The sequence below is a fragment of the Pseudoliparis swirei genome, chromosome 11, assembly GCF_029220125.1.
Source record: "Pseudoliparis swirei isolate HS2019 ecotype Mariana Trench chromosome 11, NWPU_hadal_v1, whole genome shotgun sequence".
Classification (NCBI taxonomy): Eukaryota; Metazoa; Chordata; class Actinopteri; order Perciformes; family Liparidae; genus Pseudoliparis; species Pseudoliparis swirei.
In genome coordinates, this window is record NC_079398.1 from 3,194,035 (window position 1) to 3,331,147 (window position 137,113).

Here is a 137,113-nt window from a genome sequence, read left to right on the forward strand (position 1 = left end):
AGCACGGAAGTGTATCAACTCTTTCCCGCCAGCATTTAAGGTCATATGGTTTCTGAAAATTGCTCCTCAAATTAAACAGAATAAACTGAGCCACATTTTCTTGTGACATCAACACATGAATCCTTTAGCCTGCGGTTCCCACGCACAACTGACATTGTGATATCCAGACACAGGTGCATGAAGTGACATACTTGTATAGATTAGATTCCTGCGATGACGATGACGATGATGTCTCCGGACTAAAATAACTTCCAATTGTCTGTTTACATGTTGACTGACTTCCTACAGAATGAAACAATGCTCACACATGTCCAGACATGGGCATGAAAACAGGATGACACCTGACCACCTGACAATGTGTCTGAGCCAGAAATACATCAATGTAGTTTGGAAGTGTAAACAGGATTTGACACGTTTACGAATGAAATATCTTATTGTGATATAACGCTAATCACCGTAGGAAACAATAATCAACGTTTTACTCATGGCTGGGGCACTTCCTATTTACCAGTTATGCAAAATACAGTTTTCGTCACAATGGCGCAGAAGGAAAAGGAGTAAGGTTTGTCACTCATTAGTTTCAGGAAGAAAGGGTCTGCATCTTACATACAGTATTGCCATATCCTGTTTGGCGGTCCAATCCTGGTAGTGTGAGTAAAATCATATTACATCATATCCCAGAATCCTGGTTGTCCTTTGCTTTTTTATACATTTGCTTTTGGTTTAGTGTTTTAGATACATATTCAGCAACATTGCTGGTTTTAGGGCACATTATTTAAGTAAAAAATGATAATCAGAAATGTTGGCCTCCCTGTAGGGCGCTAACTTTTGTTAATGAGATCCTTCAAAGAGAGGGGCTCTCTGGCTCCCACCTTCCCCTTGAAGGCCCCACTGTGGAGGAAACTCCAGCTGCCCCAACAATGATGAATGGACATCATTAATGTTGTTCATCTGTTTACCTTTTACTCTGTAATCTGGGAAAATGAGGGCTCAACAGCAAAAGGGAAATGTGCTTACTTTGGCACTGCAGTTTCTGAGAGCCACCCGTTTGGTCTTCACAACATCAAGAGACCTTATTTATTGGACCAGCTGACCTTGCTTCAATCATAAAGCCTTATCACAAAACCCAATTAGCGTAGAGGTTAAGTTGACATTTTGATCTTTATATTGCATTTCTGGATCAGTGAAAAGCTTTCAAACATTCTTCCTATTCAGGAAAAAAAGAATTTTCTTTTCATCCCTGATCATAACAAGAACAGCTATCTGCCGGGAAGGAATCAGAAGCCTATTTCTCCTTTAGAACGTAATTGCATTGAAGAGGCATCATTCAAATATCTTGATTGAATAAATATTTGAAAAAAATATTGAATCAATGCTTTTTTCTCAAAAAAACAACAGCATGAAGACTCATTTTGTGCTTTCAGCAAAAGCAGTGAGGACCTCAAGGTTGTTTTCCCATCTGACAGGACCAGAGATCCATCTCCTCCTCGAATACGCTATCACTCATGCCTGGTTTGTTTATCTTGTCAGCGTGTATTTATTGTGCAAACAATTTCAGTGATCTTATTAGGCCATATCAGCTTGTGCACTCTTAAAAACACAGATAGATCACTGGACAGACTGCAGTACGAGTCTGGCTATGTCCTCTGAGCAAACAGGCGGTGCTCCTGCATGCAGAGAGGAGACGTAATGGTCTTAAGTTCTTCTATTCAAAACATTTTAAAATCATGTGCACTACATCAGTAAAGCCTTACTTTTGCTTGAAGTTGATATATTGATTTCATTTCTTAGATGGAAGAAAAAACCCTTTTGGCCAAAGGTGGATAGTTCCCTGAAGAGTAACTGTTCGCTTTCTTCCATTCTGCCCTCTCCTTGAGTTTTGAAGTGCATCCATCAATGCCATGTCGAGACACACATTAGAAAAAAGACTACTGTGACACTGCCGGAGGAAATGTCTTTCACAATGCCCGATTGTTTGCACTTACTGATGCTCGGTCCTGGGACGATGGTAATGGGGGGATGGTTTACTCTGCCCAAAGTGTCTGAGATGTTTAGAAACACCACACTCCTGAGTGTGGTCTGTACAATAGCAGGAGGCAGCGGAGCTATTCAGCACTGGTGAAGGAATGTGTGGAAGCCCACAAGGAATCCTTTCGTTCCAGGGTTTCTCCAAACACAGAAGTCTCACACTGAAGATTAACTCTGTGTGTCAACAGTAATGGAATCTCCCTTTCTGTCTCTGCAAATACTAAAGCCTCAGAGGAAAATCTCTGTGCATCCTGGAGCCGGAGAAAGCAATGCGTATACCATCCTCCATGTCACAACTGCAAAGGCTCTCCTCGTGTTTACCTTGCCTGAATAGCTCTCACAGAAAGTCATCATGGAGAAGCTTCTCAGCAAGTCTATGTATACTCTGTAAACCACCTGTGCTCCTCCATTCAGAAATAAGGCATCAGCAGCAGTGCCAGAGTCTCTGCATAACCATTTCCAGCGTCACATAAATGATGACTATTACATAGTGTAGTGTGAAGGGGCAGTTAGCTGTGTGAGGACAGAGGAGGCAGAGCAAAGAGGAGGACAGCGAAGGGGAGGAGATTTAAATGGCCAGCTTGTAAAAAAGGTAGGCCTACTGTGGTGGCAATTAGAAGCTCAGCTCAGCTCCGAGCAGGACTTAAAACTGAAACCGCTCCCAACTTTACGCGTGGAGCGGATCGTCACGTTTTGGGACTGAATAAACGACTTTTTTTTTGTTGGTGTGTGAACTGAACATGATTTGTCGGAACTGGCTGCCACTATTCCATCCTGCAGAGACGTTATAGGATGTGTGCTTTGATTAAGCTTATTCAGTAAATTTAAAAAAAGCCTCCACTCCGCCTCCGGGGCCTCGGCACAATCACTTCATCAGGTTACACGCCGCGAGCGCGCAGCTCCGTGACTGCACTCATTCCCTTAAGCCTGCTGAGCCGGGAGGGCGGATGAGTTCGAAATTCGCGGTCAGCATCTTTTCTCTTTCCTGAGTAGTTCGGCACTTTGGTTGGATTGTTTTATTGAGCACACCGGGAGCCATCACCGTCACCGATCTCCACTCGAAAGTCTTCGCGAAATGAAACTTGTCATCCAGGCTGCGGTGGCGCTTTATCTGCTGCTCTCACCTGCACAGGTACGTTACCTTCAGGTATGAATGAGACGTGATGCTCAGCAAGACATGGGATTATATGTCGGTTTAATTGACAGATGTATCACGTCTAGGGATGTAAACACTCGTTCGATTATTTGGATTATATGTGTGTCCATTAACATTACAAAGTCATATAATGTTGATTGAGTATTTAAAATCGTTTGTTCTATAGCCTATATGTTTATAGCTCAGTCTCAACACGTAGGTAGGCCTATAGGCTACAGAGAAAAGGGTCGAGTCAGCAGAAGTCACGTAGATGAAGTGATACTAATTGTGCTTTGACACCTTTGCACGAGCGCCATTCTTCTCTTTCATTCATAAACTGAAACGTGACAAACTGCAAGCACTCGTGATGCTAAGTGACTCACTGTTGTGGCTGGCAGAGACCTCTATATTTATAGATTATAATTACAGATGCAGACATGTCCACTCCTGTGTGAGTCTTTTTCTTTTCTTATTTTCTTTTGCAGTGTAGATTTCCATCAGAAAACACTTTGATTCCCATGTTGGTGACACATTCCTTGCATAAGTAATCCTCAATAAATATTTGAATGGTAATATAGTTTCACCAGATCCTGGTGAGTTGATAAGCCCATATCCACGTGTGTGCAGTGTATCAGGTAAAACCTGTCAGCACGTGTGCAGTCTTTAGTTTCTCCTCTTTTCATCTGCAGCTGCAGCTCCTCCACGTCTTGTTTAATCTCAGAATATAATGTGCATGTTTAATAGGTATGTGCAGTGTGAATAATCAAGCTGATAAAGATGAACCGGTGTGTGTGTGTGTGTGTGTGTGTGTGTGTGTGTGTGTGTGTGTGTCTATGTGCAAAAAAGGCTGGCAGGGGATTACTGCGGTACAAAGATGTTCTGTTCTCTGCATTGCCTTTAAGTCCTAAAATGAAGATGTGCCAGAACAGGACAGAGCTGAAACTGGAGTCAATCTCATTCAAAGGATAAACACACTTGTAAGAGTGTGTGCCTCTGGACAGGGGGACTCGTGCCAACTTGCGCTCTTGGACCCATTCAGTTTCTGATTTGGTCCCAAGGTGGCTGACGTCTGGCAGCTATCTTGTGATGCCTCTAAAACCAGGCCATTGGTGTGTCCATTCAGTGCTTCTGTCACGCTGCATCCACTGATGCAGCGTGTTGAACTCAGTCACATTGTTTTAGTTTCCCTTTTGACAGGCTGCTTTTCACATTTAGACATGTTACACTCACAAAGTCGGGCTCTCAAGGTTGGAAAAAGCTCCATGTCCCACTAGATTCTCTAGCCGGAGATTGTGCAGCTGTTGCTGAATTGAGCGTGAGTGGGAGAGCCATGGGATCCCCACATCTCCACTCATCCTCATAATCAGCTCACGGCCTGCTCAGTCAAAGTAGGAGTGACAAAATCCAGGCACATCAAAGTGAAGCAGGTTAAATGCCCCCCCACCCCCCCAGACTGACAGCTAATGTGAACCATTACATTCTGAGATGCAACAACAGTCCGCTGATACAGCCTGACGGTGAGGATGTGAGCATGTTGTATCTGAGGTATTTCTCTCACCATTCATTTGCCATTATGATGTGCTTATGGAGAAAGATTAGCTTTAAAAGGAACGGTTGCCTTGCTTCACTGCTTAAGTGCAAAAATGCACCAAATATTTCACATTTTTTAGCAGACAAGCGACACTCGGTCTTGCAGCTCTTTTAAAGTCACAGTGGCAAAATGAGACAGTTCTGCCCCCCCCCCCGCAACAAACTGTCTGGCCCACCAAAGTGGAGGAAGCGTTGGCCAGATGCTTGGGAATGTGATTCACGTACGTCTCTCCTTGGGATTCTCTACCCATAGGCCTACATATGTGTCACTAATTGAAAATGAGTTGTTCATTATAGTCGCAGCTGGAGCTGCAGTCTCATGACTCTTCTGACTCATGCAGTCATTCATGTTCCCCAAGAGTGGCCAAGAAAGAGGGTGGGGTTAACTTCATGTGCTCAGTATCTCTGCTTTACTACCAGGGATTTACAGCATAGCCCAGTGTGTGTGTGTGTGTGTGTGTGTGGTAGAAACATGTAATCACTTTTAAACAAAACTCTGTCATTTGAATATGTTTGACGAAACAAGTGACATGTTTATTGTGGCCCCTGCATGTTATTTTCTTCTTCATGTCTTCATATTGACTTGAGGTTGTATGATTGGTGTCATCGCTGCTGCAGTAGTACCACCCATTTCTTAGCTTGTGACCTCTTCAAAATAATAAAAAATCTGCTTATTTACCATTATCGTTGTAGATTGTGGCCGGATAAACTTAAAAGCGGTCCTGGTCCCGTTCATATACGGCTCCTGATGCAGAGTGGAAGCACCTGGGTTCCCCTCTGAACAATGGTGGCCTCTCGGTCATTAGTTACCAATGCTTTCCACCGGTTTTTTTTTTACGAGACACTCTACATTCTCCTGTTCAGTTTAGTATTGATACTTCCTGTGCATACCACATACTGTACATGCACTGTGTGTGTGTGGGTGGGTGGGTCTATGTTTAACAATGTAAATATCCTTAATTAGTTCCTTATATTATATTTCATTTATTTGACGCTTTTATCCAACGCGACTTACAATCACACAGCGTAGACCCAGCAGCTACTGGGAGAATTCAGAGTTAAGTGTCTCGCTCATCATCGACGAGGGCGGGCCGTGTTTGGGAATCGAACTGCTGATCCTCTGATGGAATGACGGACCCGCTGACCACCCAGAGTCTGCTTCGGATTAAAGATTCCCCTTTGGCATGAGATTATTGAATTATTTGTTTGTGTCTCAAAAAATCCGTAATTGTTCTTGGATAAAACAACTGAAATCTGATATTGGAATCCCTCGTTGCCTCACTCATTTGATGTTGCTCAACAGTTCCACTCATCACCATCGAAGCATGTTGCTGTTGTCTCCGCTCGCTGTGTTTGAGGACGTGACGTTTCACAGGTGTTTCCTCTACGTCATCAGCGGCAGCAAAACAATGCTCCGGTCTGACCATCTGCATCGCACACATGTGCCGTGTGTGTGTGTGTGCATGGTGACCACTGGCGTGACATCACACTTCCAGTCGTTACAAAAGAGTTTGATCAGCACAGGGTTTCCTAACACATGAAACATCGGCTCCGGTGGAGCTTTCAGTTTCTCAGAATCAAAGAGCAACAGCGTTGTCCAGTTATCGACAATCAAACATGAAAACCAAATCAAGCGCCCCCTTCTCTGTGTTTTGGGTTTTCTCACTCGTGAAACATTTGAGTTTCAGATGTCTGCATGCTGGCTCTGCAGTAGCAGGGACTTGCTGACTGATAGCGCTCTTATTTGCACTATTGTGGTATTTCTCTTTGGTTGTAATGTCCCGGCCCAGGGGAGGGCCGCAATCGCAATCAGGAAATATGGATTTCTCCTTCCCCCTGCAGAGGAGGAGGAGCGGTGGCGCTCGGGGCAGCCATCTACTCGGCTTTAATCTCCCATCTGGATGTAATTTGCTGTGGTTTACACAGGGAGAACAGCGTTTACTGTAATAGAGACCACAATTACCACCGGTCAGCCTTATCTCAAGACCTGTGTTGTATGTTTGCAGATGGGGTTTATACAGTGGTTGTGTGTGGTTGTGTGTCTTTAGGGGAACATTTGTGCGTGAATTAATGGACTTCTACTGAGGAAATGGTGTTTATCTCAATCAACATTTACAGTGTATGAACCTTTACTTCTACCCTGTCACGTGACCCTATTTTACTGATGTTGTTTTGTTTTTCACTACGACTCCAACGAAACATGATTGCTTGTAATGTTTGCAAACTTGAAGAAGGTCTCAACATCATTACATTTACAGTATGATTATCTTTGTTTAAGAAGGAGTCTTAGATACGTTGTTTGACATTTTGGGGAATATTTGTTTTCTAGCTTTCAGCTAGAAGACAAATATTGATACCACTCTCAGATTTGTGCATTAAATAAGCAAAGTCAGCATAAAGAGCTTGTGAGCTGTACAGAAACCGTCGTGCACCGACAAGTTTTCCAGTTTCTTCCTGGATTCATGTCATCACAGGGAGGAAACCAGCTGAGACTTACAGAAGTAGCTGCTCCCAGCCAAGAAATGGGACAGGAAAACCACATCGAGACCGATCTCAAAATCAAATAGCAGCAGATTTCTTTATTTATGCTACGGTGTCGCTTTGAATCTGTGTGACACCCCAACTAAAAGTGTCTATATCTGTGGAATAATTGAAAGGCTTCATTCACCCGGATTACTGAAGAGTTCAGGGTTGTGGCTCGTTCCCCGTGCTCCTGTTGAAGCCTGTTGGTGTTTGGTCAGCGCTCTAGTAGTAGCTTTATTGTCAATTTCTTCACATGTTAAGACATACAAAGGAATCGATAGGACGTTTCCCACTCTCCCACGGTGAAACATATAAAAGTGCACAGGCACAACAGATAAGACAAGACATTTCTGAATACTAAGTAAACATAAAGATTCACGTACAGTTGTTATAAATACTATATATATATAAATACTATAAATACTATATATATATAAATACTATAAATACGTAATACAATTTTAAACAAGTGAATACAAGTGATTAAAGTGCAGAGTTTTGAGTGATTTTTTAGGGGGGCGGGGGGATTTTCAGCTTCCTGTCAGACTGGAGGATATGGCTGGGGGGAGTGAGGGGAGAGAATTTAGCTTCCTGACAGCTTGGTGTATGAAGCCATTACTGAGTCTGGTGGTGCGGCAACGGAGGTTCCCATACCTTCTTCCAGAGGGTAGGAGGCTGAACAGACTGTGTGCAGGGTGGCTGGTGTCATTCACGATCGAGAATCGAGAACTCTACGATCACAAGCCCTGACCCGACCCCCGTCGTGATCCCGCTGAATACTCTCAGACCAGTAGCGGCTGGCATTGTGGGTTCACCCACCTTGCGTATACGTAACAGAACCTGCTTACTTTGTTCGTGGCTGAGCATCGATACACGCGACCTGCAGGCCGCGTCAGAGACCTGAGAATAAATGTCACGGTCACGGTGTCGATGATGTGGAATCTGGGTCTGGGTAAAGGATGGATGAGGACGCTCGGCGAGGCAGGGAGGCACCTCTGTGTTCCTCGCTCGTCTCGCCGCTCTGTGTTTGTATTCACTCGTTCTGCTTTGGCGCTCGCGGCGGCCCTGTGTGGTCTCGTGTTCACAGTCGAGCTCGAGTCGGGCCAAAACCAGGACGCGGTTCCTCGTGACCTATATTTCTTTCAGTGAGCAGGAGGTGCAGGTGCTTTACAGGTCTGGAGTATGTTGGCCAGCTTCCCCTCTGCATGCACCCCCCAAATTCCAAACTCTGCTCAAGAGCAAATGGAGTTGACAGAAGCCTGCATCTCATCCGTGGTCTGTTTATCCACACTGTCACCCACACCGAATAAGGTTAAGTTTGAAAGTAGACCCTTTTGGAAAGCAATGTAAATAATGGCATGTTGCCCAATCTGGCTGGGATCTTTATTTGTTCGACGTAAGAAGGATTGAAGAGGGGTTTTCCAAAAACTCAGCTCCAATCACACCAAGTACAGCCCTCCAGATTATTGTCATCTTAAACCAGAACATTTCTCCGAATCACATGTAGTTTCCTCGTGATTCTGTTGGAGATCTTCCTCACCCCTCAGGCGGACTCACCCTGAACGTGATCACTGTGCAATATGTTAGTCGGAGGAGATTTGTTGACCACAAATACATCAATACTCACTGCTGCGACGTCGCGCTTCAGTTTAGTAATTGTGGGCTAACAGGGGAAATAAAAACATGTTGATGGTTTCATTTTGTTCCTCTTATTAATTCGGATTTTAAACTGAAATCCCCTTACACTTCAAACTACACCAAATATGGATACGGTTTTGGAAAATTGTTCCAATTTTCTGAAAGTTCAGTTTCAGTTTCACTCAGTTTAGAAAATAAATCTCCAAACATGTCGAAGGAGTTGTGACCAAACAAACCAGTAATCATCACGTAAAACCGAAACAAGCATCTTTTATGATACTCAACTTTGACTACGGATATATATGAACAATATATATATATGCAGAGAACTAATTTCCCCTTGGGGATTAATAAAAGTGTATATTCTATATGAATGAAAAACACATTGTACTAGTACAAGTACGTCACACGATCTTTTGTATTTCTCCTGGATTCAAAGTATTACTGGGCCTCATCGAATACCTTCTGTTTCAAACTGTCAATGATTTGCAATGAAAGAGGGAAGAGAAACTTAAAAAAGTTCTGCATACTTTACGGTCCAGTCCCCCAGGCAAAGATGTCTAATATATTAAGACTGAACGAAGCATGTTCTTGTATTGCTTCCCTTCATCTGTAAGTCGTCTCTCTCTCTCTCTTTAGGAAACACTCTGTTCTGTATGCGCTCTGGCATCCAGATCGTCCTGGCTCCTGGCCAGAGTACCTGCTGTGGAATAGCCCCCCACCGCCCTCCCCAGCTTGACCCTCAATGTTGAAAAATCTCTTATGACCATTCCGCCGAGTCCCCATCATGTTTTGTTTTTGCTGCCTACGCACGCTGCCCTTCCTCTGACAGATGGAGTTAAGCAAAGAGGTTAAAGATGACACAGTTCAGCTGTGTGGGAGTGAGAGTAACGAGGCCCGGAGCCTCTGTGGCCTGACAGCGGGTGCCCAGGGAGACAACAGGTCCTCTGATCTGACCCAGAGGACGGAGCAAACTCTCAGCCAGCAGCTCACAAGCTTTCACCAGAGACTCCAGAAACATATGTTACCCGTCAATGCCACGTTTTCAATATGAACTGTTTTCGATCAAAACTCGCCGCCCCTCCCTCTGCAACGCAATCAGGTCAACGGCTCGAGATAAACCGCGAGAAGCAGATGTCAAGAACTCGTCTAACTGGTGGACGGTGACCACACTGGGCTCCGTGTTAATTAGTAGCTTTTAAACCTCAGCCATCTCTTCCTCTCTCTTCTCTCTTGTTCACTGTAAATGTAACACAGATGTTTTTATAGCAACAATTTACGTTGCTCAATAATTTGTCATAAAATCAACCGCAAACTAAAATTGTTTTAACAACTGCTTTTTGGGCTGTTTGTTTTTCTCTTGATGTACCTCTTTGATGATCTACCATCCCCAGCCATTAGCAGTAGATTGTGCAGCAAATCAAATGTGCGCATTAAATTCTTTCCTTCGGCGTATAGTAAATAAATATTTTCCTTTTATTGTGGTTTTTGTTTTCCCCAAACCAAGATGTTGTACATGGCTTTTAGCTGACGTATTCCATCATTAAAATAATGTTTCGGCGAATTCAATTGCATTTCGCCTTTAATAACATTTAATTCTCAAAGATCATAACACTCATCATAACAATAAATGAAAAGGACGTGCAGCAATGTAAAAGCAAAAACTCTCTGAACAAGGTCATCAGGGAATGAAGTGAAAGAATGAAAGGAACCGAAAGACGAGTTTACACACATGTCTGAAGTGGTTCTCCCTTCCCACCAGAGATGAATTACCTTCCAGCCACCATTAATCACACCGTATTGCTACAAGTACACAAGGAGGGAGGAATGTCTCCGTGTGGATCTCCATGCAGCCTTTCATAATCTGGCGTCTTCTTGTGGGCAGCTCGCTCCTCGCTTCTCAACCGCAGGAGGTGCCACAGATGATTGCTCACAGTGTCACGGCGTAACCCATGACCGAGGTCAGAAAACCCTCTCCACCTCAACACATTCTGAACGGCAACTGAGGGGCCCGAGCCAAAGGGCCCTTGTGATGTGAGCAGCAACAGTAAAGAAGTACAGATCATACGCCAATTAATACCGGGAAAAAAGCATGTATTGCTATAGACATGCTGGAAAAGAAGAAGCTATAGAGCGAATTCACGTGACGTCAGCGTCTCAATCGCGCCATCTTGGGGTCCACTTATTAAATGTCGGAAGAAGTTGACCTATCGTGTCCGCTGTTTGATTATGCGAGAGCCCAGCGACCGCATGTCCTTCAGGATATGACGGTCATTTCGAAAAGAAGAGCGGCATTAAAAAAAAGCAAAACAATGCCGTGCATGGACCCCAACGTGGCCGCCAAAGGTTGTTGTGGTCACGTGAGTGAATACGCTCTATACCCTCAGAGTGGAAGTTTGTGAAACGACTTTAAACACAAACTGAGACGCCGTTCCCGCGCTGTGCATGGAGCTGCGAGCGGAGCTTGCGTCCCGTGGAGCTGTTGTAAAGACAACACGGTTCAACGAACACCACTGTATAGAGCAGCTGTTCTGACAGAGGAACAGCTGCTCACTGACCAGATCACCACTCACTTTATATTTAAAAAAGGGGAGATGCCTGAACAGATCCCCGAACACGAGGAGGACCGAACCGCATAAGTGGTTGACTGGAAGCTCATCTCTTGATATGAAGTCTGTTTATTCTGTTGCAGAGACGGATCTGTCCTAAATGCATTGCGTTCCCTGCCTCTTATCTCCGTGACAGTTTTAGAGCCTCGGACATGTTCGTGTGAATGCATCATCATTAAAGCAGGATATTCCTCTTTAATCACCAGAATAGCGTCGCACTGTGCTTCTGACAGATGCTATCTCCACCCTCAAACTAATGTCGGTACTTAACAGGAAGGAGATGCATTTTTAGCAACGGACAGATGGTGTAAAAAGCAACATTCCTTCCTGGCATCATTTGGGAATGTCCTTCTGTGTGCTATTATACAACAAGTCCAGCATTTTCCATCTCACCATCTGTCTCACTTTTACAGACAGTGTAATAGTATACATGTCATCAGGTGTGTGTGTGTGTGTGTGTGTGTGTGTGTGTGTGTGTGTGTGTGTGTGTGTGTGTGTGTGTGTGTGTGTGTGTGTGTGTGTGTGTGTGTGTGTGTGTGTGTGTGTTACACAAAAACTGAAGTGTAACACCGGTGATGAGGAGGGATTGCAGTGGCAGGTTGTCTGTCGCCGTTTCAGCTCTTCTGCTGGAGGGTATTTTATCAAACGGAGATTTATCTTCCTGAGATGGAGTCAACGAGAGGTTTTGTGTTTTCCCAGGCGAATGGGAAATGCACTTTGTTTATCGTGGGATGATGGGAAAAAATCAAGACGGAGCTGGAAAATAAATAAAGAGCTGAATCTTATGCCACAGGAAAGAGGTTTTGAACCTAAACAGTTGGGCACACAGAGACTGGATCTGCTGCTTGTCAGAAAAACTTTTCCACTGCAGGGTGGAGAGAAAAAAGGTGTGTGATCTTCAGCTTAGTCTCACTGCAGTTCCAGCTATCACCACCGGAGTAGAATGATTCTTGATATTGGTGACTGCAGACTAGTGCTGTCTTTATGTCCAGGATATTTAGTATATTTTGCATTTTCAAGTTTGAAAGGTGTGTATTGAGTTAGTCGGAGGTGCAATGTGTGAATGTTTACCTTCATCTGTGTTTGAGTCCTTTAATTGGAATGCTTAGCTAAAACTATCTAGGGTTTTACACTATAACATGCAGTCAAAAGAACCCTGAAGGAATAACCAACTCTGTTTTCTGCTTCACAGAGTCTTCCCTTGTCGAGCATAAGCAATACAACTGAAGGTAAGAATTTCAGCTGGTTTTATTTATAAAAAATACTTTCTGGGGTGTTAAAACACTATTTGTACAACAAGACTGACTAAGAAAAAGTAGTTCTAACTATTTTGTCATACCATATTATCCCAGTGTTTGAGTTAAAGCTATAGTCTGATGTTGGGGTCCCACAATGCGACCCACAGTATAAAATTACGAAAGTATTCTGATGTAAACCAAATAAATCAAAACATTTAATCAGAATTTAGCGAGGAGCAGGACATGTCAACTCTGGACTGCTTAACTTCTCCTTTCATATCCTCTTCCTCCCTCACATCCCTATAAATGAATGCTGTTAAAAGAGAAATCGATTGACTGTAGAACTTGCAGCCAGAGGATTAAAGTACGAGAAAAGGCCAAACAAGCAGCGGACATACAGAAACGGGCCCTTTGCGCCGCATAACGATGTAGTCTGTGGCCTCGTCTCTCTCTCCTAGACGCTTCCCCACCCGTTTCCTTCAAGCCTGTCTGCTTTTATAAACAGCTGTTGTGATGTGAGGCTCCATTGGGTGACCTCGGGGGTCACTGTCGTCCCAGAGGTGCCCGTGGGGCGGCACCGCTCCAGCTCCAGCAGGGTTCTGTTCACGGCCATGTTTCCAATGTTTGTTTTCTCTTCCTTCTCTGCTTCGTTCGGACGAAGTCTTCCCTGCTCCTCCCCCACAGACTGTGCAACTGGGACACTTTCACACATATGCTCCCACAGGAAAGCGTACTGTACATTAGACACACATTTTGACTGCAAAATGACAACAGGATACACACTGGCGTACTGCAACTGGTTTTATGTTTCTGTATACATGGTATGGGGTGGCCATCTTTCATTGTTCAAATCACAAATCAAAACCCACCTGTTCAAAACTGCTTTCAATGTGTGATTGTGTGCTCTCTACGTTCTTATTTGCTTTTATCGTTTGTTTTTATTGTAATTTTTGTTATTTTTATTGCATAGCTTTTAGAATATTTAAACTATGTGTTGTAAAGAGTCTTTGAGTATTTTGAGCGCTATAGAAATGCAATGGATTATTATTATTATTATTGTTGGATTATTGAGGTAATTCCTGAGACTGTGTATGATCATTAACAGTGCAGTTCAATAGTTTTTTTCTGGCAGTACTAAATCACACACACAAGCTTAAATAAGTTGGACGTTGAACGTAAGCTAGAGAGACAGAAAATGATGCATCTCTTAAACCAAAATACAACTGACCTGCATGCAGGTATTCCCATAAGAAACAGGCTGACTTCTTTCGTACCTCCTCTCATCCTAGTGTTGATGTTCCAAGAAGTTTGGGGCCGCAGCTTCTGCCGGACCATTGAGAAGCTGGTGGAGGTGGTGCAGGAGTACCCGTCAGAGGTGGAGCACATCTACAGCCCCGCCTGTGTGCCCCTGGTGAGGTGTGCAGGTTGCTGTGGGGATGAAAACCTGGAGTGCCATCCCACTCACACCTCAAATGTCACCATGCAGGTAAGACAAGAGCTTTGTGTGATGTAATACTTCTTGTTGAATCTACTTCATTTATTTCTGGTAACGTTCACTGGTTTTTATCCCTCAGCTGTTGAAAATCAGGCCATCAGAGCCGGGTCAAGAATATGTTGAGATGACGTTTGTGGAGCATCAGACATGTGAATGTAGGTAAGAAAACAAATCATAATTTGTGACGTGAAATATTTACAAGTATTCCAAAATCAACCGTGTCTTTAAAGACATTACATTTATGCTGTACACATTTACATCAGCAAAGTAATGCCATCTGAGTTACACGTTTTTAATAAAACATAATGAGGAAACATAACACACTGGAATGATTGGAGCCATGGGCTGTATGCCATATAAACATTATACAGTAGTTATGTTTACCACAAAACATATTTGAATGAATACATAAATGTAATTTCTTGGAGACACGGTTGACATATACTTACAATTTACTAATTTATTTCTTTGTTTCTCAGAGTCAGGAAAGCTATTGCGAATGTTGTAAGGTAAGAAGATGATTATATTGCTATTACATCAGTATATTAATCTTCCATCTGAAAGAGAAAAGAGGTGTATTGGTAACGTTGTTCCCCTTGTAGGAAAAGGCAAAGAGGAAGAGGAAGGAAGAAAAAGGAGAGACAGAAAACGAAAGAATGTGACAGGTGATGGCACAATCTCAAGTGTAACATATTCACGGACCCTCCGACTCGCAGTTAAGAGCATTGAAACACCATTATTCTTTTTCAGCTGCCAGATTCCACGCAGATAACTGCCGTGTGGCTCACTATTTATTTCCAACCCGCTGTCAGCATCCAGAGTCTCCTCGCTGTCTGCAGCCAGAGGCTCAAACAGCTGGCTTGTTCTGCTGACCCGTCGTCCTGCCGAAGGGCAGAGCGTTGATAACGACGAGCTTCAACCGGAAGTGTGTTTTGATTGGTGGAGGAGACGCTGCTGTCACACCTGACACAACGGACATCCCTGGGAGCCAGTGCAATGTCGACCCGAGCAGACCGACGCCTTCTCTTTTATACTCGTTATTACTGTATCAGTTAATGTCATTTGGTCATTTCGTTGGTATTTAAAGATGGTTACACTTTAATTTTCTTTTTTTTACATCTATATTTATTGATACAGCTGAATATATTTGGACTAGCAACCTTTCAAAAGTTTGTCATTTTTTTGTTATCTCCATTATCTAAGACACCTTGACTTGTCATAGCAACACGTTGGACTGAGTGTGCAGCTGCTTTGCACACGCAACAATGAAATGTCTCCCTCTAGTGTTCAAAGAAACCACGTTCAAGACTGCTCTGGAAGGAAGTGTTCTTCTTCTTTTTTAGATCAGTTATACAAATAAGGTTAGATTTAGGACATCATTGTCAGCACAATCACTTCATCAGCTTATTGGACTCTTGTACGATCACTATTATGGAGGTAACTGAATGAATCCCTCCGTAGAGAAGTGTGACCAGGCATATATATTAAGTGTTTTTCATCAAATCAAATAAGAACAATACGGATTAGAGAAATTTGGCAACTGAAGACGAGTCCACAGAAGATTGAGAATGAATAAATAAGAAGAAGAAGAAGAATAACTACTTGCATTGTCATATTACATCTAGTTATATACATATATGGAATGTATTCTCAATGATGTATCAGATTGTCTATGTATCAACACATCTAAATGGTTGTTTGAAATCTATCTCTTTTTCTCTATTGTTCTGGGGAGTTGGATCACATCAGATTTCATCAGTTTATTTCAACTCACACCAGGAAGTGTGTTGTAGACTGCAGATTTGGACGTGGCAAGCCGGAATGGGCAGATCAATACTCCAATAACCAATTCACTAATTTGGTGATGAATGTGTGTTGCCTTATTTTACTGGGATTAAAAGTTTCTCACAGACATGAACGCATTTTGGTGTTTTGTGCCATTAAAAAGCAAACGCCCCCCCCCCCCCCCCCCCTTTGTCTTTCTCGGTCTGCTATTGGACAGGATCAGTTGAAGTATGGAACATACTGTCCTTTTTTATTTGTTATCCTGTACTACACAAAGAAAATCTCTATCAAAATGTACAAAGTAACATTTCTACTGTGTTAGTATTTTCTTTTTTCATCTAGATATTTATTTTGTTATTAAATTGTTATGTTGTCAGTTTGTCTAGTGTGATTTATTTCATTACATACAGGACTAACCCGTACTACTGACTAATAGTATTCACCATATTCACATGGCGGCCATTTGGCTGTTACATATGTCACTGTCAGAGGGATATATGTCAGGTCTAGCAGTGTAGTCCAAACATATGACTCTCACACACACACACACACACACACACACACACACACACACACACACACACACACACACACACACACAAAGTAAGGAGGACCCCCAAAGAAAGTCTTGCCAGGACCCCTGTAGTCTGGAGCCCAGCCCTTCATGTCCTCTCGTCCTCCATCAGGCCTCTCCAGTCAGTCTGGTGTGAACAGAGCCGGCGCTGCGTGACTTTGAGAGTCTGGCTCTGCTCCCATCTTAGTTTCATTTCTTGCTTTGGGTCGTCTAGGGGTTTTAGGTTTTTGAGCAAGACTTGTTTTTTTCCTGTATTAATTGGCCTCCTTTTGTAAGTGGATGTGCTCCAACTTCTTCCTTCATCATAATTAAGTGTGTTTGTCTACTCAATCATGTCTTATTGCATTTCTCATCACGGCAGTATAACATCACTGTTGAGCTATTCTGCCCTTCAACATGATGTATAATGATGATTCATTATACATACATATACCTTAACACAGTTATTTGTCATGATCTGGAGTTTGTGTTAGTTTTGTGTCTTGTTTGGAAGTCCTTGTGTCGTCTGTCTCCCTGTGATTGTCTGCCCTGGCCCTGATTGTTTCCTTCTGTGATTGCTGGCCCCGCCCTCATTGTGTTCACCTGTGTCTCGTTCCCCGTTGTCCAATCCTCTCACCTTGCCTGTGTATGTAAACCCTGTTCGTCTCATTCCCAGTGTGGCTTCGTACTGTTTGGTCCGTGTGTTTTGTCGTTCTGGTTTCTTGGAGTAAAGATTGTTTTTGTGCAATAATGTCGGCGTTTGGGTCCTCTCTCGTTGCGACAACCTGGACTGCGCATGACAGTTATTACTGGTATGTCACACTGTTGTGTAGCTAAATGAGAATGTGGTGTATACAAAAGCACCATATTGTATTAATATAAGTATAGAAATATAAAACTACACACACCAAGAGCACTAATGTTTTTATTGTACATATAAGCAACGTGCGTTCAAAGCCATCCCACTGCTTTTGTAACATTCATTGTGTTCACTGCTTTCAGATATGCAACTCTCATGCTTATTATGTTAATGTGAGCCCTAATAATTATATGCATTTCATAAGCAAATAGGCTACTACTGGCAAATCAACATTTTAAAATGATAGATCACTCCAAACTATGTTTTTCTTTCGTTCCTCCATCTCTCTCTCTTTCTTTTCCCTGCATGAATATGATGTACACTCGTCCTAATAGATTATATTCCACCCCGTGAAGCCACTGCATGAGGCGTCGGCACCGCTTCCTCGTGAGAATCGAACATTCAGGACACTGCGCAACTCAACAGAAGATGGCAGTAAAGCAGCAGTGGAGCCTCTCAATGGAATAGAGAAGAAGGTCCGTGTACGTTTTGTTAGTTTGTTTTTTCGTTTCATTCCAAATACGGAATACGGAAATCACGTGGTTTTTTCGTTTTCCGTTTGAAAACCAAAAACGGATAAACGGAATACCACCTCCGTATTTCGTTTCTGCTGTCTGAAACCAAAAACGACAGAACGGAAGTGCTTAAAATGAAGTCAAAATAAAAGCCAGTGATACATATTCGGATTAACCTTAGAAGAATATTAATTAATCAATATAAAGAATAAATAATTAAACGTGGATATTTTAACGATGCAAACACATAGCAGGGTAACGTTAGAAGAATATTAATTAGTCAATATAAAGAATAAAGAATTAAACCTGGATATGTTAGCGACAGTGGTGACGACGGGAAGTTTAATATTCATGTAGCACAGCAAGAATCACCTTCTCACTTAATGTGTGTGTGTGTGTGTGTGTGTGTGTGTGTGTGTGTGTGTGTGTGTGTGTGTGTGTGTGTGTGTGTGTGTGTGTGTGTGTGTGTGTGTGTGTGTGTGTGTGTGTGTGTGTGTGTGTGTGTGTGTGTGTTTTGAAACATGGTTGGAGGGAGCAAGAAAGACTGTCCCACATTTACAAAGAAACAAATGGTCAATTTGACCCGCAACATAACAGGAGGGTTAAATGTAGTTGACACTACAAAGGGTTGCATTTTGGGTAACTGAGTTTATTCTGTGTTTATCTCCGCAGTTTTAGGTTTGCCACTGCTATATACACCCTTTTGCACTGAAGCACGCAAGATGGACTCCAGCCTGTTACCTTACTTAGATATTGTACAACAAATGATGCATAGTGGCTGTAGTGATGTGGACATAAAACCACTTGATATTTGAATGTGGCTTGCGTAGAGGAACGTCCGTGGCCAATATTCGGAAGTTTTGTAAAGACCACGGGTTAAAAAGACAGCGAGTGACGGACCAACAACTTGAAGCTGCAGTCTCCAATGCAATAACACAGGTAGGGTGCAGTTAATTTATTTGCGCGAAATAATGCATACAACGAAACTATAAGTGTGTGTAAGGTTAGTATGTTATACTTTAACCCTCCTGTTATGTTCGTTTCTTACATACAGCCGTCATGCTCCCGGGTCAGTTTGACCCAAAAGTGGTCAGAAACAAAAAAATCCTAATAACTATAGTTTGTACCTCATCACCAACACCATTACTAACAATCCAATCAGTTTTTAGTGGAATTGAGTTATTCACCCCTCCATAGATTTAATGAAAAATACATGTTCAAACAATTTTTTAGGTACATTGAAAAAATCTAAATCTAAATTAAATTGCATTAGTTTACTATAACATGTATATTCTCCTACATTTTATTACCATTTAGTAGAAAAATTTCATGGGGTGATGTAGATAAATAGAGATGAGACACCTGTGTTCAGGGTCATAATGACCCGCCCACTAAAAATCAAGCCAAATGAGTCATAAAGGATTTGTATTGAAAGTAAACTTTAGTTATGTTCATTTATAGTGTTGATATGCATAAATTATGTTATAAAAGATGACCAAAGGCCAGCACATAGTCATCCTCTTGGTGCAGTCGTATGGATCTGCAGAAATGTCACTCTTGTCTGTCTTCAAAACTTGAGAGCCCTGAACAGGGTGTGTGTCACTCTCAGTCACCCAGTCTATTAGAAGTACTAGAGCACCATATTTATTAGGAGAGACATGAAAGAAAGCCTTACCTTAGTGTCCCATGTCCAATAAAGGTGTATTTAGGGGGGAAATGAGAAACATTTGTAAAGTGTGGTTCTCGTGGGTGATGGCCGGGCACACAGGCAGGATATAGATGGTTCATACAAACAGATGGTAAGAAAGACTGTCCCACATTTACAAAGAGGGGGGGGGGGGGACTCCATAATAGCTATTGTATTTAGTAGTTATATAGTTATTGTAACACGGTCCGAAAACTGTGCAGCTCCACGCAGCTCCAGCCACAAATACCTGCCGTAAAGTGTGATCCATGTGACGTCATTCTGTAACTTGCTTGTATTTATTACAATAACAAATGATAACGACATCTTTTAACATTAAAGTTAGACACAGATCTGATTAAAGGTCAACATCTGAATCCAACTAAATAATGTAGCCTACCGCTAATTAAATTAGTCTCTTACAACTATGAAAATGTATCGAGTAAAATATGTTTAAACTGCAACTAGTTTTCATAATCATCTATCATTCAAAACACTTAACAATTCATTGTAATTTAATTGGAGTTGAAGTTGACATTTCATGGCTTAACATTACAATGCAACATGTATTCCTTTCTTTATCTTCAGGGTGGTCCTACCTATGGCAGGAAAATGATGACTGGGAGTCTTGCAGCTGCAGGTGTCTTCGCATCAGAGGGTCGTGTTGGAGCTGTTTTGCGCAACATTCACCCATGCACCTTACCATAAGGCACGATGCCAGGTTTTTGTTTTTTTTCTCAAATTAGAATATGTTGTGCTATTCAATAAGGTCATGATGTTCTTTTTTGTCTGTGTTTAAGGGAGCAAGGAACCTCAACCCTCTTCCTTACCATGCAGCCTATGTGGGTCACAAAATCCACATGGACCAAAATGAGAAGATTGTCATGTTTGGCGTGACTCATGTGCTGGCAATAGATGGCTTCTCCAGCAAAATTGTTGGACAAGCTACTATGCCTGTAAAGAACAACCTCACCATCTACAATGACGTTTACAGGTAATTGAAAAGACTGTTGTCCTTGTACCCTAAACATTACAAATCATCCCCATTTTATGAGGTGTTTTAACAGGGTGTCTGTGGGTCCTTGAAAACAAAAAATGCATTTAAAATTAAATATCTTACAATTTCTTGAATACCATTTTGTCAGCTCTGAAAATGTACTTGATTAGGAAGAGACGACATTTTCGAAAGTGGATTTAAATTCAATATGGCTTGTTAATGTATTAATGGTCATTTTGACCGAATCAATATTACACCTCCCCGCCTTCGGATTAATTTGACACCATTCAATGTTTAATGACGGTGTTCTTTCGGTAGTCAACAAACAAACATAAAGCGCCTCACACTTAAACTTGGAAAACAATATTAATTCTAATAATTTTCTGGAGGTTTTAATTGCTGGCGTCAAATTGAACCCAAAGGGTAAAATATGTTAGTAAATATAAAGGTAACAGGAGGGTGAAACATTGAATCGGGTCAAAATGACCCATAGGCGTGGGGAGGGTGTAATATTGATTCGGGTCAAAATGACCCGAAGGAAACACAAGGGTTAAAAAAAAAAGCTCAATTTAAGTGGGATTAGTCGCATGTGAAAACCTTCATAATATATATTTTTTTAGTTTGGATTTGAATCAACGTATTAAATTGCATTCATATTGGTCTAAAAGAGGACTTAAATTAAACTTATTGAAAACTACAGAAACCCTTTTTAAGCAGCAAGTTAAAACTCATCTCACCTCATCAGTACCTGATAACACAAGGCCTACTACACATTTTGTAAATGTATCTGACACCATTAGCCTTACCCTCCATACTGCTGTCTGCCAATGTTATGTTTTCTTGCAGGAGTGCAGTAATGGAATATGGGATGTGGGACCAGGTCAGAGTGGATCATGGAAAGGACTTCTACCTCACTCTTTTCATGCAGGAGAAGTTGGCCAGCCACCGCCACAACACTGAAAGGCCACCATATCTCCAAACACCATCAACAAAGGTGATCAACATACAATGGTTTTGCTGATTATAAAGTTAATCAACATGTAATTAATAACTATTTCACACTTTCATTAATTATTCAGAATGGTTAACTGAAGATATTGAAATGTGTGAAAGTAAGTTAGTCTGGGGGGGCGGGAAAATATTTGTTTATCAAGAATCTGAAAATGTCTATTTTGCAATGACAGAATCACAGAATCGAGAGAATCTGGCCAGAAATCAACAACCGGGTTAACTACCCGTTGAAAGCTACATTGGTCCAACTGGTGGATCAGGAGGAGCTGGACATGGAGGACCAGATGACTCGGTTCTGTGTGTCATCTTTGACATGCCAGTTGGCCCAGATCGGTGTTAACCGAACTGTGCAAGCATGGAATGCACACAGGATTCCTGGTATGTCTTCGGTTGGTCTTTCAAGCCTTTTTAATGTGAATAATTATTTTCAAAATGTTTTACTATTGAATGTTTCTTAAACATGTTTAATCAAATACTAGAAGGAGCATGTTGCAATACATGGAATGGTTGTGACAGCCACATTGAATTATTATTACAGGGAGGGGGATACCAAATTACTTGGCCAGAGATGGATGCCCAAAGAAGCTGTCGACAGACCTTTGCCAAATGCATCTGTGGCTGCAGACTGGTACGACCAGGAAGTGGGCTCACTGACACGAGTGTCAGACTTTGGCACCAACCCATTTCCAAGTTTACAGGACCAGGAAGCTGCAGTGAGGGGATTTGCTCTGCAGTGCCCTGATACAAGTGGACTGCTGGACAATGCAGTGAATAATCTGCCACAACCATTCAAAGATGGACTCAAAGGCCTCATCGACATCTCAAGGAGAAGTTGTCAACGCTGATGTTTTTTTGTGTGTCTAAGTTGTTATTGTCTGTGCTTTTTAATTAATTGGTTCAACTGACGGGATGTTTTTTCTTTTCTTCAAATGTTGGGGGTTTACTGGAGAAATATGTTCTTTTTGAATAAACACTTCTGTCTTTAAAGTCTGGCACGAATTTCATTTTTAATCTGTAATGGGAAAGTCTGGACCTGTAACACCAACTATTGATAGTGACACGGTGTGTTGACCCCCTGCCAGTGTGAGTAAGGCACTGGAAGATAGCTTGTTCAGTGACCTCTGACCTAGGTAACAAACGTACACCCCAAAATATACACACACAAGACGGTTGCAGCCGGTTTAGGGCGGTGAAGCCATGATAACTTCATACATTAGCCACCATTGTATCACTTGTTTCAGGCTCATAAGTCGGTCTCCCTGACAGCCGGATATCACAGATTTGGACCCAGTGTGAAGATTTCCCACTGGAGGAGGACCCGATGTGGTTGGGAACCTCGCTTGTTTATGAAGGGCAGCTTAAGGACCCTGACACCCTCAGTTTGGATGTCAATCTGACACCTATTGCTTCACTAAGAACACAGATGATGTCTGAGCACTACAATCAAACAGCAGGAACAAACATCAATGATAAACAATCTGAGCCAACCTATAAATCACATAATACTAAACACCATTTTGACCTGAGCTTGTAGCAGGTATAAAGCTTCAGTGGAAGCTCAGTCAGGACGGTTCAAACATCTGACATTCACTTTTCATTTGGAACAGCTCTTGGAAGGCAACACTTTGATGATGTAAATCATGCGAGCAGATTAACTGCAGATGGAAGAATCAGAGGAATTGAGATCCAGCAATACAATTCAAATACAGGAATGTAATCCTAATGCAATGCTACCACTAATTCTGAAGGCTTCCTCTTTTAGGGGAGTAGTTAACTTGTGCTTGACATAAAGAACTAGAAAATACCAAAGATTGTCTTTCTTTACTAATCTAGAAGTGTGCAGATGTCATTGGATCAGATATAAGTAGCCTACATGTGAGCTACTGCTCTGAGCTAAAGAAGGCCACGACCTGTTAGGCCTACTCTGAGCTAAACCTGTTGCTATTAGCTAAACAAGGCCATGACCTGTTGCTCTGAGCTAAACCTGTTGCTATTAGCTAAACAAGGCCATGACCTGTTGCTCTGAGCTAAACCTGTTGCTATTAGCTAAACAAGATCATGACTTGTTGCTCTAAGCTAAAGAAAGCTCTGAGCTGAATATGGCTTATCTAAATGTACATGCAGAGATATAGCCATACGGCTAAACACAGGCAACAACACCGAACAATCACTACTATAAACTATGTGAGACATGTTAGAGATGTGAGAGGAGCTGTGCTCTCCATGTTTCACTCTGATACAATAACTCATGGAGTCAACTCCTCAAAACATGTTCACACACAACACAGAGCTCCATCCTTCTGGAGACCAAAGGACTACATGATGATGATGTGATGTAGTCAGAGGAGTAGAGACACTGACAGCAGAGTAACAACAGAACAGGTTACATGTTTATGATGATTTAGTTTATTTCGATCAGCAAAATATACAACAATCATAATTCAACAAAAGAAGAAAGTGGCTGACCGAAAGGGTCGAGGCTGAAAGCTAACGAGCTTATAAGTGCCCTAACCTATGATTTCTCGAAAAAACTTATTTCAAAGAATCATATATATATATACACACATACATACGTATACATATACATACATATACACACACATATATACATATAAACACACACTATACATACACACAAATGCATATAAACATAAAATGAAAAACAAAACAAAAAACTTGTCCCCATTAACCGTTGATGTAATGATGATGTAGTAATGAAGGTTACAGGTGAAGCACAGGTGGTGCTGTGACTGGGTGCTAACTGAACGCTGCTTAATAAGAAAAACTCAACTGTCTCTTTATTTTTCAATTGTCAATATGTATTGCCTCGTGGTCATCATATCCTCACTCTTCCATGTAGGAATGTTTAGTTCCAAAATGACCCAAATAAAACAAGGAAATACATGATGTATACAACTATGCTGGAAATTAACCATGAACATAAATATCAGAGGAAATAAACGGCATTAAATACATATGTATCAATAACAGGTATACTGCCATCTAGCGGTATAAAAGTGAACCGTTTACTCTGCGGTGGAAATATAGTCTCTGCACAGAAACATTACTTTGATTAATCTATATTAGGAACTGTGTTGCATCAAACAATGCAACGATTAAGTGAGAAGGTGATTCTTGCTGTGTAGGCTACATGAATATTAAACTTCCCGTCGTCAGAACTGTCGCTAACATATCCAGGTTTAATTCTTTATTCTTTATATTGACTAATTAATAGTCTTCTAACGTTACCCTGCTATGTGTTTGCATCGTTAAAATATCCCCGTTTAATTATTTATTCTTTATATTGATTCATAATACGAATATGTATCACTGGCTTTTATTTTGACTTCATTTTAAGCACTTCCGTTCTGTCGTTTTTGGTTTCAGACGGCAGAAACGAAATACGGAGGTGGTATTCCGTTTTTCCGTTTTTGGTTTTCAAACGGAAAACGAAAAAACCACGTGATTTCCGTATTCCGTATTTGGAATGAAACGAAAAAATGAAATAACATTACGTACACGCTGAACCGGAGTCGAGTCCAAAGTGTCGGTCGACCCACTGCCGCTGGAGCTCGTGTCGGACGCCGGTGTGACGGATCCGTGTTCCGCTGCACGCGCGCCTCTGGCTGCTGACAGCGAGCTAACCGAGCTACGTCACAGGAGAAGGTGAGAACAGAGAACCATGTTGCATTTCACTGACCGCATGTATTCTGCAGCAGACTTGACTGGGGTCAAGTGTTGACAGATGTGCGTTTGTAAACAACAACAACAACAGTAGTAAGGGAGCTCTAAGGTTGGCTGCGGTCTCAGAGTCTCATGTGTATTCCTCCTCTCTACCTCCATCTGCCTGATGGACCGTGGAGGTCTGGATCTGGAATATGCCGACTACCAACTATTCATTCACTCTGTCGTATTCATTGATTGTGTTGTTACTGTGTTTTAATTTGTGTGTAATGATTCCTTCTGGTCACATGACATCTATTGTTCTGTCCATCCTGGAGAGGGATCCTCCTCTGTTGCTCTCCTGAAGGTTTCTTCCCTTTTTTCCCCTGAAGGGTTGTTTGGGAGTTGTTCCTGATCCGATGTGAGGTCAAAGGTCAGGGATGTCTATATGTACAGATTGTAAAGCACTCTGAGACACATTTCTAATTTGTAAAAATGGGCTATATAAATAAACTGAATTGAGTTGAATTGTATTGTTGGCATTGACATCTTTTATTATTTATATATGTAGGCTGTACGTGTTGAAAAGAGGCGCAGGCCTCCAAAACGTCAAGCTCGATTACATAAACGGACACAACGTGAAAAGACAACATCCTATTTGTTTTTCTCTTGGATTGTCTAATTCAGCAAACTGAATTGAACAATGATCTGCCATCAAGACAATAAATCACCACAATACAAAGTAATGGAGTGTAAAACATGCACACCACTGTTGTTTACAAGTTGACTGTCTCTTCACTGAGTTCAGTCTGAACTGGAGTCCATACCAACCTCATGTCTCTACTTTGTCATTACATAACCACAACTCAACGCACAAGCGCATTGAACTCTGTCCTCGCCGTGATGTGTTCAGGGTGCCAGACACCTTTCAACTCTTCACTCTCCATTTCTCCAGGCAGACACGATCAGTTGTCGTCGACCCGACAGACACAGGACGCCGTCCCTCACCAGGGCAACGACACGCCTTGGAGCATCCGAGTCTGACCTGGAGAGAGATTCAGGCTTCTCAGGTCTGATTCCATCGTGTTACTCTGTAGTTATACACCTTTAACCTTTGGGTTTGTCCAGCTGTATGTTTTAATTTGACATGGTAGTGTTGCCAGTATGGCACGTGTCGTAAACTGAGTGTACCTGTATATAATTAGTATTTCCATAATTAGAGAAAGAAAATTACTATCAACAAGGTCAGCCATAATCAAATGTAGATCTAGGTCACATGTTCTATGTAGGGTAACCCGTATTGGGTCAATTTTTCTTCTTTTTACTTTTATTCTATTCACTGTTGAGGCTGACCTGGATTTGGTTAATCCCTCGTTATCACGACGATGGTATCCATTTCCAGACCCTCTGGAGAGGCTTATCTACATCTGCCACTGTTTTCATAGTTCTAATGTTCTGCTCCAATCGGAAGGTAAATACTTTGCTTTCAAACCTGACGAGACCCATACGCCTGTCTCCCCGTCCTCAGGTGGCAGCTCTGAGCACCTTAGTGCAGTCGACCTGACTCTGAAGATGCGGGATGGAATTACCCGATCGGTCCGCAAGCAGCTGTGATGGGAGGCCCGTATGCTGGACTTTCTCCAATGATCATCATGAATAACTTTGGATTGAAGCAGGTAAAATATAGCAATGTGTCTCTACTGCTGCATGGCAGTAATCCAGGGCTTTATTGTCAATTCAGGGTGAAATGACCTTTCGCTAAGAGTGCAAACATAACGTCTTTGTGAACATTGTGATTTGACCATTGTGTGTTTGTTAATTTTATGAATGCTCCTTATATTCAACTCCTATAATGTATGTTGTGTACTTTAGGTTGTTACATGATATTTAAAGTTGTTGTTCCCCCTCGAGTGATCCCCGATGGCTCCAGCAGAACAACAGTGGGGCTTTCCTTCGCCCGTGGAAGCTATGCCTCAGTCACCGATGGTTCTCCTTCAAACCGTGGCAGGCCTATCAAATGGTAGCAGCAGCTTCTCAAACACGGATTCTGAGAACACCCGAGAATCAAAAAGCCACGCGCCCATCCTTAAGTCGTATCCCAAAATCACCCCACACCCATCAGACGTGCCCACTAAGAGGCTGGGATCCTCCAAGGTGAGGTTGAGTTCAACGTCGGGATATGACCAGCGACCCAAGAGGCACCACCACGACCACGGGCTCCTCGGGCTCCACGGCTCCCCCGGCCTGCAGCCGGCAGCGCAGACTACCATCAAATCCATCTCAAACTGTGAAGCAGCGAACCAGCAGTCGCAGGCAGCTGAGAGTCAAGACAGTGACACGTCTCTCTCCGAGCTGGCGGGGAGCAACTCGCCGCTCCCCGACGCAGACGAATTCAGCACGGACATTTACAACCACGGGATGGACGCTGACCAGGACGACGCACTCTCGACAGACGTCAACAAACTGAAACGTTTCAGTAACACCGACAACGTTCTCAACAAATCCGGCTTGCTGAATATCACCATGCGCACAAAGCAGTTGATCAAGGAGAACAAGCGCACCCAAGGGCAGCTGCAGCAGCTTCAGGAGCAAACGGGGCTGCTGCACTTTTCAAACCCTTGCCTATAATTAATTATCTTGCCGTTGTTTCAGAAAAGAAAGTGTCGCTTGCAAAGGCTACGTCCTCGACATGTTCCATTCTTAATTGCATTAGACACAAGTATACATTACATATAAAGACACGTGGGGTTAAGTCCGCATACATGCCCTGAATGTGAAAATATAACCATCATTTTTAAACCCGATGTGGATACATTTGGCCTGTGTTTTAATATCCTCTTTGCCCTGGCGAAGCAAAGTTAATGTAGATAGAATAACATGAAGACAAGTCAAGTCATTAATGTTTCAGTTTTATTTGTTAAATTGAGGTTAACGGTTGAATTATTTATTATACCAACAATATGCTGCTGTTGCAATATTTTCTCATCACGATTAATTTGAAAACTAAGAAATAATTAAACTATATTCTTAGTTCTCAAAGGGCAAAAGGAGAGCTCCTGAAATATTTTAAGATTACTGTTCAGAGATTGCATTTTTTCTTTGTGAAAAGTACTTTCTGTGTTAATCTTTAGCAAATGTCACTTTGAATAAATCTCTGTAGACCATTTCCTCTCAGTCGTTTATTTCACTTTCCTATCTCAGAATGTGTAGTTTTAAAAAACACAAAACAGCTGCTTGATGGGATTTTAATACTTTTATTGGTATAACAGGAATAGACAAAATAGCTCTAAAAAGTATATTTGTTGAAATCCAAAACAGCTTTGACAGGATGTTGAATACGCCAGTAGCTGTAGCAGCAGCATTGCAGTGACACATCCTTATTACTAATGCTATTATTATCTTTATTAAACAGAGGACCCTCTTCTCATCATCTTTGGGGTCATCTGGAAGCATTCAAGACATTGTGAATAATACCCTGGATAAAATAATATTGTAATCTTTACATTTCCCCCACCCATTCTTATACAGGAGCACATGACTGTACTGTCTGAGTCACATTCATTTGAGTAAAAATCCGTCTCACCGTGTGACAGTTTATTGTCTAAACAGTGGTGTCAAGCCCGGCAGTTTATGCTGTAGACACATCCTGTAGTTTCTTTGTCTCCTAGCCCTTAACATCAAAGTACGTTATTGTTGTGAAAACTACCCCAAGTTTCCTGAATGTCACATTGTAGCAGCCTACAAGGAACAACACACTTGATTGATAATCTCAAAGCACCGTGCGGTGCAGGCCTTCAAATCAATAGCATGATATACAAATGTGAAGCGAAACCCAAGCAAGTATGCAAAGCCGTCTTTATACTGTATTTTGATGCAAGTATGTCGCGGTGCATGAAAAAACTGCTGCATGTCCCAAACCACCAACTTATTAGTCTCAATATTGCCGTGTTACAAAGCTACTTACTTATTAAAGGAGATACTTACACCATGCGCCTATTCAGAAGTTTCACATTGAGATATGGCTCCTATCCTTAAATGAATGCGCGCTAACGGCTATTTAATTCACAAACTACTGCAAAGGTCAGAAAGCATTCATTTAGTATCTCAAATCAATCGCCACATGGATCCCAAGAAACCCTTTTCTACAACTTGTGCCACTTGTGTGGCCTATTGGGACATGTGGTTATCACTCAGTCTTGCTTATGTGCGTCCGTGTCTTCGGAGCATGTCTCCGCCGTCTGCACGGGCAGGATGAGGCCGAGGATCCAGCGGGTACCAAACACATCCTTAAGGTTGCTTCTCCAAGGGCTGCGGTTCTCCACGAGCTGCCCCCTCTGCATCTGACACCAGGTCTGACCCCGGGCCACCAGCAGCACCTGCTGGCAGCAGAAGCCTGCGCAGACCAGGCCGATGCCCAGCCACACATAGAGCATCAGCACCAGGAACAACTGCAAGCCTGAGATTGTTCCTGTGGGGGCAAGAATAAAGAAGGACCATTGTGATGCTCAGTATAAGTCAACGCGTATCTTAAACGATTAGCTTCGGTCGGAAACAATTGAAAAAGTCACCTGTGAAGAAGTAACTGGTGGAGAGGGGGAGCAGAGTCAGGAAGGTCAGCGGGTTCTCAAAGGAGATGGAGTACTCCACTGTGATAAAGGCCACGCCGAGAACCAACGAGTACAAACAAGTGCATGAGGTGTAGATGCAGAACATGATGAAGTAGCGCATGTTTTTGTTGCCGATGCAGTTTCCAGTGAAAAAGCAGTGGTGGTCCCTCTTCAGGATGACTTTCTTACACAGTTTGCAGAAGTGCCGACCGTTCAGGAGGTAGTGCGCGTCCACTTTGTCCGAGCAGTGCGCCGAACACACCGGGACCGCGGTCTCGTTGGCGCTTTCAGCCGGATATGTAATAGTCATGATGTAGTTACCCAGTGCATTGAACATCAAGAAGAGGAAAACCACTGTGTGAAGAGCTGTGGGCAGACTGAGCGATGTATCCGGATTGGGGAAGATTGTTGGGATGAAGAAGCAGAAGTGGAAAATGAAAGTGACTGCTGTGGCCATGAAGAAGTAGGCAGGCGCGACAGCGTTGAGGAGCCTCAGTTTCAACATCCTGGTGAACATGTCTGCGTGAGAGGGAGGACACAGCGAGCAGAACGGTATCACGCACTGCTCCAGCCGCAGAGGAGCAATCATGGAGCAGAGTTTTGACACATAATAAATCTCCATCTCAAAGGTTTACTTTGAAAAACGAAAAGTTACAGGCGAACACAATATATTCTGTCTTGTCGAGGTTTTAAGAAAAAGCCTGCTCCACGGACTAGTTAACCCCTCCTGAGAGCGATTCACCATGACCTCATCGGAAGAAGTACACATTAAAAAAAATATTATTTAAAACATAACATTTAATTGAACATATAATAACATCCTGAATAGCTAATACGTATGTTTTATGTACATTATAATATACTTTATGACAACGTATATTGTTCATACAGAAATAAGCAATTTACAGAGAACTATGTACATGAAGCAACATCCTGAATAGCTAATAAGTGTATGTTTTATGTACATTATAATAACCTTCATGACCACGTATATTGTTCATACAGAAATAAGCAATTTACAGAGAACTATGTGCATGAAGCATCTTGGTAAAAGTGGCAGAAAATGCCACAAAGATGATCAAAATGTGTCATGCGGCTGCTCATCTGGTAAAGAGAATGTAAGCTGCTGCTGAGAAAAACTAATTTATCTGAAAAATAGGGTCTATGGACTCTAGGGGGCCACTGAGAAAACTAAAAATATCTCACCTTTTTTTTCCCTCTCTGATCTTCTAACAAAAACACGATAACAGATACGCAGATCCCAAATAATCAAAGCGCGCAAAGAAGGAAGGAAGGCCCCCAAAGACCCCACGACAAGATGTGCATGTTCATTTATGAACATAGGATGCTTCACTGGAGGTCGAGCATCATGCCCTAGATAACAGAGAGCACACACAGCACTCTGTCGGTGCCTCTCCTCCGTGTTTTCTCAGACGGTGACAATGATGGCGTCAATCATTGAATCCCCATGACGACACAGGTACAACAGTCATCCTCCTACCTGCTGATGTTCGAGGAGCGAGGAGCTGTCCGTTCAGCACCGCGGAGCCTCGGCTCGGTTCATCCACACGCGCAGAAGGTCATGTTGATGCACACCGACGTCCCTTTCTCATTGTCAGGGTGCCGGCTCCTTCTTCTACCGCCGCCTGCTGGTCTGGATGCGTCTGTGCTTCCTTCCTTTTAATTGGCTGAGTGGTTTACTCCTTATAGTCACAGCCTTATTAGTCCATGGAAGCTCCTTCTAGCAGCAAAAGAAAATAATGAGATAGAAAAAAAAGTTCTGTCTCATCACTGTCCTATTCTAAAAAAATACAACTTGCTTAGTTGGGATAACTTGATTAAATATGTGCACGTCTGTCTGATGTACAAAATCATACATGGATTGACCTCTCCTCCTCTCAAACAATTTGTCACCACACGAACTGGATATCGGCTCACAAGAGGTGCAGCAAGAGGGGATTGTATCGTCCCTCTCAGGAAAAGTGCTTTTAGTCATGCTGCTTTCTCAGTACAAGCAGCAGTTCACTGGAACTACATTCCAGGATCTATCAGAGAGCTACAATCATTCAACTCTTTTAAAGCAGAAACAAAGAAATGGTACATTACTACCCAGCTCTGTCAGCACTAGACTGTAACTACCTCCTCCATCTGTCCAGGTTGGACTTTCATTTTGTCTGTCTGTCAGTTGTTGTCTGTCTGTTGTCCGGTCTCTGTATGTCTTGACTTGCTGGTCGGCCGTTTACTCCACCTGCGTGTCTTCTCTTGTCGTTCACCTGTTTGCAGTTGTATGTCACATTTAGTCTGTAAGCTTTTATGTTGTATCTCTGACATTATGTTTTTATTCTGTCCATTTTAACATTGTTTATTTGCTTTATCTGTAGATTGTATTTGCAATCTTATGTTTTTAGGTTTGTTCTTAACATCAGCAACATTGGGACTACAGATGAAAAATAGCCTCTTGGCTAACTCTGGCACATTTACTGCAATGTTTTTATCAATGTGCACTGTCCCTTATTAAATAAACCATTTAAATAAAAGAAAGTCGACATTATGAGACCCTTAACCACAACAGCCAGACGTAGCTTTTTGGCCGTTAACCCACATTTTACATAAAGTGTGGGTATACATTGAAGACTGTACTTTAAATGTGGCTTTACAACAGATGAACTGCTTCAAGTGCTTTGTAATTCTGGGATTGTACGAAGCAAACGCAGCCTAGCAAGGATTTTAAGCAAGAAGCAGCATCGATTTCCACGAAAAGCTTCATTCATTTGGAATTGCAATCAGTGGATGCATTGATGGGTTTTCCAGAAAGATGATATCTGTGTCACCGCCGCTTCCTCGTCCCTCCCGCTTTCTGCTCACCTGTCGCCTCCAGCAGATCGACCCATCTTCTCTAACTCTGTGCCAGATGGCTACCTCGACTGTGGTATAGTAATCACCTGCTTCTGACTTCTCTAATTTTGTTTTTTAGAAAAAAATGATGAATGGCCCTGCCCTTTTCCCTTTCCATTATTTCTTGTTTTCGATATGATCGGGCAGCTTGTGCCTTTTGGAAATCTGGAGGCCCAAACCTAAATGGATGTGGAAGAAAGCACAAAAGAGTCGAAAGCCCGAGCGACCCAGAGGCCCTCTGAGCACTTTGTCAACCGACTTTCTCAACTTTGGTGTTTCAATAAAACACTCAAGCGTCTAAAGTGGCGCTTTTGTTTTGTGAGATTTCTTCACAGAAAAAGCCGACAGTCGCTACAATGCCCGTTAACCTCTTCCACCAACGCTGAGTCCTATGGATGACTTTAGAGCAAAGAACAGGTCTTTTTAAATAAATCATCCTGCAGGTTTAATGTGTTTAATATTCATGAGTTCTGAGAAGATGACCTCGTTGGACAGGTGGTAAAACGCTTCAGAGGAGAGCGGGAGCTGAGGCCTTCAACATGTCCACACGCCACATAGCAACACAGATTCATTCAATTAATTTCAGAGGCATATTCTGCTACCGTGCTGCAACCAGTGAATCAATATTTCATCCAGCATTGCTTTGAGTTTGAAAGACACACATTAAATGTAATGATACTACAGCCATGCTAGTGGTGAAGGTTTCATATTTATTGAAACTTATTGGAAGAATATGGAATACGGAGCACTTGATGAAAAATAGAGAAGATGATATTGCTATTATTGGCCCAACACAAGGCAACAAAAATAAAATAAAGTATCGAAGTTGAGCCTGAAGGTGGCACCAGAGGTACACAAATGTTACACAAGCCAAAGGTTAACTTTTAAAAGGTGCCAACATATAAAATGTGATTGATTACACTGTGTGCAAAGAGAATTGAGTTATATTTTAGAATAAATGAGGATGCTCAACGCTTCCTCCTGCAGTACGGAGCATGTAAAAGGCCCTCAGCCGTCTTCAGGTGATAGGATGAGTGTGTACGATGCCACAGTGCATATAAAGTGACCATTGCTGCAGGAATGTACGACTCTTACAAAGTCAAGAAACAAATAAATGAATACAGATAATATAAATATCACTGAATCTGTGTCCAGTTCTGTGAGACACGTTATTTGGGTAATTTTACTGTTAAAAATAAAGGGTAGAGCACCACTGATATTAATAAAGGGATGTTTAAACTGAAAACAATGTCCGACAAAACAAAAGTGGCAAAAAGCATGCTGAGAAAAGTAGAAATCATGTTGAAGATACACACTTAGTCGGGTAAACAAGGAGCTGGAGTTCATAAGGAAAACCTCAAATATTAAACTTTCTATCTCATAGTTATGACTTTCTATCTCTTAATTATGACTAAACATGGGGATGTTTTTATTATCACAGCTAAATTGTCATCTTATTTTTTCTTTTCTTTGGCAGAAACCGGTTTCCAAAAATAACAGGAAGGAGATAAAAATAATACAAAACAGAAGAGCAGAAAAAAAAGAAGCATAGAATAAATATTGTTTTGGTTTTATTATCAAAGCTAAATTTAAATGTTATGTTGTTCTTTTACTGACGAAAATGTGCCTCCATACGCATCTGATAGAGGATAAGTTGTCTAAAAATATGACATTTACATTATCAAATGTAGGCGACATTTGAAGTATTTAAGGAATATTTTGCTCATAACATTTATCTAGCATATGGCACTTTAAACAAAAAAAGGGTATTGCTAACTGGGCTAAATTATCTAAATACCTCCTTTACTGCCAAAAATCAAATTTCGCTAATACTTTGACCTATGAGGGCTTTACTTTTAGTTGTTGGTTTATATTCATATCCATTAATGTACTGTTGTAGTTGGCTCATGAACTCTAATATTTAGGAAAGGTTTGATAGAAAAAGCTTTGTTCAGTCTGTCTGGGCTAATAAGATTAAAAGGTTGAAACAATGCATGAAAGATCATGTTGGAGTAGGTGGCAATGCCTCCTCAATTATAATATATATATATAATATATATATATATATATAATATAATTATATTATTATATTAGAGATATGTATTTATTATATTTTACTTACCTTGTGTTGTCTCAGTCATTCTGCTTTTAGCTTTATAAATATAACAACCACTCCATCAGCAAAATAATTGTATAATCTGATCACAGATATTGCATATCCTAAAAATAGAGAGGAATGCATCAGCACTAGTTGACGCTCCCTTAGTCTTCAAGGCAGGTGTTTAATTGTCAGACGGCCCCTGAGTCGGGGGGAGTTTCTCTTGTTTCTTGTTGTTGGAGGAAAAAAACAAAGCAGCGCCCATCAACACCAGACACCGGCCACCGGGAAGCTTTCTGAGGTGAGCGGTGGGGATTTGTATTTGATTTATTTTGAAAGCATGTATCCGTGTGGTGATGTAAACGTGGACCGGAGGGGTCTGATGCGCTATTTATTATGGCGCCATCGTTTTCACCAAGTTCCACAGCTGGAGGAGGAGGAAGGCGAGCACAGCCTCCGACATATGTCTGATTGGAGAGAGAGAAAGAGAGAAAGAGAGGGGGGGGGGGGGGCTTTTCTTTTCTTTCATTTGTGACAATAGGATTTTAGACTTGAGTCTAACCTGCTCTGTGCCGTGTTGTTATTGGTCAGTCAGGGTGAAGATGTTTCTGGCAACGTGCCACGTGCCAGCCAATAACACCCAACACAGATCTCCTCTCCACGACATCTATTGTTCCTGATTATAGGGGAGACCTTTTATGAGCAACCTTGTCTCCCAACTGTAATAATATAAATTATGATATGATATGATATGATATTCCTTTATTCGTCCCACAGTGGGGGCATTTAAAAAATCACAGCAGTAGTGCACATCAGAGCATCAATGAAAATAAATATAAAACACAAAACAACAACAAATACTAAAGACTAAATACTAATACTAATACTAAATATACAGGGGGGGACATAAAGTAAAGTGCTGAGTAAAGTAAAGTGCAGAGTTTGCCAGGATCTCCAGCGATCTACTGATCTAATAATAACCATACTAATAATAATAATAATGATAATAATAATAATGATAATGATAATAGTGCATAAGTGCTGTATTCTCTCTGCTGTAGCCTGTTGTTGTTGCTGTTTTTCTGTTGGATTTATAAAGACACAATGCCAGTATTGGTCAAGTGAGCAGTTTGACCTGTTAAATCCATATTTATATCTGTATATCCAGTGTTACTGGCTGTGTTGCATGATATTAATGTATATGAGGTTATTTAGTTGATTGTATACGTTTGTACATTTCTTCTGACAATAACTCATAATGATGTTTTTAAATGTACGTCTGTTTTGGTTGAATGTTTTATATGCAGTCTTGTCATTGTTAAAGCAAAGGCAGAATCCATATATTTACAAGTGTTTTTATATTTTAGCGGGTCATCCAGCATAGCATTTGAAAGCATTTGAAAGCATTTGAAAGTATAATGTCATGCATGTGGAAGCATGTGATTTAAGGTATACCTCAATGTATTTCAATGGGGTCCGTAAATAAACAGCTGATCACATCTGAGGATAAATTAAATCGATGATGGTATTTAGCGTTGTTTATTAATCCAAGAGATCAGTCGGGTTCCCAGGCTCCCATTTATGAATATTCACGAGTAGAGGCATTTTCAGACAAGACATTTCAAGTTCACTTATATTGAGTGTTTAATAATCCAAATATTTTCAGTGCGCTATCACTTTAAAATTAGATCCAACACTTCAAAAGGAAGAGTACACAGTAAATTGCCCAAGAATAGAGAGCAAATGAATGGTGGTCATCTTCGAGGATCCTAGAGATATTAATATTTCAGTAGAGACTAAACTGAGATTGAAAAAAGGGCTCACAGTAGAGATGGATATGGATTGGCTGACGATAGAAAGTTGCACGTATAAGAGTCCTACGTAAGCCTCTCGCCTCGATGCTCTTTGTCTGGTTTTGTTCTGGTATATTTCAGCTCCAGCTGCACAGAATGAACAAACAGTAAAAACTGTGGAGACGGTGCACAAAGATCCTTTGTGGACTTTAGGTTCAAGCGTGACTTGATTATTGACTTAGTTTTGTTCTTAAATTGTAAAGTAGGTTTATTATTACGTTGAGCTCATGACTGAGGCAGTCCAGATTGCACTCCAGTGTACTTTCCTCTCCTGCCCTCTCTGTTAGTGCTGATGATGATGATGATGATGGTGATGATGATGATGATGATGATGATGATGATGATGATGATGATGATGATGGTATAATGGTGGTGACGTGTATGAAAAAAAGGATCAGGAAACACTTTAGTGATAAGACACATTGTGATATGAGCACTCTGGTTTGCTGGGATCCAGATCCAGATGTAATCTGTACAAAACCACACTAGTGGTTTTTAAATATTTCCCATTATAGCTGAAACAATCTGTCAATAATTGATTAGTCCAATGACTGGAACAACTCCTTTGAAATATGCTAACATGGGCTTTGGGAAAGACTTTTCTGTGCCAGTTTATGGATGAAATTATTAATGTATTATTACAAATAATGGCAGATTAATTGTTAATTTAATCAATTTATGTCACATTATTGCAGACCATGTTGACTGTGCGGGTTTAAATTGATGTCCTACTTTACACACATTCATTGTCTGCTATCATAATGTTCTTTGGAATATGATTGGAATAGTAGTTAAAAGTATTTAACACGCTTCAAATGTGCAAACTTATTGGAAAGCCACATTGATAAAAAAACATTTACAATTGCTTCCATTAGTTAATTAAATGCACGGTTGACATGTCAGTATGCAGAGAGACTTGATTTTGTAGTCATTCCATTTAAATATAGTAACGCTGCTTCCAAAAAGCAGAAATGTATCTGAAGGCTTCTGTTGACATGAGCAGGTGCAGCCAGACAGGAAGTAGGTTTTTGGTTTGTTGATTCCGGCTCGTGTGTGCAGTCATCACTCCAGTGATGGTGTGGCTCATTCATCCTCCAGAAAGAGGCTGACTGGGGGATGCTGCAATAGCTGTGTGTCCTATGCAGACACACCTTGTTGATATGTGTGTGTGTGTGTGTGTGTGTGTGTGTGAGTGAGAGAGAGAGAGAGAGAGAGAGAGAGAGAGAGAGACTCCTCCCTCTTCCGCTGAGCTGAGCAGGTGGTGGACAGATTGTGGATTACCTCCGCCCCTCTCCCTCTCAGGCTGAGTCTGATGATGGTTGCCCATGCACAACCCCAAACACCACCCTCCAACTCACACCATCACAGCAGGGGCCTGTAGCTCCCATAGAGTTGAAAATAAGATGCACTCACTCATGGCATCCCTATTTAAACCACAGAGAAAGTACACGTTTAAGAAGTATGTTTACCCACAAACAGGTGCTCATTTTCATCAATTCCAATTCAAGGAAAGTAAGTCATTTTGTTTTACCTTTCCCTCGCTGGTGTGTGTGTGAGGGGAGGAGCAAAAAGCTGCATCAGGTTCCAAAATCTTGTTCGAAAGACTTCCCAGAGGAGCGGAGGCAGCTTATTAATGCTCACGGCTTTATAATGAGATCACATGTGTAATGTGCAGGTGTCTCCGCCTGCCATGTCATTCATGTAGTGAATGGGAGCATTGATAGCTGCAGGGGTCTCATCACAGCCCTCGTGTGATTTTGCAAATACATCGTTCACTCCGGTGTGATAAGACTTTAAAGAACACGTTCTTCAAGATGTGTTTACTCTATTTAGTCTCCCCACTGTTGCCTTTTTAGCATGCTGCCATGCTGCTTCCACAATGTGTCCTCTCATGTCATGATGTTTTATTGGCTTGTTAACAGTTCATTAGAGAAGGATTGTTTTAACACAATACCTGTTTAACCCTCCTGTTGCCTTTGGGTCAATTTGACCCCATTCAATGTTTAACCCTCCTGTTACCTTTACATTTACTAACATATTTTACCCTCGGGGTCAATTTGACCCCAGCAATTAAAACCTCCAGAAAATTATTAGAATTAATATTGTTTCCCAAGTTTAAGTGTGAGGTACTTTATGTTTGTTTGTTGACTACCTAAATAGCCCTTTAAATATATAAAAAAGTTGATATTTCTTATATGTTTGACACAGTGAAAAACAGCCTGGGGTCAAATTGACCCCAAAGAACACCGACATTAAACATTGAATGCGGTCAAATTGACCATAAGGTAACAGGAGGGTTAAACACTGGGATTTACATAATCAGCGGCTCAGTTTTAGATGAACATGCAAAGCATCGCTCATGAATATTCTGCCGGTTCTGGGCCTTTGAGAAGAAGTTATTGACGGGGAAAGCGTCAGACCTCTCCCTGCCATGCGGGAATCCTGCAAGGGGAAGCTGCATGTTTCACAAAGCTGCAGTCAAGAGGAGAACAACAGCTCTGACGCCATTACTCTTTTTATTGATGGTGATTGCACGTTCTCCTTGGGGTTAGTCTTAGAGGTTTGGAAGTCAACACAAGTTCACGTTTTATTTATGTTTCATCTATCTGGCAAAACAAGACCGTCGCTGTTATTGCCTCAGACAGGCAATGAATCCTGGCCCAGCTGAATGCTGGGGGGGGGGGGTCCTCCAAATGGTTTATGTTGATCTTTAGGTTCTGGTGCAGCTGGGAATAGGACCCAACCCCTGGAGGACATGTTTAGATGTAACAATGTTTCATTGCTTTATGGTAGCAAAGATTCAGCTTCTGATTCGGGATGACGCAGCACGTGTTGAGAGGTCTGGGAAAGTGATTTAAAGGACAGTAAATGTGAGAAGTGGAGGCCAACACGCTTGGTTTGTATCCTGACAGGGAATTGTGTTTCCGGTACCATCCTCCCGTTTCGTTTAATCCATGGAGGGCAACGTCGGTCCGTTCGGCGCTTTTGGTCCTCAACAACTATTACACGCAATCTTCTGATTATTTTGTGTACATAAATACCCCAGAGGAGACATTTTTCTTGGGCACCAGCTGCTAATTTTAAATAGTTCAAAGTCTTGGGGCCGAAGATATCCACGGTGCCAAGATGATGAATCCTGATAACTTTGGCGAGGCCTTTGGTGAGCACCCCATGAGGTGCACTTTTCTGTTTTTTAGTTAAATGTCTCAAAAACCATTTGGATGGATGGTCAGAATTTAAAACAGACATTTATGTCATTTGAATAACTTTGGTGATCCTTTGAATTATACCATCATCAAGTCAAAATGTAATATGACTAAATACCTAAAAAGCTAATGACATTCCCATCAGCCCCAGATATATTTTATGTATATTAATAATAATAATAATAATAATAATACATTACATTTCTATTGCGCTTTTCAAAATACTCAAAGACGCTTAAGCTTATATTTCTAATTTGTATTTGTTTGAATGCTAAACTGAGATGGTGACCTTGTTACATATTGGAGGTCAGCGACATGTCATTGTCATCGTAAGCATGTTGTCAAAGGCTCAACATCACACAACTGGTAGCTGAGACTATTTATGTTTTAAACTGGTTTCAGTTGGTGACTTATGCTTTTAAACAACTTATGGTAAGGCCGCAGCAGAAGCTGATTTCATCAAAATGGTATGAGGGAGTGATGAAATATATCCGAATTTAATCCTGATTTATTGCAAGTTATTGACCTTCTGATTTACAGTTTATTTGTTTTGTCTGCATGGCACGGATGACTTCCTCTCTCTCTCTCTCTCTCTCTCTCTCTCTCTCTCTCTATCACACACACAGATACCTCAGCTGTGTTTTCTGGTGCAATGAGCTGATTAGCTGACCTGAGCTAGCCTTTTCTTCTCTTGTTCTGCTTCTCTGACTCAAACTCAGTTATTTCATCACCGACTCGCGGCTCCCGAACTGACTTCAGCATCTGGGATCATAATAGTCTCGCTGAGCAGACGACAGATTTCACACCGCCGCCGACCAAACCAAACATCAGTTTGTAATCTGCTGCATTGGCTCGGAAGCTCGAGTCAGGGATGAGGAGGAGAGAAGTGAGCAGAGGGAAAGGATTAGAAAGACTTCAGATGTGCTGAGTTCCATACGCTGGAGAGGAAACGGAGACCGTGGGTTGACTGTGAGCACGTTTTGAGTGTTTCTACACGATGGGTGAGACGGAAATAATATCTTGTTGTTAAACTGCCAAGTCATGCTGTGACGTTTGTCCAAATGTTGTGTGAAACCACCCCGTATAGCCAGCCTGCATCCGTCAGCATCCTGCTCTGCTCCGGAGGTGGAGAGTGTGTCTGTGAGCATCAGCAGGGAGCAGCGTTCAAAGTGGCTGATGCAGGAAGAAGAACGGCAGTGACTCGATAAAGGTCTGTTTGCTCTCAAATTGTCGAATTGTGTCGGAGCTCCAGATTACAGCGAGCTCGTTGTATTTTCTTCCATTTAAGGCGTCGATTCCGTTTGATTCACCTCCTGTTGCTGCGAGTCACAGTTCACACAGCTCCTCTTGGATTGGTCTGCTGCCTCTCGCTCATCACAGGAGCATAAAAATAGGCACTGAACAGTTTACTTTTTTCCTGCGGCTTTCCATGTTGGGCTTTTCAACACGATGATTGAATTCATTAAAGAAAAGGAAAATGCTGCAAACAGTATTGTCACAGTGTGATCACCAGCAAAGCCTTTGATCATGATACAAACTACTGGGATACTTCAGTTGATCTTTTGTTGTATTAATCCCACAACTTCAAAATCTCCCGTAAATCATTGTGTTAGTTTGTCCATCAGTTTGTTTGAAAATGGGACACACAAGTTATCATTAAAGAACTGTAATATATAAACGATCCAGGAAATTAAATGTCTCCTCAGAGCACCGAATGCTCTGGAAGCCTTTACGGTTATTAATCCACTTTTAGCTGTAAAATTATCTTTTTGTGCATATCGATGGCTTATTTATTGGCAGAGAGAGAGAAAGCTGTGGAAACACAGCACTGCAGGCTGCGTGTGTGTGTGTGTGTGTGTGTGTGTGTGTGTGTGTGTGTGTGTGTGTGTGTACTTTATGGATTTGCCCATTGTGGACTAGAAAAGCGCTATAGAAGTCAAAATTATTATTATTAATATTATGATTTGCTTTGTGGTCCATCCTCAGGAGATCTCCTCCCCAGTTGTCTCCACAGGGAGCAATATTCAGATGCTGTCAGCATCTAAATATTGACTGCAAGCTCGACAGTTTTTCACAGAAAGAAAGTCGGCCCACAAGAGACTTCAACTGTGCCGAAAGAGCCGCAAAAAGTTGACTGTGTTTTATTTGTAAACCATCTCCAGACCTCTCTCCGTTGATCAGCTCGCCCTCCTACACCAGACGTCCTGCTGTGGCTCCAATGCGCGTGGTTTGGAAAATGCTTCACAAAACTTCTCAGGAAGTGACATCATCGGCGCGGTGATACATCACACCGCGGTCGCGTGCCAGATCGGAGGCCTTTAGCTTCCTCTTCTTCTTTTTCACTTCGATCTTGTGTTACCTCACGTAGCAGAGGGTTGTGATGCAGCCATTTACCGCTGCGTAGCACACGCTTTGTTACCTTCGCATTGAAAATGCGGAAGGTTATGTTTTGATCGCCGTGTATTTATTTATTTATTTATGTATTTATTTATTCATTTACTTATTTGTATGCGTGTTATTTGCGTAACAAAAAAAGTTGTAAACCGAATCGCATGAAATTTGGTGGGATGATTGGTTATTATCCATTTGATTAGATTTTGGGATCGATCGGGTCAAAGGTCAAGGTCAAGGTCATGAAAAAGGTCAACATCTTCTTGATTCGCATGAAATTTGGTGGGATGATTGGTTATTATCCGGGGACCATTTGATTAGACTTTGGGATCGATCGGGTCAAAGGTCAAGGTCATGAAAAGGTCAAAATCTTCTTTTTACCATAGCGCCGTCAATTTTTATCCAATTGGCATGCAACTAATGCCAAAATGTTCATAATTCAATGCCCAATCTTGTGATATGCGAAGGTATGCGCTCTACCGAGTGCCCATTCTAGTTTACTACTGTCACGGCAGTCTCTCAAAATGTCGCGGGGATCGCGAAATCTGATGATTGATGTCTTTCACTCGCTGTATTGACGCAAAGCTTTGTCAGCGGCTCCATTTCCTCCCACTGTTTATTCGCTGAGGAGTGTACACAAGCTGAGCAGCTGGGGTCCTGCAGTGTATTGATCCGACGTGTGGAGAGTGTGTGCTGCCGGAGGACAGGTGGTCCGGGCCTCCACTCTGTGGTCATGGCAGGGAATGACCACATCCTGCACACGCTGCTGTCGACAAGGAGACACACAGGACCGGCAGTGGAGTAAACAGTTCAAGCTTTTGCTCTCGCTCCGGTGAATTCAGTTCACAACAGAAGTATGCTTTTCTCTACATGGTTACATAGTTAAATGGGCATCTTCCTGACACATATTGAGTGTTTTCACAGATCCTGCAGTGTCGTCCCATCAGCGATGTCGCTTTTGATATGACGTGTCCACTTCCATTTGTGGGATAAAGAAACAGACGCGCGGTCAATAGCTGCTAATGGACTGTGATTGTCGTCAGGCTGATCCTGGCAAATGCTTTCTACACTTATCAATACTGCCCTCGCAGTGAATGACCGGTACTTGTCTGAGATAAATGAGACACAACAAGTGTTAAAGATGCAATCCACATATACAGAGCATGAATATATGTAAAGATCCAGTGGAGTGATGTCTCCCTCTGTGTGTTGGAACAAGCTTCTCTTTGCTTTGTTGACACTTTGTTGAAACTTTGCACAATATTGTCAAATTAAATCTATTAGGGATTCAGTTTGCTGACTTCCCTCCTCTTAGCAGCAATAGCTTAGACATCACAATGTCACAAGCACAAGAAATCATTGTATTATTACAGAACTACAGTTGACTCAATGTGGTGACATGAGGAATACCTGTGTGAAGCCCGAGCATCCCCGAGCTTCAAGGCAACAGAAGTCCAACAGCTTGGCTAAAGATCACTTTCTTTGTCGCTTTGTCTTTTCTTCAGGTATGGTCCAGGGCTGATGGCGCACTCTGAGCTGTTCGAGACAAGAGCGCCCCCTGTGGAGGGGGCAGGTGTGGAGCGGGGTGGTCTCGGCTTCCTGGATACTTTTGGAGAAGACAACGGCACCGCGGAGAGATGCTACCGCTCGCACTCCGGCAGCAACGTCCTCCAAGGCCTGCCGTTTGGAGGAGTGCCCACGGTCCTCGCCATCAATGTCGTGCTCTGGATGGTACTGACTCACACCCACCCATCCTTTATATCCTTTATATGGAAAATGCGGAAGTATAATATTTGTCGCTATGTGTTTATTTATTTATTTATTTGTATGTTATAAAGCAAAACAAAAAAAAAAAAAAAATCGAATGAAATTTGGTTGGTGGTTATTATTTGATATTTGTTGATTGATCATTATCGATCGGGTCAAAGGTCAAGGTCAAGAAGAGGTCAAAATCTTCTTCTTCTTTTACCATTTTTTATTTTATCCAATTGGCATGCCATGCATGCAACTAATGCAACATGTTCATAATTCAATGCCAATCCTGTGATATGACCCACTTATTCTATTCTGAGACGCCCAATGTCAGCCAGGCAAGCTCCACATTGGACGGGTCACCAGAATATCTCAGGACACAGAGACACAGTCATTCACGCTCGCATCACATCTAGAGGCAATTTAGAAAAAGCAACCGACGCTGCATGTCTTTGGATTGTGGGAGGAAGACAACTCACACCGACACTGAGAGAGAACATGCAAACTCCACACAGACGAGTGTAGCCCGGGGTCGAACCCCAGGCCCCTCTCGCCGTGAGGGGCAGTGCTACCTACTATCACTAGAAAACCACTTTTAGTCTACCTGGAAGTGTGATCAGCAAACATGCTTCACAACGTAATGGCTTCAAATGGAAACTGGGACAGATGTCACATCCAGTCCTGAGTGGTGAAGTGATTCGCACTGACAGCTCACAACAACAATGTCCTGGGCTCACACAGCTGGGGCTCCTCTGTCTGGAGGGCGCATGCCGTTTCTCCCCTGCATGGGTTTCCTCCATATACAATTGGATATGACTTTATAAGTGTGAGGTTCTGGGACAGGGACGTCTATATGTACAGGTTGTAAAGCACTCTGAGGCAAATTTGTAATTTGTGAGAATGGGCTCTACAAATAAACTGAATTTTGAATTATTCCCTTGACAGCATGAAGAGATGTGGTTCGGTAAACGTTGAGACTTTAAGCTGCTCCCAGGATGGAGCGTTTGTCTGTCGAAATGATGGGCTGGATAACATAATATAATACAGTGTTTACACTTTTTACAAACATAATTACATATTTCCCTCTTCCAGGCCTTGTCAAGCTTGATCTCTGCACTGATATCACTCTCAATATGCCACCACGGCGTTTTAATTGGCTCATTTGATCACTGCCTAGTTGTCAAGACAACACAGAGGGTCGACTGCTGTCTCTTACTGACGAGCATGAGTCAAAGCGTGCTCCCCCCAGGTGACGGAAGCATCAATTCAATCATCTGTGGGACTTAAGGAGAGCACGCCCACGCACCAAGACCCACTAAAACAACAGGGTGGAGGCACCGGGAAAAGAGTAAGATAACGGAGGGATTATCAATCAAAGATGGAGTTTGGACCCTGACTGTTAATTTGAACACGCACTTATTATTTAGCGACTCGCCTTCGTTAAGGCTGCCTCGATTACCCATGCTTGGCTCTAGATCACTAAGGAAATGAGCATTAATAGGGTTTGTTTCTTATTAACATGTCTGTCATCCTTGTCCACTAAACCAAATGTCTTCTAAACTCAATTCATAGTTTAATGCTGTGATTTTAATGCATTTGTCAAGTGAAGTCATGCTCTTTATATTCAAACAGAGCATGACTTCACTATTGAGTCCTATAATATATCATTGAATAGGCTTTGTATGATGTCATTGTGATGCTACACGCTAGCTCTCCCTTTGGGGCAGAATGGAGGCTATTCATATTTATTCTATTGACCACACTCATTTGGATGCTGTGCACAGCATGTGTTTGAGTGTGCATGCTGACCTGTTTCTGCTAGTTTCCAAGACAACCGCGTACCACTCTCAAGAAAGACGAGGGCTCTTTGTTGCTACTGCATTTTGAACCCGTCTCATATGTGCAGGCTCCTTATGAGCACGCAGAGAAAGGCCACATCTTTCACATCAAGCGGTTCGGACGGGTTTTGGAAAATGCCCAGAAAGACGAGTGTGTGACGCGAGTGTGTGAATTAAATTAAATTCCCGTTCTGGTTCTGTGTTACAGATCCTGTTGCTCATCTTCTCCTGTCTGAGGAAGGCTGCATGGGACTATGGCCGCCTGGCTCTGCTGATGGGGAATGACAGGTGAATCCGGATACTCTTCTGGTTTGTGAGCCATGGCAACACGTTAGGATTGTCAGTGGAGCCTCTTTTGAGTCCTGACCATGAAGCCTCCAGCTCCCTCTGCTGGGTGTTCATGGTACTGCGTAGGAGGCGAAGTACTGCAAAGAGCTCGTGCTCATTTGTTGTTCGTGGAATGATAAATGCAACTGTGGCAATGCATTCGAGTATTTGGAAGTAACAGTGAAAATATCAAAGTGTTAACACTGATAAGACGTACACATCAGATTAATAATTAAACTAATAATTATTTCCATATTTGTCCAAACTAATTTTGGAAATAATTCTCATGATCGACATTCTTAAAACCATAATATGTTAAATTTACAGCAGTATAGAATAAAGAGGCCTGAACCTGCCAATGTTTGTCAATTTCACCTTGATAAAAACTTCAAGGACGAGGCTCTACGGCTGGTGTTAGTCTGTATTTATCTCACTGTCCACAAACCCCACAAAAAGATCACAACTAACAATCTGATAATCCAGCTCTCAATTCTTTCTAATTTGTTTACCCTGTCTGTGGCACTCAACGTCTTCATCCTAATCCTAATCTTTAGACAGGTTTTTATAAAAGGCACTGCAGTTTTTTAGCAAATGTTACTCAAACACCAGAAAATAATGCTTGTGTGTGGAACTATTTTGGGTGGGCGGCTGTAGCTCAGTGGGGGGAGGTCGTCGTCCAAACCCCCCAAGGTTGTCGATCCCCTCCCTCCCATTTTTTGTTGCTTTGTGTCCATGATGTCAAGGCACAACCCCCCCAGTTGCTTCCCCGGGCGCATCACTGCCTGCCACTGCTCCTAATTAAGGATGGGTTAAATGCAGAAACACATTTCATTATTGTGTACTGTGTACTCTGTGCAATAATGACAAATCAATCAAATAATTTTCAACTGCAGATCAACATGCATTTGTTGTGAACATGAAGGGCAGCGGGGCGTAAGAACAGGCAATACCTGTTCGGCTATAATATGGTTCACTGTTGTTTTTGGCATTTTCATTAGGATTTCTCATAGTAAAAAAACAAAAGTATATCACAAGGCTTATCCTTTCAAACAATAATTCATCAATAAATCAACGGTCATATTCCTTTAATAATAATAATAGTAATAATAATAATAATAATAATAATACATTACATTTCTATAGCGCTTTTCAAAATACTCAAAGACGCTTTACAACACATAATTAAAATATCCTAAAAGCTATGCAATAAAAATAACTAAAATTACAATAAAAACAAACGATAAAAGCAAATAAGAACGTAGAGAGCACACAATCACACATTAAAAGCAGTTTTGAACAGGTGGGTTTTGATTTTTGATTTGAACAATGAATGTTCGGTGCAGTCTCGGATGATTTTGGGGAGAGAGTTCCAGAGGGAGGGGGCAGAGATGGAGAAGGCTCTGTCGCCCCATGTCCGGTGCTTGGTCCTGGGAGGGATGGAGAGGAGGCATCAGAGGAGCGGAGCCGACGGGATGGAGTGTGATGGTGAAGCAGATCGGTCAGGTAGCAGGGGGCCTGGTTATGGAGGGCTTTGTAAGTGAGCTTTGAAGGATAGAAAAAGAGTCACGGTCCATCCGGCCGTTGGAGTGAGTCTGCGGCAGCTTTCCTCTGCCTGACAGGAGTCAGCTCTTCAGACCGGCAGCGGCCTTAAAGCTCCCAAGGGCGAGCAGCATCTGTGTGTTTTGCCAACGGTCCCGTCTGGCGCTGATTACATTATGCTTCTTAATTTGACACAATGTTGAATTGTCATTGGTAAGGCCCAGAGAACAATATCAACACATGCAATCATCACACTGGCTTTATTAGATCCGACCATGCTGAATGTGGTTTATGTGTTCTTTATGTCGAGAGTTTGAGTCGAGCAGTTACATTATGTCTTTACTGTTACAGCACTGACATATTGAATATCAGCTGCATTGATAAAGTCGAGCCAGGCCACGATCTGCATTGATAACCTTGCTATTTCTTTGCTCATCTTTCAGTCTCACATCGCTGTTTTATGGAGAACCAAGTGAGAAAGAGAAGTCTCCGTCAGAGTCCAGCCCCTCCGACTCTGAGACCAAGGACATGGTGAGTTTTGTTTTGACCCTTTACACATCATTTAAAGGTACCATTCATCCTCAAAAAACACCCAGGCACCTGCTCCCTCGACAAGTCTCCTTAAGCTCTCACAAAAATAATGAATGCATTACGAACCTGATAGAATATTCTTCTATTCTCTGTGATGAAACCTGCACTTGTCCCAAGTTGACCTCTGAGTGTGGTTCTGCCTTACTTTAAAGCTGCACTCAGTCATATTTCTTCATTAACGATGCATTAAATAACTCATGTGATGGGAAAGAGGCCACAGATAGAGATGAGGCAACAGAGAATGAGTTCCCAACTCTGCAGTTTCTTTTCATAACAAGATGTCAGAAGTTAATTTACCAACGATATATTGATGTCTAAAAATGCGGCCGACTCATGACTCAGCTGGACTGTGTGACTCGAGGACACCTGTGTGATAAATGAGGTCACTCCCTGCATGTGTGTAACGGTGTAAGACAAAGAGTCAGACTGAAGTCATCGCCTTGTGCCTACTAAAGAAGTTACTGCTCCAGGCTAGACCTATTAAATATCCCCCTCTGTGTCACTCTGCAGACCTTATTACGATGCACACAGTGGATGCTTGCAAGCAGCCAGATGTGGTGTGCACAGAATTGTATACATATGTCATCCATTATCTTTAATAACTAATCCATGGGATGTTTTACGATCCTTCTCTCTTTCCAGGGCTTCTGCTCATGGCTGTCATCACTCTACCATATGAAGTAAGCACACAAAGCATTTTCCCATGTAATTATGTTTACCCTTCTCTCATCGTAGCTTCTATCCTTTTATTGGCCCTCTGTCTTCAAAGCTGATGTCAGCGGCGAATCTAAAGTCTCTTGTTATATGTCATTTAGAAGCAAAAACAAACGAGTCTGGGCTCAGGCGACCGCCGGTGCCGTGGTTTCTCCCGTTGCATATTTGCTCTCGCTCCAGTCTGACGACACACAACAGATTTAGGCCTGGAGAAAAGAGGATTTCCACGTGGTTTCCATCGTATTATGGTGGAGTGTGTGTGCTTCTGTTTTTAGCTCCCGTGCCAGTGGCTCAGCCTAAGAAAGTGCAAACCCACCCTGAGAGTTCGCAATGTGTGGGCCGCCATGTGACCAGCGTGCCCCTCTTTTCTTCATTTTTTTCATTCTTTTTCTTTTTGTTCTTTTTTTGTGACTGGGTTTCTTGAACCTCCCTCCCGGCAACCGCAGCTTCTGGCACCAAAGTGGTGGTTCCACAGTTTTACTCGCGATGAGATAGAAGCTGGAGGCCCCTTTGCCCCGGCAGCACACCGAGCTGCATGCATACAGATGAGATGGCACGGCTCTGTTTCCCATCACACGTGTGGAAAATCCGTTATTGACACATCAAGAACAATCTCTCTTTTTGACATGAGGCGTAGAGGGTTTGGGATCTTTCGGATATGTGATTCAGGGATTCTGAACGTTTCCTATCTCTGTTTCTGCAGGGATGAGGAGATCCGTAGCAAATGTGGCATCGATGCCGTCACGTACCTGTCCTTCCAGCGCCACATCATCCTGCTCATGACAGTGGTCTGCCTGCTGTCTTTGGCCATAATCCTGCCGGTCAACTATTCTGGGAACCTCCTGGGTATGTTGGTCTTTAGATTATGGTCTTGCGGGCCGACTATTTGAAAAGCCAAGAGATATCCTTCACCTCAGTAGAGTCCTGTGAGGCATCTCGCAGGGAGAGAAGCCCGACCACACAGAGACAATCACATGCGTCTACACACCAAAGGATGTATTAGTCAAATGCACTGAAACTTTAGTTCAAAACAATCTGTGGTAGAGCTGAGTTTATACAAAACTATATTGCATACATGAAATTAGATGAAAGCTGAAATCAACTCAAAAGGTCATTTTAACTTAAAGTGACCCATAAAACAAAAATATGAAGTGAAACTACAATTTACTAGCAGCAGAAAGGCCTTTTGGCAGTTGTGTGCTTATTTCGTAGGAAGTGTTGAGTAAGCCATTCCATAATAGGATGGAGGCTGGAGCCATGAAGGGGTCGACGAGGAGCTGGGCTGTCCTCAGACTCTTTTTTATTACTGCTGGCTATCATCTGATGAAGCAGTGTGCCACCGTAGTCATTAAATAAACCAACACCCAATGTCAGGCTGCCACGGTAACAGCAAACAAAGGGTGCCTGAACTAAAACACCAGAGTTAGGCATGACTGCGATGTTTGAAGTGTGTGTGAAATTTCACTGAGATGAGAAAGATGTCATAAAATTGCATGGAAAGTCTTTTTTTCTTCTTCTAAATAGTAACGTTGCTTCATCGTCGCCTCAGCCGACAGACAAAAGAGGCGGGGCTTCTTTTTCGTCATTAAAAAAAATGGAAATGGCTCGCTCTTCTGTCACGTTTCATTATCTCTACAGGAGACAGTCCTGAAAACTTTGGAAGAACAACACTGGCTAATGTTAGTGCAAAGTAAGTCTAGCATTTTATGAATGACATCAAATCTCATGAAGTAGCGCAGAAACCACATCTATATTTGTTGAAACCCTTTTGTGCCTCAGGGACAGCTTCCTGTGGCTGCACAGCATCGTGGCGCTGGTCTACTTCGTCATCACGGTGCTGTGTATGGCTCACCACTTGATACGGCTGGAGTACCGAGAAGACGAGCAGGTCTGGCACCACCACGTCACCCTGTGTATACACTGAGGCCTGGACATTTCTATACTGCAAAAACATCCATCTCATTAAATCAACTTCTCTCGTCTAGCGTGGTTGCATGCTAATTAGGGCGAAGTACAAAATACAGCTGAGGCTGGATGGAAGGTCGTTAGCTCATGAATCCGATGATGATGGTTGCAATAGATGAAAAGTGAATGAGTCACACAATAAGATTAGAATTCACGCCGAGGAGAACATGAATGTGTGTTTAAAATTTCCTGGAAATCCATCCAGGAGTTGTTGAGGCGTTTCACGCTGGAGCACAACAGTCAGCCGGCTGGTGGCATTAAAAACAAAAGTCAGAGGATCATTGTAGTCAATGGGACTCATTCCCCAGTGCATGTGTGCACTTACTTTGTTCATGGGTGACTGTGGGTCAGTGGGGAGCAGGTCCGTCTTTAAATCAGGGGGTTAAAGGTTCAAACCTCGCCCTAGTCGATGTGTCCTTGAGCAAGACTCCTAACCCCGAGTCGCTCCCTGTAGCTGCGTCTACGGTGAATGAATGTAACAGGATTGTAAGTTTGGATAAAAGCGTCAGCTAAATGTGATGGAGTTGATATTTATGTCTTAACCCTCCTGTTATGTTCGTTTCTTACATACAGCCGTGATGTTCCCGGGTCAATTTGACCCGGTTAATGTTGAATCATCCAAAAGTGGTCAGAAACCAAAAAATTCTAAAAACTATAGTTTGTACATCATCACCAACAACATTACTAACAATTAAATCAGTTTTTAGTGGAATTGAGTTATTTACCCCTCCATATATCAGAGTTCAATCAGGAGCACTCACTCGTTTTAATGAAAAATACATGTTCAAACTATTATTTAGGTACATTGAGAAAATCTAAATCTAAATTGCATTAGTCTACCATAACATGTATTTTCTCCTAAAAAAAAATTCTTCATGGGGTGATGTAGATGAATAGAGATGAGACACCTGTGCTGTTCAGGGTCATAATGACCCGCCCACTAAAAATCAAGCCAAATGAGTCATAAAGGATTTGTATTGAAAGTAAACGTTAGTTATGTTTATTTTTAGTTTTAACCAACAGACCGGCGTTTCCCTCCATAGAGCCACGACGCTAGCACGGCTGATACCTCTTTATAAGATGGAGACCTTTCCTTCAGTTCTTTGTATCTCATAGTGATGACATTATGTGTTTCAGGTAGCCAGGACACTGATGATCACCTCCATCCCAAGAGAGATCTCGGACTCCGGACTGCTCACCAAACACTTCCAGTACACATGTTTTCTTTTCTTTTTCATCGTTAAGTTAAATCCTCTCTTTTTGTTTCATATCACGAGACCATCGTCCGTGCACAATCTCATCGCCGTCATTGTGATCAACTCCTTTTGCTCCATTCACTAGTGAGGCCTACCCCAGCTGTACTGTCACCGATATCCAATTCTGCTTTGATGTCCACAAGCTGATGAGGCTGGACTTGGAGAGGTACAGCAGCTGCTCCCGGTTGGACCGACACAGTGTGGGATGAGTGTGAGGCTCTTGTCTGAGGATGATGTGTGTTTTGCAGACGCAAGGCAATGAAAGGCAGGCTGTACTTTGCCACAAAGGCCCAAAAGGAAGGGAGGATCATGATCAAGACCCATCCATGTGCTCAGATATTCTGCTGCGACATCTGTGGCTTTGAAAAGGTACGTTTTACCACCATACTTGGGATCAGTAGGTGACTGCCTGTATCGACCTACGGCTCAGTTGCGGCTGCACAGACGGTACGGTACCACTGGATGGCACTGCGATCCAGAAATAGGAACATGCAGCGACACGCTACACCACCGCTGTAAATCTAAGGAGCTTTCTGAGAATGAAAGATGCAGTGAGTAATGTGTGCTCTAACTTTTATCTGCAGGTGGATGCAGAGCAGTACTACAGCGAGTTAGAAGAAAAGCGGACGGACGAGTTTAACGCCGAGAAGAACCGCATCTCCATGAAGAGGCTCGGCATCGCCTTTGTGACTTTCCGTGATGAGAGGATGACTTCTGTGTGAGTAAACAGCAGCATGACACGAAGGCTCATGTCGGTCAGGTCCTGTCGTCACATAAGCCCTGTCGCATCAGGGAGCAAGGTGACATTCATGAAGTGGCATGAAAGCAGACATTACTGAACACAGATGCAGATCCCTTTTTACCTTCGCATTGAAAATGCGGAAGGTTATGTTTTGATCGCCGTGTATTTATTTGTATGCGTGCGTGCGTGTTATTCGCATAACTCAAAAAGTATTAAACCGAATCGCATGAAATTTGGTGGGATGATTGGTTATTATCCGGGGACCATTTGATTAGATTTTGGGATCGATCGGGTCAAATGTCAAGGTCAAGGTCATGAAAAGGTCAAAATCTTCTTTTTATCCAATCGGCATGCAACTAATGCCAAAATGTTCATAATTCAATGCCCAATCTTGTGATATGAGAAGGTATGCGCTCTACCGAGTGCCCGTTCTAGTTTAATATCTGGTTCGGTCTTCCAGCATTGTGAAGGACTACTGTTGCGTACGCTGCCGCCGCAGACCCCAGCAGTCCAGCATCACCACTGTGGTGCAGTCGCAAAAGTGGGGGGTCAACTACGCACCTGCTCCGAGTGACATCATCTGGTAAGGACTGACATTACCGGAAATGCCTTAGTTTCTTAAAAAATGTTTTTTATTGATAGCAAAGTCAACATTTTACACACTGACACCGTCTGCTACTTTTGTAGCACGTGAGAAATCCACTCATCTATCATGTATACATATTCTGTGCATGGTTGCAGGGAGCGATAACATATCCCAGCATGCATCGGTACACAACCATTCAAACACACATTCAAAACTAAAGTCACTCTATACCAAACCTGCATGTCTCTTTGGACTGTGGGAGGAAACTGGAGCCAACACTTGGAAACACATCTGTTGTGTGTAATAGCCACTATTACACCATTTGGACACATTCATCCTGACGTGTGTGTATCTTTGGAAACCTCTGGGTTGTGGCTAGAGTTTAAATCAATGTTCTGTGGGCTGTAATGTTGCTAATGCAACATTAGCCCGTGATGATGGGCCTCACACAGTCTATTTATTTACACAAATCTGAATGTCTACAGTCACCATATTATTCCTATTTATTTTCCAACTGACCTCTGTGCTGTTCTTTTAGAACATGTAATTAACCAACAGCAACATGTAACATACATCAGTATGTATTTTCTTGTTTGTAGCATATAAAAAATTTAAAAAAGTGAAGTAATTACCTTCGCATTGAAAATGCGGAAGGTAATGTTTTGATTGCCGTGTATTTATTTATTTATTTATTTATTTGGATGCGTGTTATTCGCATAACAAAACAAGTTTTAAACCGAATCGCATGAAATTTGGTGGGATGATTGTTTATTATCCGGGGACCATTTGATTAGATTTTGGGATTGATCGGGTCAAAGGTCAAGGTCAAGGTCATGAAAGGGTCAAAATATTCTTTTATCGCATGAAATTTGGTGGGATGATTGGCTATTATCCGGGGACCATTTGATTAGATTTTGGGGTCAAAGGTCACGGTCAAGGTCATGGAAAGGTCAAAATCTTCTTTTTACCATAGCACGGTATATTTTTATCCAATTGGCATGCAACTAATGCCAACATTTTCATAATTCAATGCCCAATCTTGTGATATACGAAGGTATGCGCTGTACCGAGTGCCCATTCTAGTTCCATATGTATGACTGAAGTAGCTCAAAGGCATGTTTCTAATCTTGCAGAATGAATGCAGCAGTCCCAGTGAGGTTACGTAACAAGTGAGGGGTGCAGACGTATAAGATGTTAACATGGTCTTGCTCACTGTCTGTGCTTCACGCCTGATTGGCTGCAGTGTATTTGTGTTTCCTGGAGCAGTCGCAGGCTGTGGGGTTGAGCAGGTACTTCTGTTCCTTCATTAAAACTGAGCGGTGAAGTGTGTGTTCCCAACCCGCTCGGCGGAAACACGCTCACCAGCTCACACACGAGAGGCGACTGAGCTGGCTACTCTCAGGCTTATGTCAATACATACAGGACGGGGTTGTCAGGGAGAGAGTGGTGTGTTTGATGTCCTGTCCGTCCTGCCGGATGATCGTGTATTGACGCTCATTATTCCTCCCGTCACCAGGGAAAACCTGTCGGTGTGCGGATCTCGCTGGTGGCTCCGATGCGTCCTCCTCAACGCCCTCCTCTTCCTGCTGCTGTTCTTCCTCACCACTCCCGCCATCATCGTCAACACCATGGACAAGTTCAACGTCACGAGGCCCGTGGACAGCCTGCGGGTCAGAGTTTGAGATTGAGTTCAACTGTGTGACCCCGATGCTACATTGGAACTCTCTTGGTTTTCATGAATACATTCCTGTGCTGTCCAATCCAGAGCCCTGTCATCACCCAGTTCTTCCCAACCCTCCTGCTGTGGGCGTTTTCGGTGCTCCTGCCTTTCGTCGTCTACTACTCAGCCTTCTTTGAGTCCCACTGGACCAGGTACTCGCCGCCATCAGCCACCTCACTCCTCTGAAATGGAAATGCCTGTCCTTTGCTTCTTCAAATAGACCCTCTCAACTCTCAGCATCCCCCCCCCCATCTCAATTATTAAATTTCTTTTACACCCTGTTGCTCTTTTTACTCCCTCCCTCCTTCTCTCTGTCACTCTCCCTGCACTGTTATTCTGGGCAGGTTGTCATAGTGATCTCCATGTGAGGATAATGATATGCACAGTCGTCACCGTGCACAGGGGAAAGGCACATGGGGACGAGCGGGGGGGAGGAGCAGAACGACTGTGCATCGGGAGACAACCTCTCGCAGCACCAATGAGCAGCCGGTCTTTACATAACCACTCCCACAAACGTGTTGTGCAGGCGTGATGTGCGAAGGACCGAATGCAAATGAACTGTTCACTGGAGGGGAAAACGTCGCTCGTGCTAATGAACCCGAAGGTCCTTTGCATGTAGAGTCAGCTGACTTTACGCAACATTATTTCACATTAGGAATTTACTGTGTTAAAACTGGGTGGATATGTTTTACATAACTAAATATGGCATTGCGTAAGGATGTTCTTACAATCCCATGTTATTTATTTCATGTCTCAGATCTGGTGAGAACCAAGTGACGATGCACAAGTGTTTTTTCCTGCTGGTCTTCATGGTCATCATCCTGCCCTCACTTGGTCTGTCCAGGTACATGGAGCATAACCACAGAAACACATTTAACTTCTGCTTTTATACTTATTTCCACAAAGTTATTAGGATTTTACACAATTCTGAGATGTATTGTTCTTATTTGTTTCCGTCTGTAGCCTGGACCTGTTCTTCACATGGCTTTTTGATGTCAACTTCTTGGAAGAGAAGGAGGTCAAATTCCAGTAAGATAACTCTTTCTGCTCGAATGAAACCTACAAATAGTCATCACGACTCCTAGGAAGACATTTGTGTCGCAGTCAAACACTCAGCTTCTCTCTTTCCTCGGTGCAGGTGTGTGTTTCTTCCTGACAACGGTGCATTCTTTGTGAACTATGTGATCACATCCAGTCTGATCGGCACATCTATGGAGCTGCTTCGTATCCCAGCGCTGACGGTGTATGCCCTCCGCCTCTGCTTTGCCAAGTCCCAGGCTGAGCGCATTCACGTCAAACGGGTCAGCCGAGCCTTACCTTTGAGCTTACCCCAGCGTTTTTTTATTGAAGGCTGAAGATCGTGCTCACTTTTAAAATCCTTGTGTTTGTGTTTTCATTTTCAGAGCCAGGCGTATGAGTTCCAGTTTGGCCTGGAGTACGCCTGGACCATGTGTATCTTTGCAGTCACAATGACCTACAGCATCACATGTCCCATCATTACACCATTTGGTGAGAAACATACCTACAGATCCTCATCTACCTCTTCTTTCTTTCCACTTTCTGTCTTTCTTTACCATCCCATCACCTTCCCTCTTCGTCGTGTGTGTGTGTGTGTGTACCGTCTCCCCTCATGGCGTCACCTCACTCTCCTCCACTGCCTGCCAGTCCGATGCAGACTGTGTGAATGTGCCGCTGTAGTCCCAGACACCCAGACACGGTGCGTGGCGAGCCAGACGCCCACTCTGCTCCCCCAGAGCTCACACGCTTCTATTGGCCACTGCAGCCCAAGGCTAGTGAGAACAGGCCCTTTCATACACACACTCGACTGGTCTGGCTCTAATATCGTTTTTTTTTTTAGGCATAGCTTTAGCAGATAATGTCATTGGTTGAACCGCATTGTGTGGAAACACAGGATACCTGCCAATGCTAAATGGGATCATTATTAATTTAAAAATAAACGTACACTACCGTTAAAAAGTTTGGGGTCACTTAGAAATGTCTTTATTTTTCAAAGAAAAGCACTGTTTTTTCAATAAAGATAACATTAATCAAAAATACACTCTATACATTGTTAATGTGGTAAATGACTATTCTAGGTGGAAATGTCTGGTTTCTAATGAAATATCTCCAGAGGTGTATAGAGGCCCATTTCCATCAACTGTCACTCCAGTGTTCTAATGGTACATTGTGTTTGCTAATCGCCTTAGAAGACTAATATCTGATTAGAAAACCCTTGTGCAATTATGTTAGCACAGCTGAAAACAGTTATGCTGGTGACATAAGCTATACAACTGGCCTTCCTTTGAGCTTTAAGTTTGAAGAACAAAATTAATACTTCAAATATTAATCATTATTTCTAACCTTGTCAATGTCTTGACTATATTTTCTATTCAATTTTCAATTCATTTGATAAATAAAAGTGAGTTTTCATGGAAGACACGAAATTGTCTGGATGACCCCAAACTTTTGAACGGTAGTGTATATATTCTCGTTTTTAAGACGGATTTTCCTTTTTGTTGTCCTCTCTGTCGCCATGTCCCAATAGCAGGGCTCTCAAGTTTTGAAGACAGGCAAGCGTGAGATTTCCATCAGCACCCGATACAGCTGACCGTTGCGCGCGCCGGCATTGAGCCGGCATCGAGCCGAAAAGAGTTGTTGACGGGGGGGGGGGCTAGTGACTATTTTTTTGCTCCATCCCAATGCGCGCAGACCGGCGTCGGAGCTCTGCAGCGGAACAATCGATCGGCGTATTGAGCACCCCTGCATTCAAGCATTAAATAGCCGAGAGGTTTTTTCAGCGTGAGGAATTCGATGTGTGGCGGGAGTGCGTGAGATGAGACCGAAATGCGTGAGTCTCACGCTCAATGCGTGAGACTTGAGAGCCCTGCAATAGTGTAATTGTATTTTGCATTCAACTTTTCATTGAACATAATATTGAGTGTGTGAGGCTCTTAAGGCTTATGTGACGTTTGGAGAACAGCAAACACAATATCACGATGATGTTGGAGGACCGTACCAGAGTTTTCTGCCTTTCCGCCTCGCATCAACAATATACGAGGCGGAATCTTCCACAACGCTGCAGTGTTTTTGGGATTTAAAAGTGTTTTCCCTGCACCTGTAGGTCTGCTCTACGCGGTCCTGAAGCACATGGTGGACCGATACAACATCTACTATGCATACATTCCCACTAAACTCAGCCAACGGATCCACAGAGCAGCCATCAGCCAGGTCATCCTGGCCCCCATCCTCTGCATGTTCTGGCTGCTCTTCTTCTCAATGCTCAGATTAGGTACTTCATCACTTCCCCTTCGTAGCCTGTTACAGTGTCTGTAACCGTCATTGTATCGTGTGTGTGTGTGTGTGTGTACAATATAACATTAAGTTGTAATGTCTCGCCCCTTGCTGTCACAGGTCCCGTTCATTCCATCACCCTCTTCACGTTGGTGTCCCTCCTCGCCTGCATTGCCTTTTCCCTCTTCCGCTTGTGCCTTAGGAAGCAACCCGACAAGTCAACAAGCTATCAGGTCAGCCCCGCCGTAACACACGCAGACTAAGTTCAGCTAAAGACACAGTAATACTCGATGAGTCATGTGATATTTTTTTCTTCTTCAGATGTCCGATCAGCAAGCAGAGGAGACGTTTACTGATGAAGACAGGAGTACCGAAACATCCGCTACAGCTTCTAGTGTACAGATATTTATATGCCCATATTTATATCATAAGCCTGACAATTTCGTGTTTAACATGAAAACTCACACTTTTTTATATCAAGTGATGCAAAAATGAATAAAAATATAGTCAGACATTGACAAGGTTCGAAAATATAATTTTTTTATTGAAATATTAATTTTGTTCTCAAACAAAAAGCTCAAAAAGGAAGGCTTTATAGCTTCTCTAACCACAATAATTTTGTTTTCAGCTGTGCTAAAAAAAAAAAGGGTTTTTTTTCCCTTTCTAACCTCCCGTTAGTCTTAAACAACACAACACACACACCACCACACTGGAGACACCACTCACACCACCTATTCATTAAATTTCATTTAAACCAACCATTTCCCCATAGATAGTTATTTAACAATTAACAATGAGTATATTAATTTATTTAATTAATTTTAATGTTATCTTCATAAATTAAAAATTTTTTTACTTTGACAAATAAATTTCTTTCTTCCCCCTGAACTTTGAAGTTGTGATAGTAAGCCTGACATTTCACCGTAAACATATCTGACATGATCATATTAGTATGTGTGCTTGTTTTAATAGTTCAAGTTCTATTTTTGTAAAAGTTACATTAGGTGTTGTTACAGGCAACTTATTGATTGTCCAGTCCAAATATTAGCTAAAAAAAAGAAAATAAGCATATATTCCCAGAATGTTGAACTCTATGTCTTGAGAGATAACCACTGGTGTCTCACTGACGACCAGCAGGTGAATGTTCTGTGCTGGTGAAGCTGTGGCATCTGAGATGTGACAGTTCTGAACAGTGTTGCATTTTCGATCAATGTCAGAGAAATAATCCAAAGAAAATCTCTGCTGTCAAAGAATAAATACGTTATCTTTATATTTCAGCCATCACTGAGTTAAAATACTGCGTGATCCTTAAGGGTGCATAGTTATACGTATCCAAACCTGGATTTATGATAATTAGTGGATCCAGTATATGCAGACTTAGACTTACAATTAAATTGTGTTTAGATCTTGCATGAGTTAAGTGTAGGGTGGGTAAACAAACCATAAAACATACTTTTATCTAATTGATTTAGTGTGTGGCACCATCATCCGCTATATGTTGATCTTTCTCTTTCAGCTGTTTGTGGCGTCGGTGCTGCTGGAGCCAGAGCTGGCTTTGACTCCCATGCCGTCCCCGGCCCACCACAGCTACGGCACCATGGCCAGCTCCCAGAGTTCAAACCACGGCGCGGCGGAGGAAGAGCGGGGTGAGGAAGGCCACGCCCAGACCCGTGAGACTGAACTCCAAGACCCCCCAGACCCCTACTGCTCCAGCCCCGTCATGGACAGCCTCGTAGGCTTCCAGTAACGCTAAATCCCCGAGCTGATTGCACGTGTCCTTCAGGATGCGAAATGCTGCAACGCTGCATTTCCGTCGCCTCAGACCACACTGAGCTCGATGAAGAGCCTGAAAAGGAAACAATGCAGGATCCCCGTAAACACCGCCATAAATATATAGACGTCTCCTGAACTCGTCTCGTGGACAGAAACACCGATCTCTCCGGACGATACATCCCTTAAATGTACAGATTATTTCAGTTAGACTATTTGGATGCTCCATGATTCGGGATCGCAACTTCTCCCGTGACTTCGTTCGCAAGTAAAAAAAGGTTTAAAGTAACGAAAGTGTCCGCGGTGGAATTGTCTTTGGGTTGCTATCGGAGATCCTCTCTCCACGCTGTGCCACTCGGACGTGAGTGGAGGTGAAAGTTCCTCCCAGTGTGGGTGGTGTGAGCAGGCTTGCCCCCCGGCAGGCTGACGGAGTGGTCCGGGCCCGGGCGATATCGGATTCCTCGAACGCGGAGCTCGGGGAGGCTGAGGGCGAGGGCAGCGAGTTGTGAAGCCATCTGCAGCGAGAGCGCAGACAGACGGAGGGCCGCCTGTAACTCAGAGATGTGATATACGTACGCGCTCACCGAGGAGGCACACGCAGCTTCGCTGTACCTGGAGCGTGTTGGAACGAGCGTACATTTAAAGGTTGCTATTTTTGCTACAGTATTTTCGGTGTCATTGATGTTGTGCTTTGGGTTTGGGCGCTACTGGAGATCGTTTAGGGATTCGCAGAGTCGTCTCGTCTTAATCAGAGTATTCCCGTATTATGCTATTTTGACTGCGTATGTGATCCAATTAATTTATTTATTCATTTATTCGTTCAACAATTTCACTTTCTTGCTGGGAGTTGGATGAGAAGATCAATACCGCCTCCACATGCGAGTGTGCTGTACATCTAATTCTCTGCAAGAACAGAAATAGCTTTTTTTATCATAAATTGCAGAATATTTTGAACAATATACCGTGGCGTCTACTTCTTCTCACAAGACAAAGTTATTGAACTCTCGAGAAGAATGTATTCATTTATAATTTAAATGGAACATGTTTGCATGCATGTTGATGATGTTGTATAAATGAGGAATGCATTTCCATCCTTAACCATAAGGTCGAGTTTCACGTGTCCTAATCTCATCGTCTGTGTGTTTCCAAGTTGTAGGAATTGGAATGAAAGTATGTTTTGCTCCTGAATGTAAAATGATGGTAGTTTGTTATGTCTCTTGCTGCCTTGAACAAACACGTCCTTTCGTGTGACAATCGAGCATGGCCTCAAATATGCTGCATGGACTCAAAACTAAAAAGGCAGAGAAACATCCAAGAGATGAAAACACAAAAGCAACTATCTTGAAAAACAACCCAGAGTAGTAAACAGGCATGTTTACATAGTTAGTTAATTCTGTTAGTCATCAGATACGCAGGAGGTTCATTCCACTGAGATGTTGACCAAATCATCTTCAAACAACGTCCTCTTACGGCCTTTTTCTGGAGCTTATGTCTATATTTCATCTTCAACTGCAGATTAGTTTGTTCAGTTGTCATGGACATGGTGAACTGTACATGTTCAGACTTTATACTATCGTCGTGCAGGTATGGACTTTTCTTTACATGCTTTATAGTTTATTCATGTTAATAAAATAATCTCTACCCAAGGTCCACTCACTTGCTCTTTCTGAAACCTTTAAGAGTAAACTATAATGTTCGACTTGCACATGGAGAAGTCCTCCAGATGGTTTACCTGTTTACACATCACTGAGAACTGAGCAAACTTCATCTGCTGAGGAACACCATGTGATATGATGAAAAGCTCTGGAACAAGCTGGTAATTATTATAATTTTAAGGTTAAGAACAGTCGAGCTCACCACTACGCCATCTTACTGTGTGTGTTTACATCGCAGCAGTTCCCTCACTTCTTTAAGGTTTTTTAGTATTAAGTCCTTTCCGGTGCCTTGTTGTTGATTTCAATCACATTTGTTTTTGTTCATGTCAGATGTACCACCAAGTTTTCTCCAGAGGATACAATCTATCTGTTATCTATCCAGTGGCATTAACTTTACATGTTATATTAACAGTGACCTAGAATCATAGGCCTGTGTCACACAATGTGTTTTCAGATTTACGGATGACATATTACGCATAATATTAAATCATCTTGCTACATTTTACATGGAATCTAACTGTAGTTTCTCATGCTGTATAAAAGAGATGAAAGCTGGCAGCAGAGCCAGAGTGGTTCGTGTAGAGAATCATGAAGAAAAATCTATTTGGAAAAATAAACATCAAAGAGCATCTCGACATGTCTGTGAACTACCAATGTGTCCTGTGGGTTTCATAGATCATTAAACATACTTTACTTTGAAAAATCCAAAATAAAACTTATTAGGTCATTCTTAGCTCTAATGTCCATGCAAGGAGGGATTGTCCATTTTCACGCTTAACAAGTTTTATTGTATCCTGTCATGTCTTTTCATATGCTGTATGTGGCTTGGTCACGCAAAGTCTATTTGGAGGTACATTAGCTCTCCAGACATGTCCACTGGTTTTCACTCTTGGTTATGTATCATAAGTGCTTTATTTCATACCGTATGTGCGCCTGCTGTAGATGTGGGTTGTTGTATCTTCAAGAAGGTTGAGGTTAAAGGAAAGACACCGTTGGAGACTGATCTCTGTCAGCTGTGTTGTCAAAGAGTTTTCATCCGTCAAAAGTGAAGTGCTGTGATCTGCAATTAAAATGAATTCAACTCAATCCACTCATCTTGTGCCATGAACTCCTTATTGCTCTCCTCGTGTGGTCTATAATGAAGTGTTTAGAGTGAGTCACATTGCATGTGGTTAGTAGTAGTGCTAGAGTGTATGTGCACATGACGCCTTCGGGAAAATGTGCAAAAGGCTATACTCCTCGCATTACTGGTTTAGGATTAATGTTGGACAATTCAAATAAATAGTTTTTATTCTGACATCTGATTATTTACTTTTTTTTCGCTGCGTGTCGGATGAGAAGATTGAAATAGTATCAATCTGGTCATCTATATCTCTGGAATAAGGGAAACAGGTATGTTTCCCAAAGGCCTAGCTATTCCTCTGAAGTCTGACAAAGTGCATTCCAGATGAAAGTAATTCCCTTTGGTCAAACCGTCTCTCGCAAGATGATCACAGAACATATTTCCTCACTTCACAGCGCTGGCGAGAGGCGAGTAATGAATTCACTGCATGTTAGCTTAGTGTTGGAAGCAGTGAACCTGGGAAAGCCGTGCTCCGTCCTACAGGCCTCATTGGACCACGAAGCCACATCTAAGGCTGGATGGGGCAATTCATTGTGTGAGCATCACTACATGCCTGCGATTATCTGCACTCTGCGTCTTCGTTGCTGCGCGTTACGGAAGAAAAGTCCCTATTTCCCCTGTCACCCGTGGCAACTGCTGAGAGCATGCTTCTCAGTGAAAGGTGAATTCCTCTGGGTGCGTGGTCAGTCGCTCGTCCTGCCAGCTTAGAATAGAACATGTCTCTGCCTCCTGCAGCAAACACAGTCACCGTACGAGTATGTTTCAGCATGCAAATGCTGCCAAATAAGTGTCGTTTTGTATTTACATAAGATTTGGGCTTAAAGTAGTTGCAATTCTGTTAATAATGTTGAACTTTTTGAACTCCCCTTGGTCTTTCCATTTAGTAGCAAGAGCTTCTGATGAAACCTCACAATTTCCACAGATTTAAATAGCAAATGTCCATTTATTTTCCCGTTGGACAGACTTTTTGTCCATGTTGGCATACAAGATGAGATAGTAATTGAATCCTTGACCTTGTAAACAATCTATTTAGTAGCTGTTTACGAAATTGTGCTCAACTTTAAATCCATTGAGATTGTTTTGTAAAGTTGGGAGACAATGTTTCACAGGGAGCTTACTTTATTTGATCAAAAACTCTCACGTAATTGCTTTATCATTATATCCAAGTACCAGGTGTGTAGAAGAGTAATTCAATGCAACATATCAGGTTATGCAGGACATTTACATAATGTCTACACAGCCCCCGTAACAGCAGAGCAGCAGTTTCCGTCCTCCATCTGTGTCTATAAGATGCATTCAGGCACAGTATCGACTGCAGGTCACCCGAGTTTTGGCTGTGCTCAGAACCACATACACACATAGGTGCAGGCATAAAAATGGAAGAATTCAACTTGAAACATTGACATTCACTGCTGGTCGTGTTTGTGTAATACACATGCCGTTATGCGTTGTGTGTTATGTGTTGATGGCTGCAAGGATTCAAAATGGAAATATATATTCTCTCAGATGAGATGGGCTGTGTAAACGCCTCCTGTGTAAACTGTATAACCCCAAATGTGTATTAATCCGCGGCTGAAAATGAAGAAATCACCAATTAATCTGAGTAATAAAACTATATAGACAATTTGCGAATTCTTATTTAAAGATTTTTTTTAATCCTCTTCTAAACGGAACTTTGATTGACAATTAGAAAACAGATGACGGAGCGCTCGTTCCCCCTGTTGCTCGGCAACAACGTTCACTACCCCTTCATTCCAAAACACATTGCAGACTTTCTAAAAATAATGCGCCGTTGTGTTTTTCTCTCTCGCAAACTCTCTCTCCAGACGACGACGACAGCCCTCAGAGCAAACCCGAGTACTCTACAAACTAATCCCGATGAACTACGGGTGCTGATGATGAACTACCACTAGGTAAACTAGAACGGGCACTCGGTAGAGCGCATACCTTCGCATATCACAAGATTGGGCATTGAATTATGAACATTTTGGCATTAGTTGCATGCCAATTGGATACAAATTGACCGCGCTATTATATATGGTAAAAATAAGATTTTGACCTTTTCATGACCTTTGACCCGATCGATCCTAAAATCGAACCAAATGGACCCCGGATAATAACCAATCATCCCACCAAATTTCATGCGATTCGGTTTAATACTTTTTGACTTATGCGAATAACACGCACGCACGCATACAAATACACGGCGATCAAAACATAACCTTCCGCATTTTCAATGCGAAGGTAAGAAACACAGCGTAACCTTTGGTTGGTGACCTGAGGTCAGGGCAGTCGCCGTAAAGCCCAGTGACTAGACGACTCAGCGTGGTTCTCTGGGCTCGAGCAAGAGATGGAGCCGTCATAAACACAGCAGACTCCCAGTTGGACAGAGAGAGCAGGGATGCTGTTTGCAGTGCAGAGACAGATTAAGGCCATGTCAGCCGCTGCTGCCACAGCAGGACAGACAGCCAGCTCATGGATGTGACTTTTACAATGATACAAGCTAATTGTGTATTCAGATAACTCATGACGACGAGCATCCTCCTCTCGGTGCTACGGCTTCACGTGCAGGACGTGCTCGTATTTATATTCACACAGGAACACGTGCAATAAGGTAATAAGGATTTGGAAGGAAAAAAAAGCAAAGACCGTTATTATAAATTCTGTAAACAATCTTGATGCGACATTGTGCAGTTGCATGAGTAAGTGGGCTCCGTAGCCAAGGGCGATGAGCCATTCGGAGCTCGGCTCTTATGTAACACGAGGAGATGAGCCGTCAGTGGGAAGGAAATCAGGCAACGTATGATTGATTTCAAACGCCGACTGCTGTGTTCTTTAACAAACAATCCGAGAGGAAAACACACTGAGCTCGTTTAACAGTAAAATATCCACAAAAAGATCACTTTATTTCGTCTCAAATAAGCACACAAGTTTTATTTGTTCAGGATGGAATCCAGTTTACAAAGAGTGCGTGCTTGCATCAACTATAATAATACTGTGCGTTTTTGGTTGAAGGATAACGAGGTGAAGTCATCGCTGTTCGATAGCAGCTGATCACGATGAGGTAGACAGTGACACACCCAATATGCACAGAGCTGGATGTTAACAGGATAATATTCCAGTCATCAGTCACGCCTGCTAGAAAGACCGAATGCCAGGTAATTGAAAACAGAGATGTGAAGAACAACCTGCAGAGGGCTGTGTACCGATACGAAGAAAAGAATCACGAGAAATACTCCACATGCACAGTTCATCAACATTACACCTGTGGGCTGGAAAGTACTGGAAAGACGAAACAGACGATGCAGGGATTAAACAGTCCAACAGAAAAACTCAACTTCTATCATTCTGTCAGGACTGTACATTTAGAAGTTGATGTATTATTTTGAATAAATGAAATCCACACAAGGTATTATTACATCTGGAGGATATACTTTGAAAAAACAAAACGATGCTCTTTAACAACACATACATTTCAGAATATAAAAATAAACTTTGTACATGTAAACTCAGACTAAAGCGATAATAACCACATATCAGCAGCTTGGATGTACAGTTGTATGGCGTTATTATATAATACTTGGCGCACTGTTGCTAAGTTACTTGGCATTATGTGCATGGATGTCAACAGCAGCTGAGGATGATACATACAGTGTTATGTCAGCAATAACAACAACAACAACAACACACATATTGGACAGTGACAGCACACAGTATATGTATTATTTGTTCTGAAAAAAGATCATCATCAGTTCAGCTTGCCTTTGTGTCATAATCCCACAAATAAATATGCACTCCAGCCCCACTTCCACGTGTCGTAAAAACACGAGCGACTCACCTTCACCTCTAAAGATGAGGTAATGCTTCGTTTGTAGCCACAGAAACACAGTTAATAAGCACGACTAAGATAAGCGGCGACAGTACGAGAAAACTACTTTACACCAACGGTGACTAGAAACGGAAAGCACGGGAACAAAGTTCTCATTCCTCAAAGATGCCCTTCACTCTGAAGTGACGAGTTAACAGTCTAGTAGTTAGAGTTTAACAGTCAGCTGAAGCCGATTGAAATCATCACAGCCTCCACCGAGGGGAGCGTCACACACCGCGTTGAGTGAGGCGCGCGCGGACGCCGTAACAGTCGTAGATCGCTGAAGAGACCGATCAGAGAGTGGAACAGTTCTTGTCAGTATCTATTGAAAGTGTTTCATCGGCAATAGTTTAAATGTTAGAGAACAAACGTCGGTGTAATGAAGTGTAGCATCAGTAGAAAACACAGTGCGAGTTTGACGAAGGTGACTTTCCTCCGTATAATCACGCTGCCTCGTCCCAAAGCGTTCGACATGTCGTGAATCCCTGTGTTCCAGTTGGAGAGAGAGCTGCCACGCTGGCCACAGTTTGAGTAGTTTGCGATGCCTAAATATAATATCTCGTGTTTCACAATTGTGCAACTCTTTTAAGATACATCAAAGACCACTACAGCCAGTGTTATTCGAGTAGATATACCATAGCCATTATATACAAAGAGACTCAACAGTTGCTTTTTTTCTCAGTGCGAGGCGCTCAGATTACAGACCCAGACTGAGAAGAACCGAAGCAAGCTGGCTCGGCCGTACGGCAAAGAAAGAAAACTCTGCGATGGGTCGATCCAATTGTACGGTGTAACCACAATTGCTGTGCGACCTCACCCAAAGAGTAAATGTACAGCGGCCGAAGCCACGATGCTGCAAGTTACACAACCTTATTCCATGGCAACCATGTGGAGTGATTTGACGGCGACTGCTCGGCGGCTCCCGCCTCAGTCGGCCTCGTCCTCTCCGCTCTCGGCCCATCCTCGGCTCATCGCTGCGACCACGATGCTGTACATGTTGAGCCAGGCTTGACGCAGCGGGGCCGTGTAGGCCTGGCCCAGACTGCACTGCAGCATGTAGAGAAGGGACTCCCCCACCACCTTGAGTCGTCCCAAACACAAACACACAAGAACAACAACTTGTTTTTCCCCCTCCGCTCATTCACTCGCGAATGTACTTTTTGAGAGTTGCGCTTATGAAATGTCGGTCCTACGGCAAACGACTGCGTGTCGACCCCCGCCGCCTGATGCTTCCTCCCAAGGTTGAGCAGGAAGTCCTCCAAGGAGTGAAGGTCGTCCAGATGGCCGACCGCTGCATCGATCACAAGCATCACCTGGCGTGGCGTGCGCAGACGCGTGCAAATACACAGACACAGAGCGTTCTCAGCGGTTCACAAGAGCGCCCTGCAGACGGGCGGCGGTGACCGGGGTGAACGGAGCTCACCTTGGTGACATGCTCCAGGAACTCGGGGTTGGAGAGGCAGTCTTGTGTGGAGCCACAGTTTGTAGTGTAGTGGAAGAGAGTGAGGAGTGTGGGGTCCAGCTCAAACAGTCTAGCACACACACACACACACACACACACCACACTATTCTATAGGTGTATACACACACAGCATGGGTTGCCAAGCATTTACACCAAATCAATCTATAAATCACGCATCTCAAGAAATCTCTCTTGCTCGTCTATTTCGCGGCAGCTGTCTCAAAGTAAATTGTGGATTATTACAGTCTGTCGCCAAGCAACAAGTCAAGCTTCCTGTCCCTGCATGGTGAAAGTGTGCAGCTCCATTCTCTCTCCACACCTGTGTTACATATTCACATGCACTTATTCGTGACAACACAGTTTAAAAAGTGTCAATCTTGAAGTCACGGATTTAAATAAATGTCTGTTATGTCACTATCTATCACCAAAGGGGGTTACACAACAGAGCCTGAGCCTGTGTCTCACTGATGAAAGTATTGCAATATATATATATATATATAGATATTTGCAGTATTACAATCTGGGTGTCTCTAAAATTCACACAAGAAATTGACATTTTAGATGCATCTCAAGACCCTAGACTTCAAAACTGTGAGCACAAATATTCTCAACACAAAAAACAACAATATACTATTACATTCGGTTTAAGTGTTAAAGATTTTGAATGATGGTTGATGAAAGGTTGACTGCACAGAAAAACAACATCGTCTTCTCTTACATGTCACTAATGTCGCATTCCATTTCAAATCATGCTGATTTATGTGATACATTACCTGGAAAACATGATGACGCCATGAGGAATCTTGTTCTTGCCCAGGCTCTCCCAGCTGCCTCGTATCAGCTCCTTGTCTTTCCCCGACAGCTTCTCCATCCTCCCGCAGGTGGAAACACGCGGCAAGTTCTTCTAGAGCGGAAACACACAACTCCTCTACAGGACAAGATAGATAGATAGATATATACTTTATTAATCCCCAAGGGGAAATTTTTCGTCAAGAGGGCTCAGTTTAAGGCAAGCCGTAATATTCAAGTTAATCCACAGACGAAGCGTCCGCCAACCCACCTGGAAGACAAAGTGGAGCATCAAGTGAGTAGATTTGTAAGTGAGAGGGGGATAGAGACGCACAAACATACTGTACCTTCTTAAGGTCAGTCTTCTCTCTGAACTTCTTCTGGTGCAGCCGGGCTGAGGGGTCTGTGTGTGTGTGTGTGTGTGTGTGTGTGTGTGTGTGTCTGTGTGTGTGTGTGTGTGCAGGCAGCAGCCTTGCCTGTCACTCTGGTGCATTTGCTCTTTCTTTCCCCAGCCCCACGGTGCAGTCGGGAAGACAAGTTGTGCCACGCTCTTATCTGTCACACTGGCTGCTGTCTCTCTCTCCCCTTCTCCTGTGCCTCTTGATATGCTCTCTCTCTCTCTCTCTCTCTCTCCAGCACTGGGGATATTTGTCATGCCACTGAAGGAGAAAAAGAGGGATCTCTCTCTTCTGCTCCAGAGAGGCTGCGGCGAGCCACAGCTCCTCCTGCAGGTGAACCGAGGACCGAACACAGACGGAGAATATACGTGCGCACATGACAAAATACTTGGCCTTTGCGCTTTTACTTTAAAATCAAGAGATTTTAGACGTACGGGAATTAAAGATGAACGGCATGCCAGAACACAGAAGTATGTCACGCAGTCCGATTGCTGATCTAAACAGAGGTCAAAAACAGGGAAAGGTCTAAATAAGTCAGCCAGGCAAACGTATCCAAAAGAGGATCAGGTGAGAGGAGTCGGTACTCAGACAGGGGCGATGGCTGGACTGCTGAAGAGGAAGTATGCAGCTAATCTGCTGGGGCCAGTGGGCCTGTATATAAACTACTGCGCTGATGGAGCAGCGGTAACAGGTGTGCAGCTGGGCGGGGCAGGTGAGGTGAAGGGGGGCTGCAGGAGGGAGTGGCCGGACATGAAATGTCAAGAGAGTAAAGTCAGGGGGCGTAAGGGAAACGCAAGGCTAGGAATTGTCTGACATTGTGACAGGGAAGTCCATTTGAGGCCGTGTTCAGCCGCGTCTCCTCAAACAAGCGTGATCAGAACATTCGGCGGCGAGGTGCCCATCCTCTCGTTGATCCAAGATGTGTCGGTTGCCTCTCGCAGCACTGCGGCTTCTTTAAAAGGTCGGGAGAGATTTGCCCGGTTTTCAGCCGTGCACTGGGGAAATCAGAGGTGCGCAGCATCCTCCTGAGGGACGACAGGGCACAGAGCGGAGGGATGAACTGTTCCCATGACAACCTGCCAAGATGGAGCCCTTGAAGCTTGATCATGCGATGTTTGAGAGCTCTTGAAGTGTGTGGCAACGTGTTGCGTTTCGACTTCAATTTCTTTTTGTAATCATGCTAAATTAATCATATACTTATTTTGCCACAGGGAATGCTGTTGCAGGCACATTTTCTCTGTCATTACCTGAGCGGCTGGCTGGCAGCAGCACATTGTCGGCCTACTGTATGTTTATGAAACATATTGGACTCTTTTCAACTCAATTTCAAACGACGCCTTCAATCGTCCCGTCGGGAAAAAACCACTAAATTTTTCATGATGTTGTGTTTCTGAACTGAAGCGTTGTCTTCAATGCGCTAACAAAAAGCCGACAAAAAGTATCCATACGGCGTGCACCGGCCTCCGTGACTGCATTTCAACATATTCAGACATGCCCATGTGGTCCGTTTGTAAAAGAGGATTTGTAGGATTCCTGGAAGTCAGTTTAAGTCGAAGCGCAAGCTTCCAGCTCAAGTGTATTTGATGTGGGTCTATGTGCTTGGAACCGCTGCGCTGCTCTCTGTGCATTTTACACAGTGCGGGATGTTTGTTTAGGTGGCAGTGCGGCTATAAAAATTACAGGAAACTTTACCCCATCCATCTGAGAAAGGCCATGTCAGAAGCTCTGTGCCCTCACGGGACCTGACCCATAAATGTACATACATTTATCCCATTTTTTAAAACCGAGTTAAAGAAAAAGAAAATACAGATTACACTTGTCACGGTAGAAGTGGAGTAATCTTTCGCTTTTGATGTCTATCTGAAGATTTTTTGATTTCGACGAGGTAAAACTGGAGTTCTCAAATAGTTTTTTTACTGTTCATCCTGGTAGCCAAGTGTTTATCATCCTCGAAATGAATGTGTTCATTCTCCTGAGCAAAAGTGCACAAATATAAATATATATATGTATTAAAATCATAGAAAACATGAATTACTTACTTCAGTACTCATAGTTTGAAACGATTGTCAAGTCCAGATTGTTTGTCATTTCATAATTTGTAGTTTGCTTGGTGGGAAAGTAAACCGGGACATGAATCCTTTGGAAGGCCGTGTTGTTTTCTCGCGGACAGGCCATAAAAAAACTCTACCGCCTGAACCTTTTTGATCATGGCATTTCTTCCCCTTTGGACTTCATGCTCTTCTCTTCCACATCTTCAATTTTCTCCCCGTCGTCTCCATTTTCTTCTCTAAATCAGACATGTTGGGGTTAGAAAATGTTTATATTGTAATTAACTTGAACTTTTACTTGGCTACAGCATTTATCTTTCTTAGGGCAAGCTCAGAAAATTATGTAATGTAGGATGACCAAACCACAAGAAGTCCTTGGCTCTACAGCACCAGAGCTCTTCATAATTGTACCGGACCCACTGGTATTACAAAGTGGATGAACAAAACTTGCACAAAGAAATCTCACTCTCCATACCTGCTGCAAATGTGATTGTCAGTCCTGTGGTTCTCGTCTGTATCCTCATTAGAGCTGAATGATGAGGATGTTCCTTCAACCGCTTCTCCATTTTCCTCCACAAACTGCTCCTTTAAGCCGGCTTTCTTCAGCTTGTTCCTGAATGTCTGCTCTGCTTGAGCCTTTGCCGTTTTCTGCCATTAAGAAAAAGTCAAAATGATGCAGGGAGGGGGGTCGGGGGAATGTCCTTTCCAGTGTGATGTAATCTTCTCCGCTTACGATGTCACTCACCTGCTTCACCTGTTCGAACAAAAAAGGGCGCTCCCCGACTCGTGCCTTCATATCCCGTAACTCCCTCGTGTACGCTCTCGTCTTTTCTTGGTCAGCCTCCCTTCACGTAGGAGAAAATTATCGTTTGAGCTGCCGCGGAAGGACTTGGTGGTCGTTGTGATGCGAGTTGCAGAAGTTGCAATATTGGGACAATGAGGACTCACCGATGATGCTGTAGTTTGTCGTCGAACACGTCTTTCAAGCTGCTGTGCGGGTCGAGCAACCTGGCGTGCAGCGCGACTGTCTTCTTCATGGCCTGGGATCTCGTACGGTACTTCCTGAGCCAGTCGGCACTCTCTTGATTCTTGCTATCCCTCATCTCCATTGACTTTCTGAGAAGGTGCACACATGTGGCGCGTCAGAGGATTCAACTATTTACTGGGGAGAACAAATATCCACCGTCTATTGTTCTGAAGTCACGCCGAAAGCATCGGAGTCACCTGATGGCCGTGCAGCGCTTCCTCGTCGCATCCGTGATGAATGTGGGGAGCGTGTTCGCCGACAGTGACGTTAAGGCCCCGAGGGACTTGCTTCTGCTGAGGTCGTTTGCTTTTGGAACCTGTAAATGAAAAATAGTTCACATTCTGTTATGGAGGCCTTTATGTAGATTTGCTAAATCCGTGCAGTGAGGATGCGATGGAGATACGAGGTGTTCTGTCCGATGACACGGCATGATTTAGAGTCGCAGAACTAGTTTATAAAAGCATGAACAACTAGAATGGGCACTCAGTAGAGCGCATACCTTCGCATATCACAAGATTGGGCATTGAATTATGAACATTTTGACATTAGTTGCATGCCAATTGGATAAAAATTGAGTGGTAAAAAGAACATTTTGACCTTTTCATGACCTTGATCTTGACCTTTGACCCGATCGATCCCAAAATCTAATCAAATGGTCCCCGGATAATAACCAATCATCCCACCAAATTTCATGCGATTCGGTTTAATACTTTTTGAGTTAGGCGAGTAACACGCATACAAATAAATAAATACATGGCGATCAAAACATAACCTTCCGCATTTTCAGTTTCATTTTAGTTTATAAAAGCATGAACAATTATGTATTCACTGTGATCAAAGCAAAACGAAAATATATATGTAGAGAAAAATAAAAGTACTACAGGAGAACTACAGAAGACCAACATTGCCTGCGGGTTCCAATACAGTTCAATACAAGGCACTTCAAAATTCACAGAAAGAAAATGACAGAGATGAACTAAAGAGATACCGATGGCTTAAAGACGACACAATGCTAATGTCAACGAGATTAATCATAGATCTGGTTTTGGTTTTGTTTTCCAGAAAAACGATGAAGCATTTTGTACAATTACCTATCTGATACTTTAATCTACAAATAATGTGACTACTTATCTCCAGTATCTTCTTTACATGCCACACCTTTAGCAACAACGCTTACAATTTCTTTATATGGGATGAAATTAGATTAATTTTCCAAGAAATGTTTGGCATTGTTCATAAAATATAATTTTGAAAAAATATATAAAAGGAAGACTTCACTATGATCAACAAGTTTATTCACTTTGGATTAGAGTGAATTACTGTTATGCGGATTTAATGACTAGTTATAATTATTGCGACTCTGTAATGCCCTTGAGTGAATCATCCACCCAATAAATGTGTTATGAACATGTACAGAGATGGTCTTTTGAAATTAAATGTCTATATGCCTGCTTGAAATAAAGAAAATATCCAGCACTGTCGAAATGGGGCGTAAGTTGAAATTGATAAAAGATGAGGTTTGAAAGTTCGAAATACAACTGTTGAAGGGAGAAGACGATTCCCTCTCTAAAGAAGGCCCATTGTATACATTTTAAATAGCTTTACAATTCCACAAATTAGGAGACTGGTATGAACGGCCTGAAAAACAACACATAAGCCACAAAAGAACTTCTCCCAAGTAAATGATTCTAAAAATAAAGTCAAAAGTGATCAGGTCAAAGTTCTTCGTCAGATTTTGAGTAAACCTCAAAGTGTTGAGGAAACAGGAATACATGATAGTGTTTCACAGATGGCAAAAACTGCAGGGTAAATAGCATCATTACACCAGTTATTCTATGTGTGGTGCAACCATCGTGATCTAGAACTTTTTAAACAAGCACGGTCTGAGGTAATCAACGCTGTGTGTCGTTTAGAACATTCAAGGCTTTAAGGAAAGCCAGTGGTTTCCTATCAGCCTTAAGAAAAGAGAAGGGTATTTATTGACTTGACAAAGTGGTGGGTGGATGTCTCCCAAGCCATGACTCAAACATAGTAATGTAAAAGTAAAACGTCAAGCCAGCCATCTGGGCCCGGTGCTGTCGAGTCTCGGATCTCTTTAAATGTAATGTAGAGTCACTGACTCTGACTTATTTTTACATTTTATTGATGTAAAATGAATTAAGTGTATTAATTCCTACCATGGTTAGGCACGGGAGTAATGCAAGACAGGAAAAAAACTATTAAAGCATTAGATTGAACTAAAACCAAACTTCGCATGATAGCAACTTAAAAGTATTTAAAATTATGTGTACATAACTTTTAGTTTGTGGTAAAGAAAAGTTTTCACCTGTGGGTTTTCAGGGCTCATCCTCCTGCGCCTTGCAGGGAGAGCTGATGTCCTCAGATTGAAGGGCTGACATCTCATCACATCTTTACTCTGTGATTTCCTCAGCGCCTCGGTCTGCAGGGCTCTGTGCAGACGGCTGAAATCGGGAACCCGATGGATGATCTTCGGCTGGAAGCTGGGCTTCTCGTCCAGCTTTTCTTTCCTGGTGCGCTCAGCGGTGCGAAGTTTGGGGCTGCCGGAGAGAGTAGGACGCGTCTGTCGCTCTGACGTCTGAGTGCGGACTCGACTGCAAAGCTCCTGGACTGGAAAACATGACAAGAAGGTGATGTCACTGCATAAAGTGTATCAGACGTACTGCACGCGTGCAACCAAAAGGACACGATACAAATGAAGTGTGTATTGTGATTATTTTCAATACAATGCATTTTATTACACTTTCAGAACAACGCACTGCTTTTGTTGGTGTACAGGCCACCAAGAGGCCAAAATTAAATTAGTCTAAACTAGAACGGGCACTCGGTAGAGCGCATACCTTCGCATATCACAAGATTGGGCATTGAATTATGAACATTTGAGCATTAGTTGCATGCCAATTGGGTAAAAATTGATCGCGCTATGGTAAAAAAAAGATTTTGACCTTTTCATGACCTTGACCTCGACCTTTGACCCGATCGATCCCAAAATCGAATCAAATGGTCCCCGGATAATAACCAATCATCCCACCAAATTTCATGCGATTCGTTTTAATACTTTTTGAATTATGCGAATAACACACACACACGGACGCACGTATACAAATAAATACACGGCGATCAAAACATAACCGTCCGCATTTTAAAATGCGAAGGTAATTAATCAGGTGCAGGGCTTTCCATCAATTTTAAATGATGGCTGACTGTCACTATGGAACATACACACCTGGGTGCGGTCTGAGGCTCTTTCCTCTCTACGTCAGTTTCTTTATCTTTGTTTTCTTGCACATGCCATGTTCACACATGCATACACTCCACATATCACTAATTAACTGACTGCTCACTTAATTTAGCTTCCTAAAATAAATACATTTGAAGAGGCATATTTTTGGACACTATTCTGTCATGTAAAAACTTTAACGGTGGAACGATCCGAGAGGGAAACATCACTCTGGTTGAACGGCTCACATCTCACTGACGTGTGCAACTTGTGATCGGGGTCACAAGTCATAAATAAAAGGTCACAAGCCAAATAAATGTGGGAACCATTGGCCTATATACTCTTCTCAGATGGAAGTCTGTAAAATGACAACGTTATGTTACAAAGAGTCTGATCGTTTCATATTTTCACATCAATTCCAGATATCAAACCAAACACTTGCCAGCATCACCCCACCAGAAGAGGAAACCCACCTTTCAGCTCAGAATCTGACACGCCTTCGACCACTTTTTGAAGAGGCTTCCTCACAGTAGCAGCCTTGTTTTTGTGCGAGACTTGGTTTAACATTATCAGCTTCTCCTTTTTCTCCTTTTCCCTCTCCTGGAAACTGAAAGGCTTCTGAATGGAGAGCAAGAAGTCCCTCCTCTGCTCATGCGCCTGGTTCCTGTCCTTCTCCTTCAGCTCCATCATCTTCTGATAGAGGGGCTGGATGACGTGGCTGGGCACTGGGTGAGCGCAGAACTTCCTCTGACACTCGGCCTCAGCCTCCTCCTCTTTCCTCAGCTGAGTTGTCTTCGATAAAGCGAGCCGCTCACATTGTCGAGGCCTGGCAGGAGTGAGCATGGGAGCTCTGTCTGAACTATCCTTCCACTTTGAAGATACCCAGGCTGGAGAAGATAAGTCGGGGCTCTCTGGCTGTCGGGGATGCTGCAAGGTATTTTTGCCTGAGGTCAGGGCAGATGTCGAGATGGATCTCCTCATTCCTACATGTCTTAAAAAACAGAAAGATATTTCAGGAAATTGATGTTATAATTATGACAAAACATAAAAGACATACGCAGAAACCTACTTGGCCTGTTTCAGTGTATTTTGATCAGCGGACTCTGTTGACAGGAGAGAGTTCTGATGAATCCTCCTGTCCAGCTCCTCTTTCTGCCGTGTGTCTGCCTCCTGCAGCTGCTGCCTGAGGGCCTCACTCAGGGCCTTCAGCTGCTGCTGCAGCATCAACTCTGACCTGAGGTGTTCTGCTAGCAGGGCGTCCAGCTTTGGCATATTCCTCTGACTTGTGACAGAAACTAAAGCTGAGTGAAGTTGTCTATTCCTGTAAACAAAAAGTTGTTTACACGTAATAATTAAATGTCATTGAGTATGATCCATGATCGAAAATAAGCAGGGGGTGGGAAAATAACATGTCAATACTTTCAATGTGAACACATACAAACACGAACACACACACACACACCTACACATATAAATATGACTTGCATAAGTTCACATTATCGAATTATGTCTTCTCAGTACATTTTCTTAAATTGAACAGCTAAACCAGTTATAGCAAAAATGATGGACAGAAAATAAATTTCCAAGAATTTTGATAATTGATTCATCTTGTGCTCAAATAAAATCCATGATTCCAGCTATTTAATATAACATTTGAATATATTTAAAATATATTACTTCAATACATATTGAATGGGGGTTTAAATATGTCACTGTGGGCTCTGGGAAACTGTGAAGGACATTTTGAATATGTTATTACATTTTGTGTACCAAATCATCAATTATTTATTGAAAGGAAATTGAAAATCAAATAAGTAATCCATACAGATGGTTAGTGTCAGCTGGAGCTTCATCTTAATCTGTGTTGTCTTGTGTTGTTGGTTTGGACGAACAACCAGGTGCCGTGACTGTAGACGGGTTGCCATGGTGACCAGACCTCCCAACAGCAGGTTGGTCATATCATGTGTGTAGTTTACTTAACGCTAACGTTTATACTCATATACAAACCTCTCGATTTCCTTTTTCATTTAAAAGCAAATAATTAAACGATGGAAGTAATAATGAGAAGCCAACCTGCGAGTTAAGACGAGTTTTAGGAAGTGTTTCTCGTCGTCGTCTTCCAAACGGAACTTCCGTTCTCTAAAGCTCCGTGCTGACAAAATACATTATAATTACATTATATTAAACACAAACTTATCCTGTACAAGGTGTGTTGTAATAAAGTGTCCAGAGGACACTCACCTCGACTCTCGCTCCGCCGTTTCCGCCGCATGGCGCTGCTTGCGGAGTCCTCTTCTGTGATTGGACGCAAACCCGGAAGTACTTCATCTGGGAGCGTTTGTCAACACAAACCAACGCGGCTGGATTACAACAAATGACACAGCTGCCGTAATCCCGACACATTCACCGGGGGGAATCGCGACGTTAATTGACAACCGAAAGAATCAAGACCCTGCAAACCGTCCTGGGTTGTTCTTATTTAATCCGGGGCTCGTCTCACGTGAAGACAAGAGTGAAGACAGAAAACATGCACAAGCTCTCAAGGGCGACGACGCTGGCCTTGAACGGACTTGGCCGGAGCTTTGTGGCAAAACAGCGAGTATCTGCTATAAAAGTCCCCAGAAGAGGATTAGTGTGTGCAGAACATGGAGACGACTCCAGCCAGAATGAAGTGTATGATATCATTATATCCGGGGGAGGAATGGTCGGGTCTGCCATGGCATGCGCCCTCGGTGAGTGACGCCGTCGCCCTTTACATGTTGACGTATGACTTATTATTAACCACACGTTTAAATGTTATACTAATGAAAAACCTAGCTACATCTTGTTAGATACACCCATAGACACGAGTGATTATTACTATATAAGCTACTACAGTATAAAGTCTAGCATGTGTGGCCATAGGGAACAATATGTAGCCACGTTGTATGACTGGACCGGTGTCCTCGTATTGTATTTTATATATTGTTGTTGTATTTGTTGTTTTATAGACCCATATCTATATATATGAATGACACCAGAAATATCTCTACACTTATTTTACTGAAGCAAAACTGATTGGACTCAATCTTATATATGTGTCATGATTGTTTACTTTTTTTTTTAAAGGCATGGATCCCAACTTGGTTGGGAAGAAGATTCTACTGCTGGAAGCGGGCAACAAGAACGTGATGGACAAGGTCCCAGACACCTACAGCACCAGAGTCAGCTCCATCAGTCCAGGCTCCGCCACCCTCCTGAGTGGTACAGTGTGCAACCTGACATGCAACACATTGTAAACACTGGCGAATGTAGCCTGTATGTGGTGTGCTCTTGTTGATAGGCTATGCACATTTAAAAGGGATTGTTCAAAACGGAAAGGAAATATATCAAAAGGGGATTAATTCAGTTTATTTGTATAGCCCAATTTCACAAATTAGAAATGTGTCTCAGAGTGCTTTACAATCTGTACACATAGACATCCCTGTCCCAAAACCTCACATCGGATCAGGAAAAACTCCCAAACAACCCTTCACGGGGGGAAAATGGAAGAACCCTTCAGGAGAGAACAGAGGAGGATCCCTCTCCAGGATGGACAGAACAATAGATGTCATGTGTACAGAAGGACAGATTTAGAGTTAAAATACATTCAAGATTAGCTCCCTTCCTGCGAGAAGCTCGTGCTGCTGGACTGATACATGGCTCCCATGAGTTAGACAAGGGATCAGGCACTGACCGGTCACCAGGGCGGAGCAGGGATCGTATCTCACCTTATGTGTCCTTCCCTGTAAATGTAGCCAGGCTTGATATGATGGACTCGCCTGTGAAACATGTTCTATGTCCTAAATCCGCCTTCTCAATCCATTAGACGGCTGAGCATGTCCAATCCGTCCGATTCTTTTATTTTTTTTAAGCTTTCAGCCTGTATGTGCTGCCACATAATATGACTGTTTCCAAAAAAATACAGATTCATTTCCAAGTGCGAATTCGCTTTTCAAGCGTTTACCTATCACAAAAGCAAAAACAATTTAAGATGTCTCAAAAAAAGGATCCACCCTGTCTTTATTGTGTTTTTATTCATTTTTATGTGATCAGAGAAGTTGACACTGAAATGTGGGATTTTATTTGAAACATTGCGCTTGGTCTGTGACCTTGTCGCCTCCCACTGGAACCTGTGCAAAAACTAAAACGCTCAAACTTGTCTCGAGCGTATGGAACACTGCCACTCCTCCACAAAACCTGACAACATATCTTTTACAGTAACTTTAAATGGTGATTTAAATTCTTGTTTTAAGGTAATTAGATTTTTTTTAAACAGCCCACTGCCACTTTTAAGACTTTTCTTTTTTAATAGATGGACGTTAAATGTGGAGTCAGCTATTCTAATCCAATACACTTTTTGTCAAATTCAGCAAATATCTCACTGCTTGCTGACTGTCTGCTCTCAGAGTGCAGAAAAGAATATCACGAGTTATTGGTTTGGGTTTTTTAGCTAAATTAATAGTCTTTGTCCAAAATTGCTGACTCAACCTTTAACTCACCCATCACAAACACTAGTTGGACCAATTTCTTTGTACTCTTCATTCCACTGACTTTTTGTTAATATTTACCCAATACATGGTCTATAATTTTGTCTACACAGACATGCATTGTGGTATTACATTCATATTGTAACTGTTTTGAAATATATTTGTGCACACACAGGTATTGGAGTATGGGAGCACATCACCAAGATGAGGTGCAAGCCCTATAAAAGGATGCAGGTATGTTGATCTTCAGCTCCATTAAGTTGATTTTTGAAATCCTTAACACAGGGATATAGTAACTGGCATCGTACTGCTCTGTCAAAGGTTCAAAAGAGTATAATTTAAGATAACCACGAATATTTAAAGCCTCCTACAGTGTGGAGCATCTCCCAAAATCCTCCTGTTGCACAGCTTGGGTTTTATTCATACGTCCTCCAGACTTGTATAATTTACAGGCAAACTGTTTGTATTTCTGTCATCCATTAATTACAGTGACGGCACCGTACAATGTGGGGAGAGAAAAATCTGTGACACTCAGTCTGTACATTTGATTAGATTTTGGGATCGATCGAGTCAAAGGTCAAGGTCATGAAAAGGTCAAAATCTTCTTGAATCGCATGAAATTTGGTGGGATGTTTGGTTATTATCCGGGGACCATTTGATTAGATTTTGGGATCAATCGGGTCAAAGGTGAAGGTCATGGAAAGGTCACAATCTTCTTTTTACCATAGCACGGTCAATTTCTATCCAATTGGCATGCAACTAATGCCAACATGTTCATAATTCAATGCCCAATCTTGTGATATGCGAAGGTATGCGCTCTACCGAGTGCCCATTCTAGTTTATTCATTTATTTATTTGTATGCGTGTTATTCGCATAATTAAAAAAGTATTAAACCGAATCGCATGAAATTTGGTGGGATGATTGGTTATTATCCGGGGACCATTTGATTAGATTTTGGGATAGATCGGGTCAAAGGTCAAGGTCATGAAAAGGTCAAAATCTTCTCTTTACCATAGCACGGTCAATTTCTATCCAATTGGCATGCAACTAATGCCAAAATGTTCATAATTCAATGCCCAATCTTGTGATATGTGAAGGTATGCGCTCTACCGAGTGCCCGTTCTAGTTACATTTTATTTTGATGTGATTTGGTGTGACTTCAGTAGCTTATGGATATGTGGCACAAGGTATGCCAAAGAAGATACTGTTTAACACATAAATAAACGCCATCTCCTGGCATATTCAAATACTGGATGGCTCTTATGCACATTTTATTTATTAAAACCATGTTTTCTATGAAGAGTAAATCATTTTGACATTTTCAAATTGGTACTATTTCCCACAGCTTATAATTCTGAAGATTCATGTGAACAACAGGCAGAAGATGAAAGCATCGGAGAGTGGTTGTTTGCTGTAGAGTGAAGCTGCTTTACGGCTGTGGGTGCAGGCTCCGGCCCTCTTGTAAGATGTGGTTGCTGTGTCCCAAGCACTCAACCACAGGGTTTCTCTCTGGGGCGAAGATGTCATCATTCAGTGCCTTACAGTGATTATGGTAGTGTACCTCTCCCATTATATATCTTGACTCTGCTACCACTGATTTGGCTTGTTTGCCATTGAATCTCAGTCCTATACATCTCGCCAAATGTACTGTAGTTCAACTCTTAAATAACATTCTTTCCATGCAGTAAAATGCTCTTCCGTGATTTTAGATTTAAATCGAGGCGTCATTTTGCCCAGATTTTTCTCTAAAAAGTTGCGAGGAAGAAGTGTATTATTTCAATCCTAAACTATGTAGTAACATATTCGACTCCAACACGGCATCATTTTACCCAGCAAACAAAACCAAAACATTTTTTGGGCTGGTCTCAGTAAATCTTACTTCCCAACCACTTATCACAAGTTGAAAACCCACTGCCATTAGTGGTTTTCTGTAGGGTATATCCCCCTACTTTATGGTAAGTTGGAAAAAAGCAGCGCAGCAGCATATTACTGCAGAATGATGGGTTTTGTCACCATAGTTACAACCCAGGAGAGGATTAACCTTGTACAAACACTTTTCACCCCCGCATGTTTAACTCGAATAGTAATTCAGGGTTGGAGTTGCAGTAACCTAAAACGAGATCTCGTTCTGCCGCTGTTTGTTGCGGATAAATATTGACTCACTCTTTATGTTCACAAACATGACATTTGTTATTTGTGTTGCCAAGAGAATGTTTGCAAAAGATCCACATCGCGAAATGTGCTTAGGTCCTCGCCTCAGAGGCTCGTGAAGCTGCAGTCCGCCGGGGGAGTGTCGGTGACCCTCGTCGCTCCGGGTTTATGTCGGCTGCGCCAGCCTCCGACGGCAGCTCACAACTTTGATGTGTTCACTCGATGAAGCGCCACTCTGCCCAGCTATATATAGGGAGAGGGGATGCGTAATTGCTGCATTTAAGGATTTACTTGTAGACCGCAGGCGTAACGTGTCTCTCATTTAGGTTTGGGACGCCTGCTCCGATGTCCTGATCACATTTGATAAGGAGGACCATGAGGACGAGATGGCGTACATCGTGGAGAACGACATCGTTGTGGCCGCGCTCACTAAGCAGCTGGACGGCCTGTCCGGTAAGCACATTATGAATATGACATAAAGCCCCACGCATTACGCCCCGGTGCTCTGTGAGGCCTCTTGATTCATGCTCCATCTGCCCAATGGAAAGCCCAGCCCACATTTATTCCGTCCTGTCCCCGGGTTTTTGTTTATTTGCACCCTCTCCGGGTGGCTGCGTTTCAAGCCACGTTCAGCCCTTGGAGCTGCTTCTGTTTTGCCTGCAAGTTCAATCCAAACCTCACATTGTGGGAGCTGCAGGGCGCCAGCACCTCTGTGTACACGTGAAGTCGCCCAGGGACTTATTTAAAGCTGCCATGAGCTCCCGAGCTTTGCCACCCCTTGAGACACTAAAGCGCTGACGGTGAACCGTTCTTTATTGCCGTTGACATTAGACCAACTTTCGGGACATTTGCAAATAAAACTTGGCTCTGCTTTAACTGTCAGTTAAAGTGGCATCTTCATCAACCGTTTTCAACGTTTTGCACCAAACGAACGAACATGTGGTTACGGCCTCATGTGCCTCCCCTTTTTTTCAGCTGCTCTCTCATTTTAGTCGTGGTGTTGCTACGCTCAAGAAGGATTACATGAAAAGTGTGCTCCGCGCCAGCTGGTTTCAATGTAACCCTGCTCTCGCAATCCCTGGAAACCCGTATTTGACCGTGTTTGGGAACCAGTAGCCGGGTTGTGGATGGGTCCCTCTCCAAGTCTGCATAAACCAGCGCAGCTCCGGATCCTTTCATGCCGAGGGTGTCCAGCTGCTGATATTTTAGGCCGAGAGGCCCTTTTTAGCGCAACATCCAACAAGCTGGCAACATGTGTGGCGTGGTGGGCCTGTCGATAAACACTAAAGGCCATTACGAAGCGTGTCAAATGTAAACTTCTGCAGTTACAATGTGCCAGGGAGGAAAAGCTGCGTGTGTTTTATGAAGCGGTTTATAGATCTTCCACTGCGTTTGGCTGAAGGGAACAAATCCTCTCGTTTTGACGAAAAACAGGAGCTGAGCACGGGTTCAGTGCGACTCGTACTCAGGACCAAGATTTATCCCTTTTGTTGTTGCTCCCACCAGTTCCCATTTTATTACCTTCGCATTGAAAATGCGGAAGGTTATGTTTTGATCGCCATTTATTTATTTGTATGCGTGTTATTCGCATAACAAAAAATGTTTTAAACCGAATCGCATGAAATTTGGTGGGATGATTGGTTATTATCCGGGGACCATTTGATTAGACTTTGGGATCGATCGGGTCAAAGGTCATGGAAAGGTCAACATATTCTTGAATCGCATGAAATTTGGTCGGATGATTGGTTATTATCCGGGGACCATTTGATTAGACTTTGGGATCAATCGGGTCAAAGGTCAAGGTCATGGATAGGTCAAAATAATTTTTTTACCATAGCACGGTCAATTTCTATCCAATTGGCATGCAACTAATGCCAACATGTTCATAATTCAATGCCCAATCTTGTGATATGCGAAAGTATGCGCTCTACCGAGTGCCCGTTCTAGTTTTAAGAATGTTACGTGTTTGTTTTGTCTGCCGCCTTTGTAGTCACCACTTATATGTTGTTGTTGTCGTTTGTCAGATAACGTGCGAGTCAAGTACAGGTCCAGGGTGGTGAAGTACACGTGGCCCAAGCCCCACTTGGCAGCTGACTCCATCCCATGGGTCAAGGTCACGTTGGCCAGCGGACAGAGTGTTGAGACCAAGCTGTTGGTCAGTTGGACTCCATCACAAACGAGTTATTCCATCTGCTGCTCTTGTTTTTGTTTTTCTACTGGTGCCCTTTGTAAATCAGCTGTTTGTGTTTTTAAGATTGGTGCAGATGGATCAAACTCAATGGTTCGGCAGGAATTGGGAATACCAACAGTCAAGTGGGATTATGACCAATCTGCTGTGGTTGCTGTGCTGCACCTTTCAGAGGTGAGCGTCGCCTTCGACACGCGCTCCTTTGCATGTTGTATTTACAACTTGGACACTTAAGATCTTTAAGCAAGTGTTATTTGATGTTACTGCATTCTGGATTTATTATGGAGTGATGCACCCACCCAGAAAAATGCTTTGGACTAACTTTGTATGTGTAATGAACATGTATGCTATACAATGCAAAGCCACCAAACTTCAGTTTAATATTTCATTTAATCGGATGTATGTGTTGGACAGCCCACAGTGAACAATGTCGCATGGCAGAGGTTTCTCCCATCGGGGCCCATCGCAATGTTACCGGTAATATATCTGCATTATTTACTGCAATATATTATTCTTTCAAAGTGTATCCATCAGTCTCGTATGTATGCGCTAATAACTCTGTTCACTGCAGCTGTCGGACACCGAGAGCTCTCTGGTGTGGTCAACCAGCCATCGGCTGGCAGAGGAGCTGCTGGACATGGATGAGGAGAGCTTTGTCGACGCCATCAACTCTGCCTTCGTAAGTCCGGCTCTCGACATTCAGGGGCTGACGTCGTCGTCAGTCGGGTTTCATCCGTCGGGACGAGGTTGCAACATTTCTGTTTTGAGTGCAGCATGTGGCCGGAGTTCTCCACAGACTCGCCTCAGTGTTGAGCGCTTGTTTTGTGACTCACACAAACAATGTTGTCATTGTAAATGTGACTAACATCTCACAAAGGGAATGACATACCTATCCATTTCTTTGTTTTTTTCAATGTTTGGAGAAACTCCTTTTTCCCAAGCTGACTATTTTTACTGGACCTGCTGATGAACGGGGTTGCCACGGTTGAGTCACGTTTGGTTCCAGCCCTGCTGTGCTAATTAAAACCTGTGGTCTCGCAGTGTCGACCATGACTGCATGAAATGTTTCTCAAACAAAGCGAATTCAACTGCATAGCCTGGCCGGCATCTTCTTTCAATCAGCCCAGCTGCCGAAGCCCTGCCAAACCAGTTGGTAGGGAGGGGGAAAGCAGCACTTTCGGTTGCTCCTATGTCAGCTAATTTCTTTGCTTCTTTATTTTCTTCTGGTCATTGTGACTGTTCCTCTGTCTTCTCGCCTGTCTAACAGTGGAGTAATGCGAACCAGTCGGAGCTGATCCAGAAGGCCGGCTCTCTGTTTCGCGGCGCCCTGTCGGCCATCATGCCGTCTGCGGGTTCCCCTCGACAGCTTCCCCCGAGTGTGGCAGGGATCGGCCCAAAGTCCAGGGTCATGTTTCCTCTGGGCGTCGGTCATGCATCAGAATACATCCGGCACCGCGTGGCCCTCATTGGGTAAGACGGTCCTCATGGCTTGCACACTGACACTTTCTGAAAAAAAGTATACAAGCGTTGCTTTTGAGCTTTTCATTGTCTTCTCAACTCACGGTTTACGTGACACGACCGTCTTGCTCTGTGAAATACTGTTTGTATTTGGGTGTTTTTGGCAGGGATGCAGCCCATCGTGTCCATCCTCTGGCGGGTCAGGGAGTGAACCTGGGCTTTGGGGATGTGGCTTGCCTCACTCGTCTCCTGAGCCGGGCCGCCTTTGACGGGAAAGACCTGGGTCAGTGAGAACTCTAAACAGACAGGAGCACTGCAACCGAGCCCCGCGGTTTCCCCTAAGCTCTTTTCCACATAGCACCAACTCAAACGCATGCTGTTGACCTAAATTATATAAAGCATCAGCTTTTCCGACATTTATTTCATGTTTTTTTTTTTCTGTTGATTCTGCCAAGAACAATATGTATTTTCATAAAATGTATCCTGTGTTTATTTTTTACACTGTTGCATGTTATGAATGTTCAAAATAGCACCAGCACTTAATACAGAAAACACATGACACAAGTACACAACTTAAACCATGTCCTCATTTGTTAACCGCCGATTATTTTTGGTTTTCCCGCAGGAGCAATACAGCACCTGTTGGAATATGAAACTGAACGCCAGCGGCACAATCTGCCCATGATGGCCGCCATCGACCTCATGAAGCGTCTTTACTCGACCAACGCCGCTCCTGTGGTTCTCCTGCGCACCTTCGGTCTGCAGGCCACCAACATGGTCCCGGCGCTAAAGGTAAGCTCCGGAACCTGGACAACACTCGGATCATATCAAGCGCCTATCAAAGCCACGCTCCTCCTCCACCCTGACCCCACCCTCCACGCTCTTTTCTGATTACACGGAGCTTTACTTTAGCGGTGTCTATAATTTTCGGAGTTCTGAACCTACTACTATGGCGTCTAAGTTTAGCCCCAAATTAACTGTTGCCAAAAGTGTGTGGGTGGGGTGCAAAGCTGGCCCTAAGGCAGCGGACGGCGGTGTTGGCTTCACACCCCTTTTATTACGACCATTCATGTGAAATGACTTTATTCCCTACTAAGTGATTCAGACCAACACAACTGTGTTGTAAAAGCAGGTCACTATGGAGACGCAAAAGTTAAACGTGACATTTTTTCCATATTGGGTGTTGTGAGTTAACGGGTCTCGTCTCGAGGTCTTCGGCGCCACACACTCGCAGGTCACAGTTTCTGAATGGATGTCTCTTTGTCCCCTGCAGGAGCAGATCGTTGCGTTTGCAAGCAAGTGATGACTTCGTCGTGCTCCGTTGGTGGTGGATCTTCAAAAACTGTGTGAGCTTTATTGGCTGTAAAAATTGTAAATGTAAAACAAATTAAATAGATATATTTTAATCCTTTGAGTTGTTTGTCCTTGTGTGCTTTGGTACAAAATGAATACAGACCAACAACACTATATTGCAACTTTCCCGAGCATATTCTATTTTTTTATATATATATTTATTAACAATCCTTGTGCTTTTTCGATTGTAACGAGATTGTTGATTTTTATATATTTTTTTAATCCTCCACTATTTTGAAAATACAGTTCATAGATCAAGCTTGGAATTATCCAAGAAGTACATTTCTCAAATGATATGAAGATTTGTAAAGTGCTTCATTCTCGGATGCAATGTTGTTGAACCTGCACCGTGATAAACTTCCTTCATTGGTTGCACGTTCAACGATAAACCATTTTTACATTGGAGACTACCAGTGCACCCTAAACATTCATTACAAAAAGTTTGTGTTGATATAAAAAGTACAAATACAGAAGTATATTTCTCATGTTTAATTCAAACATGCATGTATGGTACACACAGGCTCTGGTTCAGGTTATTCATACTGACATACAGGCATTTTCTGAGCAATTGTGCAGCGTAAAGTATTTGCAATGTAAGAGCAGTTCTTGTCAAAATATTTCATGAATAAAAGTTTACATTATGTATATACAGCAGTAGTTATTGAACATGTTGAATCCTTAAAAGACTTCATGGTCAAAAGAGCAGTTACACAAAGTCCAGGAGTTAATATTAGATGAAAATAATTAAAATGCTCTACATTAGAAAAAACATCTTTAAATATTTGTACAGTTCACAAGAAATTAATTAAAAAACAGAATTCAATATTACTAATATTTCTGAGCAACCAGCAACAAATAAAGAAGTTGTGTTTCAACTTGTTACATCACTTCTGTTGGTATGTTTGCTGGATTTAGTGGCTGTAAATGATGCTGTTGGATGCACCACATACCCTTGATTAGAGGCCTTTCTCTTGCTAGTCTAAAATAGAGTTCAGACCAGGAGCCCCTGCAATTTAGCCATAATTGATGAGATCTTTTTCACGAGACAAAACAAACAATAATGCCCAAACGTTAAAAATACAGGCATTAACCTCATACATGTAACAGCTAGACAACCGTCTGAGTGGCATCTCTCCGCAGCGCTCTCCTTGCCCCCCTTCAGTCATAGTGAATCCAACACTACTTAAATATGTACAACTCTTTAGTCAACATCAAAGCAACGGATCATGTCTTAGCTACAATATCTGCAATTAAAGTGTTATGTGCAAAGTTGAAGAAAAGAAGCTGTGTGATCGTCAACCGCTCTGTTTCCAATGATGGCTAGGGTCAAATGAATTAGGGAATTAGGGTTCTGTATGATTATTTACTGCCACTTGATTTACAAGCATTTAGAAAGACAACCACAGTTTCTTTTCCCTCAACTAGTCTCTAGATAAAGTCCACTGTACTGGGCAGTAAGCACCAAACCACCCGGCCTGGTTGTGTTGCTTCAGGAAGCCGAGGAGGACACTTCAGTTCAGACACCCACGAGGAATCAAACATGTAAACGTTTCACAAAAATAAAGTCAGCCCACCAGTTATCAACTCAACATACAGTAGAAATAGCTGGCCTTATAAAAAATATAGTGATTTCTTTTTTTTCCAACAGTTTTCGGGGGGGGGGGGGGGGTCGCAGGGTGCTGAGGAGGAGGAGGAGAGGGCGTGGTGACCGAGGACGGGACGCCCCACGGTCCCACTCTGTCCCTCTCAGTGCTGGCCGCAGTGACAGCGAGCTTGTCCTTAGTGGATATTGAGGTTTCTGAAGTAGTCAAAGGTGGCCCCCAGGGCCCAACTTGTCTCCACGTTGTTCACCTTCTTGGCGAGCTGTTGGGCGGAAAGACCGGAGGGCGATCATTAAAACCACAAAGGAGCAGACCATTCCTTACTCCCACTGTCACTTTTTGGTTTTGCCCATGTTTCAGTGAAACACTGCACAGACAGAATATTAAAGGTGTGTCTTGTTGCTCACCTGAAGCACAGTGGTGTCCTTGAAGCCAAACCCATCCTTTAGCAGACAGGTGATGTATGTCATATCCATGCAGAGGAAGGGGCTGATCGCACGGTACTTGGTCATTTTGTTGCACACTGCAAACACAAATAACCACAGGTTTCAGACACGACAATAACACAGGTTTCACATATCGCTGACAAAAACAACAACAAAAAGCTTTGGACTCGGACTCCGTGTTGCGTCATACAAGGGAGCCACGTTCCAACACCTTTTCTAACCCCTGTGCTACCTGATTATAAGACGATCTTTCTGTTTAGTTTGACTGAATGAACAGGGAGGTGCGAGGAGAACGGCTGAGGGTCAGCACAGGGCCGCGGGTGAGCGGCAGTGTGTGTGTGTGTGTGTGTGTGTGTGTGTGTTTCAGTATGTGTCAGCCCCCAGGTGGTGTGTGGCTGTCAGGTGCCAGACAGACATCTTCAGCTCGGCTGCCAGCCTGAGCCTCGAGACCATGTGACACGAGCAGCCTTACATAACACATCGTCTCCTTCCCACTCGGGATACATCTGGTTCCACATAGGCAAGTGGCAACCTCTTGATCTGATAAGCACGGTGTGTATTGGTTAAACATGCATACACCTACGTTTGTCTTATAATCCATCGCTATTAATCATTTTACTCTTGTAATACATTATTATAAGAATTATGCTCTTTAGAGCACCGACTATTGCATGGGCTGATGTGTATAACGTCGAAGATTGTTGGTTTTACACACAAGTGTGTGCAACCCCAGACAAGGTAACATGTAACTCTTACCTTCTTTGGCTCTCTTCTTAAAATCCTTGACCTCAAGTGCGCCACCTCGACTGCCATCTGTGCAGGAAAGACAAACATGCAATTTGAGTATCTATTTTGTGCGAAGGATGACAACAAGAATGAAAGATAATGGCGCTGGAAGGTGACTCTTTGGCGTGAGCCCACTCACCGATGAGGCCAGACTCCACAGCTCGGTCAAAGTAGTAGGAGAAGGCGTAGAAGACGCTGCTGCCCTTCACTTCATACGGCTGGTGCACTATTCCTTTGATTACCTTGGTGACCTCGCGGTAGCACAGCTTGTAACCTGCGTAGCCTGAAGACGGAGAGAAGAGGACAATGTAGTGGTGTCAAAGAATTTCTGATCTGGTGAGAAAACAATGAGTTGCTTGGAAGCAGCGATGGTCAGAATGCAATCATGAGAGTCTGAAGCTGAGGTCAGGCAGCGGTTGAAGCTGAGGGGCTCACCAGAAAGTATACAAGGGAAGCCCCAGAAGGACAAGTTTCACACGGCCCCGTGGATATGGTCGGCTCATTTGTGCCGGCAAAACCATGTGCTGACAAGAGGCAGTTAGTGCGGCCCTGTTGGGCTGTCTATTTTTACCACATAATTGAGAGCGGTCCAGATCAAGCCGCTCGTTACACAAAATAAATAACAAGCCGGGCATCTTTTGGCTACTTGACTGTGGTATGGGAGTGACTGCCTTATTTGTGAAGTCAACTGACAGTTTTCTTTCGTTTAAATACAAGGTTGACTGCAATATAATTGTTCAAGCGGGAAGAGAGAGAGAGAGAAGACAAAACATGCGTTTGCCGCAAAGGTTCCAGCATTTTCAGCGAGTAAATGTTCTCTCGAAGGACCGTGTCAGCATTTACTCCATTGCGTACTCGAGGGGAGAAAGGAATGCACGCATCGCTGCATCCTCAACCTCAGGGTGCTTTTATCTCACCGTCTGGAATCCCGCTAACTTTGTAGGTGGTTCCTCCAAAAGTCACATCTTCTCTGAACTTTTTCGGGAGGCAGGAACTTGTGAAGACTTTCCAATCCAGCCCTGGGAAAACAAAAAAAACGAGAAGTTGTTTGTTATCTTCCGATGATTACGTGATGGAAGGATGACGCAGAGTGCAAATAAAGAAGCGGCGTAAGGAACTAGATGCTCTACCGTCAGCTCCTAGCGCTCCGAGAGTTGCCAGTCGAGCCGCATACAGTCCATTTCCAAGGTAGCTATGTGATGATGACAGACGGTTAGTTCTTTGATAGATATGTATATTTCGCTCTATAGAACACACTATGTGAGTCTAGACCAGTGGTTCTCAAATGGGGGTACGTGTACCCCTGGGGGTACGCGAAGGCCCTCGAGGGGGTACGTGAGGTTTATTTTAAATATATTTTTGAAATTAGCATCCATTAAAAAAGCCTTTCAAAATAGTTATTTCATAAATATTCAATAAAATAGAAGTGTAAGTTCATAAACCGAATTGTATATATTATATATGAAATCTGACACTGATGGAAAAATGCTGCATATTGAATCTTTTTTTCAACCCAAAATGCTTTGGGGGTACTTGGCTGAATAATAAATATTTCACAGGGGGTACATCACTGAAAAAAGGTTGAGAACCATTGGTCTAGACCATCGCCTCTTCCTTGTTTGTTGTTTACCTGTGTGTGTAGAGTTGATACTGGTGGTCAAAGAGGTTGAGTTGAGCGATGTAAGTGGGGGGAGCAGACTGAACCGTTTTCTGTTGGATGAGGAACGAATGTTTAGCGGCGTATAATACAATTTTCAAAAAGACTTATTAACTCAATGTGATATATATATAATTCACCTTTGATTTGGGAAGGAAAGTGATCTGTGTAGATCCTCCACCCAGATCCAGGATGCCCACTGTCTTCCTGGTGTTGGAGTACAAGTGACCTTTGGGGGGGGAAAAGATCTTAACGTTAAACAGGACACGGTGGATCAGTGCAACAAAACGCACACTTTGTAAACGTGGAGCTTTCCAGTTGCAATTTCGGCCTTTTAAAACCACCACTGTCAGAGGGAAGCATGCGAACAGATCACATCCCTCCCCACCAAGAGGGAAAATACATTTTGGGTTCAGGGCTCAAAGTTGGGTTAAAAAATAAATGTGATGGTGCCATAGCTGTGTGAAAAGAATTTGGGGAAATATTACTTGTTTTTGCAACCTGTTTGAGGCCAGATATTCAGGCTCATAACCTCAGACGGGAGTCTTTCACTGCCGGGCTTCTGTGTACACTGGAGCCTCATGAGCCTCCCGACCGCTAACACCAGCATAGCAAAACACAAGCAATGTCCTACCTGTAAGGAAGTTCACGGTGACCCAGGCAAGGACTCCTGAAACAGCACAAGGGGGGACATGTGTGCATTAGTAAAAGCCTGAGAAGTGATTCAACTGACCCGTGTTACATTTTCACATTTGGTGTGTGTTCAAGCACACAGAGCACACTTAAAACTGAAAATAGGGATTAGCTCAGGTCTCCTGTTGCAGCCCAGACCGGGTCATTACAAACGTCTCAGATGTCAAGTTAGTGCGCTCATAAAGTGAGGATAATGAACGGCACACATACTGTATGATGACACATAACACAGTGAGGGCGTCTTGATGAGGAGGATCGGACTAAATGAGCGGGAGTGGAGAGACAACTCACACCGGCTCATTTATTTGTCAAAGCGAGGTCGTAGCGGACCTCTTGTAAAAAAATAATTACGACAGCAGCATCTTTTGATGCGTCCTCGAGGCAGTTAAAGCACCTGGTCAGACAATAAATCTCTCAAAATAAAAATACAAATGTTGTGTTTTGTTTACTATACACTACCGTTCAAAAGTTTGGGATCACCCAGACAATTTCGTGTCTTCCATGAAAACTCACACTTTTATTTATCAAATGAATTGAACATTTCATAGAACATATAGTCAAGACATTGACAAGGTTAGAAATAATGATTAATATTTGAAGTATTAATTTTGTTCTACAAACTTCAAGCTCAAAGGAAGGCCAGTTGTATAGCTTATATCACCAGCATAACTGTTTTCAGCTGTGCTAACATAATTGCACAAGGGTTTTCTAATCATCCATTAGTCTTCTAAGGCGATTAGCAAACACAATGTACCATTAGAACACTGGAGTGATCGTTGATGGAAATGGGCCTCTATACACCTCTGGAGATATTTCATTAGAAACCAGACGTTTCCACCTAGAATAGTCATTTACCACATTAACAATGTATAGTGTGTATTTTTGATTAATTTAATGTTATCTTTATTGAAAAAACAGTGCTCTTCTTTGAAATATAAAGACATTTCTAAATGACCCCAAACTTTTGAACGGTAGTGTATATAGTACAAATTGGTTCCAGGCCCATTACAAGATAACCTACCTTCTTTTGCTCCATTCATGATGGAAACACTGTTGTTTGGCACAAAGAAAGGGGACTCGTCAAACACCTCTCGCACCTATAGAAGAGATTCATCACAATTGTATTACAATTACCTCCTAGATGTGTGTCAACATAATACAATGATACTTGACTACGCCACGTAATATCCTGCTGTCGTCTGGATATAGTCTATTCGGGCTGCCGTTCTGTTTTAGAGTGACAGATAACTCAACCACAAGCATGGCTGGAACAGTAGCCGGCATTTAATACTGTAAAGGACAAATATGGTTACTCCACACAACCCCATAACAGCTGTTCTTTTGCGACATGATAGCCACCGAATGGGCAGAGTCGCTGCCTCTTTTTTTTCAGTGACACTTGTAAGCACTTAGTGGTTTCTCATCTCGCTCTTGACGGGACGCGTCGTGTTTGTGCCAAACTGTCTGAGGGCGGAGAGAGAAGGAGCCTCACCTCCTTCAGGAGAGCGCTGGCCTTGTCTTCAGGCAACAGACGCAGACCCGCGGTGGCCTTCAGGACCACTGGGGTCTTCTCCCAGTGCTCCTCTGGCACCGTCTTCTTGGCAATCTTCAGCAACTGGCGGATGGTGTTGGCACCCTGAGTAAGAGAGGGCAATCGGTTACAGGCACCGTCATAATTAAACGGAGAGACGTTTCATAATCAAACTGGGACGTTTATTGAGGTGACAACGTCTTTAAAAGCAGTGGCACAGCAGACAGGAGTGGGCAGCGGTGACTTTTTATAATTACACCGTGTTTACATCACATGAACCCAACCCAGAGAAAATCCCAGTGGTTTGCAGACAGTGAACAACTCCCTAATATACCTGATAATTAATAATAAGTGACGGTGCATACATACCTCCTCGGGGTTGTCCTTGTAAGCAGAAAGTCCGGGCTTCACGGCGTGGTATAATTCATTGTCCAGGACGGGCAGTTCAACTGAAACAAAAATAAGTCATTGTCAGTGAACAGATCATAAAGCAGACAGAGATATTTATGGGATGAAATAAAAACTGCATTGCATCGCTTTTCTTTTACAACTCATATGTCATGTCATCATCACCTACATCTTGATTCAGCTTCAAATATCTGCTTCCAACCCAGTGGAGTCAGACACGCACAAGCCCCCATCGGCTACTTTTAGAGCCGGATAGCCCGCGCGCTCTGCCGGTGCCATGCGTCTCCTCACACCACACACTGAATGACCTCACCGCATGCAGACCGGGTCGGGAGCCAGCAGCATGTGCACATTGGATTATGGAAAGTTAGAGAAAGTGGTGCAATTACCAGGGTCTTTCTGGATGAACTTATAGATGTGGATCCTGCTGCCGGTGCTGCCGGCGTCAAACATGACGCCATAGAACACCCGGCTGGTGTTGACAGGGGAGGAGGCTTCGCGCATCGGCTGGAACGCCTCAGGTGGCCGGTAAGGCTCCGGGGCGGCATGCACGACTCTGGGCACCGGGTGGAAAGCCTCCTGTATCGGGTGGAGTTCTTCAGGTTCCCGGTGCAACACCTCGGGCATCTCGGGGTAAGTCTGCAAGCCGGGCTGCGGCGCGACCTCCGGCTGCGGGTCGGCGACCTCCGGGAGGAGGTTGGCCGAGTGGGCCGAGTGGTCCCGGTACCGGTACCGGTAGAAGCGGGGGACGTAGCGGTGGGGCCGGTAGTAGGTCGCCTCCGCCATGAGGCTCGCAGACAGAAGCCACACGGACAGAGTGAGGAGCAGGCTCGGAGTGGCCATTGTTTGCACGAGAGGGAGAAGTGAAAGAGGAGAGAGCTGGTGGGGGGGTTGGGGGAGAAGAAGAAGCGCTGCTGGGATGCTGGAGTTGAAGAGTGACAGCGGCCCTGCGAAAAGGAAGAAGAGAGAGGCAGAGTGGATGCGAAGCAGACTCAGGACTGTCCGGTCATCTGTTGACAGTATATAAAGACACAAGGGCTTGGCGTGGGGCCACAGCGGGTGAAGCCATCCACCAATCCTGTGGCGGTCCATCCCAACTCCATCAGGAGTCTCCCCCCCCCCTCCTCCTCCTGGGAGCTAAACTGAAGACCGACTACCTGCCTATACAGCATGTCGCTTTTTTTTTAGGTGGTGGGGGGAGGATGAGGATTATTTTGGGTTATGTTTTTCCCCTGCTCATCTTTTACTGCTTATTATGGAGCCCAACCAAAAGAAGAAAGGGATTTAGAAAGAGGTTTAAATGAATGGCTCACACTTGAAAACCCCAAAAGAAATGGTCTTGAAATACTTTTTTTATTGGTGTATTTAAGACTTACATAGTAACTTGCCTCAGTAATTCCTTCACCCGACAACTCGTTGGACTTTCACAACTTCACAAGTGCTTGAATTTGGCTACTGCCTCAATTAAAAATGACGTGTTTATTTGGCAGTTGTATATATATAGTTTTTAATCAATAACTACAGTTTTCGAAGATATATTAATATCAAAATATTTCTAATAATAGGAATTAACCCTGTGGGTGAATTGAATTTTATTTAAAATACAAAGTGGCTTTGTAGATCAGAAAATAAATTAAAACAAGAAACTCCAACACTGATTTAAAACTGAAAATGACATTGCAGCCAGAGCGGATTCTGGATTTGATTGATAAGTTATTACTACATCTACTTAATCAAGTTCAGTAGCTGGAATGAATCATATATGTTAAGATAAGAAGAAAAACCCTCGACCTCCTCGTTATGATCCTGCAATAATCACCACATTCAAATCTGCTGCAACCCTTTCACCAACCTTAAAACATGCAAAGGCGACCTGCACTCCAGCTGGCACCAAAGTTTACTTTTTTTTTAGCAATCATCTTACTCCCACTCATCCTTGTGCTAACCACAGGCTTTCCAAGGGCAAAAAAATTTGAACCGCAAGGCTAGAAAATTCATGGAAAGCATGAGGCTTTTTCTCTGCTTTAGGTGGTTTGTTGGCACGGCATCTTAAGGCACGCTGTAACGTATCAGCTCATCCTTCCTCATGTAATGTTCAGTCACTTTAGTGCTGGATGCAGAGGCATCAATGATATCTTAATAGCAGTGAAGCACATGAGGCACCGCAAGCCAGGGACCTGACATGAACTGAGCTGCGTGCGATATGTTTTACTCACTTTGCATCAGCAGAAATACGACAGCCGTCTAAAACAGCAGTTATTTTGGAGTCTGAGGTATTCTAGGGAAAGGGAATCTGCCCCGGCTCTGACCTAACATGTGCTTATAACCGTTTCACCTCAGCAGCGGGCGACAGGCAGAAACCGAGCGGTCGGCCAGCCCGTGGAGTCAGGAGGGTAAGGGGAGGGCAAAGGTCCTGCAGATGTGCACAAAAGAGTGGAGGAGGTCCACGGAGAGGACAATGTGGGGAGGGTGGGGCTTGGCACCAGTGTTCACCCATCATGCCATTCCACTCCCAGGACACTCGACTGTGCAAAGCACTGTAATTTGAACTAAAAATATTGGACTTTCTTTCCTCCTTCCTTTTTTCTAAATACTGTGGCTACTTTTTTCAATCCTGCGGCTCACCAGAATGGTCCTTCGCCCCCATCAAAGCTACATGTGCAGGACCTCTCTCTGACTTGTGCCCTTTTGATGTCATGTAAACACATGTGATAATGTGACGGATAATCCCCTGGATAAAAATGTCCAATTACAAACATTAAAGAAGACACATGGAGTCTGTTCTCATTCTGAAGTCCTTAAAAACAAATGCTGTCAACGTAGCAATTCATTTGGATAATGTGTTTTGCTTGGAGAGCTGCAATCCACCTACAGTCCACCTTATTTGGTGCATAAATCAGAGCAAATGTTTTAGTTTTAAACACACTGTGATGCAATAGGAACTGCCCTCTGAGTAAAATGTCATATGCATTTGGATTTTATAAAAGACATTTTAGAGTTTAACATTAAGCTTAGCAATTGTTTCGAAAAAAATCTCTAGATCATGTTAGGATGCATTGCCACTGTATAATCTGTATCATCTGTATAATCTGTATGTAAAGTGCCCCTCTACACAATGACACAGCACATTACAAACATAATATTTTAAAAGACATTTGGGTAAGTTAACTGAAACCATAAAACATGAGAGGAGACCCCCGCTTTGTAATCTACACTGTGCAATATATCATTAATATACTGCAATGTGAGCCAGGAATGCCATGCCTACCCCAAAAAGTCCATTGAAGAGACCCAAACCTTGTCATTACAATTCCAATGATAATGACAGCTTGGAAACGCTCAGGGTTATTTCAGTTTGCTCTCCTCACTGTCATAGTAATTACCTTTAAATTTAGTCTTCAAACTTAGTTGATGCCAGAGCAGAGAGTGACCCTATACGATGCCGTTTACAGTAGCTACACCCAACACTTTTGTGATATTTATTTTGTTTGATGAATAATCTACACCGGACACCGTCAGGCTCCAGCGGGAAAGCTCAACAAGATAATTGAGAGAATGCAGTGTTTTTTTAATTATGACCTGCGATAAGTTTACATCGTTTCTATTGGACGAGCCAACTGCATATGCGTTGATCCTCGTGGTTTTCTTTTAACTCCAGAAAGAAAGGGAAAAGCTGTGGTGATGGACGCGAATGACGGTTCCTTTCAGGACAATATCGATGTCATCGTGCCATCGCGTGGGAGGAGATCGCGGTCAAACGGATCCTGTAGAGCTCAGGAGAATACTCTGATTACAAGAGAAGGGACAACGAGTGTGCAAGTCTACATGAGAAAGAAAAACAAAACGAACCAAAACTTAAAAAAAAAAAATTTTAGAAACTTAGATGGGTGCCATGTCCAATGTTGAAGGTTATTTCGGTATCCAGAGGTCATTAGTCATTTAGATAGGCTTGTCAACAATCTTAATAATTAAGTAACTTTTAACAGTTACAAAATGTCAAACATTGGCCTTTTCCATTTCTCAAATGCATCAAAGCGTCTTTGAGATTTCTATAAAGCTCTATATAAATCTAATATATTATTATTATTATCATTATCTGTAGTTAATTTAATTGTTTGACAATGACATGTAATATCACTGGTTGTGTAACTGCATGGACATTTTTAGGGGAATGTTTTACTGTTTTCTGATATTTTACAGACTAAACCATTCATTCATCTTCACTAATGCATCAGTATTTGTTTATCATTTGATAAACTCAGGTGTACGGTTGAAATATTTCATGATGTTGTATTTTGACAGAACAGGAAAAGCACAGGTGTAAATCATAATGTTGTAAATGCTATCATGCTGTAATTTTACTGCAAACATAACCATAACTTATATAATAAGCAACGCTGTGCTTTTCCTCCGACAGCTGGGTTTTAAACTCAATTAAGGAAATTCACAGCTAAATGTGTAAGTTATATATTCACAGAAAACAACTATGTTAGAGATGTTTAATGGCCAACCGGAAGACACAAACGAGCCTGAATACAGTTGTGCGCACGGCCCTCTGACCCAAAGGTCGAGGACCGGAGTAATTTGACCTTTTTCCTCGGTTGCAGCGTTTCCACGGCAACAACGCAACGGATCCCTCCGTGGCAACAACACAAACACACATTCAGGAGCTTGGGTACCGGTTCCGGTACCGTCCCCGTTAACCGGTGCGCAACTTTTCAGGGTATCTCGGGAATCTATCGACGTTTGCGACGATGCCGAGGAACGCGGTCACCAAAATAAAGCGAGGCAAAGCCGGGTGAGTGAACTAAGTTACGTGAACTAACGGTGTACGTCACATGTGTCAAACACATGGCCCGCGGGCCAAATCCGGCCCGCCACATCATTTCATGTGGCCCCTGACAACTTGAAAGACTTATAATCACCTTTTCTTCAAGAAATGTAAGAAAAACATCCCGTGCTTTTATTTTGAAGGTTTCAAATTTAATGGATTCATGTTACACTATTTGAGAACATTTCTTATGTACACTATTTCTACACTCAAATAAACAAATAGAGTTATGTTGGGTGGTAGTTTACACGTTTATACGTTTCAGTGACAACCTTTTCAGCCATGATGCTGATGTGGCCCACGGGGGAAATGAGTTTGACACCCCTGGTGTGCGTTAACACGGAAACTCGAACCGCGCGTCGTGTCTTGTGACAGGAAAGGGAAGAAGGAAGGCAAACAGGAGACGAAAGCGGTGAAGGAGTCCGACGTGGAGAAGGTCAAGGCCAGCGCGGCGCTGTGGGAGCTGCGGCTGCGGGCCACTGAGCAGGCGCTCGCGGAGTACCGGGAGGACTGCCGCACGTTGGCCCGCGCCAACGAGCAGCTCACGAGCCGGCTGTACTGCGCGGAGAAGGACTGGCTCGACATCACCGGCTTCCTGAAGAGGCAAGATGCGGCCAAAGAGGAGAAGGTAAACGCGCGCGTGTGTGGATGGACACCAGGGTTGCCAGGTCTGTGTGACAAAACCAGCCCAATGGCCAATCAAAACCAGCCCAATATCAGAACTCAAAATATGCCCGTGCCAAACCATATACACTGCTTTTAAAGTCCAACAGCATTGCTATCATTGCCAAATGTATTGTAATATCTACAAAGTAACACCAAATGTTAAGTATGCCAACATTAAAAGCAGTTTTCCCGAAACAGTTATTTCACCTGGGTCCTAAAATGGCCTTGTGTAATTAGATACAGTATATTATCATAAATACAATGTGTGTAGGTGCTGATCTGGTGTCAGTTTAGTAGGATTTGGGTATAAATAAATTATTTCATTTAAAATATGGATTTTTATTTAAAGATTCATGTAATTTGCATGCAAAATAGGTCTACCCGAACCAGCGGACAAACACTTCAAAAGTAGCCCAATTCCGCGGACCTGGCAACACTGATGGACACGTTGAAGGGTTAACCAAATTGACTAACATCTTTTACCCTTGGGGTCAATTTGACCCCAGCAATTAAAACCTCCAGAACTATTTGAATTAATATTGTTTCCCAAGTATAAGTGTGAGGTACTTTGTTTGTTGACTACCTAAATAACCCTTTAAATAAATAAAAAAGTTGATATTTCTTATATGTTGTACACAGTGAAAAACAGCCTGGGGTCAAATTGACCCCGAAGAACACCGATGCGTACAAGTTGTGTACAGGACGTTGAAAACGTATCATCACGTGAATTTGGTGTTTTCACAGTTGTCCCCAATAAATTAGGAAAAGTCAAGAAATATGAAGCAAAAAATAATGTCAATCAACATATATATTTTTTAATGGGGTCAATTTGACCCCAAAGGTAATGAATAGGAGGGTTAAACACGCACATTTCTACAGATCCGCGCTGCAGAGAAACCTCCAGAGTCAAGACGGACTTGCACGAGAAGAACAAAACAAACTGGTGAGTTCTTGTGAGAATGAATGCATGTGTGCTTGAGAGAAGGCAGACACACTGCCGCTCGATGTGTTGATACCTCACATGTCACAGATGCTTTACTCTAAAATACACGTTTCATTTGCATAATATACACCAAAGCAACTTATGTTGACTCCTTTTATCCACACTGTTAAGATCAAGTTATCAAACAGACATGACATCACTCTCGTCTACTTTTGCTGTTTTTTTCCATCTTCCAGTGAAATAAGCTGAGGAGGAGAAACGTGTCATTGGTCTGGACCAACTTTAAACATCCCTGTTTATGACATGTCACATAGGTTCAGTTAGAGGGAAAGCATACGTGTCACGCGGTTGACTCTAAACAGGCGACGTGAAGACATGTCCGCAGCCCTTTTGCCGTGAGGATGGAGGATATTTTGTTGTCACGTCGCCCATTCAGTAGATCACACGGAGCATATAACGCAAAACAATGTGCATAGCGACTGGTTCTATCATGTGTGATAGAGGAACGTGTTGAGAGTTCGGTGAAGAATTGTCACGACTCCAAAATTCAGGGCAATCAAAAGGGTTTATTTAAACATAGGAAGTCCCCAAAAATTCCAAAGAAACAAAGTACAACATAAAGTTGCTGCTGAGCAGGAAACTAAGATTGGGTTCAGAAAAACAGAAAATCACAGCTATGCTGGGAAAAAGACTTGATCAAAGTACAAACAAAATCACAACTATGCTGGAACTGCAAACCAGGACAAAAGACTAACATGAACAACACTTACTTACGATCTGACACAAGACACAGGTAGACAGGCTTAAAATAGAGGAGGAAATGGGGAACAGGTGGACACAATCAGGGGCGGAGCAGACAATCACACTAACGAGGAAACACCGGGGCAGGAAATAAAGTTTCTGAAACGAGAGAGGACAGTTACTACAAAATAAAAGCGGACATGGAAAACAGGACTAAAACCTCAAACTTAACATAACCAGCGAGACATGACAAGAATAACGATTAGGCCCAAAGTGCTCATCAGTTGCTTGGCAACCTCTCATTTAGTCCTCATGTACATGTTTGTGTGTGTTTTGCGAGTCTCTCGTGACTTTGGTCGTTTTTTTGTCGCATTTTTGCTCCGACTGGCCGCTCCACAGTCGCATCTCGAGGTATTCAGCTGGTCTGTGCTGGAGTTGGCTTGAAAAAGAGTTTGGCATGTGTGATCTTTGGTATGAATCTCTTCCTCCCTCAGTTTCAAGCTGCACTTATGGGAACTCCGCAGAATCTCTTGTACTGCACACAGATGAGCAGTTCATTTTGACAGTTACGGCACATTTAATGTGTCGAGTGTTTTTTAATTCTGTGTATCTAATGGGGTCCAATACGATTTGGCTTCCACAGGTCGATGAGTACACAACTAAAATCAATGAGATGAAGGAACTGTTCAGAAAAAAGTCCCATGACTTTTATTTTGTCCAAGAGGGGATGAAGAAAATTAATGAATTTCAGAAGAGGAAAGCCGAGATGGAGCAGGAGCTCGGTGATGTGAGTACAACCAACACGGTAATGAGTGTTTCCTATTAGGAGCGGTCGGTTGTATTGTCAGGGCGTTAATGCAATCGACAACCGTGACCTTTTTATTTTGTAGATGAGAGAAAATATGGATGCTGCCGAGAAGGAGCACAAGAAAAACCTCAACAAAATGGAGTTAAAATTCTTCCAAGAAAAGGTATGGTCAAGTCCAGTGGTCCCCAAACTAAGGCCCGCGGGCCAGATACGGCCCGCCTCCACATTTGGCCCGGCCCCATGAACAATACCAGAGATGCATTCTGATTTTTTTTTCATTCTGGCCAAGCAAATCCTCGACTTTTTTCTGTGAAGAACACAGAGAGGGCTATTTGGTTATTATTTATTTCATAAATAGTGTTATTTATTTCCTGACTTTCTTCTGTGAAGAACACAGATGGGCTATTTGGTTATTATTTATTTCATAATAGTCTTTTTTTTCTGTGAAGATCCCAGAAAGGGTTATTAATATTTGTTTATATGTGACTTTCTGGAAAACAATACATGTTTACATTTAGGCACCCCTGCGATCGTCACACTTTTTCTGTTACAAACTGACCCCGGCCCCATCAGAGAAGGGACAAGTGATGTGGCCCTCACAGGAAAAAGTCTGGGGACCCCTGGTCAAGTCAAATGATCCTGGTCTGATCTGGAAGATAGTGACTAATAATGAGGGGAATAGACGTGATGTGAAAATACATCAACCCACCAGTTAACTAGCAGTGGAGGCCCGGCGCCCTGTTGAGAGGAGGGTAGATGTTGTGAAACATTATAACTTTTATAAATGTCCTTGCAGAGTCGCCTGGAAAGGGAAGCTGAGCAAAAGATTGCCCTGGTGGAAGAGAGGGCCCACAGTGAAGCCATTGTGTGAGTGTATTCCCGCTGTCCCGTTGACAATCTAATTTAATTCTTTAAACTGCACTTTGATGTCCTTAGAACGCACAGAAATAATAATTAACTCACACACGTGTTTATGTATATAAATATATATAACTATAGTTTCTTGACCACACATATCCAGGTAATGTACATCACCCAAGCCAATGATCACATCTTCAGCCGCCCCCAGAACAAGTGCATTGCGTGTGGAGAAGACCATAGTTTATTATTGTTGAGGCCATAAAATTGTTATTTCACCTCTGCGATGTTTAGTCATTTTTTGCAGCTCATAAAACATCAACATATACTGGTGTGGTCCTGCCAGTTTGGTCTTAGTGTCAGTAACTGATTACATTTTTAACACTTGAACACACGGCTTGTCACTCAAAGTCAAGCACACTGACCCGGTAGATTATTTTTGTCGGAACCAAGAAACTGAGCAACATTCAATGGGACATTTTCATTATCGGAGACACTTTTGTCACCGGCTTTTTTTTATATGTCCTGCAAACTCTTTAGGCAGTTGGATGATGAGTCACGCTCTGTATTCAAGGAGAACGTCCGTCTAAACGAAGCTCTGAAATATCACATAATGGAGGCGCAGCGACTGCAGATATTGACAAATTCAATGGCAAAGGAAAATACCTCCATGGCGCTGGACAAGGTAAGTTTGACCCGTAGAACAGCAAACAGCAGCGGCACTATGAGGCGGTCCACGGATGGAAACCATTCATCTCCACCAGTTCAGTTCTGAAACACTTGTTCGACCTGTGCAGAATATATTTCAGGTGTTTTTTCCCTTGTGTTGTTTACTTGTGCCGACCCTGTGTGTTTTGCTTGTGGTCCCCCCCCTGACTACGACCCGGCCTCCCAGTGGTCTGTGGTTGTGGTGAGTTTCCACTGGTGTGTGGGTTCAAATTCGGTGGCTACTCCTTTCTGGCCCAGATCCCTTAAAACAAATAAATATGTGGCACATTAATCTTACCTCTGATGATGACAGTAAATAAGGGAAGTAAATCCCCCATGGTGGAGCCTTGGCCACGCACTCAGCAGCGCAGGCTATAGCACACAAACCCCCATCTGTTCTCCACACTGGCATGAAAATGAGAGGATTTTCCAAAGTTTAATTTTGACGACTTTGCTCGTCTCTCTCTCCTCCCCTAGAACACGTATGAGTTGATAGTAAAAGAAAACACAGTTCAGATGGAGGCCCAAAGAAAGGAGCTGTCTAAACTGAGGGCCAAGGCAGCTTCCCTGGAGCAGGCCCTCAAACTAAACGCCGGGGAACCTGAGCGAGAGGAGGAGAAGGCGAAGGCCTCGGTCCGCGTCCAGGCCGCCGGCCAGCAGGAGCTGGAGAAGCTCCGTGAAGTGCTTTGCATGCGGGAGAGAGAACTGGGGCACATCAAGCGGCTCGCCAACGCCGTTGTCGAGCAGCGCACGGAGCTGGAGCAGTTCTTCCACGAGGGAATCGCTCAGGTGAAGCAGGAGATCACGGCCAGCAGGTCGCAGTACAAAAAGGAGGCGCTGCAGGCGTATCGCTGGAGGATGAGAGAAGCCACAGCGGGAAGACTGAAGTTCCCCCCCATCCGCACCTTTCAAAAAGGCCCCCGCAGCACCAACTCGGTGTATTCAGACATGGAGGAGGCTGCCAGCTGGTAGGTCCACGTCTCGTCTGCGTGACTTTTACGTTTATCGGCACCGAGTGACGCACAGCGCACTCAGTGGTCTGCACTCGTCATGGTTCATCTATCTGGCGAGGTGGATATACAAAAAACAATGTGTACAATTTCAGGGGTTAACATACATTTGTATCCCACTTGTCTTTTAAGGACTCATCCACCAGGCAGCAACGTTGAAATCTCCGATCTGACTTGGGAGCAGAAGGAACAAGTGCTCCGGCTGCTCTTTGCTAAAATGAATGGACGGAGCGAAAGGTACGGAAATATATATATTTCGTCTGAGCAAAAGGCGTATTTGCCACTTGTCTACTCAATAACGTCACCCTCAAGAATACCTCCCTGAAAATGGACTTGCGGATCGATTACCTCTGATGAACAAAGTGCAGTGACACCAACAGTCGTTCAGGCGGAACCTCTGGTGACTCCTCCCTCTTTTTAATGTTAGAAACAGACTTTTTTTCTCAGCAGAAGAGGATACCATAAAACATCAGTTAGGCTTCGACCAATTTTCTTTTCCATCCAGCTGCTTAAAAAGAATGAAGAAAGAGTCTCGGCACAATAGTAAAAATAGGCCGAGCCACAGAGTCGTGTGCTCGGAAACCAACATCTGGTCACGTCGATTTGCTCTCAGCCCATTGGCCCTTCTTCACGTGCACTTGCAGTTCATTTTGTTCTTTGAACGCCTGCGGGCCGAGGAGCAGCTGGTAATATGATTTTCAAAAACCAGTGTGCAGGGGATGTGAATGCATGGGGGCAGCAGGAGATGTATATTCATGCAACAGTGGTCTGGCACCTCGTCCGGCAGAATAACACGGAACATTTGGCGACTCCGTTCGCAGCGTCATAAGTTAATCTGCATTGTGTTTACCGAGACTAACCCCCCTGTCCACGGCGAATAGACACCAGTGTGCTAAAACATGGCTTTCTACCACGCAGTTCTCGACATAACTGCAACTCTGCATTTCTCCTGATAGGAAAGCCTGCCAACATCTGGCTTTGTCCGCCTCCTCCGAGAAAAGCCTTATTGACATCGACGCTGCCGGGTAAGACGCGGAAGGAATGTACGAGAGAGAAAAAGTTGTACCTCCTTGCAATTACGAAGCCCGTGTTGATTTACCGATGCCGCATTCCACGTTCAGAGGGGGAACCGTCGGCTGCGGTCGTGCCCGAGTTTCATTTATTCGTGAGTTGCATCTTAACGTTAACGATGGCTGTCTTTCAGAATTAGAGAGGAGCTCTCCCCGGCGACCTTCATCACCCAGGCACCTGAGCCGGTTCTGCCCTCAAACCGAAACAGCCTGCCGGATATACGCACCGCATGACCTCCGTGCGACCTCTGCACGTCACACTCTGGGTTGTTTGCCTCTGCTGTGAACATGTCCCACACGCGGCGTCAATCATACGTGTGGTATATGACACGATTTGTTTTTCTGCTGCTCATTATAAATATCTTGCGTTGTTTCGAAGGCTTCAGTACTTGTTCACACATGACGCTTGTTTGATTTCTGTCTCGCCCCATTTTAAAAGGATCCGTGACCACTAAACAAAACAGATTGTTTATACCAAGATATGCACCAGATAATATGACACAACATCTCTAAAGAATGGGTCACATTGCAGTGTTCATGGCAATCTTCATTTATGGGGATTAGATCCAGATAAGTGTAAGTACAGTAAATACACAAGAAAATAAATACTGGTGTTGAATTTGAGGAAATTATACAGATTTTTTGCTGTGTTAAAGTCTTGGTTGGTTTACATAGACAGATCCTCTATTTCAGTGATCAATAACCTTTGTGAGCCTAAGATCCCTGACTTCCTCCTGCGTGACCGATCAGATCTCCCTATTGAGGCGTTGAGAGAAAACGACGGTCCAGACTGGACTTTATTTGGCATAATTCTAATTGAATGAAATCAAAACACTTTAGTCCAGCTTTCAAATTGATGAGACCAGGAACACAGAATTTAAGTGCAATATAAAAAGTTAATTATTTGTTAACCGCACACAATATAAACAAGAACAAACACATTTGCAATGAGCAGCTGGATGAACTACCAATATAAATGTTGTTTATCGAATAACATTACAACACAACACTGACAACATGATCAGTGCAACTCATGTAAGTTCAGCTCTCATCACAATGCCATCAAGTCATGTGACTCCAGTCAGTGTGACGGCTGTGACTGAACTCTGTCTGTGAGCTTGTAGTTGGTTCATACGCACAGACAGACAGACTGCGGCAGTCTGTGAGCCGTCTGTCAGTAATCCAGCTCTTGATCTTTGATTTTGTGATTTTCTCAACTCCACTGATGAGTTTTTCGGTGCAAATTTGGTATTTATGAAAGTTTTCTCCTCTGGGATTTGTTCTGAACTCAGGCAGTTGGTGATTACATTCACATCACCTCTACAGACATCCTCAGATTTAAATAATTATTATAATAATAATAATAGTAAATATATGAGAATCACCATTTGTGACTCCTGCATCTGTGCTCTTTCAAATAATAGAATAAATAAGTGACGGGGAACGTCTCCGAGATCTACGGCTTGGCGACCACTGCTCTATTTACACATCTAATGTCAAGTCTTTAAAAGGGGATTATTATTATAAAATAACTTGTATAAATGAACTAATTAACATGATAAGCCGGGGTGAAAGTAGGCCGGTCCTGTACGCTGTACCATTGTACACAGTACCGGGAAGAGGGGACAGCAGCTGCCTGCCGAAATATGTATTATGACCATCGACTGAATAAAGTGTGAGAAACAACCAGCATAGAAAAACTTCTCATCTGAAGAAAAAACTGATTTTTGGAAAAGTCAGTATATATTCTTATTGTATAAAACGAAAACAGCGAATGAGTCAATGTCCTCCTGCATCAGTGTCTCTGACAGCGCCGGGAAAACTGTTGTATTTGATCGATTGAAGCGATGAAGGGGTAAGAACTACAACCCCTGTATGCAAGTGTCTTGAATGAACACGGTGTCTAGATCAGACTTTATATCGGATCTTGGGGGGGGACATCTTTTCCGACTATATCTGGATTAAAACACAGATTAGCACTTCAGTGGCACTTGAATGGCTCTTATTATGGTACTTTTGTAGTTCGACTATCTTGAAGAAATGTTACTTTCTGTATTCTTGTTGTTCTTAGTTTGTACTCTTGGTTGATGCACTTATTCTAAGTCGCTTTGGATAAAAGCGTCTGCTAAATGACATGTGATGTAATGTAATGAATATTTCGCGTCCCATGGTGGGCATCGTCACTGCAGGACTTGTCAAGGTGGCATCTTCTGCTTTCCATTGGGATATTACAGTTTTGATCTGTGTGTAGAACTCGATTCCCTGGAGAGAGAATAAATACATTTACATCGAAACATTGATTTCTACATCCTGCACAGTTCATTTCATACTAGTTTTCCGTAGAAGTTCATATGAAGGATCCTCTTGATCCAGGAAACATCTGCAGTGGAACAGGGAACATTGACTCCAACCTGCAGAAAACAAAGCATTTTCCATTTCATTTCTATAAGTGTAAGTTTTGTAAAACAATTCCCCGGGATCTGAAATTGCTAGGATTGAGTTGGATGCTGCTGATGATGTGGTGTGTCCATGCTTTTTAAAAAGCAAGCTGACATGCAGTTTTGAAAGCACAGCATGTTCTTATGAAAGGGAAGAGAAACTAAATAAAACATTTTGTTATGAAGGCAGTCGGGGCATGACGGGGTTGGTTTAGAATGTTTGAAACAGCGGGAATCGGTTTGGACTCACATAAGCCTTTTGGCAAAAGGTGCACAGAGGGGGGGGGGGGGGAAGGAAAACTAGACGTTTGTTGCATCGAGGTTTGGAGCGGAGAGCGGCCTGCGCAGCATTCCCCGACATGCGAACAGCAAACACAGGACCGGCCACAGAAGGCTCCAGTCAACAGGGTAAAGGATGGCCAGATTCATTCTGAACGGAACCGGAGGGATTCCTTTTGGGTTTACTTTAAGATTTCCCTCTTCGAATACTACCAAGAAAAATGTTTTCATGTCCCCCTGTTTAAAAAAAAAAATACATACATATTTGCTGTTGCTATTTGCAGTCTTGACTGGGGGAGAAGTGTGTGCGTGGGGGAGGGCGGTGCTAAATGTGTGTATATTAGGCTAGGGGCAAACAAGGCGATCTATACCTGACATGGAAAATAAGTTTTTTTGTGCGTGAAGGTTTTCAAACGGAAATGTGATGTGCTCCCGACTCCAGATGCTGTTCCGACATGACGTGAATGTCTCCTTTCTCTCAAAACAGAGGAACACATTTGGAGGCTGCAGCCACTCACCTGGCCCACGGCCACCTTGTGAGGGTATTTGCGTGCAGTGGCGCCATTTGTGGTGAAGACGGCTGTCCCGTTGCCATCGGGGTTCCTGTGGACCGCGCTCATCCTCCAGAGCGTCTGTCTCGAGAACCACCGACGCAGGCCCGACGGCCTCTTGAGCGTAGCGCTTCGTCTCAGGCTGGGAAGTGTAGTTTTAGAGTCGATCTTAACAGTTCTCAGTTAAGAATTTAAACCTACGTACTCCGACGTTCCCGATGATGGTGGGACCCACGAAGTTGCCGTTCTCGTAACCCTAGACCTTGGTTCTTCAGCCATGCGGGAGCAGTTCAGCGCCCTCATCAGACTGCAGACGTTCTCCCTGGCCTGCGGCGTGATCAGATGAGGGGCGCCCTGAGGCCCAAATGGATACTTATGGGTTTTCCTGTGTACTACAAAAATAAGTATCCCTATCATAGCAAAAAACCTCTATTTTACTGGAAATCAACATTCTTCCTCAAAAGATGTGATGCTTCGAACCGCCATTTAGGTCTGGGCCGCAGATCTGGCCACAGATTTGCAGCATGGCTGACTCAACGAGCCCTCGCTGATTCCAGTGTGAAGTTACAACATGGCGGGAGATGTGGTGAGGGCGGCCTGGGTGGCCACGAGATGACGAAGCCATGGGGGGGGGGGGGGGCTCAAGAGCGAGAGGTGAAGGGTGGGGTGACGGGGTACCTGCATTTACACGCGCTCGACCAGCTCCGAGGTCTCCCCCCCCCCCGGGTGGTTGAGGACAGCGCCATGCCGCAGCACGCCCCCGCCAGCTGGTTCGGAGTGTTCTCCTTGTTGGCATCAGGCGTCACCGCACCACGGTTCTTGGCTCCCGACGGTACATGAGACGCGGTTAACCTTCCGCTGTGCGATCTCCACATTACAGCAGCGGGTTAGTCACAAGTGGGAACATTTCATACAGAAAATAGATGGAACCTTTATAATTGTGGTTCGTCGGTGATTCACAGCTGCAGTTTCTGTTCTGCACCTTCTCACATCTTTACAGCCGACAGTGAGGATGATTAAAACAACAACAACAATCTGTTGGCCGATGCTGCCACCTTCTGGACATTTACAGCAAGTGTCAGACATTTACACATGTGTTTCATTTTAACTCACTATGTTTGACTGGATTCTCTTTCCCTTTTTAGAGCCCCTTTCATAAATATACTCGCCAGCTTTATTTGAGCCTTGATGGCCGGATGGTGCAGATTAAATGCACAGCTGTGGCACAAAGACAGTTACTTTATTAACTCAGATATCCTTGAGATAAGAAGAGAATAAGAATATACACTTTTATTAATCCCCAAGGGGAAATTAGTTCTCTGCATTTAACCCATCCTTAGTTATTAAGGAGCAGTGGTGGGCTGCGGTGAAGCGCCGAAAGCAACTGGGGGTTCAGTGCCTTGGGACACTTGACTTGCAACTAATGGGAGAGCGAGATCGAAGGATCGAACCCCCCCCTGCAGGGACGGCCTCCTCTTACCCCCCCCGCCCAGCCCGCCCCAAAATGTCAAATATGTATGTGTTATAGAGTACCCTCTAAAGACAAACAAGTTAATCCAATCTGTGAAAAAAAGATCAGTCTGTAAGGCAATGGTTAACATAAATGGTGAGGTTATTGTTTTGTTTGTTCTTAGTTATTGCTTTTATTGTTTGTTTTTACCATGTAAAGTGCATTTGAGTACCTTTTTACAGCAAACAAAATGTATCATCATTAAAGCTACCCAGACCTAAATCCTGCACACGACACATTGCACCAGGTAAACAATGTGAGCCGTAAACCCGCCAGTCATTTGCAACTGAGAGTTCTGAAACTGCAAAACGTTTGAACCTTACCTTGACCTTTAGTACTGATCCTAAATGTGTTGTTGCCATGGTGGTAATTTAAATATGTAGGCCTTATTTATTTATCCAACTCCGCAGGTGGCCAGCCGAGCCGAGGACGACATCTACGGGTCCTGCCTGTAGGGCGGGCTCTAAATTAATCTGAGGCTTCCTATTGGCTCTCCCATAAAGAACGCATCCTAATTGGTCGTTTGTTGCTACAATCCATCCAATCGCTAGTTTAGGTTTTAGATCATCCCGCCTTTGATTTAAAACTCGGCTAACCATTGGATTAAATACTTGTCACTCTCCCGTGTACCGCAAACTCGAAAAAGCTAGCTTTCAGGGGGAAAGTGACAGTCAATGTAGACTTACTCTTTGAGTAAGTATTAAAGCCCCTTATGAGCATTACGACAACGTTACCACAGCAATGCACGTGTCCTTAGCTCTCCTCTCAAAGGTACTGTAATGACATTGTTAGCCGTTTGCTAAGTGTGTGTGTTCGTGTGTGTGTGTACTTAATGTGAACCATATGAGGGTCAGATACTGCTGAGTCATGGACCGAAGAGTAGGTAGGAGGGATTTTAGGAGCACGTCCTATTGGCTGCTGGAGATGTTAAACTGCAGAAAAACTCTCCAATAGTTTATTCTGTGTAGTTGAGTAAAACCTCGAGCTATGGCATCTGAAACTAAGGTGAACCCGTTGGCACAAGTCATTTAAACTTACTTAACGTTATGTCCAAGGAAAATGTGATGTACTTTCAGATGGACTGAATGTGCTTTGTTTTGTTCCCTTTCAAAATATATATGTATAGCCTGTTCTTCATGGATACTTCAGAAGTTCCTGCTCCTGGAGGGTTCGCATTGGTAAGTCATGCCACAGCATTTGACTACTTAGCTGTAACTTAAAGCATTTCAATGTCAACAGTATGATAATTTGCATTTTGTGCATCAGCTTTTGCTCTCAAAGGGATTGAATATGACCAAGTTGCAGTCAATCTAGTCAAAGATGGCGGTCAGCAGGTACAGTATAGATACACAGGATCTAAATCGATGCAGAAATGTCATATACTGTAGCCTGATGATCCGCACGAGGCACTGCAGTGGATGTCAAACACTTGTTCTCCATGTGCTCAAGCTTACTGAACAGTACAAGAAATTGAACCCCATGCTACAAGTGCCTGCAGTTGAAATGGATGGCATCACCCTCTCCCAGTCAGTAAGTCCCCAAACTCTTCACCCATGCAATTAACGTAAACCGTGTTTTATTTAAGCAACCGTAATACTACTGACAGCGGTTTCTTACCCACACAGCTGGCTGTGATCCAATACATCGATGAGACCAGGCCCGGACCTCGGCTTCTCCCCGCAGACCCAAAGCAACGTGCCCAGGTCCGGATGATAAGTGACATCATTGCCTCTGGGATACAGCCTCTGCAGGTGAGAACAGCACGGTCAAACTGGAGCAGGCAGTTCTTTCAAAAAACAGATGGCAGGTGCGACACGAAACAAAAATACAGGCTCGCTGCATACAACTTAATATTAATTCATTCCTTGGCGTTTCAGAATTTGTACGTGATTCAGAAAGTTGGAGCAGAAAAGATGCAGTGGGCTCAGCACTTCATTGATCGCGGCTTTCAAGGTAGCCTGAACACCCCAAACCTTCACTCGATGTCCTTTGCAAGACGATGACATGTACCTTTTTCTTCCAGCTCTTGAGCCCATTCTGAAGGAAACGGCGGGGAAATATTGTGTCGGCGATGAGGTAAGCGGCGTGGCTTTTATTGCAGCAGACAGTGTGATGTACAGTAGAGACTTTTTATTCAACTCATTGCTTCGTTTACCTTTAGATATCCATGGCAGACATCTGTCTGGTCCCACAAGTCTACAATGCAGAGAGGTATGCAAACAGATACGACATTAACGCTCAGGTCACACTGAACAAGAAAGTACATTTTTTAAATAAAACACCCGCTTTGCTCAACCTGCTGAACTTAAAACTCACATGAACCCTCTTTGTCTTTAATCTCCACAGGTTCAAAGTGGATGTCGGGCAGTATCCAACCATCCAACGGTTAAACCAAACCTTAGTTGAAATTGAAGCGTTCACTGTGACCAACCCATCAGGTCAGCCAGACACGCCTGTGGAGCTGCGTGCATAGAATAACTCCGACGTAGACAGCTTTGTACGTTTTAAATAAAATGCGTTGCAAAAGATCCCACGTTTGAGTGTCGTTACTTTCAATGACAAGAAAAACCGTTAGAAATATTTATTTGATAATCATTTGCTTTACACTCAAATACTGACGCGTGGAGGACAAGGAAGAGGACGTGGTATAATGTGTAAACATGCAGATCAGAGGCGTGTCTCCTAAAACCTCTGAAGGTGAGAAGGAAGTACAGCTGATTAACACGATTTATGGAGGGGAATAAAAAGAAGCAGCCATGCATGTCTGAGCTGCAGAACACATCATGCACAAATTAAAAACGTTAAAAAAAAACACCATCAAGACATTTAAAGATATTTTTCTGTCAGGGCAGATCACAGAATCCTCCCTTTTTTTTAAATAAAGCTAAAAACAATCATCCTGGATGACTCCGCTTCTCATCGCTTGCCCCCAAGAATCTCTACTGTGCATTTGACCATGTCGTTGTAGAAGGTACCGGAGCAGTCCGATCCACCGAACACCAGCAGCGTGCAGAGGACATTTTCACCCCGTTCATGCGTCTCTGCATCCATCAGGATGGAGCAGCCCAGGTTCACCAGGCTGTGTCCTGCACGAGGCTGTGAGCAGAGCACAGGACACACCACTGGGCTCCACAGGTGTGTGTCTACAGAGAAACCAAAGCAGGAGGCGGTAACACTTAAATCCCATGACTGACAACCTCACAGAACATTTATGGAATAAAGCAGATCATACCAAGTCTTATATTTACGATATAATCAGACTGAAGTGAGACACATGACACTCACCAGTGTTGAAAATGTGTACATCTTGCAGAGCTCCAATAGCACTGCAACCGCCGCTGACTAGAATCCTGTTGTCTGAAACTGGTAGAGCTGCATGAAACCTGTCGACACACAGGCATGGAAATATTTTTATTATGCATCAATATCCTATTAAAGTCTTACTGTTATTTCATATCGATATTCTGTTCAAACCCATTAGATTCAAATCCAGGTCGGTCAGTCAGAAGACACCAAAAATATAAACCAGATGGCTACAGCGATGACATTTTTCAAGGTTGATTAGTCCGGTACTCACCCTCGAGGCAGGGGGGGCATGTTCCCACACTTCACAGCTGTGTACTCCATGAATCCTTTACTCACAAGAAAAAAAATACTCAGTTTAAAATCGAGACACAACACGTATGTCGAATGCAGCTTCTGAATCTTCATCTTACCCAGATCCAGAACATGGACATCGTTCAGGTAAGTAGCCGTCTTACGTCCACCAAATATGATCAACCTCTGTGACATCAGTGTGGCCGAGTGGCTGTTCGATACAATAATAATAATTATAATACATTACATTTTCAAAATACTCAAAGACGCTTTACAACACATAGTTAAAATATCCTAAAAGCTATGCAATAAAAATAACTAAAATTACAATAAAAACAAAAGATAAAAGCAAATAAGAACGTAGAGAGCACACAATCACACATTAAAAACAGTTTTGAACAGGTGGGCTTTGATTTGTGATTTGAACAATGAAAGTTCGGTGCAGTCTCGGATGATTTTGGGGAGAGAGTTCATATACAAACATTAAAATGGCATCAATATTTTTTTCCCTTTAAAGAAGATGGGAACAAATTATTTTCGGAGGACAGTAAATTAGAGGAGTTTGTAAAAGAAGACTGACCCAAAGCGAGGCAGAGGTTTGTCCCCCTCCACAATCGGCTGGTACCAGAGTTCAAACTCGGGGTTAAAGATGTACAGAGCATTGCTGCAGGACGTATCCACCGAGGAGTGGCCCGGCCGAACTCCACCGAAGACAAAAAGCTCTTTCTTGTAAAAGGCTGCAGAATGATATGCCAAATGTGGAACATTCCCCTTCGCCTAAAAGGGAGGTTGATTCACAAAAACAACCCAAAAGAAGAAGAAAAAAGGTCTCAATACCTCTGCTGGAGAATTTGATAAGAAATCGCAGCACACGCCACCCACCGTGATGAGCTTCCACTTCCAGCTCAGGGTGTCGAGGACGTACAGCTCGCTGTAGCGCTGGCCCTCCCTCAGGCCACCGTACACAAACACAGACTTAGAGTCGGGGTCGAAGGTCGCGGAGTGTCCTCGGGCGCACGGCGGCCCAGGGCCAGAGACGGAGGAGTTCATGGGGAACCAGAAGTCGTTGTCTGGAAACAGATCCAAGAACACGCGTCCAGTGTAAATGCAATCGACGTGCACACATGTGAGGGCTTCCTAGTTTGCCTCGACTGGTTGTCGTAGTACGACCACCCGAGCTACTTCAACTCCACTGACCCAACTTGAGCTTCCACAGGGAGTCCTCGCAGTAATTCTGATCTGTAGTCTCCCCTCCGATGAGGATGGCGGTGTCGGGGTCACTCAGACACATCGTATGGCTCCAGCGCTTTGATGGAGACACTGAAACTAAATGAAGACCCCCCCCCCCCGTCAAAAAAACCACACACCGCAGGCCTTCAGATGCGATCGCAGCAGCGGTCGAGTCCTGACCTCTGTTCTCAGTCTGCATCCGCACAGTCATTTCCTCTCGGCTGTTCGTTCTGGACAGCCTCATTTTCTTGGGGGTGGAAGCCTGGTCACCGTCCACGTCCTCAGAGCTCCAGGTCAGGCGGCCTCTCTTGCTAATTACAGTCCGTCTGGGCGTCTTATCCTTTTTCCGTTGCAGATTACAATCGCAGAATAAGTCGCGTGTCGTACACGCAGACAATAAGTCTTCGGCGTTGACTCTCACCGTAGGCCAGACCGGCGGCTTCACTCCAGTCGAACAGTCGCCGGCGTCAAGTCTATTCGCTTGAACGTCAGCATCGCAGACACTATCGCCCAAGTGGGAGGAGTTGGGGGTCATCTGCAAGGCGGGGGGGAAAAAAAGAGAAAATGTCGCGACGAACGTAGATAACGGCCGAACGGGATTATTCATCTCACCGTTTCATTTCCAGCGCTTTGGCGTAACGTGCAGGAGAGATCGGTGGCATCCTGCTGTTCTGGGAACGGACATGTCCTTTGAGCCAGAGGAGCGGCTTTATCTTGTGGCTGGTCACAAGTCTTTGCATGAAACAAACCAGTGACATTATGATCCAGGAAGGCAATATTACCAGTTAGGTTGATGAGAGAGGCGGTCATAGAAACCCTCCTACCTCTCCACACACTGTGAGAATGATCTTGCCATACACTCCTCTCCTGCCTCTCTCGGCTGCCACTGTGATCATGTCATCGCTCCAGTCACCCTCCCAGGTCAAACACCTGAATCCAAGGTACATTTTTCACCAATGTAGACTTGTTTTATCTTGCGTGGCTAAGGCCGGTCCTTCACATACCTCGCTTGAGCTGAAAGAGTCCCGATTTTCTGGGCCGGTACCTCTGCACTGACCAGGACGTCCACCGAGATCGTCGTCTCGCTGCGTTTCCATTCTCCAAGACCAAAGATGACCAGGTGTTCGGGGAGAGGCAGCGGGATGTGGACTTGAAAGCAACTTCGGTTGGATTTTCTGCGGGGGTGGGAGGGGGGAGACATCACGTTTGATTTGTTGCATCGGTGTGAAATCGGATTTATTGAGGTTATTTTTAAAAAATCCTACCTGATGAACTGGCGGGGGGCGTCACGCAGGGACCAAAGGACATAAAAAGTCAACATTCCCATGTCGCCTCCAGGAAGTGAAATGGACAAGCAGCAGCCAGAATAACTTTGGTGCCACCTGGAGCTCCGGTCGTCACCTCTGATTGGCCGGTGAGAAAACGCACAGCTGAGACCGCAGCACAATTAAATTTTTTAATTACCCGGTTAAGCCGTCGTTAAACACCTGCATCGCTCGGCAAAGTGATATTGAACAGCTGCTTTTGAAACAAAGCACTAATTATACACTCAAATTACTTAAAGTGCAAAAAGGTTTGTATTTGTATGTGTTTTTCTGATTAATGGATTAATTGTCTCACTTGTATAAACTGCTGAAGGGAAAGTCGAGCCAACGTGGAATCCCTGAAAGCACAGTTTATTTTTTCCAGTCGTCACGTCGTTCATGCCTTTCAATTTTCCGAAGGAAAAACACAAACATTAAATATTTGTAAATACTATATTTGGGGGAAAAGAGCTTTTACATTTAGTTCATGGTAGAATGTTGTATTCACTTATATGCTCATTTTTGTGGCTGTGAATTATTTTATCAACATTGTTGGTAAAAAAAACTGCATTTTGCTTTAAATAAATCATTGTTAAAGAAACTATATGAAGCCCAAAATGACTTACCAATATGAATTATTGGGGCATTCGGTGATATTTCGTCAGGTTCAGACGTGTTTCTGGTGGTAGAGCATGTCATGGGGGTGGGACGTTACACCAAATACACCTCAAACTAGTCTCAAATGTTGGCTGACTGCACGTGTCGATAATATTTTCTATGTAACCGAGTATATATGGGAAAGCACATCTGCAAAAAGTATCAAGTATCTATAAGTGAATGCATATCTCCAGTCCACACCTTTTAAAATAATAAAATGAACCGCCATCAAAGTCTACAGGAGTGTCATCATGCAAGAACAATTGAAGAACATCGAGTAACATGTGAGGGACCCGAGACGCAACTCAGGAGGCCTTCAGGGGCGCTGAAAATAAAACCTGGTTTCATCAGCACATCAATCCCCCAGTGCCTTAATTTGATGGGAACACGGGGGACCGGCTTGAAGGGATTCCTAATCCTGGACCAGCAGTGAGCCTGTTATGAAATGATGCCATCTCAAGACACATTTAGGTGAGGGACTGGAATAGAAACAATACTGCACGTATAAACCGCACACAGCAGCGGTCTGAATAATGACACCGCTCAAGTGTCACGCTGCAGTGTTTACCTACGCTTCTATTTCCAAACTATAATCGACTAATCACAGTGTTGAGATATTTGATCAAATTCTCAAATGAATCAAAAACAAATAGTCAATCTTCTCTTTATTGTGTAATATAAATTTCAGGTACAAGAGTCATCATGACGAAGAGTAAAAGGTACAGATCAGCAGACATGGGGAGCTTCAAACCAGTTGCTTTACATTGAGCAGCCAAGTCTGAGACATCTTTGGGAACATGCACACAAGTGTGTGTGTGTGTTAAGACTCATGGATTTTAGAAACCAGAGGGAACAAGGCAACGCAATCAAAATGAGTTATAAATGTCATTAAAAACGTATTAATATGGAAGATGTATGTGGTAGTATATATAAATAAATAAAAAATTTAATTTTGTTTATTGTTGTTTTGTTTTATTTTCTTCTTTATTTTATATTAATTTTCTGATTTATTTTGATTTCAATTTCGGATAGGAATTTATAAGCATTTTTTTGCTTCTACCTATACCTTTTCAGTCTTTCTCTTTTGTATATTATATAGGATAATATTGTATTGTATTTGATTTGATTTACTGAATAAAAAATACAAACAAACAAACGAAATAAGCCGAACGCACCGAGGAGATTCAAAAACAAACATCGACCTTTACTCGCATAGACCGGTGCACCAAATGCATATAGATGAAATATATTACAACCGTTTGCTACCTCTGAAACGGCAAATTAAAAAGGGAGGGAGGGCAACTGTAAATATTGAATCTATATTACATAATAAGAGCTTTGTGTGATAAGGGATGGCTTTTATTCGTGTCATAAAAAGCACACTCTGGTAAACTGTTACCACTTGCTTCAGCACGTTCGACATATATTTTACATCACGAAGACAGGAAACAACTCTGTGCACAGAATTTGTATAATTTCAATTATATTCTCCATTATAACGTGATATAATTTGATGCGTAAAAAATAAGTTACAAGACAAAACAGAAGGATAAATACACAGAACATCAGCGAAGCGACGTAATCATAAAAAAGGTGTTTACAGTACACGCACACGCACACATGACAAACAATTGTGCGACACAAAGTGTATTTCTTTAGAGCGCTGCTGATTGAGCACCTGGCCTGGTGAACTAAATGTCGTGCAGGTGTCCCCTGATCACTGCTACCATGGAAACATCACAGTTGAAGATAATTCACGGTAAACGACGGCCACTTGACCAAATAGCACAGTGCACTCACGCTTCAGATAGCTATCGGGAGGACGCGGGAGCGCAGGTTGCAATTAAAGAACTCCGATTGTGAATTCGACATGTGGCAACGCAAGCTGGAAAATAGATATGCATACACTACCGTTCAAAAGTTTGGGATCACCCAGACAATTTCGTGTCTTCCATGAAAAATCACACTTTTATTTATCAAATGAATATAAAATATAGTCAAGACATTGACAAGGTTAGAAATAATGATTAATATTTGAAATATTAATTTTGTTCTACAAACTTCAAGCTCAAAGGAAGGCCAGTTGTATAGCTTATATCACCAGCATAACTGTTTTCAGCTGTGCTAACATAATTGCACGGGTTTTCTAATCAAATATTAGTCTTCTAAGGTGATTAGCAAACACAATGTACCATTAGAACACTGGAGTGATAGTTGATGGAAATGGGCCTCTATACACCTCTGGAAATATTTCATTAGAAACCAGACACTTCCACCTAGAATAGTCATTTACCACATTAACAATGTATAGTGTGTATTTCTGATTAATTTAATGTTATCTTTATTGAAAAAACAGTGCTTTTCTTTGAAAAATAAAGACATTTCTAAGTGACCCCAAACTTTTGAACGGTCGTGTATATTTAACTTTTTAGTTTAGAACTTTATCTTTTTTTTATAATGTGGAATCAAAAAATAGTTCATCATCAATCTTCTTTCAAATTCCACATTCACACAGCGGGCATCTCAGGCACTGTAATAAACTCTGTAGTAAAGAGTTTTATTTCGCCACAGTGAGTAGGAGTTGTCGAACTTCAGGAGGTAAGTGCCTTCACCTGGAAAATCGTGGCTCCCCCCCTGGACGGTCGTGTGACTCTCCTGGCGGTAAACGGGTAGGATTTCAGCCAAGTTGGAGTTGGTTTGAGATTTGGAGCCCTTCTCCACGTCTCCGTTCCCCACCGGCCCTGCGGAGTGAGAGGAAAGCGCAAAGTCAACCGGCTGCCTCGGGTGGAGGGAAACACACGGCGTGTTCTACAGGAGGATACGTTCAGGCCGCTTTACACTCTGAATTGCAACCGCGACGGTAACCGACCTTCCAGCTCCTCCTCTTCGTCTTCGTCGTCGCTCGACTCGCTGATGTGCACGGTGATGGAGCGGCTCGTGACGGGAGTCCAGTCGAAATATATGCCGAAGCCGATGTCGTAGCCGTCCGTCGCGAACTCCCAGCACACTTTTTTGGCCTCGGGGACGGTGGGCACGTGCACCGTCATGATGTCGCCTCGGTACACCGTCACCATGCTGTCGTCCTCCGTTCGGAGCTTCGCTTTCAGCTCCTTCAGGGCGGCGGACGTCCACGTCGTCGGGGGTTTCAGGGGCGGCTTCTGGGCTGCGATCGGGAGGAACACATGGCATCACGGGCAACTTTTAAAGCTCGTGTTAAAAAGATGTGCGAACCCTGTGAATTCAAATCGGATGAAACCACGCAGCCATCACGGCGGCGTACCCTGCAGGTCCTCACCTTTCATCTCAGCAGAGCGCTGACTCCCAGAGGTGCTGCTCTCCTCCTCGCCTCCTTCCCCCAGGGCCAGCTCTGCAGGGGCCACTGCATTACCCTCAAAATGCACAAACACAAGACTCAGATTATGGCTGAGAAATTATATTCTGATGCACTTTTTATTGCCACTCATTGACAGCTCGTCCAGGCGTACTTAAATACGACATACCTCAGAGGGTTGCCCTGACTCCTTTTCGGTTGGATCCATATCAGCTGGGTGTTCGGGTTGGGCAGAGCTCTGGGAAAGGTCCGTGTTGTGGAGCCTGAGGAGGAAGAACAGCAGAAATGAACATGACATCACAACACATGAACAGAGCCACCGGGACACCGGGACGAGCAGCTGGACAACGCGCCTCGAGTCGCTGCAGCAACAGGCGTACCTGTCCGGCGCGCTGCTGTCGCTCTGCTCGGACGCGACTCCCGGGAACGACGAGAAGGAGAGGGACGAGAGCCGCGACTGGAGCTCCGATGCGGCTTCTAGTCGCTCCATGGCTGCAGCGGCAAGACGAACACCTCCGACTGCGTGGCCGAAACGAGACGAAACCCCGCCCCGAGCGACCGCGGGAGGGAGAGAAACATGACAACAATAAGCCTCGTAACACTGGTTAGCTACGCCAACTGGAACAACGGCGGACTGTAATAACTACGGTGCGAACTGGGGAACGAGTCGCTGACGTCACGGAGGCGGACAGCGTCACGTGACGCGAGGCGTCGCTCAACTGGCGCCGAGCTCCGGCTTTAACTTTAGCGAGGAGGCTAGCTAGTTAGCTCGCGTTAGCAGCCTACCGAGTGGAGGTGCACGCGCCGCCTCGCGAGGCTCTCGCGTCTCTCACCGCGACGTGACGCCGAGTCCGGTGGAGCGACGGTACTTTAGTCCAACTCGGGGCCCATGGCCGCGGTCATGTGACGGCTCTGTTCGCGGTGCTGCTGCTCGACAGGAAAAGCAGACCCGGGTTTTTTTGTGTGTGACACTTCCGCGTTTTTTTTCCGAGCTTTGACGAACATCTGCGAATCTCAAACACCGAGTGTCTGTTTCCAGGGGGTCGTTTCTTTCTTTCTGTAGCCAGTTTATGCACGAGATGCAACACGTTACAAAACACAAACTGTGCAGAAATCACAACACACTGTGGAGGACTATTTATTAGAAACTGTCAAATAATCCTGATAACATATATACAGTGACGTTTCACATGATGTCGTTTTCTACTGTGCCGGGCAGAGCATGCATCTGTATGCTGCAGAGATGCGCTGTTGCATAGGTGTGCTGCTGGATAGGAAGCGCAGCAGTGGTGTCTCCTTGGTCTGGGCATCAGTGAGGGAAATCCAAGGAAAAGGTCTTAAAAAAGAAGAAGTTTTGATCAGGACAAAGTTAAACATGACATAACTAGAATGGGCACTCGGTAGAGCGCATACCTTCGCATATCACAAGATTGGGCATTGAATTATGAACATGTTGGCATTAGTTGCATGCCAATTGGATAGAAATTGACCGCGCTATGGTAAAAGGAAGATTTTGACCTTTTCATGACCTTGACCTTTGACCCGATCGATCCCAAAATCTAATCAAATGGTCCCCGGATAATAACCAATCATCCCAGTAAATTTCATGCGATCCGGTTTAATACTTTTTTAGTTATGCGAGTAACACGCATACAAATAAATAGATAAATAAATAAATAAATACACGATCAAAACATAACCTTCCGCATTTTCAATGCGAAGGTAAATATCAATATATATTTTTTGCACTCACTCCTCTGTGCACATGGAGGCTTCTTGTGATGCACTGATGAAACTGAGTGCGTCCAATTCCACAGCATGTGGACTCTTCTCTTTAAGGACGGTGTTGATGAGAGAGAGAGCATCGCTGGATCCCAGACCGGTAGAGGTGCAGATATTTAGCAGGCTGTACAACACTGCACTCACCCAGTTCAGACCCACAGAAATGCCACCTAAATATGGGAAGTCACACAGATATACTTCTGAAATAATGTAAATGTCACATCAAGAGTGATGCCTTTTCTGCTCAAAATTCCAAATGCTCTCCTTTACATCGGATAAAAAAAGGACAGGTTCAAATTCTAGCTCTAAGAAAGGAGTCTGCAGTAATGCAACATGGCGTACCGCGTGTTGTAAGAGGACACGATGCCTCAATCAGTGAAGGATCTGCCAAAGCCGTGGTCAGATGAGTGCAAGACAGCCACACATCTGCAGTGCCACAGGCGACAAAGTCATACTGTGGTTTGAGGATGAAGTCGTGTCCAAGAAGCCGAGCCAATCTGAAATAAAAGATCAAAAGAGAGGGATTCGGTGACTTAAAATCCACAGTGCTGTATGTTTCTGAGTGTGGGATTACCTGGTGACGGGCACGCCGGATGTGAAGCTGTACACAAGGCAGTGCTTAGACAGGCGGGAGTGGAGATCAGCACAGACTTTGTGGAGGTCAGAGGGCAGACAGCAGAGGAACAGAACGTCAGCCCATGCTGCCAGTCGGCCATTGTCAAAGAAACACTCAACTCCTTTCTTGATCGCTTCCACTGAAACGAAGAAGCAACAAAGGCCAGGGCGACTTCTTCAGTTTACAAGGAAGTAAGCTCGAGGTAAAACTTGGTTAAATCAACTCCTTTTAATCACTGATTTAACATAATCAAACCATAAGAACATGGAACACTGCTTATTTGAATCTCAAAGAGCTCTTAACAAACTGTTGTCAGTAATAAAAGATGCAGATGTGTCATAAGTATAAACTCAGTCTTAACACACATGTGTGTATGTTTTATTCACATTACTCTATGGTCTTATCACTGATTCAACTGTGTTTTGTTGATTATGATCACTGGAAAAGAACATAGTCTTATGTGCACTGGCACAAGTTTTACTGCATCTGTTAGCGTCTATAAAGATTGGATGTCTGGTAAAGGAATAATTCAGCCAACGACCTTCTCTCGTTCTCTCCCTTCCAACGGGAGAATGTATTCTCTCGTCACATGTAAAATACAAGCTTGCATGCGGGAGTCCTCTCCGGCCGACACATGTTGAAAACCCCAAACGACTCTGCCTCCCTCTCCACACACGGGCCTCCGTGCCTTCACATGTCGTGACGTCATCCTGACCTTTGACCTGCTCGTCCTCCCACCCCTCCACAGGACGGGCCCTCCAGCCTCGTCCCCCTCTCTCACTGTAACAACATGACGTGTGTGTGTGTGTGTGCAGTAGCTCGGGTAGAAGCAGACATAATATTTCTTATCAGGCACATATTCCAGCTGCTAGGTGCTGTTTATTCGCAGGGACTTGAACACAACAGTCCCTTCAATAATTCAGATGTATATTATCACAGAACAAGAGTACATTTGGACTTGTCGGTCTTATTTTCTCAGCGTACCTGCAGATTCTGGTGTTCTGCTTGAAATCTTAATGTGTGATGGTTTGACCCCAGACTTTTCAAGGAGGGCGAGCAGCAGCTGTTTCCCCACGTGACCCATCCCAAGTATCCCAACGCAGACGTCCCTGTCTTGTCCTGATGCGGACGAGCCTCTGTCTGCAGCGGGACCTTTGATGCGTCTGTAAATTGGTCACGTGCATCAATCAGAATGACTTCAAACTGTAACAGGAAGTATGGTACAGGTCATTACGTCATTCTTGTGTCTCGCAGATACTCAATATAGACAGACAAATAAAGAACCTCAGTGACTGGACCAGTTTGCAAAGGAAAGCTGCGTGCGCACAACCGCAAAACGTCAGTCCGGCCGAGCGCGCCCGAAGGTGAAGAAGACCCTTCTCTTCCTCGGTCAGCTCGGCCTCAAAAGAAAAGCTGCCCAAATCGCCAGATATGTCCGCCATCGCTTCAAAGGAGCGACGGGATTCAAAAGGGCAACAAGTGTATCGCGACAAGTTTCAGGACAATGCCAAACGTTGCCCGGTGCTCCAGTTTCCATGGCAATAGGACAACTTCCAATTTTAACGGAGTCTACATTTCAAAATAAAATTCTTGCCGTGAAATTTTGAGTTAATCCACAAGAAATACCCAACCGCACTCTACTCCAGGGATTCAACCGTTTTTATTTCCCTTTCATGCTTTTAATACAAATTCAACTGTACACATGTACAATAAAGATGCTGCTGTCCACAGACAATGGCATGGGAACATAACATGTCTGCAACACGGCATATCAAGCCACATATTAATATTCAAACAAACAAAAAAACAATTGTGCAATATATTAAGACTTCAAGATGTTGAGTGTGTCAACAACTTGAAAATGTGAGCGCAGACTGACACAATAACACATTGGAAACCGTTTTGAAATTTTAAAAGCATCCCATCAGGACAGCAGCTTTTGTGAACATTCACAACATTGATCATAGCTCAAAATAAAATTATGAAACTTTATAACGAATTTGGATAGTCTTCCCATCTGTCATTCTTTAGCGCAAGTAACTCTTAGTCACATACAAGTGCTAATCACAGAACTTCACACAGCCTTAACACATTCAGTTTCTACTTGTTCTCCTATATTTGCATGAAATGTTGCACATTAGGAATATTTACAGTAAATAACAAAGCCCACATACAGCACATTATACAAATCGAGGGTCATTACACCTCTGTTAGTGTTTGTTGACACTTAAGTACTATTAGAGAAAGCAACCACACAACTTGTAAACAGAGCTGCTTGAGAATTAAGCAACTGTTGTGCCTCATGGGACGACGGCCTACTTCTTCATTGTTATTTTGTATTCATCATGCCATTGTCCATCCTAAAACAAATAAAAAATCCACATAAAGACGTGGCTTATAATTCATTACTCTTCATACATCAGTTGATTAAACAATGCTGATAACCATGAAGGCACTGGGAGGGAACTGGTAGCTCAAATTGGCAAAAAAATGAACAGTTATGTATTTACACCAGGGCTGTATGTGCACATCTGTGAAGTTCCTCTTCAAAAACTACAACTTCAAAGGAAGTCTTCAGCACATGTAGCTGTGCTTCTCCGCGGTCATGGTTTCAGGCAGGTACCATATGGCAAGAAGAATTACTCCTCGCCCTGCCTCCATTTCTGAGACTCCTCCTGCCGTGCGTCAGGGTGAATCTGGTTCCTCATTCCACCCAAGACATTGGAGGTGGCTTCGGTGGCCATAATGAGTGGCTTTACGACTGCTGGTGGCAGCTGGCGGAGAACGCCACCCACCGCCCCCGTCAACCCACGCTGTTCATGCTCCCTGGTGGCCGCGTCGTAGATGGTCAGTGCCGTGTCTGTGATGCCCTGTGGACGCAAACAAACCCCCATCAATGTAATCAAAGGGAAAACATTGGGTCATTTGAGCTTTCGGTTTGTTTACCTCCTTGACAACAGTATAGGCTTTGGCGACACCTTCTCTCAGGTCAACGGGCTGATGAGCCAGTCCGTAATGGGAGAACCGTTTGACCCTCTTTGTGTCTCTGTCGTCGGGCACTGGAGACACCATGTCGTAGGCCGTTTCAGCTGCTGCCTAAAAGGGACGCGCAACAATAGATGCGTCAGCCGTCTCATGATGAATGCATCGGTACTCTGCAGACATCTAAGATAACAAGGGAGCGACAATTTCTACCTGGATGGTCCGCACCATCCTGTTGGTGAGCTCCAGAACAGCCATGGCAGTGGACGTTCCAAAGGAGGCCGTGCCGCGCTGAAACCCACGGACTATCCGGCCATCTTTCCTGTACTGCTCAATCGGGAGCCAGACCAAGTCCCTGCATCCCTGAACTGAACAGACCGGAACATGCATTATTCTCACAGCACTTCCATCATGAAATCACGAATTACACGTCGCTATATAGCTTCAAAGCCGTTGAGTTCAGAACACGTATTGTCCTCACCTAGTTGCACCAGAGAGTGAATCGGTCCCACACCACCCAGTAGTCCTGGAAGCTGGTTCTTCTTTATGTCGCTCAGCCACTCGTTTATCACGTAGGAAAACAGTTTATCGACACCCAGTAATCTGAAATACAGACCAGTATTATTTTCCTGGGATAGATATTTGATTCTCTGCGAGTATTAAACACTTGATGAAGAAAATGTGCTCTATTATTTGCTGAATCAGAGATATCCAATCATAAGCAACACAGTCTGATGGGATACATCACTCGGATAAACGTACCCTTGTCTATAGCACAAGCGCCTCAGTTTCAGCTCGGAACAATTAAGCTGTGTCAACCCGATAATGATCCCTGCAAATGTTCCCTGGAAGAGAGCAGTCATAAGGCCATTCATAAAAGCACAAATTAAATAATGTGCGATTAATACACATGCCTCTTAGACCATGTACCTGCTCCATTGCGACATGTTTTCCATGATAATCCAAGCGAATGGGAACCTCAGAGGTAAACCGAAACTCCCTTTTAGGAAAAAGCAAATGTTACCAAACACAAACAAGCAATAAAGTTATTTCCTCAAAGGGGTTTTCATTGTTTAGTTATTAAACACGAACCTAAAGAAGATCGGTTGGTCTGTGAAAGAAGGAGCAGAGGCTTCATTGTCATTCACTTCCTCCCTGCCAGATGTGGAGAAACCATTGTGGGTCAAACGTCTCTGAGCAGGCAACGAGATGATTGGCGCCGGGTCCTGGCTGCTGCTGGCGTGCTTGGAGAAACTGCAGGAGATCTCTGGGGCAGCGGCTTTCTTTGTGGGCACACAGACAGCTGCAGAACAAAACGCCATCGGTAGACGGTATATTTTCAAGCGTTGCAGCCCGGGCCCGGTGAGCAAGGGGTATGTTTAATTCTCTTTGAGTTGAAGGCGCGTGTGAATAATGAATGTCACCTTCTTGAGCGGGCGGTGAGAAAAACTCAACTTCGGAAGCAAGACTTGTGAAGAAGTCCTTCAGGAAGAACAGTGCATCCTTCAAGCAAAACGAAAACCAGGCTGTCACTTAAATGTTACCGAGGATGCCGATGGACATATTTGATCAAATCCTCTGTGTCAAAGAGCGTTACCTGATCAATATTGAGGCGAAGGGGCATCAGGGAAACTCGTAAACAGCACTCCTGGGGAGCCCGGCCTAACTCGGCACACATGTGCAGCACCTTCACTGTCAACTGAGACCAAGAGCACACGATACGTTACACGAGGCCGAGGCTTCACATGGAGTAACGTGACCGTGTTGCCTCCCTGACCATGTTAGAATGGGCTTTCCTGGGCATTTCCTTGCTAGAGTACAAGTAGAGGAACTTGTTCATCTGTGAAGAAGCCAGTCTGTCTCGAATCTCCAGGTCCTGCACAACAAACACCTGTCGGGAGATCGGCTGGTCCGTTGCTGGTCCAGAAGCCACCTGGCCCTGTGGATACACCTCGTGCTGAAATCTCACCTACGGAAAAGGTCAGTATTTATTTGACCTGTTTGAGAGTAGCATAGTAAAAACATGTATTCCAGGCAAAGAGGAACTTTACTTTGCTCAGCTGTATCTCCATCAGGACGTCAGGGTTCCTTCCTCTTCCACCTCCTGCCCGTCCTGAAGCCTTGGCCGGCCTGACTGGTGTCTGGGAGGGGGAGCTATGGGGTGTGGACCTGCAGGCGGGAGAAAAGGACACAAGTTATCCGTCCCTTTGCCTTTGAGCACATTCAAACGGCGCGTGAACCTCGTGAATGGCTCACCCTCGGCTCCGAGCAGGAGAGGCTGTGAAAGTGGCACTCCCAAAGTCTTTCCCACCATAGAGGTGCCAGATGACAGAGATCTCCTTGATGAGGTAGCGCACCTCTGGGATGGGGAAGTTCATGGCTCCACGGCTGGAATCACTCCCCTCTAGAGGCTGACTGAAGTAATCGTCTTTGATTTCCACCGGCTCCGAGGTAAGCTGCTTTACGTGGGGCTCCTGGTCAAGATCCTGAAAACACATATTGCTTCCAGTGAGCCACAGCATGTCAGAACGGTCGTTACGCAGCCAGAACTGTGTGAACGAGGAGATCCCGACCTCTCCTCTGGAGCCCGGCGTCTCCAGGATACAAAAGTCATCCGTCTCTTGCGCCAGGTTCGGGACAGGAGTGATGAGGGGAGAGTGAAGCATCGGGTAAGTGGGGCTTGAATCCTGGTTACAATTCCCACTCTCATCCGGGAACAAGAATAGGTCTGAGCGAGGCGGCTCTTGGTCTTGATTCCGCTCCTCGTGTGCACCTAGAGATGTGTGAAGGAATATAAAACACTGTTCAATCATATCCTTCATGGAGCTAAAACTTTAATGTTTACTCAACAAAGTCTTCACCATTCTGCTTCAGGCCTGGTGCGTGCTGCCCATCGGTCTCCTCCATAGCTTCGCTCATCAGATCCTGCAACATCTGCTGCTCAGTCTCAGCGAGCAACAGGGTCTGAGATGTGGGCCGGCTCGGAAACTCCGCCTGTCGACAAATATAAATAGACTTAAGAATGTACGACCGGTGGGGTTTTTTCCATCCTATTTTAGCTGCATACTCTTGGCTCATGTTGGTGCCACTGCTGACCTTGGGTCTTTGTGTCGCGCTGCTGTGTTTGACCTCTGGTTCTGCAGTGGGGAGCAGGTCTCCGTAGCTGGCGACATACTGGATGAGGTTCATGAGGGCCGCGCAGGAGTCCGAACACGTCCTGATGTGAATAGCGTCGCTGGAACAGCGGAGCTCAAATCTGGGCTCCGACTATCGCCCCCCCCCGAGAGACGGTGAGATACGACGCACGCATTTTAAAACTAATATTTGAGAGAAAACTTCAAAGAATGTCAGTTAGAGGCGGGAACAGTCTTACCAACTTTCCATCCACTCCCGGTTTGACAGCTGTAATCCTCAACTCCAATGTTCCCATGTCAACCACTTGCACATAATCTGTACCGAAAAAAACAAAAGAGAACGTTGGTCAAAGTTGCATTTGAACATTTTAAGCAGTTTATTAAAATCAGCACCAAAGTCAATTTACCTCGCACTAGATTGACAGACACGGCATTGCTCTTGTCCGAGAGGAACAGGGCCGCTTCGTCCAGGATGATCCTGGGCAGAAACATATGACACTCAAGAAAAAATAACTCGACTGTGATGACTTCTCTCGAACCAGCAGCCTGTTCATACCTGAATGTTGAGGAGGAGTGGTCTAAAGACACACTGCTGGAGATGCTAAACGTCTCGACAAGCAACAGGGATCTGAGTGGCAGGGAAACAGGTCTGCCAAGAGAAAAAGTCATGAGAACACTGTATTGGCAGTTCTCCTTCTTCTTATTACTGATTATGCCATACGGTCTGATACGAGGTCTCTATTGCCGAAGAGCTCGTCTCGTTCTGCCGCTTATAAGAATCTAGCTTTCGGCTTTCTAGCCAATGTTGTCAGAACAACTATTAGTTCCGAACAGAAAGTCAGAAAGAGACACTTTTGAGACAAGGTTACGACTTAATAGACAAAGCACACCGTACCAGGGTGAAAATATATACAAGTACATTAATCTGAACCTTTATTGAAATTCTCTCTCCTCGGTCAACTGGGAGATACGCATTTGCAAATATGAAACTTATTTATTGCAATAAAACTCTAAAAAGGACAAGCTCGTTCTTTGTGAATGAATCTCAAACACGCCACTAAGTACACACACAGATGACAGATAACTCATTATTTAGTGGGAGGTCTGAGGTGTATTTTACCTGTAGTCTAAAGAGCAGCTCCACAGGTGTAAATGTAGGGTGGTGACCGACGTAGGAGGGGCGTAACCCAACACAGGCTCATCGGAAACATTCAGAAAGTCAACAATCTGTTGCACATAAATTGGCATTAGGAGTAAAAACGTGACATTTTATTGTGTTATATTTCCCTGAAATGACATTTAACATTTATGTGAAGGCAAACAAAAGAGTTAGTGAATGAGTAGCTCCTTGTTGGCGTACCTGGTCATGCCAGCCCAGACTGGGAGAGACCACTCTGTGCTGCAGTGTGGCTCCTCTCACTCCAACAGCAACCAGGAATTCCTACATAAAAAAAGTCACACGTCACCAGAGTGAGAAGAAAAACAAAAACAAGCCGACTATATATTTAAACACCAGTTGTGTCAAAAAAAAAGGGAAATGTTTACTGAATGTAGTTGAAATAGATGCTACTGCAAAAGGTGTGGTTACAGGAATAAATCAATAATCAACACATCCCCAAGATGTTTTGGGTTCGCCACTAACCCAAAACATCTAGATCCCCCCTTAGTGGCTGCCGTATAGGTCATAAAGCGTGCCCCTCTCTGTTTGAGGATGTGAAATGGGGCGAGTTGGGGTTGGAGAATAGATCGAGAAAAATCATTCAATTGAAAATATCCTCCATCTACAGGAAAAACACACCTAGTCTATCTTGTAAACACTTAAACCAGCATCCTAGCCCGGGGGTAAAGAAGTCCCAAGTGGATTAACAGGATAAGTAAGTTCTTCAGAAAAGTTCTGATTCACAAATACACACATGACCTCTGCCTTTTACTCTTGTACGATACTCATTTTTTAGAATGTAACGATCTGCAGCTGGGGATCTAAAGCTGTGCTGCCAGCCAGCGGGGCCTTTTACTTGAGTACTTTTGAGTAATCTACCTTGACATTGCGTTCCGCATTCTGCGATGAGATTTTGACGGCAACGGACACCATGCTGCGGGCCTCCAGGCCGATACCCTCCGAGGGCGTCGAGGATCTCTCGGGCGATGCCTCGGATTGGTAGACGGTTGGCTCTAACCAGTGGGGATGTGTCCTGCATGGCAACTTGACGTCTGACAACGAGGCGCCTCCATCCACAAGCCCTGCACAGATTAACAGAGGGAGACATATGAATGACGTAACAGTGATGATGAAGTCGTACTAAATATCCCAAATACAACACATCATTTTAAATTGTAGTGAATATGTGCAGTTGGCTTACCTTGATGATACATGCAAATATTACTGGTGTGGAAGCAGATGTAGTGTTGGTCTTTATATCCTTCGTACTGCGTCACACTGAACAACACAGCATTCTTCACCTCCAGCCAGAACTCGCCATGTTTGTTTTTCAGTGCAGTTTTTTCCTCCTTCTGGGAGAAAGACGGAAAGTCAGTTCCGCGATCCATAAAACACGATACTAGGAGCAGCCGAATCAAACTGAGAGGATAACAAGCGATGACAAAAAGGGAAGCAACTTCACCTTCGCATTCGTTTGAAGAGCCACCAGGCCGTGGTTGACACTGATGATGACAGAGAACAGGCTCTGGGAGGTCTTGCTCTGGATTTTGGGCTTTTTCTTCTTGCGACACCTGTTGCCCAGGTCAGCTGCAGGAGAGTAGTAGTCCATGGTGTCCTCTTCTGAGCCACTGTCCTCTGTCAGCACAACACAAAGCACATCGATGAAGTGACAACTTCATCTTAGATGTTTCTACGACAATTCCAAGAGTCGGACTCGATGCCGATCATGGGACTTGTTTTTTGTCGTCTCACCCTCGGGACCAGTGGAGCGAAACTGGCTGAAGCTGTCCTTGGAGTAAGTGTTGATCAACTGACTGGCCACAGAGAGTCCAACTCCATATGGCATGCTCTCTACCGTCTCCACTGGAGACGGAGCGGTCGGCTCCCACAGCAACAGGTCATTGTTTATCCTAAAGAAGAGAATATACGTTTTACAGGGGTTACGTATCTTAATAGCTATCATCGGGATGACTCCAGTTTTTGTCACTTTATTTTGAAAAAGTCCTGTCTTTTTAGGGTGTCAATAAGACCGGTCTCAACTAGAACATAATCTAATAAAAAGTATTCAAACAAAATCCATCACTCATTGCTTCATTATCTGTTGATTTTCAGCTACTACAAAACACAAGTTCACATTCGGTATCATGCTACACGTGTGGTACCTGTTGTGTAGTTTTTCATAAAACGCCTTGCCGGGGAGCACCAATTGCACATTGGGGAAACACAACTCGAGGATGAAGCGGGAGTTGTTCATGGTTTTCTCCTGAAACTCTGTCATTTCAGCAACATCACCAGGGATGACCATCTGGAGTTTAAAAAAACAACAACCACATGGTCTCACCATCTGCTCTGTCAACAGGTCAGGCATGCAAAGCACTCCGCATGTTGTTGTTTGCATAATGATGCGTCTGTCAATACAATATAATGCATCAACCAGAAGATGCCCTCGCTTCTGAATGCAAATGTCCCGCCTGCACTAAATCCACCTGCTTTTGACCAATGTGATCATGAGAACTGAAACAACAATAATTCTATTAACCCTCCTGTTACCTTCACATTTACTAACATATTTTACCCTCGGGGTCAATTTGACCCCAGCAATTAAAACCTCCAGAAAATTATTAGAATTAATATAGTTTCCCAAGTTTAAGTGTGAGGTACTTTATGTTTGTTTGTTGACTACCTAAATAGCCCTTTAAATATATAAAAAAGTTGATATTTCTGATATGTTTGACAGTGAAAAACAGCCTGGGGTCAAATTGACCCCAAAGAACACCGACATTAAACATTGAATGGGGTCAAATTGACCCTAAAGGTAACAGGAGGGTTAAGCAAAGAAAAAAAAGGAACTTTTTAATATCTTCGGAAATATTTGTGACGCAACATTTTCTACATGGTTATTGAAGGTTTCCTAATATCAAACATGTCTGTGCGTTGATAACATGCCTTATAAAAGGTCCAAACATAGAGATTGAAACAATCAGTTGCTATTCATACACCTGGATAATTTCAAAGCAAATACGTATCGCAGTTGATCTATGTATGTCAACCATATTAAGAAATGGACTAATTTGAATGAGCTTTTTAGCTGAACGTGGCCGTTCGGCCATGACGTACCTCTTCATTCTCATACATGACCCTTCGTGATGAAAAGGGTGATGGCTCTGGTTTCCCAAAGTCACACACATCCTTCAGTGAATGGGCAGCCCCTTCCTCTTCTTCCTCTTCAAGGGAATGGTCCTCAGCCCCTTCGTCATCTTCAGTCGTCACCCGCTCAAGTATTGAGTGGACGGCAGTGGGGTTCATCTTCAGCACAACCCTGCCCACAGAGATCCAACGTCACTGAAGGGTTCCCTCGAATGGACAGAGCGGTTTGTGGTTGGTTAGATAAACTTACCTCGGCCAATCAAATTTGACACTTTCAGATGTTGTCATGTCTCCATCCATGGTGTGGGACACTCTGAGGAACCGGGCAGCTGCTTGATCCGGCTCCTCCTGAAACGTCCCTATGCAAACAAAAAATAAAAAAGTAGTTCAATTGCAATTCGTCCAATACAAATCAAAATCTTCAGAGAACTTTAGAGCGCATACCAATAAGCTCCCTGAAAGTGAGCTCCATTTTGGTTTGGTCGGGACAGCTGCCACCCATGAACTCCGTCTTCACTTCCAGGTCTTCCAGCTCCAGGGAAAGTACTTCCTTCTGCAGGGACTTCTTAAACCAAGGGCCCCTCTCCTGATCTGAACGCAGGTCAGGGATGGGGAAGCGGACGGCGAGGCCCAGCAACGGGGCGTTGACAGTCAGCGACACATGGCAGTTAGAGGGAGTATGGCTGTCATCAAGGAAAACCTCTGTGAAGGCCTTATGCTGTGGAATTAGTTTAGCGGGATAAAGAATTACAATAAAGACATGTTAGAGATGTTGTTTGTGTGTATATAAATATAATATTAAGACTACATCAACAAAACAAATGTACAAATCATTGAAGAAAATCATATAAACAGTCTCTTATATATAAAACTTAGCAAGCATAATAAATATTTGTTTTAAACAGAGTTTACTCTTAGTTCTAGTTTTTCCTATTTGGTTTGGACGATTTTTCGAACAAGGTTATTAATCACTGATCTGCGATTTATTCATATTAGTAGTTTTTGAGAGGACCTCACCAAGCTGACGTGTTTGTTATAGGACGTGTACATGTGGGAGGGCATCAACTCTGTGGTAGCCAGCTTCTGGGGTTGTAGCAATGAGTTGAGGCGGTCCACGATGCTGATGTCCAGCTCAGAGCGCACGGGGCCCAGCTCCACCTGGATCTCAGCTTTCCTCGGAATGGTGCTCAGGCGAACCTGGCCCCCCTGCACAGAGAACCAAAGTGTTGACCGAGTACCAGCCGGCCAACGACACACATACAGCTGCTAATAACTGCTGTTACCTGAGGGCCCCTGCGCTCAGCCTGTTTGTAAAGTAGGTGAAGGCAGCTTGTGAGAAGAGCATCGGCACTGGCTGTGGTGTCAAATGTCAGGAGCTGAAGTGACGGAGAAAGTCGTGAGAATCACTCTTAATGTCATTCCATGAATATGGTACGTTGTGAATATCTGTGCTCAGTGCACAGAAAATGTGCGTGGCTTGGATTGACGCTAACCTCGGTGTACTGGATGCCTCGTTGGGAGCCACCGGCGACGGCCTCGGAGGGGAAAAGACACTCCAAAAACTCCATCTGGTGGAGGGAGACGTCGGTACTGAAAGTCCGCAGGCTGGATCCCTGACTGTGCTCATAGTTGATCTTTAGGCCCTGGCCCACAAACCTGCAAATACAAGCCCAGATCAGACATAAAACACATCCATATTTATCGTGATGTTTTTTGTTTTTATTATATTTTGTCTAAGTTTAATGCTATGCACCTCTCACAGAGTCAGATTCTTCGTGTGTGCAACCTATTTGCCCATATCAGTTTTTTAAATTGTGATTCTGATGTTAAAACAAGGATAAACTTACATAAAAGCAATTAGGGAAAAACAAAAGCGTACCTCAGATGGTCATGGGGGCAAGCCTGGTTAAACACTGTCCGAGACTGAAGGAAAGCAGCCGGGGCGAGCTGGCCTGGGCCCACCAAGCTGAAGAAGTGTGCAGCCATGGGGCCGAGGGGACTGGGAGCAGCATCCGGCGGTGGCAGAGGGTCGATGTGGAGGACCGAGACGGCGAGGCTACTCAGAGTCAACCTGAACACCAGCTCTGGCCTCGACTCATCACCGTGGGTTTTGGATGGATAGACTGAAACACAACAACGGCACATGAACCATGTGACCGTGTGCAACAGGGAGCCGAGTGTCGGTACGACAAGTTCACGAGCCGATTATATCTACAACAGCAGATATGCTGATGTAACGCGTTTAGAATGAAAACCTCCAAACTCCTTCCCCTCTTTTCAGCACATGGACACAGAGGGACTCGTATTTAATAGTTTTTTAAACTCTGGATACAGACACATTGAGATACTTACTAGTCTGTCTCAGTAATTTTTGAGGGAGTCGTGAATCCCGCGACTGGATGGGAGTTTCATGAGTCTGCATCTCTCTTAGTCGCGGTCCATCCATGTAATCATCCCACAGAGCCTACGGACACAGAGACACGGTTCATTCATTTCACCACACACAACGAAAATGCCCACAAGAAAAACACCTCCTAATGTTGTCAGTATAAAGATTCAATTACATTTTACCGCAATTTGCTGAGGATTACAGTTTCTAACAGAACTAGAATGGGCACTCGGTAGAGCGCATACCTTCACATATGACAAGATTGGGCATTGAATTATGAACATGTTGGCATTAGTTGCATGGCAATTGGCTAAAAATGTACCGTGCTTTGGTAAAAAGAAGATGACCTTTCCATGACCTTGACCTTTAACCCGATTGATCCCAAAATCTAATCAAATGGTCCCTGGATAACAACCAATCATCCCACCAAATTTCATGCGATTCAAGAAGATTTTAAGATTTTGACCTTTCCATGACCTTGACCTTTAACCCGATCGATCCCAAAATCTAATCAAATAG

The 137,113-nt window shown here is 43.5% G+C and overlaps 15 protein-coding genes across 26 annotated transcripts in view; 7 read left to right on the forward strand and 8 right to left on the reverse strand.

The window, feature by feature from the left end:
• The first annotated feature begins 2,694 nt into the window (after positions 1-2,694).
• Positions 2,695-16,170, forward strand: pgfb (placental growth factor b). Its single transcript, XM_056426635.1, has 7 exons — positions 2,695-3,160; positions 12,716-12,752; positions 14,051-14,247; positions 14,336-14,415; positions 14,736-14,765; positions 14,859-14,921; positions 15,007-16,170. Exons 1-7 carry the CDS (start codon positions 3,104-3,106, stop codon positions 15,026-15,028), a joined length of 486 nt encoding a protein of 161 aa, XP_056282610.1. The 5' UTR covers positions 2,695-3,103; the 3' UTR covers positions 15,029-16,170.
• Positions 16,171-18,770: 2,600 nt separating this feature from the next.
• On the forward strand, positions 18,771-22,572 carry LOC130201603 (uncharacterized). Of its 3 annotated transcripts, XM_056426677.1 has the most exons (6): positions 18,771-18,907; positions 20,241-20,361; positions 20,453-20,646; positions 21,496-21,643; positions 21,834-22,038; positions 22,199-22,572. In XM_056426677.1, exons 3-6 carry the CDS (start codon positions 20,513-20,515, stop codon positions 22,312-22,314), a joined length of 603 nt encoding a protein of 200 aa, XP_056282652.1. In that variant the 5' UTR covers positions 18,771-18,907; positions 20,241-20,361; positions 20,453-20,512; the 3' UTR covers positions 22,315-22,572. The 3 variants fall into 3 exon arrangements, with proteins under 3 accessions (XP_056282652.1, XP_056282651.1, XP_056282650.1); XM_056426676.1 differs by lacking the exon at positions 18,771-18,907 and having other exon boundaries at positions 20,156-20,373; XM_056426675.1 differs by lacking the exon at positions 18,771-18,907 and having other exon boundaries at positions 20,156-20,361.
• Positions 22,573-23,718: 1,146 nt separating this feature from the next.
• Positions 23,719-28,489, forward strand: cipca (CLOCK-interacting pacemaker a). Its single transcript, XM_056426650.1, is given in 7 exon segments — positions 23,719-23,725; positions 25,194-25,326; positions 25,716-25,756; positions 26,283-26,393; positions 26,852-26,881; positions 26,884-26,999; positions 27,235-28,489. Coding segments are annotated over 7 exon segments (1,155 nt in total). The 3' UTR covers positions 27,952-28,489.
• A 72-nt stretch (positions 28,490-28,561) lies between these two features.
• Positions 28,562-31,598, reverse strand: zdhhc22 (zinc finger DHHC-type palmitoyltransferase 22). The gene is made up of 3 exons (XM_056426727.1): positions 31,432-31,598; positions 29,892-30,449; positions 28,562-29,791 (listed from the first exon to the last, which is right to left on the reverse strand). Exons 2-3 carry the CDS (start codon positions 30,445-30,447, stop codon positions 29,514-29,516), a joined length of 834 nt encoding a protein of 277 aa, XP_056282702.1. The 5' UTR covers positions 30,448-30,449; positions 31,432-31,598; the 3' UTR covers positions 28,562-29,513.
• Positions 31,599-40,955: 9,357 nt separating this feature from the next.
• Positions 40,956-63,205, forward strand: tmem63c (transmembrane protein 63C). The gene is made up of 23 exons (XM_056427266.1): positions 40,956-41,192; positions 43,879-44,104; positions 46,172-46,251; positions 48,273-48,360; positions 49,063-49,100; positions 49,838-49,980; positions 50,773-50,824; positions 50,914-51,022; positions 52,237-52,310; positions 52,441-52,521; positions 52,604-52,724; positions 52,940-53,073; positions 53,558-53,680; positions 55,200-55,353; positions 55,449-55,555; positions 56,161-56,247; positions 56,367-56,432; positions 56,542-56,704; positions 56,807-56,912; positions 58,525-58,692; positions 58,815-58,927; positions 59,016-59,090; positions 60,211-63,205. Exons 2-23 carry the CDS (start codon positions 43,895-43,897, stop codon positions 60,439-60,441), a joined length of 2,523 nt encoding a protein of 840 aa, XP_056283241.1. The 5' UTR covers positions 40,956-41,192; positions 43,879-43,894; the 3' UTR covers positions 60,442-63,205.
• Positions 63,206-66,114: 2,909 nt separating this feature from the next.
• On the reverse strand, positions 66,115-70,630 carry ngb (neuroglobin). Of its 2 annotated transcripts, XM_056426313.1 has the most exons (4): positions 69,346-70,630; positions 68,534-68,642; positions 68,304-68,423; positions 66,115-68,190 (listed from the first exon to the last, which is right to left on the reverse strand). In XM_056426313.1, exons 1-4 carry the CDS (start codon positions 69,441-69,443, stop codon positions 68,038-68,040), a joined length of 480 nt encoding a protein of 159 aa, XP_056282288.1. In that variant the 5' UTR covers positions 69,444-70,630; the 3' UTR covers positions 66,115-68,037. The 2 variants fall into 2 exon arrangements, with proteins under 2 accessions (XP_056282288.1, XP_056282287.1); XM_056426312.1 differs by having other exon boundaries at positions 66,115-68,423; positions 69,346-69,443.
• fam161b (FAM161 centrosomal protein B) lies at positions 70,631-78,407 on the reverse strand. Of its 3 annotated transcripts, XR_008833167.1 has the most exons (11): positions 78,314-78,407; positions 78,146-78,224; positions 77,142-77,393; positions 76,546-77,063; positions 75,161-75,462; positions 73,032-73,150; positions 72,756-72,923; positions 72,553-72,652; positions 72,283-72,455; positions 71,799-72,046; positions 70,696-70,784 (listed from the first exon to the last, which is right to left on the reverse strand). XR_008833167.1 is itself a non-coding variant. In XM_056426308.1 (10 exons), the coding sequence occupies exons 1-10, from the start codon at positions 78,342-78,344 to the stop codon at positions 70,634-70,636; spliced, it is 1,893 nt and encodes a 630-aa protein (XP_056282283.1). In that variant the 5' UTR covers positions 78,345-78,407; the 3' UTR covers positions 70,631-70,633. The 3 variants fall into 3 exon arrangements, 2 of the variants coding, with proteins under 2 accessions (XP_056282283.1, XP_056282284.1); XM_056426308.1 differs by lacking the exon at positions 71,799-72,046 and having other exon boundaries at positions 70,631-70,784; XM_056426309.1 differs by having other exon boundaries at positions 70,692-72,046.
• On the forward strand, positions 78,408-87,784 carry coq6 (coenzyme Q6 monooxygenase). The gene is made up of 12 exons (XM_056426311.1): positions 78,408-78,804; positions 79,181-79,315; positions 80,756-80,814; positions 83,059-83,185; positions 84,757-84,887; positions 84,987-85,094; positions 85,335-85,397; positions 85,492-85,599; positions 86,188-86,390; positions 86,546-86,661; positions 87,004-87,170; positions 87,652-87,784. The coding sequence occupies exons 1-12, from the start codon at positions 78,600-78,602 to the stop codon at positions 87,679-87,681; spliced, it is 1,452 nt and encodes a 483-aa protein (XP_056282286.1). The 5' UTR covers positions 78,408-78,599; the 3' UTR covers positions 87,682-87,784.
• A 1,671-nt stretch (positions 87,785-89,455) lies between these two features.
• entpd5a (ectonucleoside triphosphate diphosphohydrolase 5a) lies at positions 89,456-95,699 on the reverse strand. The gene is made up of 13 exons (XM_056426799.1): positions 95,243-95,699; positions 94,815-94,894; positions 94,407-94,550; positions 93,936-94,011; positions 92,856-92,891; positions 92,362-92,450; positions 92,195-92,274; positions 91,695-91,756; positions 91,482-91,583; positions 90,704-90,847; positions 90,535-90,591; positions 89,740-89,855; positions 89,456-89,594 (listed from the first exon to the last, which is right to left on the reverse strand). The coding sequence occupies exons 1-13, from the start codon at positions 95,694-95,696 to the stop codon at positions 89,511-89,513; spliced, it is 1,524 nt and encodes a 507-aa protein (XP_056282774.1). The 5' UTR covers positions 95,697-95,699; the 3' UTR covers positions 89,456-89,510.
• Positions 95,700-99,607: 3,908 nt separating this feature from the next.
• On the forward strand, positions 99,608-108,788 carry si:ch211-163l21.10 (basal body-orientation factor 1). The gene is made up of 11 exons (XM_056426651.1): positions 99,608-99,651; positions 100,060-100,326; positions 101,230-101,293; positions 102,678-102,821; positions 102,925-103,005; positions 103,639-103,709; positions 104,241-104,385; positions 104,886-105,376; positions 105,551-105,655; positions 106,375-106,443; positions 106,623-108,788. Exons 1-11 carry the CDS (start codon positions 99,608-99,610, stop codon positions 106,720-106,722), a joined length of 1,581 nt encoding a protein of 526 aa, XP_056282626.1. The 3' UTR covers positions 106,723-108,788.
• Positions 108,789-111,914: 3,126 nt separating this feature from the next.
• gstz1 (glutathione S-transferase zeta 1) lies at positions 111,915-113,795 on the forward strand. 2 transcript variants are annotated; one of them, XM_056426609.1, is made up of 9 exons: positions 111,915-112,037; positions 112,393-112,444; positions 112,533-112,600; positions 112,716-112,796; positions 112,892-113,017; positions 113,144-113,219; positions 113,290-113,342; positions 113,428-113,477; positions 113,613-113,795. In XM_056426609.1, exons 1-9 carry the CDS (start codon positions 112,008-112,010, stop codon positions 113,737-113,739), a joined length of 663 nt encoding a protein of 220 aa, XP_056282584.1. In that variant the 5' UTR covers positions 111,915-112,007; the 3' UTR covers positions 113,740-113,795. The 2 variants fall into 2 exon arrangements, with proteins under 2 accessions (XP_056282584.1, XP_056282585.1); XM_056426610.1 differs by lacking the exon at positions 111,915-112,037 and adding an exon at positions 112,144-112,271.
• A 37-nt stretch (positions 113,796-113,832) lies between these two features.
• Positions 113,833-117,432, reverse strand: zgc:163014 (uncharacterized protein LOC100038766 homolog). Of its 2 annotated transcripts, XM_056426608.1 has the most exons (12): positions 117,359-117,430; positions 117,098-117,268; positions 116,918-117,023; positions 116,515-116,825; positions 116,274-116,433; positions 116,061-116,189; positions 115,746-115,933; positions 115,444-115,640; positions 114,983-115,074; positions 114,844-114,898; positions 114,552-114,649; positions 113,833-114,409 (listed from the first exon to the last, which is right to left on the reverse strand). In XM_056426608.1, the coding sequence occupies exons 4-12, from the start codon at positions 116,698-116,700 to the stop codon at positions 114,183-114,185; spliced, it is 1,332 nt and encodes a 443-aa protein (XP_056282583.1). In that variant the 5' UTR covers positions 116,701-116,825; positions 116,918-117,023; positions 117,098-117,268; positions 117,359-117,430; the 3' UTR covers positions 113,833-114,182. The 2 variants fall into 2 exon arrangements, with proteins under 2 accessions (XP_056282583.1, XP_056282582.1); XM_056426607.1 differs by having other exon boundaries at positions 116,274-116,825; positions 117,359-117,432.
• A 1,270-nt stretch (positions 117,433-118,702) lies between these two features.
• On the reverse strand, positions 118,703-122,349 carry tmed8 (transmembrane p24 trafficking protein 8). 3 transcript variants are annotated; one of them, XM_056426362.1, is made up of 6 exons: positions 122,219-122,349; positions 121,766-121,904; positions 121,555-121,648; positions 121,350-121,443; positions 120,924-121,217; positions 118,703-120,795 (listed from the first exon to the last, which is right to left on the reverse strand). In XM_056426362.1, the coding sequence occupies exons 2-6, from the start codon at positions 121,873-121,875 to the stop codon at positions 120,578-120,580; spliced, it is 810 nt and encodes a 269-aa protein (XP_056282337.1). In that variant the 5' UTR covers positions 121,876-121,904; positions 122,219-122,349; the 3' UTR covers positions 118,703-120,577. The 3 variants fall into 3 exon arrangements, with proteins under 3 accessions (XP_056282337.1, XP_056282336.1, XP_056282335.1); XM_056426361.1 differs by having other exon boundaries at positions 122,172-122,349; XM_056426360.1 differs by lacking the exon at positions 122,219-122,349 and having other exon boundaries at positions 121,766-122,130.
• Positions 122,350-122,507: 158 nt separating this feature from the next.
• Positions 122,508-125,343, reverse strand: noxred1 (NADP-dependent oxidoreductase domain containing 1). The gene is made up of 6 exons (XM_056426451.1): positions 125,068-125,343; positions 124,768-124,946; positions 123,742-123,922; positions 123,510-123,664; positions 123,139-123,337; positions 122,508-122,721 (listed from the first exon to the last, which is right to left on the reverse strand). The coding sequence occupies exons 1-6, from the start codon at positions 125,223-125,225 to the stop codon at positions 122,589-122,591; spliced, it is 1,005 nt and encodes a 334-aa protein (XP_056282426.1). The 5' UTR covers positions 125,226-125,343; the 3' UTR covers positions 122,508-122,588.
• Positions 125,344-125,424: 81 nt separating this feature from the next.
• The window catches only part of LOC130201439 (autophagy-related protein 2 homolog B-like), a 15,502-nt gene continuing 3,813 nt past the window's right edge, over positions 125,425-137,113 (reverse strand). For 2 of the 3 annotated variants that reach the window (XM_056426449.1, XM_056426448.1), the window contains 33 exons: positions 136,558-136,669; positions 136,085-136,328; positions 135,699-135,861; positions 135,489-135,581; positions 135,223-135,411; positions 134,650-134,923; positions 134,456-134,564; positions 134,176-134,377; positions 133,221-133,363; positions 132,811-132,968; positions 132,521-132,693; positions 132,260-132,410; positions 131,938-132,140; positions 131,260-131,340; positions 131,020-131,126; positions 130,456-130,548; positions 130,307-130,377; positions 130,139-130,215; positions 129,862-130,032; positions 129,627-129,759; positions 129,339-129,538; positions 129,022-129,251; positions 128,817-128,934; positions 128,543-128,734; positions 128,363-128,464; positions 128,190-128,268; positions 127,858-128,068; positions 127,696-127,765; positions 127,528-127,610; positions 127,247-127,368; positions 126,979-127,133; positions 126,730-126,879; positions 125,425-126,653 (listed from right to left, as the gene is read on the reverse strand). In XM_056426449.1, coding sequence (XP_056282424.1) covers positions 126,423-126,653; positions 126,730-126,879; positions 126,979-127,133; positions 127,247-127,368; positions 127,528-127,610; positions 127,696-127,765; positions 127,858-128,068; positions 128,190-128,268; positions 128,363-128,464; positions 128,543-128,734; positions 128,817-128,934; positions 129,022-129,251; positions 129,339-129,538; positions 129,627-129,759; positions 129,862-130,032; positions 130,139-130,215; positions 130,307-130,377; positions 130,456-130,548; positions 131,020-131,126; positions 131,260-131,340; positions 131,938-132,140; positions 132,260-132,410; positions 132,521-132,693; positions 132,811-132,968; positions 133,221-133,363; positions 134,176-134,377; positions 134,456-134,564; positions 134,650-134,923; positions 135,223-135,411; positions 135,489-135,581; positions 135,699-135,861; positions 136,085-136,328; positions 136,558-136,669 — 4,890 coding nt within the window. In that variant the 3' untranslated portion in view covers positions 125,425-126,422. The remainder of the gene's footprint in view (positions 126,654-126,729; positions 126,880-126,978; positions 127,134-127,246; positions 127,369-127,527; positions 127,611-127,695; positions 127,766-127,857; positions 128,069-128,189; positions 128,269-128,362; positions 128,465-128,542; positions 128,735-128,816; positions 128,935-129,021; positions 129,252-129,338; positions 129,539-129,626; positions 129,760-129,861; positions 130,033-130,138; positions 130,216-130,306; positions 130,378-130,455; positions 130,549-131,019; positions 131,127-131,259; positions 131,341-131,937; positions 132,141-132,259; positions 132,411-132,520; positions 132,694-132,810; positions 132,969-133,220; positions 133,364-134,175; positions 134,378-134,455; positions 134,565-134,649; positions 134,924-135,222; positions 135,412-135,488; positions 135,582-135,698; positions 135,862-136,084; positions 136,329-136,557; positions 136,670-137,113) is intronic. The other variant, XM_056426450.1, reaches the window with a different exon arrangement.

Coding starts and splice junctions, on each gene's coding strand:
- LOC130201603 (XM_056426677.1), top strand. CDS start 20,513: ATGGACCAAAATGAGAAGATTGTCATGTTTGGCGTGACTCATGTGCTG. Junction 20,647..21,495: donor ATCTACAATGACGTTTACAG/GTAATTGAAAAG, acceptor GTTTTCTTGCAG/GAGTGCAGTAATGGAATATG. Junction 22,039..22,198: donor GAATGCACACAGGATTCCTG/GTATGTCTTCGG, acceptor TTATTATTACAG/GGAGGGGGATACCAAATTAC.
- ngb (XM_056426312.1), bottom strand. CDS start 69,443: ATGGAGAAGCTGTCGGGGAAAGACAAGGAGCTGATACGAGGCAGCTGG. Junction 68,643..69,345: donor GGCGTCATCATGTTTTCCAG/GTAATGTATCAC, acceptor TGTGTGTGCTAG/ACTGTTTGAGCTGGACCCCA. Junction 68,424..68,533: donor TCCTGGAGCATGTCACCAAG/GTGAGCTCCGTT, acceptor ACGCCACGCCAG/GTGATGCTTGTGATCGATGC.
- tmed8 (XM_056426362.1), bottom strand. CDS start 121,875: ATGGAGCGACTAGAAGCCGCATCGGAGCTCCAGTCGCGGCTCTCGTCC. Junction 121,649..121,765: donor GACAGCAGCGCGCCGGACAG/GTACGCCTGTTG, acceptor CTTCCTCCTCAG/GCTCCACAACACGGACCTTT. Junction 120,796..120,923: donor CGAAGAGGAGGAGCTGGAAG/GTCGGTTACCGT, acceptor CTCACTCCGCAG/GGCCGGTGGGGAACGGAGAC.
- zdhhc22 (XM_056426727.1), bottom strand. CDS start 30,447: ATGTTCACCAGGATGTTGAAACTGAGGCTCCTCAACGCTGTCGCGCCT. Junction 29,792..29,891: donor CACCAGTTACTTCTTCACAG/GTGACTTTTTCA, acceptor TTGCCCCCACAG/GAACAATCTCAGGCTTGCAG.
- noxred1 (XM_056426451.1), bottom strand. CDS start 125,225: ATGGCGGACATATCTGGCGATTTGGGCAGCTTTTCTTTTGAGGCCGAG. Junction 123,665..123,741: donor TCCGGCGTGCCCGTCACCAG/GTAATCCCACAC, acceptor CTTTTATTTCAG/ATTGGCTCGGCTTCTTGGAC. Junction 122,722..123,138: donor GCCTCCATGTGCACAGAGGA/GTGAGTGCAAAA, acceptor TTCTTTTTTAAG/ACCTTTTCCTTGGATTTCCC.
- gstz1 (XM_056426609.1), top strand. CDS start 112,008: ATGCACGTGTCCTTAGCTCTCCTCTCAAAG. Junction 112,038..112,392: donor CCTTAGCTCTCCTCTCAAAG/GTACTGTAATGA, acceptor ATATATGTATAG/CCTGTTCTTCATGGATACTT. Junction 113,343..113,427: donor AATATTGTGTCGGCGATGAG/GTAAGCGGCGTG, acceptor GTTTACCTTTAG/ATATCCATGGCAGACATCTG.
- zgc:163014 (XM_056426607.1), bottom strand. CDS start 116,700: ATGAATAATCCCGTTCGGCCGTTATCTACGTTCGTCGCGACATTTTCT. Junction 115,934..116,060: donor CCTGTGGAAGCTCAAGTTGG/GTCAGTGGAGTT, acceptor ATCTGTTTCCAG/ACAACGACTTCTGGTTCCCC. Junction 114,410..114,551: donor TGTACACATTTTCAACACTG/GTGAGTGTCATG, acceptor GTTTCTCTGTAG/ACACACACCTGTGGAGCCCA.
- fam161b (XM_056426308.1), bottom strand. CDS start 78,344: ATGCGGCGGAAACGGCGGAGCGAGAGTCGAG. Junction 72,653..72,755: donor GACAAACTACAGCATCATCG/GTGAGTCCTCAT, acceptor TCCTACGTGAAG/GGAGGCTGACCAAGAAAAGA. Junction 70,785..72,282: donor GACAATCACATTTGCAGCAG/GTATGGAGAGTG, acceptor GTCGTCCCTCAG/GAGGATGCTGCGCACCTCTG.
- coq6 (XM_056426311.1), top strand. CDS start 78,600: ATGCACAAGCTCTCAAGGGCGACGACGCTGGCCTTGAACGGACTTGGC. Junction 85,600..86,187: donor ACGCCATCAACTCTGCCTTC/GTAAGTCCGGCT, acceptor CCTGTCTAACAG/TGGAGTAATGCGAACCAGTC. Junction 86,391..86,545: donor CACCGCGTGGCCCTCATTGG/GTAAGACGGTCC, acceptor TGTTTTTGGCAG/GGATGCAGCCCATCGTGTCC.
- entpd5a (XM_056426799.1), bottom strand. CDS start 95,696: ATGGCCACTCCGAGCCTGCTCCTCACTCTGTCCGTGTGGCTTCTGTCT. Junction 91,757..92,194: donor TATCAACTCTACACACACAG/GTAAACAACAAA, acceptor ATCATCACATAG/CTACCTTGGAAATGGACTGT. Junction 89,856..90,534: donor TAAGAAGAGAGCCAAAGAAG/GTAAGAGTTACA, acceptor TTGTGTTTGCAG/TGTGCAACAAAATGACCAAG.
- pgfb (XM_056426635.1), top strand. CDS start 3,104: ATGAAACTTGTCATCCAGGCTGCGGTGGCGCTTTATCTGCTGCTCTCA. Junction 3,161..12,715: donor TGCTGCTCTCACCTGCACAG/GTACGTTACCTT, acceptor TCTGCTTCACAG/AGTCTTCCCTTGTCGAGCAT. Junction 14,766..14,858: donor GCTATTGCGAATGTTGTAAG/GTAAGAAGATGA, acceptor TTCCCCTTGTAG/GAAAAGGCAAAGAGGAAGAG.
- si:ch211-163l21.10 (XM_056426651.1), top strand. CDS start 99,608: ATGCCGAGGAACGCGGTCACCAAAATAAAGCGAGGCAAAGCCGG. Junction 100,327..101,229: donor GAGAAGGTAAACGCGCGCGT/GTGTGGATGGAC, acceptor ACATTTCTACAG/ATCCGCGCTGCAGAGAAACC. Junction 105,656..106,374: donor ATGAATGGACGGAGCGAAAG/GTACGGAAATAT, acceptor TTCTCCTGATAG/GAAAGCCTGCCAACATCTGG.
- tmem63c (XM_056427266.1), top strand. CDS start 43,895: ATGGCGCACTCTGAGCTGTTCGAGACAAGAGCGCCCCCTGTGGAGGGG. Junction 53,681..55,199: donor GCTCCGAGTGACATCATCTG/GTAAGGACTGAC, acceptor TCCCGTCACCAG/GGAAAACCTGTCGGTGTGCG. Junction 56,913..58,524: donor TCCCATCATTACACCATTTG/GTGAGAAACATA, acceptor CTGCACCTGTAG/GTCTGCTCTACGCGGTCCTG.